General features: G+C 40.3%; 1 protein-coding gene across 5 annotated transcripts; it reads left to right on the plus strand.

Moving 5' to 3' along the window:
• The first annotated feature begins 27,492 nt into the window (after positions 1-27,492).
• On the plus strand, positions 27,493-117,150 carry MET (MET proto-oncogene, receptor tyrosine kinase). Of its 5 annotated transcripts, none has more exons than XM_027660982.1 (21): positions 27,493-27,627; positions 47,035-48,249; positions 60,040-60,231; positions 71,942-72,076; positions 73,479-73,652; positions 78,973-79,133; positions 80,306-80,408; positions 80,619-80,755; positions 81,860-82,033; positions 82,970-83,069; positions 92,212-92,430; positions 98,167-98,313; positions 100,347-100,503; positions 101,302-101,442; positions 103,807-104,037; positions 106,590-106,670; positions 107,251-107,432; positions 108,985-109,094; positions 111,699-111,864; positions 112,765-112,901; positions 113,046-117,150. In XM_027660982.1, exons 2-21 carry the CDS (start codon positions 47,050-47,052, stop codon positions 113,254-113,256), a joined length of 4,158 nt encoding a protein of 1,385 aa, XP_027516783.1. In that variant the 5' UTR covers positions 27,493-27,627; positions 47,035-47,049; the 3' UTR covers positions 113,257-117,150. The 5 variants fall into 5 exon arrangements, with proteins under 5 accessions (XP_027516783.1, XP_027516767.1, XP_027516757.1 ...); XM_027660966.1 differs by lacking the exon at positions 27,493-27,627 and adding an exon at positions 27,708-27,825; XM_027660956.1 differs by lacking the exon at positions 27,493-27,627 and adding an exon at positions 28,024-28,070.
• Positions 117,151-144,179: the final 27,029 nt, after the last annotated feature.

Below are 144,179 nucleotides of genomic sequence, written 5' to 3' on the forward strand. Positions count from 1 at the left end.
GAAAAACACAAGTTTAACACAGACCACAAAGGCACAAAGCATTTTAGACAAAGCCATAAGGTCCAGTCAATCATTTTATTATAGGCTGAAAATCACTGATTCTCACAAAGAAAGCAAGCTTGGCACCGAGTATACTATAAACCTGTGGATTTTAAATCGAAGGTCAGTAGAGAAAGAAACTTCTCCCCAACTTCTTTTTAGCACTGCAAAACCTGTCCAAGGCAGCCCATTGCAATAAAAAAGAGGGCAAATCCTCAGAGATGAACTCAGGCAATTCAGAGACACAGTGCACATAAGCGTGAGAAAGCCCCAGTTGTGCAAACAGCAACATGAGGGAACTGAAACAGGGAGAGGAAGGTGTCTGAGAACAAAAACTCAAGACCTGCTGCTGCCATAGGAGAGCTCAAACAACAAGGCAGGTTCTGACTTAAAAAAATAATACATTTATTTTAAAAAATATCTAAGATGATATAGTAAGAATGAGAACATAGACAGGAAAAGAGATGACATTCAAGAGGCTGTCATGAAAAGCCTTACAAACCAGTAGCTAAGCAATCAAAAAAACTCCCTTGCAAGACCTTCTGATTCAAATACCTTGAAAATCTTGAAAATCAGCCTGAAATTGTTTGAAAGCAGTTGTAGCTAATGTAGAATGCTCAGCATTTTTGGGTGCTACAGGTTCGTTATGCAGCAGGAGAGTTTGATCACTCAAGTGCAGGTGATCAGTTCCTGTTTCCTAGTTTCCATTGTGTTCAGTGCTTTGTGTTAGCATATTTCAAGTGCAGCTATTTGTAATTTCATCAAGCATGTGTCTTATAAACCTTCCTCTGGTGTGGCACAAATCAGCTCTCTGGCAGAAGTAGGGTTATTCTGTAAAAAAGGAAAACAATGATATGCAAACTCTTTTTATCACACTAGTTTTTTGACAAGCTTTCAGCTAAACTAAATTCTTGGTGAGAACTATCCACTTACCTTATAAAATTTTGTGTTTTTCAAAAAGCAGATGTACTGGGTTTGGATGGCCGGGTTTTGGTAGCAGGAAGCTTTTCAAGAAGCTGCCAGAAGTTTCCCTTATATCTGATGAAGTCAATATCAGCCAGCTCTAGGATGAACCCTCTGCTGGTCAAGGTCAAGCCCATCAGCGCTGGTGGTAGCACTTCCAGAACAATGTATTTAAGAAGGGGGAAAAAAAATTGGGTAGTCTGAGATAGGAGTGAGAATATGTGGGAGCAACAGCTCTGCAGACACCCAGGTCAGTGAAGAAGGAGAGGGAGGTGGTGCTTCAGGCACTGGAGCAGAGATCCACCTGCAGCCTGTGGAGAACCCCACAGCAGGGCAGGCGGATGCCTGAAGGAAGCTGTGATCCTGCAGGCTCCTGGCAGGGACCTGTGGCCCTGTGGAGAGAGGAGCCCATGCTGGAGCAGGCTCCTGGAACGACTTATGACCCCGTGTGGGACTCACGCTGGAGCAGACTGTTCCAGAAGGACTGCACCCCATAGAAGGACACATACTGGAATAATTAGTGAAGAACTGCAGCCTGTGGGAAAGGCTCATACTGGCAAAGTTCATGGAGCATTGTTTCCCATAGGAGGGACTCCACATGGGAGCAGGGGAAGAGCATGAGGAGTCCTCTCCCTGAGGAGGAAGGAGCATCAGAGTCAACCTGTGATGAACTGACTACAGCCCCCTTTCCCTGTCCCCCTGTGCCACTGGATGAGGAGCTAGAGAAAATCAAGCATGAATTTAAGCCAGGAAGGAGGAAGGGGTGGGGGGAAAGTGTTTTATAAGATTTGGGCTTATTTCTCGTTACCCTTCTCTGATTTACTTGGAAAAAATTCAAATAATTTGCCATAGTCAAGTTTGGTTTGCTTTTGATGGCAAATAGTGAGTGATTTCTCCCTCTTCTCACCTCAACTCACGAGCCTTTCATTTCATTTTCTCTACCCTGTCCAGCTGAGGAGAAGAGTGATTAAAGCAGCTTTGGTGAGTACCTATCATTCAGCCAGGGTCGAACCCTCACAACAGATTACCAGAAATCTAAATTACTTTTTTTTTAAAGCAGATTACCAGAAATCTAAATAATATTTTTTTTCTGAGGGATTTGTTTGACTTTTTGGTGTTGCTGTTGTGTTGGGGTTTTTTCTTTAAAAACTCAAAACATTTCAAGATTGTCACTGTGGTAGTTCACGAAAGCTGTAGCTGTCTCCAGTCCCCTCTGTTGCCCAGATTTTCAAGCTGGACTAGATATCATATGACAAGTCCTACAGCCAGGAACTCACACTGCAGGTCAAGGGAGGAGCAGTTTGTTTAAGAAGCCCCCGCAGCTGAAGGCTTTGGAATATGAAGCATGCAGACTACTGCTCCCATGAGACATTTGAGGTATCAAAACAAAGCCATTTTCAATTGAAAACATGATCTTCATTTTTCATCATAAAGCATAATTTTTATTAAGAAAAATAATTTCTGAGCAGCTCCAAAAACAACAGTACAGTGGCATACACAGTTCAATGGCTTATTAAAACCAAAGTGGAGAATTCGCATGTTGGAAAATTGAGACATGGCCAGGATATTCTCGGAAAAAAAGAACCAGAGGACTTTTGCTAATCATTAACAGTCATGAATGCCAGTGAAAACACCTCGTTCAAAACCTGTTACCTCCAAAGTCCTGCACCTCCCTAAGACGCTAATCAGGAAGGATTTAGAGGAAACTTAGTAACCAATAAATGCCTATTTTTGCCAAAGCTGAGTAAAACTTCTATCTTTTGCCAACCAGGTTCAACATGTGTACCTCTTTCTCCATCTATATTAAGATGGAGCGGTCTTTCCTGTATTTGATTGCTGGTATTATTAGAAATATCAAATCAACAGTCAGGATGTGTATTACCAAGAAAAGTATCCAACATTTCAGCACAAACTGATGTAACTTTCCCAAGTGCATGTTCAACAACCTTAGTGTGGCACAGCAAGCCCAAGTTCTTTCAGATTACTAAATAGCTCTTGTACTCTCAACATCAGGTAGCTGGGGTTGTTTACCACTGTGGTATTTATTGGCAACCGTGAACTTGTAAAGGCACTCAGAAAGTGGGCACTACCTTGGGGTCATATTGCAACATCTTAATGAAGTTTTTCCAGAAAAATATTTTCTGCCCAATGGCTCTAACACTGGGGACTTTTCTCTCAGTGATATTTCAGGACTCTCAGAGATTATGTGAGAGGCAACATAAAAGGCAATGGCACAGTCCTGAAGCTCATCACCAGAAGGTGCGTGACTGTCTCAACACCAAGCTCCAGCCCCATAGGCTGGCACCCTTCCCCAGTGCTGCCTTCAACAGAGGGGTGCAAAGGGCAGGCAACTGGGATGGACAGGTAGCCACAAAGCAGCTTCAGAATCTGTCCATAATTGCTACAACAGTCCTAGTGTTTCAGTAGCCCTGGGATGGAGAAAGGCTGACTGAGGTACATTAAGGAAGAGTTAGATAACAAAGACAGTGGCTTTGCCAAGAGTAGAAGCCCAGTCTGAAAAGGAAAGTCTGTAATAGCTGTTCAAGTCTATATAGTAGGTCAAAAATCTGTAGGGAAAATCCCCCATTAAAGGATTATGGTGGCAGAGCTGCCTAAAAGAGGCAAATATTTGAGCCTTCCTACGTTACTCTTCACTACACACTTCTTATTAGCTTTTCTAGATTCATATAAATTTTCAAGACAGAATTTTTTGCAGAATTTCTGTATCTACAGAAAAGAAAAAAATGCAAAAATCATACGAGAAAAGGTGGAAAAAACCCGCTAGAATGATCGGTGATTCATTACAAGATGTCTATTTTTTGCTGACTAGCATTTTTTAAAGCAGAATTTAGAAAGACATTAATGTATTTATAGTTCATAGTGCTTAGCCATGTCTTTCTATACTTATTCTGCCTTGGACTCTAAAGTATCTGTTGGAGTCAGACTCCTTTCCTAAAAATTTTAATCTTCACTGATTTACATTCCAGTGTTCCTTCAGATAAGGTAAAGTCCTAAAATACACTCCAGTATTCCCCAAAAGCTACATTTGAAAGTATATCTGCACACAGTTCCCTAAATATGATTTGTAAATGCTCAGTCCTTTAATTATTTGCCAATGCATAGGAAAATCATGAAAGCACACACTATGAATTTGAACATTTATGAATACAGACTGGGGACAGAGTGGCTGGACAGTGGCAAAGCACAAAGGGACCTGAGGGTACTGACTGACAGCAGTGTGCCCAGGTGGCCAAGAAGGCCAATGGCATCCTGGCCTGTATTAGGAACAGTGTGGCCACTAGGACCAGGGAAGTGATTCTTCCCCTGTACTCAGTGCTGGTGAGGCCACACCTCGAGTACTGTGTCCAGTTCTGGGCCCCTGAGTTCAGGAAGGATATTGAGGTGCTGGAGCAGGTCCAGAGAAGGGCAACAAAGCTGGTGAAGGGTGTGGTACAAGTCCTATGAGGAGAGGGTGAAGGAGCTGGGGTTGTTTAGCCTGAAGCGGAGAAGACTCAGGAGAGACCTCATCACTCTCTACAGCTACCTGAAAGGAGGTTGGAGTGAGATGGGGGTCAGTCTCTTCTCCCAGGCAATTAGTGACAGGACAAGAGGACATGATGTTAAGCTGCACCAGAGGAGGTTTAGGTTGGACATTAGGAAGAAGTTCTTCACCAAAGGGGTGATTGGACATTGGAATGGGCTGCTCCCATTCCACCTGGCATGGGAGGTGGTGGAGTAACCATTCCTGGAGGTGTTTAAGAAAAGATTGGGTGTGGCACTTAGTGCCATGGTCTACTTGACAAGGTGGTGTTAGGTCATGGGTTGGACTCGATGATCTCAGAGATCTTTTCCCACCTATTTGATTCTGTGATTCATAAATGGTGTTTGGCCTCTGCTTATGCTGTGGGATTAAGACAGACTTGCAGGCAAGCACAAGGACATTGCACATCCATGGGTAGATGCTTTCCATACATACTCCTGCCTAATAGTTTCACTCAAAGCACCTGAGCTTAGGGCAACCCATGAATAAGCTCTGGCTGTAGACTGATCCAGGGAGCCCAACCTCTCCCATGCTCATCTGTTCACGTCACCCAAGAGGGTACAGGTGCCATTACAGTGACCAGACCCAAGCTTTCCTCCCCAGGTGTACACCGAGTATCTGTCTGAGCCCACAGAAAAGCACATACCGGCTCATAAACTACTTAGAGGCTGAGCTTGAGCAAGGGCTTGAAAATAAAATATCAGGTTAGACATGTCAAGGGTGCTTCTTCTATACATGGCTGCAGAAGTGTATTGCCTGTCACAAATCCATGTCCACAATTACTTTCTCAGGAAAGAGCAGAACTCTGTAGAATTCACTTTATCTGCAAACGTATATGAAGAAGATCAGTCCAGTACAGTAGACAAAGGTATTACTTAGATGCAAACTGTGCTGCTTGTATCTGTCGATGACAATAATAATAGAAAATACAACACTTAGGTGGAATTGCTGACTCTCTAGTCTTTTGGGTTTAAAATACAATATTGATATTGATGTTAGATCTTGCCTGATTTACTTTAATTTGAGCCAGGCTTCTACAGAAATCTGTTGCCTAGGTAACAAATGCTGTGCACCATAATAAGGCAAATTGCTGTTGATATAAATAGTAATTATGGCCCTGGTTTCAAAAGTATTATCTTTCTCTTTGTTTTAAACTATCCTTGGGTACAGCTGTAAGCTCTGGCTCTGTTCACTCTCATTGTCTCTTTGCATAGCAGCCAGGGGAAGAGAGAGTGCCCACTCGTCTCTGCGTCCTCCCTCTGCTCTCTCAGCAGCACTAAGTGTGTTTGTATAGATATTTTCAAATGCTATTTAATGCCTCAAGGGTACATCAATACGAAGTGTAAAATTCCTGTCAGGAAAGAGAAGGGGTTGATGTTATTCTTGTTCAACATCTCCTACAAGAATTGTTTACATGTGAGTGCTGTTTCACAGTCTTTTCCACACGACCTACAGAGTCCTGCCCTGACCTGGAGCCTTGCATAGTCATTCATATCAATCAGGTGCTGGATTTGTTTAGCACGTATGGCTCTTCATCTATTAGTTTTGTGATTCAGAGACAAGTATGAGCTTGAAGGAATGAATAACGACGTCGTGCCTAACATTGACCTATTTGTACTCTTAAAGTATTTGGACTGCAGAAACAAATGTGGAAGGGAATATGGATGGTTGCTTCTATTTATTGCCTTTTTCATCAGTTTTTGGTAGAGTATGGTTGTCTCAGCTTTCATGTACCATGACCTGCTGTAGTGCAGCATGCCCTAAATCAGTCATGAGAGCACCAATCATGGGGGACCACTCGTTCACCTCTGTCCCGGGGCTCCAGTCCTAGTCAACCACAGCACACAGCTGAGACAAAGTCGCACACCTCACCTCTCTCCATAGTAATCAGGTCCCTGAGCAAGGAACACTATTGCCAAGTAAATATGTGAGGAGCAAAATGCTCCTCCACATCAGAAACCGCAACCCCACCGCACATGGGATCCATCAGCCAACACATCTGCAGGAAAGGAACACACAGCCTCCTTGCTTAGTCCTACTGCCCATGCAGGGGAAGAAGGATGTTCAGGTTATCACTCCACACAACAGGTCCTCTGCATATGGGAACAGGTGCTCTCCACATTTACCCCTGCAGGAAGTGGAGTGCTGAAGACAAACCTTTTCAGCTGTAGAAGACATCTGTCTGTAAAGAGTGACATCAATCCATCCCTGGATATACTTTCTATTGACACCAGATTTACTGGATTGTAATGAACTAAAAGAACTAAGTGGTGGTCCTCCCCAGCTGGCAGTCCTCTGGAGTGGTGGCACTGTCTTTAAAACATTCTTTGTCTTAATGATTTTTTTGTGATTTTCTTGGTGTTTCTACCTCTATCATATGTTTGCTTACCAGAGCCTTCAGGCATTCTCCCTGATAAGCTACCATAGATCCTAATTTAATAACATTGATTAGCAGCTAGGGAAGTGAGAGGATATGAATAACAGAAATGTTCAAAACACCACTTTCTTCTTTCCATAAGGAAAAGTCTTGGGGTAAAGGTGGATAAGGGGTAAGGCTAGTCCTCCTCTTGGCTTCTCCTCACTTCTCAGAAGGAGCTGCAGCCCATGGGGACACGTGCATAACCACATCCTTGCATCAGGATTTTCCAGTATGGCTCAAATTTGGTCAAGGTTCCTTTCAAATGGAGTCAGGAGTATATTGTGGGTGTCCTTGTACACTTATTCCTGGTAAGGTTTGCATACCTTTCTGAAAATTCAATAGCAGCTGAAGGTCAGCAGTCATTGTGATGTAAGCTCTGGGACACTGCCCTGCCAATGGGTGCTTAGTCAGGCTTTAAAACCTCCACGGCTGAGCATAAAACGATCAGCCATGGAAAGTGAATTTTCACCTATTTTGGCTACTTTTTGAGATTTCCAAAAATGCACAGAATATGGATTCATTCCCTCATTGAGAAAGAGTGAGGTTTTTCAGAGCTATCAGCCTGGATTCTTTAATAAGCCCTGAAACCACTAAAAAAGTGTGTGTGTGTGTGTGTGTGCATGCATTCATGTATATACGGGGGGGGGGGGGGGAAGGAAGACAGAGGGAGATATTTTATCAGAAAACATGATCTGTTCTTTACAGGATTTGACACACACAATCTTATCTAATTATTCAGAATATTTAACATCACCTAACTCCAGATAAAAATCTCTTCCCTCCTCCCCTGCCCCCTCTTTGCTGAAACTTAATACACAGAGACTAATACGGCACAAAACCGTCTCATTGAGCTTTAAGATGTAAGACGACAATTCGTGACCCTTGCCTTTGATTGCCAGCCAAGTTGCATATGTCTCAGGGGCTCAGTGGGTCACCATTTGTCACCGCGCTGACAGTGAAATACGGCTCCGCCTATTGTTCTGCAGAAACACCCTCAGCCTGGGCTGGTGGCGACAGGGTGTTCGCAGGATGTCGCCCTGTGTTCCCGGGGCAGACCTGCTTGTGCTACATTCCCTGGATAATCTGTGGGATTTGGGAAAAGCCACAGCCATCAGGGCAATGAGAGAGCTATTCCTTGGAACAGCTTTGGAAACCAGGGATTAGAGCATTGCCCGCCTGGAAAGGGTGAATAAGCATCATGCTTTGGGAAAGATCATTTTATCTTGGATGACAAAAGAAAAAAAATAGCATTTCTCAACAACACATTGTATTTCTACAGTAAGCTACTGTTTGTGAGCCCTGTGCTCTTCAGACTGAGGGTTGCTGTGTTCCCCTTATGCACATTTCATTTAGGCAAAGAAAAAAACCTCTGAATCAGACTGTTTACTTGGGTGTAGCTGCTCTCCCACTGTGCTGGCCAAATTTGCCTTGTAAGCTTAGAAAAACAGCTAAAGGCCAAGCAGGCTGTCAGACAGCTCTTCTTTACCATTTGATGCCAACAACTACACGGGTATAATTGTTAGGCACTTTGCATTATGTGAAACAAGCACGTACAGTGCAAACAACTGGGCACTTAATCTGACTTACACTGTGTGGGAAAACTCTTTGCATCCAATTACCACCTTCAAAACAGGGACTGGTTTTTCCAGCTGACTTCTGAAGTCCCAAAAATTAACATCCTTCAAACTTCCATTTAATACTAGAGATAAACACAAAAAATCTTCCTGCTTTCTACATTTCTGCAGATGAGTATACCAGAACCACCTGCATTTTGGCAGCACTGAACTGTTCAAGCATAAATCTTTCATTTAAATCCTAGCAGCGCTGTTCCATACCTAGCACCACAATACTGTGGCCTTCGCCCATCCTTTGAGAGCTAACCTGGTAACTCAGAACACATTTAATGCCCTAGAAACCATGCTGTGATGAAGATGTTGGTATTCTAATTAATGTTCTAATTAAGTACCTGTTTTGTATCTATTTGGGATGGCAGGGGCGCTTTACTTCAACAGAAGTAAAACTGTAAGAAAGCCATGTGGAGCAGTGCCACCACATCAGTGGTTCAGTGCCACCAGTGTTCTCCCCAGCAGTGGCAGATTCTGTCCTTCCAGCTCTGCCAATTAGACTGCTGGGTCATCTCAGTAAAGGTGCTCTCAATTCCTCCTATCTGAGGATGCTTCTGATCATATGCATAAAATATTCAGAGGAGACAGAGACTGCCTCTCCTACAGCCTACATGAAAGCTCTAAATGCTGCTCCTACAATGCTAGATATTTATTAATGCCAAACAGAAGCAAAAGCACTGAGAGAAAATGGGTAGAAGCACCTTGGAGATGGGAGATCTGTAGAGGGAGATCTGGGAAGCAGTAGAAGCATCTGAGTGTTCGCCCACCCACTCATCTCAGATAAGCCACTGTATTGCCAAGAAAACAAACAAAAAGAGAAGGAAAGATGTCCAGACTGGTTACAAGAAATGAGATGTTGGGACCCCAGGTCTTAAGTTAGCCAAGGGTTCCAGACTTCCAGCCCATAGGGTTGGAAGTATCCTGGACATGGTACCTCCCTATCTTACTAGCATCCTAGGTTGCCAGGTTGATCTCATATGTGATTCTATATTTAAAAATGCAGAAGCACATAAACTTTGGTAAAAGAATAAAAACACTAATTCTAAGTGCAAATATTTGTACTGCTGCTTCTAAGCATTATGGTATTTGACACTGCTCAAATTAAAGCCCCAAATGTTAATCCGAGGCTCTAGTAGCAGCATTATGAACACAAGCTTTCTTCTTTACTTGCCCAGTGACCTTAACCATTCTCTCTAGAAACAAAAATTCTTCCCTAGGATGCTTCCATGATTTCTGGCTCACCGAATAAGTACTGCTGTGATAAATCCAATAGGAACTCACTTGTCACATGTAAAAAGAGTGATCATTTCTCTTTCTTGTATTTAGCCATACATCACTACAGAGTAAGGAGGAAGGGAGTTTGATGGGTTTTTTTCTATTTTGGTCATTAGACTTTGACTATGAAAAGACCCATAATTGTTAATTATGCTGGGTTTTGTTATTCATGCTGGTATTTTCAAACTCGAAAAGTGATCTTAATTGGATTAGTCTTCTCAAGAGAGGATTCAAATAATTTAACAATAGAGTAGCAATCAGAAGAATATATCACAGTTTATACCATGTCAGACGGATAGGTCCACTCAGCCCAGTACTCTATCTGAAAGCGAGGTAACCTCAGGGGCCTGTGAAAGGGTGTTGGAACAGGGTCAGGACCCAGTAATATGCCTCCAGCCTTCAACATTTTGCAGATGCTGAGCTTCAGTTTGCATACAATAAACATCAGCAAGTCTTTCTTCCTTTGGCTTTTCAGAAGATGAAAGTCATGTTAAGACTGGAAAACATAGTGAGGAAATGAGATAAGTATCAGAACTTGCTGAATTCAATAGATTTACATTTGAATAAAGCTGGTAGTAGAGAAAAAATAAAGGTACATTTTAAAATAGGCTATGGATAGGCAGAGGATATATCTTGACTGGAATCAACAGGAATATGTCATGGTATTGTTTCATCCATCTTCAAGCTGACTCCCAGTTTTGGAATGTAAACTCCAAGTACTCTATAACTTTCCCTCACACCGTTGAACATCTGTACTCTTCCATTTGATTTCATTTCAGCACATTTGGAGTGGGTTTAATCACATAAATAGTAAGATCTCTAGCAGTACAATTTGCGTTTTAATTTCTCTTTGAAATCAGGCTAATACCTCTTAGATGTGATGTACATCCTACAAAAGAATAAATAATACTGCCATTCATGTGCATTGTAGATAGATATTAAGATAGAATAAGTCAAACCATCTCAAAGAAGGTAGTCAACTGACTTCTGCCTCCCCTATGCACAGAGATGCAACAGCAGTGTGTAACACCCCTAACCAGGTGTGTTGGCCACTTTTGAAGAGAAGGTGGGAAGATCCCACCATGTCCACCCTCCATTCCCTGTTCTGATAAAGTAGGGAAGCAGGCAGTATGCATGGCTTGTCATTCAGTCTTGGGTGCATTGCAGTTGAAAGGAAAAGGCAAGAAGCCTGGCAGCCAGGGGTGGGACAATGTGCAAAATATCTGCAGGGTACTGGCTAGGTCTCTGCCAAATCCTGTGCTAGGAGTCTCTGGAGGATTATCTACAATCTGTCTCCTTCTGATGATATGATTGATTATTTTCTTACCTTTTCTTTTGAGAATTATTCAAAGCAGAACTATACCAGCAAAACCAGAAGATCACGTTACAACGGATACAATCCCAGGGAAGTGGTGGAGTCACCATTCCTGGGTATATTTAAAAGAGTAGTAGTGGTGCTCAGGAACATAGTATAGTGGTGGACTTCGTAGTGCTGGGTTAATGGTTGGACTCAATGATCTGACAGGTCTTTTCCAACCTAAATGATTCTATGATTCTATGGCACAGAAATGTTTTTATTGTCTCAACACAAAACCGAACTGTGTTATCCTCCTAAAACATTTATATGCATGTGATCAAGCTAAAAAAACATCCTGAGAAAGGAGGTTTGAATTCTGAACGTCTTGAGGATTCTATAATCTAGAATTTGCTGCCACTATACTCACTGTGAGTGTTTCCAGTCCTGGGAGATGTTTCCAGGTTAGTTTTATGTTAGTTATGCTGAGTACTGACAACAGAGCTAAGGAGGCATGGACTATAACAGGTCAAAATACTTAACGTTCTTGGCAATTTTACAGTTCATAATGAAGCTTATTACAAGAAGGGCAGTTTCTTATTGCCAAGACCCCTGATAATTAACTTGTGTGGTGGAAAATAGGAAGAAGTTCAGTCCTGGCAATGACCATTCATCAACTGCTGTCTTCTGAAACTATTTCAAGAGTCTTAGCCAGTTTCCAGTGAACATGTTCAGACAACAGACACTGTCCACCTTGTACCTTCTCACATCTCCCTTGAGCAGAAGGGCCATCCTTTTGTTCTGAGAAATTCCTCTGTCAGAGCACTCCACTTTATTGGTACAGCAGTGTTAGGAAGAATGTAATTATCTTCTTCATAAAGAAAGATGAGTTCATACTTACAGTGACATTGCTTTAGGGAGTAAAATTTTAAACAATCCCTCCCTGAATCAAGATTATAAATAACTCAAATTTCTAAACTTCTTAGGCTATGATTGCCTGAAATAATCCATGTTCACTTCTCATCTTTCTTGAAGTAAAAAGAAAAATGCTTCTGTAAAAACCAAGACAGGATAGTCAAGCAGAAAAATTCTTTTCCATGAATTTAAATGCATTGCTACAGCTGAAACTTAACCAGAATTTTAGCTTTACAAAAAGTCAACAAATAATAGTGCCAGGGTTAGATTACGTATCTGTATAATGTAAGAGGTTCTCTGGTCTTCACATGCAAAGCCAGATTACTTAAGCAGCAATCTAGTGAAATCACTCTTATTCTCTAATGTTTCTTTCAAGCAGTCAAAGTCAATTAATATTTAGTCTAAATAAAAAAAGCAGCAATCATAAGTTCAAGGTACTCATAGTATTTGAGTAATCCTTGTAGAAAGCAATACTCTTTCTGGAAAAATCAGAAAAATTGACTTGGAAGAACATATATTTTCCTTCAGAAAATACTTATTTCTATATGAAAAGGTAAGTAAAAAAAATTGCCATTTAGTTCCTCAAAACTTATTTTTTAAGGATTCTATTTATTCAAATTAAAAAATCTTTCTTTCTAAAAGTAAATATTGCAATGTATAACGAAAACCATGTAGCTGACTTTGTGATGCAAAATGCATCTAATGCACTTCCAAAATGATTTCCAACTCTACAGGTTTCTCCAAAATCCTGCTTAAAGCCCAATAATTGATCACAAACAAACTATTTTTATGTATACCTAATCATATAAGTCCTCCTTTCATAAGAAGCATTGTACCTCTTCAAATAGTTAATTATAGTTGTAAGATTCAAAATATTCTCACAGCTACTAAAGTTTGGTTTGACTTTCACTTTTGCCTGCAGTGTTTTATTTCTTTTCTTAGTTTCCTACTGTATTTTTGCCCATTAACGTTTTTTTCTGGAATTTATGCTATCATCTTACTTCCAAACAGACTTTTATAGTACCTTTCCACTATCTGAAATATTGTAGTAGCCTTTTCAGTTTATGTGAAGTGTTGCATTAACTGGTATATTTTTATTTTGCAGTTCTAGGGGTCAGCCTTGAGACACAGGGCCACTGCCCAAAAGAGAAGTCAGCCCCACACAGACTATTTCATGTATCATGACACCTCAGCTTGCAGCACAGCCACACAGCCTCCTCTCCCTGCACAAAACCTGAACCACACTGGTAAGGTGTGCCCCTGGGGGAAGGTAATGAAAGCAAAAAGGTGGAGCCTTCTGAGATTGCTGGTATTGGCACCTCACTTCATCCTGCCTCTGAACTCAGCCACACCAGACCACAGGTCCATGCATCCACCCACAGAGCTGCTGGAAAGTAAATACATGTCATTCTGAAAAATGCCACAGGACAGCTGAAGTTGCAAGACAGCAGAGCCATGAATGCTGTTTGATATCTGCTCTCTGAAGACCATTGACAACTTATCTTTTAAATTAACATCTTTTTGGGATGTACCTTTTTTAAGACTTTGAATAATGACCATCATTCCACTCCTTGATTTTTCACATAGACTGAGAAGTGCAGTTACAAGCTGATTCCAGCTGCCTGGAGGAGAATAATGGGACTGGCTAGGTTACCCGTCAGGTTTCCCCTTAGGGTCCTTATTTGCTGTTCCCTTTCCAAGTAAGTTTGTTTCCCTTATGAGTATCACTCCATCGTGGCTCTCAGGATGGGATTCACCTAGCAACAATGCAAACTTTCTGATGAGGACATGCTAAAAGTGGAGTCTGAAGAGCGGTCGCTCTCCAGATAGATCCTCCCCTCCTCATCGACTACAGAGAGTATTTGACTAGTTGACATTACATACCAGACTTTCACGCTTTCAAAATTAGGTGAGGTGAATTTAATTTTCAGCAATTACAGAAGCTTGAGCTTTATGTTTTGAATTCCGAGGTGATGAGCTCTGTGAAAAGCAGCTCATCAACAAAATTTGGGGGCTTATGTCAGTTTAACAACCCTGGTGGGTATCAACAGGAGCAAGATCCACTTCCTTAGTTCCTTCTGAGCCCCCTGATCTGTTAAGAGGTGTTGACCAGTGCTTTTTGTCATTATTCGAGGTTTTAATCCAAGCATGCTCTGGGAAATCTTCTCACTATTAACTATTTCAACAAATACCAATCACAGGAAGGGTAATAATAGCAGCATTTTCAGAAGGTTAGCAAAAATGTTCACCAGAATATCCTGTGAAGCCACAGTAGTATAAACTAAAGCTCTTATTCAAATTTTAACCCTCAAGTCCACCTACACACAGAAACAAAAAGAATTCCTTTGGAAGTACCTTGAGAGCAAGTAAATTATCCGACTGAAGACTGCAGTTAGACCTGTTTTGGTTTTTTTTTCTAAGCCGATATTTTGCAGCAAGGATGCTGACTAACTCAGTCAAAATCTGGTAGTCTGCTAGTATTTTCCCATCATATCCCCTGAGGGATAAACAGCTTTTCCCCAAATTGACTGGGAAAACATAAGGGCTAGGAATTGCACAGTCAAATACATGCAATAAATTTTAAAAATAATGAAGAAATAATTGTGCACATGTGGGTGTGCAGTTCACACCCAGCTTGCGTTAATTTGGCTTCTGACACCTGAGTGACCAACTCTCAGGCTAGTTTTAAATGGAAATATATTCCAAAAGAAATTTGTACATTCTCAAAATCTCAACCATCATAACAATATTAAGAAAAGCTTATTGGTTTGGAAAGGATTTGCTTTCATGGGCTTCTGGGACTGACATTAAAACAGTGGAACTAGAAAAAGGTTTTGAATACACTGACAAGGATGATGTTCAAAAAAGACATTAAATTGATTAGGATTTGCCAAATTAGAAAAGTGAAAAAAAGGAGAAAATGTAAATGGTACAAAGAAATTAAAGTATCACAGAGAAAAAAATGTAGGGGAAAAATATTCAGTATTTCTAAAAATACAGGAGAACAAAACAAACAAAACAAAGCAGAGAGGATAAAATGTACAGGAGGAAGTGTTGGAGGTTTTTTTCCATGCAGATTCTAGTGAAATGGTGGAACTCATCGGCAGATGACAATGAATGCCAGACGTATATGCAAGTACCAAATATGGCAGGAGAAACGAATGGCAGAAATGTCCATGAAGATAAATGAAACAAAAGTCTGTGGAATCAGCAACTGGCTCAGGAAAACTTCTAGATGCAGAGTGTTGGAAACGAGTGGAAAAACGTCCTTGTGTGTTTGCTTTGTGCTTCTTCCTCAAATATAAGTTGTGTGTGATTCTCATAAGTTTGATGGGTTTCTCGGACTTCTGTCCTGTCCAATGTAGCAATTTTTATACACTTAATATAGTCAGTGTCTCTCCTTGGATCTTTCCTTCATTCATACGGCTACAAATACTTTATAAAGTTTCCCAGTGTAACCATAACTTCAAAGTGCATTTTGTCAAAGATGGTAAATATTCTAATATTTCCCAGGACCATTCTTCTCAAGTTATCTATCAGGCCTTTGTCTCCACAAATTCAGTAACTTTGTCATATTATGGACTCTGATCTGTATTTCTTGATACAAGCTTTGGATATAACGAGACTTCACATGTGTTTTTACTTACACCTTATAAAAACAAAATGTTGGGGTTTATTTGTAAGACAAATAGAAAAAATATATTCAGTGATATTCTTGCCAATTTTAAACAAACTGCAGTAATGAGTATGCCTGTTATGAATAACAAGTAAGGTGAAAGTAGTGATAAAACTAAATAAACAGAAAACTCCTTTCATCAATTTGAAGACCATATTTGGTGCAATGCATTTTTTTAATTAGCCAGCAGAAGTGTGAGTATGAGTAAGATGCAAGAGCTAAAGCCAAAACAATAAGCCAGTGTTCAGATTTACAGAAGAAGGAAGTATGAGCAACTTAAAAAGCAACTGAAAACTGGTAAACAGAGAAAATAATAAATGCAAATAAATCACAGCTGCAGAGGGAATTGCAGAAAGTTAAATGTTTGATGATGGGAAATCTAAGTAGTTTAATTCTAAGTGTTAATTATTTCAAGTGCCTTTTGCAGCATGCTGAGTTTAGTGAAACAGCATGAATCACTGTCTAGCCTTAAATATGAACCATAATGGAGTTTATTTCAGCAATGGTGTCTGTTTTCCAGTTTTTCTACTACAGCAGTCTTCAGGCATTGTTTATTTTAGGGGTTTAAGGTCCTGCCCCTAGCTTCTGCTTTGTCTTTGTACCGCACAACAGCTCTTTTTTCACAAATGTCTTCATAGCTGATTTTAAATATGCAGAAGTGCTATTTTTCATTCCCCTAAAGGGAAGAGCTGCCTTGATACAAATATTGATATCACTGGTTATTACAGCTGCCAACAGTCTGGTCTCAGAATGGATTCATGCTGCACATCAAACTGCAGCAATGTTTTACAAAAGCTCTGCTTCAAATATTGGCTCCCACATGTATGGGACTTGGGATCCTGGTGCTGTTCATGGTAAACTCAAAAAGCAAGGACAGCACTGAAGTTGCCATAATATGTTAGGTTTTTTTCTCTCATACCTTGACTCATTAGGCAGTCACTGATACTATGCTGAAGGAATGGTTCAAATCCTTCAGGAAAAAAAAGAAATTCTTTTGCTTTTTTTCACTTTTTCTTGATTCATTGGGTCCAACAGCATAGGGACCCCACATTATTTATATACCAGAAGACCACAGATGAAAGGACTTCTCAGATGCACATACCACAGACTTTCTCAGAGATGAATTATGAAATTCAGTTTATATTACAATGAACAATTACATATGGAGAAGTCTTTCCTTCCCTGTAATAGCAGCCTTCAACAACTCAAGAAAAATTAAATTCCAGGCACAATTTGTAAGTATCACTACATCTCAATTCAGCATTAGCTTTTGTGGATGCTATAGAGGAAAGAATTGTCAAGTTTTGACTACTACACTGCTTATTGTGAGAACGTCTCATAAGTTTCAAAGAGAAAGTAAGTGTTAGGAACTTAACTTATGGAGTTGCTTACATAGTAAGATGCTCATTTATATCAGTAGAAGTTTAAATGTTTACAAAAATATGGGTTCTATATTTCAAAATTCTGTGGTAAGAAATGAGCTATTATTTGGGCATGAAGTGCAAGATATCTTTATGCCACTATGTAAACAATGATGATAAAATATGATCAAGATATTATCTCAGAATCCACGAGGTGGCAGTATCATAGTTTTCTTAGTATCACACCCTAAAACATTACTATTCTTTTAAAATATTTATGTATCATTGTGATATTTATATTGGGGAATTATTTGAGACATCTCCTTCATTTCCAAAACCTGTCCATGAGAAATTATTTTCCTAAGAAAAGGTAGAAACTGTTGTGTAAAGATATGGAGCTGGTTTCCTGTGAGTCATCTGTCATGGTCTTGGGTGTTCAGTGCTGTGGTGTTTACAGAGGCTTGTGAAAGATGCTGGATTCAGATGTGATCATATACTGCACAGAAATCAGAACATCACACCCTAATATCAGCCAGTCTTCCAAACATACTTTCATTTAGGGTGGTAAAAATAAAACACAAAACAAATGGCAATTTCTCTCTATTTCATTTTTATTAAGAAAACACTGACTTTATTATGTAGCCAAAGTACTAAACATTAGGCCTATTTTTGCTTATATCAGATCTCTTTAATAACAAGCTCCTTATCTAGAAGATAAAACATAAAATATATCCCTATGTTCATGGAAATAAATCTGTATTATGTTTTTAAAAATACTGAGAATGCAGAACTACTAAGAATATCTAAAGGGAGAAATACCCTTGTCCTATTCTAGTCTTCCCCAGGAAACACCACATCCCCATTGTAAATGAAGGAAAAGGTCATGCAGAATTTAGCAAGTGGTTTCCTTTGAATTCCCTGGCTGCCATTGCCTTTACACCCGCTGTGAGGCTGCTTGCCGGCTGGTTTGCTCTGTCCCGAGGGTTGGGGTTGTGGCCATGGCCCCAGCTGCTGGCTCTGTGATGAGTGGAGTCGGGTGGCCCATGCAGAGCTGCCATCACATTGAGAAGATTAATGTGATTGGATAGATCGCATCCGTCAGGATCTGTCAGATTCCCAGGAGGATGATTAATTAGTATAATCCTATTTAAACTCAGAATGTCAATTTCAATCTTTTCTGCATCCAATATGAGCTTTCCTCCCTTATTCTAGCAAGCCCTTCAATAAACACCAGGAATGTGGGGCCATGAATACACAAATGGAGCTGTTATCAGCAGAGCTGGCACTGGGATTTCCTAGCCACCTAGGAAAGAGCTGCACAGTTGGCCAGCTTAGCCTGTCACTGCCTTCCAAAAAACTGGTTAGGCTCCATATCCATGGCAGCTATGTCCTCTTCTTCAAAACTCATGTTTGTGACTGTACTTCTTCCTTGTCTCCTGACCACTCCTCAATACGATCTCTGCTTCTCCTTCTCCAGCTCTCCCCAGTTCTCTCTCTTGATCTCTTTCTCTGGTCTCTTTCCTGGGATAATCTTCCCCACACGTAACATCGCAGCCACGGTCCCAGCTCTTTTGCCATTCCCAACTAAGATGTGTGATGAAGGCAACTGCCTGGAGGTGCCTTCTTGCAGGTGTCCACATGTGAGCTGGTTACTCAGGCCACACTGTGTGGAGGTGTAATTGATACCAGCAGCCAGGTCAGGAATCCAGGCAAAAAAAGCTGGGCTCTCCTTGTCTGACTACCTGTCTATAACTGAGACCCAGATAGGAAGTATTCGATGTCCTGCATCTTGAATGTAGCATACGCAGAAAAATAAAGTGACTGATATTTTAGACGCATTGATGTAAATTCTCAGAGCTTTTTCTCTGTGCTGCTGTTTACTATAAAAGGAGACCAGACTGAAAAGATCCCTACCTTGGGCATCTCACAAGGCACATGAAGAGAGTTGGGTCTTGCCTGGGTGAGAGGAATGGCTAAGAGAAGAGGCAAACCTACCTCTGACACAGAGGCCACCCCACAGAGGGGTGGTGGGGCTGGAGATCTTCCTTTGCTTCCTAGAAAGCAGCGGCCTTTCCTTTTTTATCTCCAGTCACACCTCCACCCCAGCCACTCCCCTGACATGTTTGGATTGAGATTAGGCTTGTCCCCTGATTAATGCCAATAGGATGTGTGCAATGAGACACATCACAGCCTTCTAAGATAATGTTAACAGTTATTACATCATTATTGTCATTAAAGAGCACTAACACATACCAGCAAAATGTTTGCAATATATTTTAGCTCTCAGAAAAGCATTAGAAGCTACTTTAAGATGTAAAAGATCTGTCTAGTTTGCACATTCGGAGGAAATTGAAAGCCCCCAACAAATGATCATTCCATCACTGCCCTCAGTGTAGCTTCTGAGAGTTTTGCAGCACTGTTCCTCTATTTCTCAGGGCACTGAGAAGACGGGCTGAAGTGACCTGGATGCTTCCAAGCGGCCAGGTGACTGCACAAGCCGCCTTGACCAAGGTGACCAAGGTGAAACCTCCTTCATCTGGTGACCAGGATGCTCAAGACAAATGATCCAAAAACCTCTGATTTCTTCCCTGTTTCTTAAAAAACGGTCGCAGACGAAAATCGCTGGATTTCACAAACAAGCAGTTATGTGAGCAGCCATATAAGCATGTAAATTACTAGATTAACAACACAGTATCGGCTAAAGGAATATATTCAGAATTAGTGCCATAGCTCAGGGTCCCAATTTCAAAGTTGTTATTTTAATTTTGTTTTCACATGAGGCTTACCTCCCTGACCTATTTAGGCATTAAAAATATACCTGTTTCCTTTAGGATTTTTGGACCATCAAAAAGATAATTCTCCATTAGACTTACTTTCCTCCCTCAGCTTCTCTAGAGGTTTTCTTCCCATCTTACCTTAGACAAGACAGTGCTTTTCTCTGTTCCTCAGTCCCCCATCAGTAAAATGAAGCTAATAGTACTCCTCAACAGTGATTTTTGGGAAGATTAAGACAGCAGCAGTTTGAGATGTTCTTCAGTACGATGGTATGGGAGACAGTGGTAAGAGGGAAGAGCATATGTAAAAAAGAATAAAAACAGGTAAAATCTTTCTTATCTCTTAGTTCAGAGTCAAACTTCGGGAGCAAACGTGGGAGTCAATCAGAGCTGGATTTGTCCTGATGGTAATTGCAGCTTTTATAGGATCATTTAAATCGTCTGTCAAATGAAAATATTTCTGTATAATGAGCATGCTATTAAAAACACCCCTGCCAAATGGAGGGCAGACACAGTCACCATATCTATGAGGGACTAGCAGAGATTCACAGCTACCACTGAGCCCAGTGAACACCAGTGCACAATGCCTGAGCCTTCCCCAGCTCTCCACAGCAGGTTGGGCAGGTAGGCAGAGTGAGTACCACAACTTAATTTGAAAAAAAGCACCAACTTCCAGCCTCTGACTTCTGATGTACTCATTATATAGCTAAATCTCCTGAGCCAGATGGGTTTTCTCCTACTGGTGCCCTCTTTCCTGCTGCCCAGTTCTCAGTGGGGTGCTTTTGATCCTCCTCAGAGATAAAATGAAATCTATGAAAGTGACCAAAATCATGAAGGTGTTCTTACAAAACCCATATTTTAACTTTGAATTTTGCCTTTGTTAAAAATCTCTCAGCAGACAGAGGAAAGAGGAACATAAAATTACAATGATGAAGTAATCCCTTTTGGTTTGGCTCAGTATTTCCTAGAAATTCCTTGTTTCGTTTGATTTGAAAATGTTCCCAAACTCAAAGTTAAACTTTAAACTCACCTGAGTACTTGCTGGTATGTTTAAATATGCCTTCTCCCTGGATGTTACACAGGATTGTTATTAGCTACCGAAGGAGTTCAAATGACAAAATTTTAATAGTAGAACAAGGACAGTCTGATAGTTTCCTTTTTTCTTGTGAAGAAACATACTGCTATCAGTATAGATGTTAAGGGCATAAATATTTCCTGGCAACACATTATGGGTGTGCTCCTGCCTAATTTAAAATAATGGAATTTTAACGTTGACTTCATTCTCCACAGTATTAGATTCATAATCAGCACATGTGTCTAATTATATAGTGAAAGTTATTGAAAGGAATAATCTCCTATCAAGATTCTTATGAGTTGGGCTATATCCTAAGCCAGCCTTATGAAACACAGCTTTTGGCAAATACCATATACTTACATCATTTACAGAATCAAATATGTTATTCTAAAGCTAACTTAAAAATGCAGATTCTTTAATGATAACGAACCAAATCCAAGCCTGACCTACAATAAGTTGGCTTGGTCACAGAATACTTTTCTTTATCTTTAAAAATGTATCAGAATAGGTACTGTACATAAAATGTAACACAATCTGAACTACATCTGAGAAATGTCTCATATTTATTGACATTAAGTTAAAAACCTACTATGAGTTTTAAAACTATGGCTTTCTTCCTCAAGGACACGTAGAAGACAAATTTTACACACTCATATGTGCATAAAGGACCAGGTTTTCCAAATCAACAAATAATTAATTCTGTGTATAAAACCCTAGAGGTGGTGAAAAAATGATGAAACCTAGACACAGTTCTCCAAAACTAAGCATGTCAAGCAAAGTCCCACTATAAACTATAGCAGTCTGAGGTTTTGCCAAAGACCTCCACTTTGGTAGTTACAGAGAGCTAAGACACAAGCTCCCAAGTCTGCAAACACTTGTGTACGCAATTGATTTCATTACCAAACACATTCCGCAATGCCTTTTCTTTCTTTCCACTTGATGCCTGGTCAACATTGTGCCAAAAAAATATAGATTGATACAGAATCTAATATTTTCTATATTCTCTGGCATTTTATGGAAGTTTTACACAGATAATTTCTGTCTTTAAAGGGCTTTCCTCTCTCAAACATGTTGAAAAAATTATTGAGGGAAAAAATCTTTACGTTAACCTGAAAACAGGTAAAATGCTATAAATGCAAGTAAGTAAGCAGAAGACAAAGGAGCTTTTTTCCTCAAAGCTATTTCACTCCTTGGAAATAGTGCTTATAGCAGCATTACCTTAAGCAGTAGCATCCTGAGATGCTTTCAGACTAAGGAGAAATCTGAAAGTGATGGTTCTCTTTCAACACACAGGAGCTCACCAACAGTAATACTTGTGCAAATGGCAACTGTGGAGCTGTGTCATGACCTGCAGTGATGAACACAACTGCAGAAATCAGGTTGCAAATGCCTGTGTCACTCAGCATCATCTAACTTAGGTATGTGCTTAACTTCAGGCATCTGATTATCTCTAGCGAAGCTTACGTCCTCCAAAAGTAGGCTGAATCAGGACTGTTTGTTCACGCATGCTCACATGTGTTAGCACAGTCACACCCTTCCCATATTCACCAGGTGAACATATAGCTGGAGGCAGGATTGTCCCTGTGCTTTTAAGTAGGCAGATTTTCTATTTTCAAAGATCTGGATGCTATACCTTTTGTAAATACAAACAGCAAACTGAAGGGGGGAAAAAAAAGGTTGCATCTGAATCATAGGAATAGGACTGAAAAGAGTCTTCTGGAAACTTCCAGCCATTGGTCCAAAAATGATCCTAGAAATAACAAAATCTGAGTGATTTTACTACAAAACAAATGCAGCATGTTTGCAGTCAAAGTAAGGGGGCTGGGTGGTGGAATTAATTTAAAATTTACTGGAAAAAAAAGTCAAGAAAGAGTTAACATATTTTAACTGAATGTGCAATACCAGTGAACATATGAATATAATATACAGCAATTTCCTTACTTTGTAAATATTTGATTTTTGAATATCAGCAGGTTCATTTGCAGTTATATAAACAAACCTACTGTGCCAAAGTGGCACGTATATGATACTGGGTTTGGGTTTTGTCACTGTGCTTTGCTTGAAGCAGTTCATGGTGAGTTATGGTAGAAAAGTTCTCTACAGTGTGTGCTGAAAGCCTTTGCTGCTGCTGTGTGAGCTCAGTGAATGCACCGAGGGCTACTGTACTTCTATCAGTTTTGGGGACATGAACATAAAGTCATAAAGACTGTTGAGCTTTTCACTCCTGAAATGATTTCCGGGTTTTGTATGTTCAGAGGGATTTGGATATTTAACATATTTCAACAGCATTAGGAAAGAAGGTGAGGCTAAGATGGGAAGCAGTGCTGCAATCCACACCATCTCATCCCAGTTCCCCCACCGCGCTCCAGAGGGTGAGGTGCCCCCCTCTTTAAGCCAACATAAATCTTGGCTGCTACGAGCCCACCCTCCTCCTTGGTTTCTGACCTCCTCCTTTTGCAGTATGAGCACTCACGTTACTGCATGGCAGATGGATTTGAAGAACTAATCTGTCTGTAAGATAATCTTTGTTCTTTTGAGAGATAATTTTTGCTGGATTCCAGAACTTCATGTACCAGCTTCCCACGTGATCACCAAGGTTCCGGGGCTGACACAACAGGGACACAGACCCATGGCAATCCAGACTTCAGATGCACTAACTCCATACATATTTTCCTCCATTTTCAAGTATTACATTTAGTTGATGCCTGTACTATTTGCATTTTGGAATCGCTCAATTGTGGTGTTCATTTACAAGCAAAAAGACAAAAAGGATAAAACCCCCATGAAGTTAAACAAAGGCCTTCCCTTTGCTCAGAAATAACCTATCATCCACAGTTCAGTGGCTGGAAACACCTTTGGTTACAATGTGGTTTTCCATACAAATAGAGAACAGCCTAGGGTAGCCTAGTGGTTAGAGATTAGGACTTCTAACTCTGTACTTCTATTTCTGGCTTTGCAAGGGACTTTTGCAACCTCCAGTCATAGGCTAAAATTTCTTCTGGTGACATTGCTGACCCTCGTGCAAATAAACAGAAAGTGCTTATTTAGTTTGCAGAATCTACAGGCGTAGTTAATAAATGCCTAGATAATGCCATAAAACACAGTGATGATCAAATCTTTAGAATCTACAGATCTAAGTAGCAATTGTGATATTTAGCCTGGTTTCCTGAGAGGCAGACAACCACAATGGGTATGCTTTCTCCAGAACCTAATCACTCAGTCAACACAGTCTCTTTGTCCACCACATGCTTTTTGAGCCCATGAAAGACACTGAAAGGCAGATCATGTCAGAGTGACTTGAAGGACAAAGTAGTCACAGGGAAATGTGCCTCAGGCACATCCTCTTCCCTGAACTGCCCCTGGCATCTGCAGCCACACTGCCTTCCAGTAAACAAGGGTCTACAGGAAATACAGCTACACATTACCCCAGCAGGCTGTTGCACTGTAATTTTCCCTTTGGATCACTGGTCTGTGAGGCAGTTGGGTCGGGTGGGTTCATCTAAGGTTCTTTTTTTGTCTATCAACCTTCAGGGAGGCTCAGACTGAGCTACTGTCAGTCTACTGTGGCAGGAGGGTACCTGATACCCACCACTACTAAGCTCAGGTCTGGAAATCTTTGTCTTGTGTGTTCTTAAGCATTAAATTAATTCCTTTCTGCTGTCTTGCTCCTTCTGAAATCATTTACTCATGAGTAAGCCCTGCTAAGCCTGAAGTCTCTGGAGTCTCACAATGACATTTGCATTTTATATCTGCTCCCAAAGGTGTGAATGACTGCAGCAGAAGATAAAGCATAAATCCGTGATGGTACCATATAGCTGTGGTGCCATACAGTAGAGTGTAGTTCTGCAGGAATGCACAGTAGATTCATGTTTGATCATGAACATTTAAAAAAGGTGGTTAGATCCAGATCTGCAGATATATTTAAATATATTCTCCTTACTGAAATTAAGTATAAACTGGGTACCTAGGTGTATGGACTTCATTTTGCTATGTGTAGTTATGATAAATAATTTCCAAGTTTCTGAATACAAGTTACAATGAAACCTATAAGACTGAACTGGGAGCCTTAGTGTGTTGGGGATGCCAATGCACAGAAATAAAAATTGTCCTGTATTTTCCTTCCTCATGTTTACATTTGAAAGTTTAACTTCAATACAGCCTTGCAATTCATTTTTCTAACTGTATGTTTGTATTCTTGGAAATGTGATAGTGTTTGCTCATCAGCTTCCTATCTCGAAACACGTTAGGGCTGGAAAACATGTGCCAATACACTCCCTGGTGCGTTCCAGTTCTCTTACTGAATAGATCACTCTGACAGACTCTCCTTCACACTTTTGAATTGTTTTTTCCAGTGCCGTCAGCTTTCTAAAATGTGCCACACCATCATACTTATGCCAGAGTGCAGAGAACGAGCTTTTTTTTTGGACAGGAGAGAGAAGTGAGGAAAACTTGTGAAAAACTCAGGATGACAAATAAGTAGGTCATAGTTTCTTTTTCACTCACACCTGCACCTTAGAGGTGTTTCAAACCTCTGAGAAGTTGTTTGTGATGCACACATTTCACTACAAGAATGGTGAAAGGAGTATCTGAGGATTATCAAAGCCCCACTGCAGTGTCACTGTCTCATACAGCTAACCTAAAATAACATGGCATTGGCATGGTCAAAATGGAAAGGAAACATCTGTTTCTCCTTTTTATGTTAGTGACAATCTGTTTGTTAGCTTTAGAACAGCACAGGCTGTCCCACTGATAACAGTCGGAGCTCTAGCTGTTCTGCCCAGGCAGGTGCATGGGGAACCCAGGAGCAGACTAAGAACAGGTAACGTGAGGGACTGTCCTTAGGATGAACTCCAGATTGAAATCTTTTTCTTTATCACTTTTTTCAAAATTAATAAGGCAGATTCTTCTAAATCTGGTGTGACTGTATGGATGCATGCTGATTGACTGATCACTAAGCCCAGTGAGCAGTACAATCTAACTGCAACCTCACTTTTCCCTGGCACTGTGTGTGCTGCTTCCCAGTCTTCCTTTTCTAACTATTGCTGAGTATTAACTGAAGTAAAGGTCATTGAAGTAAACGGACAGATTTCCAGGGACTTTAAAGAAATGAGATCAGATCAGTCATGATGTTTAACAAAGAGAAGTGCTGGATTCTGCACCTGGGATGGGGCAACCCTGGATGCATGTACAGACTAGGGAACAAAAGGTTGGAGAACAGCACTGCAGAAAAGGACTTGGGGGTCTGGTCAATGGTAAATTGAATATGCAGCCTTACCTCAAGTACTGTGTGCAGTTTTGGGCACCACAATATAAGGAAGATATAAAGCTATTAGGGAGTGTCCAAAGGATGGCTATGAAGGTGGTGGAGGGCCTAGAGGTGAAGCCATATGAGGATCATCTGAGGTCACTTGCCCTTTCAGCCTGGAGGAGACTGAGGGGACACCTCATTGCAGCCTACAACTTCCTTGTGAGGGAAAGTGGAGGGGCACGCTCCCCTCAATCACACAGTTGTTTTTGCAAAGAATCAACTTGTAGCTAGATTAGATGTCTTCATCACTAGTTCCAAAAAGCCCATAGGAAAGAGGAGACTGTGAAAGTGATGTTGCTGAAGATTAGCAGAAGGCTGGCTAACTGCTTTTTAAAAACATTTTTTTCTGATGTACAGCTTTGTCTATATACACATCATGGTGACATCCAAGGCCTAAAGCAAATACAATGCTCTATTTAATGTTCCTTTCAAAATGTTTTGTGTAAGGTCTGACATTTTTCCCATGGTTAATCATGAAACTCGGCAGTGTTTCTTACAGTTCCTTGTACTTTACTCATGAAAAACATTCATCCATTTAAATGGTATGATTAAGGGGAGCAAAAAAGGAAGCAAGCAAAGGAAAAAGGGATGTCTCCAATAACTTCTATTGGAATATGGAACCTTTCACTTAAAATCTGGTTTAAATCAGTAGCTGCTGAAACTTGTTACCAGAAAAAGGATGGATCCTTTTGTGCAGGCCCCAGTGTTGAGACTTGTAGTCCCTCAGTAGCTCCACAAGTGAACATTGCATGGGTTGCATTGCTCATGACTCAGTTTCTCAGCACCTCCGAAAGATGAAGTCACCATCTGTTTTGCAAACCTTGTGAAGGAGAACCCCCAACCTCTGCAGTTTAGTACCCTGTAGGAAGCATATATGGGGAGAGAGAGCTATTTGACAGCCTGTGTGAACTGAGGTCATTTGCTTCAATGTCTGTGGACAGACATTCAGAGCACAGTCATCACTGACATGATGGAGCAGTATGAGCTAAATTTGTTCACTACTAAACAACTTGGGGGGTCCAGAGACAAGTCTGCAGGTACCTATATCTTGACCTCTCAGGGTAAGGCTTTAGCATCAGTCAAGCGCTGACACCTGACGGCGGGTGCCCAGCGGCCAGGAGTACAGCAGGAAGCTGTGCCTGCACACTACCGGTACCCACTTGGCCCTGGTGCACGATAAGGTTTAGCAAGTGTCCCCTAGCGGTTTTCCCCGTCTGGGGAGCGGCAGCCATCCCTCCTGCCCGCGGGCTAGGGGCGCCTGATCGAGAGGGATGGGGGAAAGGAAGGAGGGGAGCCGGAGGGAGGGAAGAAGGCGCCCCCTTCCTCCTTTCCCCCGCCGCGCACCCGGGCTCCTGGGATGTGGTGAGTCACAAGCAGGTCAGGACCGCGCCGGAGGGGCGGAGGGAGCGCGGGGACCGGCTGATTTACCGCTGGGAGCCGCCACGAGCGCGGCGGAGGCACCGGAGGGAAAGGCGCGCAGAGCCGCCCCGCAGCCCAGGTGCCGTGCGGGACGGAAGGACGCCCCTGCCCGCCGGGGCGCGTAGCCCCCGCCGCCCCCAGGTAGCGCGGGGCCGGGGGGAGGGTGAGTCTGCGGGGCGGAGGGGAGCGGCAGAGCAGCGCGGGGCTGCGGAGGTGCGCCGGGCTGCGCCCCGCTCTGCCCCGCCCGCCCGGGCTGGGCCGGCTGCCGGTCGAGGACTGCGGAGCCAGCCCAGCCCAGCCCAGCCCAGCCCAGCCCAGCCCGCCGGGGTGCAGCGCTCGCCCCTCCGGCGGCGGTGCCGGCGCGCAGCCCGCTCCGCTCTGCTTCGGTAAGGACCGGCAGCCGCGGGGAGGACGGGGCGAGCCGGGCGACGCGGGGAGCGAGATGAGCCGGGAGCGGGGGAAGGACGGGCACGGTGCTGCGCTGTGCCCCGCCCGGGAACTTCGCGGGAGCGCGGCGGCGCCCGCGGCCGCCCGTGCTGCCCTGCCCGGGGCAGGCGGGCTCTGCGCCGGGCCGGGCTCCCCGGGGCAGGTAAGCGCCGTGAGGGGCTGCGGCGCCGGCTCGCCCCTGCCCGGCCGGGCTCCGCGGGGCGCTCGCACCCGGGGACGCCCGCGACGTCGCTGCCGCGGGCAGGGCAGGGCAGGGCGGGCAGCGCTTCCCGGGCTGCGCTCCGCGGGTAGAGCGGGCAGCGGTTCCCGGGATGCCGTCCGCAGCGGCCCCGTGGCCGCGGGCTGAGCCGCTGCCCTTCTCGCCCCTCCCCGCTTCGCGGGCCGGGGCTTGCGGCGGAGCAGCGTCCGGCAGCGCAGCCTGGAAGTTCCAGCTCGGTGGCCCCAAGGTGTGGGTTTGTGGTGGCCGGTCCAGCCGTCTTCCGTGAGGCGCAGGTCTCGGGGTGAGCCTGCAGAATTCCCCAAGCTGGGCATGTGTACTTTATGGTTATGTGGCGTTCACAGTCTTCCATGCGATTTGGCTCGTTTTTTTCCTTTTTCTTTTTTTTTTTCATTTTTTAAAGCAGAATTTGCTGCAAATGATAAACAATTTGCTCCATATAATGGCATTCCACCACGGTTTCCATGTAAGCATTAAATTAGATGGTCTTTGGTTTTATAAATACTGAATGCACTCCTTAGAAATTAAGTTTTGCACATACATCTTAAAATAGGGATTAATAATCAAGTAGCAGTGTTGTTTAGCAAACTGTGCATGTGTAATCCGTAGGGGGTTATTCAAGCTGCAGTGCATGCTTTTCCCAAAGAACCTGCGTGTGCCTTGCGTGGTAGTTCATTTGCTTTCATCCTACAGGTGCTTTTTACATTATCCAACATCAAAAAAGAGGACAGTATCTCTTTTTTATTGTCTCTTTTTCTTCTTTTTTTCTTTTCTTTTTTTTTTTTTTTTGAGATCTGAGAGGTTCGGATTCATAATCATGCAAGATAAAGTGTCTCACGTTTCTCAGAGAGCTGGTTAAATGTTTACAGATCATACACTGTGAGAGCAAAAAGCTAGCCTTTGGCAGGAGCTGCATGTTGAAAACAAAGTAACTTAGAGAATGACTGTATTGCTTGTTCTTTGTGCCCTAATCCTTCTTCAGCACTGTATGATTCTTCTTCTAACTGTCTTCTAATACAAACTGAATCATTTGGAAAATGGAATATTTTGTAAAAGATTCATTTCTTTATTTATAGAAAAGAGGCTCAACTTCTGTGCCTTTTTGGTGGAGAGGGAATGAATTGTCTTTCTTTATTATCATGTAAGGCTTTTCCTTTCTTTTTTTTTTTTCTTCTCTTCAAAGGGTAACCACTGCATAGGGGTTCTTTATTGGTAAACTAAATTGCACATGTTGTGGCTGGAGAGTGGTTTGTAGAGGTCGTTTGCTCTGGTGGAAATGGATGGGAGCTCACTGAGTCAGGGCAAGGCAGCCAGAAAGCCAAAATTCAGCAGAGGTTCAATGAAAGGCTTATGAATGCAAAACTGAGTGGCAAATGTTGTCCTCCCAGGACTGCCTTTCTCAAGCTGATTTTCCTGTATTTATGGTTTTCTGGTACCTCAGCTGATGATCTTTAGCCTCTTCCAGCTGGTCCAATGCAATTGAGGGGGCCAACCCACCTACTTTTATTCTTACACGATCTGCAAGTGCCTGCTCTGTATTTTTCAGCTCAGATGAGAAATCCAAAGCCTGCTGCCTCCCAAATCTGGCTTCCAGAACTCCAGAGACTAACTGGCACAGCTGGCTGCAGTACAAGAGCAGCAAGCAGCCTTGCCTTCACCGCCGCAAAGGGAACCTGATGCCGGCAGCATGCTGTGCTGGGATCGCCAGAGAGCCAGAGCTGCAGCAGTGGAGTCCCAGAGCACTGGGTGATCTGCTTTGTACCACGATTGCTTTGTGGTGGGGATGTGTCTAGACTTTCTTTGCTTTAGGCAGAAAGCAAGGAGAGGTTCTGCATCTCCATCTGTGTTTGTGGAATATCTAGCATAAGGGAAATCCTGCTTGGGCTCTCTCAGTACTACATACCATTTCTTGAACAAGGAAGTGATAGGGTAGCTGAATAGTTTTCTCTGAAACTACAGAAACACAAAACTCAATAGGAAGTTACAAGGATCTGTTTGATGCAAAGGAGAAGGAATGGGTTGCAGTGTGTGAAAGGAAACTTCAAATACTCCTTCCTAGGATTTTGGGTGGCAATGACACCTTCGTGGTGGGTGTCTGTGAAACCCTTGTGTCCAGGGTTTCCACCTCCCTATTGCTACCTCGTCTGGCCTTTGAGCTAGTGGCACAATTTCATGTTTCACTAGGCTGTTACCCTTAGCGGAGCTATCAACCTGTGCATCTTGTCTGCTGTGGCCAGCAGATTTTTGCCTGTGATTTTTGCCTCCTATGCAAAGGTTGTATCTGGAAATTAAGCCCATGCAACATACCACTGATGGTCATGCCATGTGGCCCTGAGCAGCATGCCATCGCCAAGGAGGCAGGGCCACATCTCCATGCAGGACTCTGTGGAGGGCACCTCTTTGCTACAGCCGAGTAGGGAAGGTTTCTGTTTTTCTCTTGAAAAATGTTGTGTTTTTTTTAGCAATGGTTTTAAAAATCTATATCTCATACATAGCAACTGATGCAAGCATGTTAGCAGAAGCCATTTTTAAATCAGTTTTCTTACCCAGGGGAAATGTAGTATAGACAGGGCCTTCAGGAAACGAATAATTAGGTGACCTTTTTCCCCCCAGAATATCAGGTCTGTTTTATGTAGAGCTGTTTGAAGTCACACAAATTCTCATTACTCTCCAAATCTCTAACCTTGCCTTGTTGAAGATACCTTTTAGGAAATCAAATCAGTGTTTCAATCTAATTTCCAAAGGCATTCAAACACATGGTATGTGTGCTAACTTGTTTCCTCTAGCATTAACAAATCTAGCAAATTGCCAAGCTATTTGCCTTGAGGAAAACTATGATGTTGTACAAGAAGATAAAGTATTTTTTTCCTCCAATTTTAAACGTTAGAAAAAGAAAGGAGAGGTAAAGTTAGTAGACCAAATTAGTCTAGGATATAACTCCTTTGAAGGAAACAGTGTTCATGAGTAGATTGACATGTTTTTTGATCTGTTCTGAGACTTTTTAGTCACACTGTGATCTTTTTCAGTCACTTGATGTGGCTGGATGGTGACTGAGTCCCCTTGGCTCAGATGGACTTTCCTTGAATAAGTTGCAACAGAGTATACGAAATATGAGAGTAGAAAATGGAAGTGGAGATAAAGAATTTGAGGAGTATATAACCCTCAAATTTTAAGGATTTGATAGTGCTTATATTTTAAGGAGAGGCTGTGTATGTAAGCCAGGCACAGGGTGCATGCAGTGCAAACAGGGAAGCACTGGATGGCCTGAAACTCCTCTCCTCTGCCTTTCCCACCAGCGCACCAGTCTCCAGGGAAGCCAGTGCCACAGAACATTTAATTTTTCAAGTAGGTGTCAATAACAGAAGAGTTTCTGTAATGCTTAGATGTTTAATAAGCCGAAAGTACTTACACAAACTGCTTTTTTTGTGCATACTACAGCTCTGTGATAGTCTCTTCTGCTTGTCCCAAGAAAATGAACATGCAATTGTCCTTTTGTTTGGAAGGCACCAGAAGGTTCTTGTTTGAATTTGTGATAAATTTGGTTGCAAATGCATGTGAAAGGAAAATTGCCAAATGCTTTCAGAAGATTTTCATTTTGCTCAAGTGTTCACACTGTGGCCATCACTATGGTATTTGATAGCAATCCATTTTGTTGTGTGCATTGCAGCTTTAACCTTTCTTTGAAGGGTCACACTGGCATATCTTTTTTTACTGTAGTCATGGCGAAACAACAATTTTTTATGTAAGTTGCTTTCCTCTACTATTTTCTTCATTTTGATGTTTATCCAACTAAACAACATCAGAATCTTTTTGACATGTATGGGTATCATTTTTACGAAGGATCAGTGACCTAGCTTGATAAATTTAAAAATTCAGCAATAAACCTAAGTGTGTGACATTTATTGAAATTCATTCTTTGCCATGGAGCTACTTTCTTTCAAAAATATTGAGAATAGTAAGGGATTGCAGCTGCAATTTGATTAAATCTACAGTTGTTACCATTTGCCTTCTGAAAATTGATTCCCTCCCCTCTCTGTTCCCCAGCTTGACATGATTATTGATTAAAAACTCTGCACTGGCCTAAGCCAGCATATATTTGTTAGTGTTTGTGTGCTTCCCATGCAAGTTCGGACAGGCTTTCAACTGTGGAAGCCAACTCTATTCCTAAGCTATTGGAAATGGTAAGGTTCCTTAGCAATTGTTTTAAACTATATGATGACACATCTTTGAACCCCATTGTACGAAGGAAAAATACCTTCTGACTGGAGAGAGATTTCCTGTTTATGTGTGTGTTTGCTGGAATTAAGCCTTCCCCTGTGTGTTGGCTGAGTATTTTTTTGTAATCCAAAATGGCAACATGGCAAGTCACCTCCAGAGTTTATTTCTTGGACAGGATACAGGTCTTTTATTTTCAAAATAGCATGGTTCTGGAGTTGATGATGAAGCACAGGGGCCTCCCAGTTACACTTCTACAGGCAGACTCAGTTAATTGAGGTGGCACAGTTATAAAGACAGCTAGATTTAGGCAATAAGTAATTAATTTTTATTGACAATTTTATACAATGTAAGTTGTTCACTTCCTACACAGGAGAATTTTGGCTTCAGGCAGATTTTCTTTCAGCAAAATGATATGAAATTTGCCAAATGTATAATTTATTTTGTATAATGGCTAGATTTGTAGCTTTGATTGTGACTGAAGAGAGTCCCATAAAATTTTCTGCTTCTCTTCATAGAGCAAAGAGTGGCCAAACAGGTGGCCTCCAGGCAAGGGCCCAGCTGCAGGAGGATGGCATGCAATACCTGAAGGGCTTTCAGCTGTGTAGGTATGGGCAGATGACCAAAAAATAAAGCATATATAATACTCCTACCTCATGGTATCTGGGGTGTGTAGATTTGTGACCTTGCAGCTTACCTCTGCACCCTACATGCCATCGCTGAACCCCCTTCAGAGGGGAGAGTTGATGTTATGAGCCTTAGAAAGGCATTTTGCCTGTAAGCGTTAACAGGGGTGGACCACCATGAATTTAGGCAGTAAAGTTACAGTTATTTATGAAATACAGTGTAAAGGTTTCTGGCTTGCTTCAAATGATGCTCATTTTAAACAACTGTCTGGGACTGGGAGAAACCTGGACTAATAGACTGATTACACTGAGCATTTGTTAGGGCTGAGAACCACATGGCCTGTGTGGGATCTCCACACCCAGGCCCAGCTTTGCCAGCTGTTGCCCCTGCTCACATCTGGCAGAACATGCCCTCAGCTGAATTCCAGTCCTTCTATCGCCCACTGCAAAGACTCAGACCTACAACACATGTGGGTCTTAGGCAACTGGGTTTTTTACCTCCTTTTGTGGTTGTGCTGCTTGTCTGGTAGGAACCCTGAGCAAGACTGTGGCCTCATGGTTATCCCCTGGGAGTTTTTGCCACTGACTCTTCATGGACACTGCATTTAGCTCTGCCTTGGTGTGTGTTTGCAGAGTATTTGTATAATGGATTTACTCTTCTTCAACTTTAATAAAAGGTTGATGTATCTTTTTCCACCTAAAATTTAAGTCTTGCAGGAACTACTTATTTTCATCTAAATTTTGTGGAAACAAATCCTTTCTGAGCGTGTTTAATGAGGAGATGAAAACAATTGCCACCTACAGTTAGAATTCCAAACTTATTTTAGGAGATAATATTTCTTTAGTTTCTTTGTTTATTTTTTAGTTTGTTTGCACTAGATGCTGAACCTCACGTTTCTTTTTTTGTTTTGAAACTGTTCCAGCTAGTGTGGTTTTAAGCTTGATAGAGGTCTATTGTGCCACGTGACTGCCTAGAGATATACATGACTTTTTATTGTTTTATCTGTAGCTTTATCGTGAATGAGTGCTTTTTGGATTGGTTGACCCAGACTAAATTAACAGAATTTCAGGACCATCAGAGGTATTTTTATTAAGGCATTGGGGTTTGCTTCTTTCCCACTACACACCAACATCGTGGATGATCCCGTGAGGATAAAAGTAGCAAGTTTCCAAGTAAGCCCAGCTTTTGAGAAACGTCCCAAATCTGTGAGTTGTCCCGAAGCATGACTAGAAAAGAACAAACTGAAATAACTTCACAAGCTTCCTCTGTCTTAGGCATATGCTGGGGTAACTCAGGCTTGGACTTCGCTCTATCTTTGAGACTGTTACAGAGTCAAAATTGTGTTAGGATTTCTGTTATGGAAATTACAGATACTTTTATTTGTTGTTATTATATATCCCTGTATCTGTTATAGGTATTATTATACCATTTTCATGTGTCTTCATGGTATGTGTCTTCTTATCCAAATATACCAGATTCTGTTAGTTAGGTCTGAGAAAGCAGGATAAAAGCAGAGAGAGGCAGCTTTGCTGAAGACAATGAAAGGTGTTGGTGGTTGAATTCATGTCAAAAGTTGATTAATTGCCCTTTCCGAATGTCATTGAAAATGTTAAATGAATTACTGGACTTACATTCAGTTTTCCTGTCTACTTTTAGAAAGTGGGTACTAATTTTAAATGTTATATATTACTGTCCTGTAAAACCTTTGCTTAAACTCTTTAGGTTTATTGCTTTTGCTCTTTGGATTAGAGGCCAATATATTTCCTGGGGGAAAACGTTTCTTGTTAATGCTCAGTATTTGATATCGTTCTTACAAATACCCACAACTGCAATAAAAAAACACAATTGCAATATTAATAATATTTTAAAGAGCAGGTAGAATGCAAACAGTATTGGGCTCCAGTGAAGCAGTGAGCCAATGTGGAGCTCCCTGGGTGATAAAGCATTTCTGCATCAGAGAAAATAATCCAAATTTCACCCTGAAAAGTCTATTTACCATCCATTCAAATGAGTGGAAAATACTGTTCATGTTTGAAGATGCAATTTAGCTTGCAGCAGATGACTGAAAACTCTTTTAACTGTTGTTTAACTCTTCTGATGAAGGAAAACTTTAGCATCCACTTTACTATTGCCTTCCTATAAGTGTTCAAGGACAGAGTGCTGCATGATAATGAGTTTTATCATTCTTTGTATTTGCAGCACCTCCAAATAGTAAATGGAAGTGTTCCCTCAGCCAGGATATGGGTGCCTTTAGTTAAACTCAGGGTGTCCAGATACAAGTAAATTCTCTCACCTTCAGTGGAAACTATGCAAGTGTTGAGAACATGTAGAGGACTCAGATGTGTACTGTCTTTATTTCTATGCTTTGCTTTGTTTTCTTCATTTCCTAGTATTTAGTGTTTATTAAGTATAATCTGAAATTCCCAAATGCTTATTTCTCCTGGTATTGCAAACACTGGCCTTACAAACAAATCAGCAGAGAACATGGCACGGTGGCAGCATTTTGCTGTGTCCTTTTGCCTTCTCAGAGGATTAAATAGCTCCTTGTCTGGGGATGTCCTCTCCTGTGATGTTTTCAAGATCTTGTCAGGTCTCCACCACGACGCATCAGTCAAATTTCCACAATGGGAAAATCCTATGGAATCTACCCAGCATGGAAACCTTACTATGAGGTTTTGAATTATCCTATGAAATTTAATATTCATTCTGTTTGTGCTTCAGAACTGCAACATGTTAAAATGCCATTACATTTTATCTTCCATTAAATCCCATAGAATTCAGTTATTCTTTCTATCAGATTCCGTTCAGTTTTTTGTCCTTATTTTCCCAACCTTATGTGTACAAAAGAGGTGGATTGCAAGGCATGTCCATTTCTGAGAAAACGATGATTCTCTCTCCTGGTTATATTCAGAAAGACCTGACCAACAACAGGTATCTTTTTTTTCCCCTGGATAACTATGGGAGGCTACATGAGAGGAGAAGCTCTGAATGCAGAATGTGCTAATAGAAGTTGAGAGAAATGGGAGCCAGACAGGAGGTGAAGGTAGAGTCAGCACAAGAGTGCATGAAATCACAGAAATCGTTAATGACCTTCTAATTGCAGAACTGAATCCTGTGTTTTTCCTGCAGGGCTTAAAAAGAGAAAATTCCCTACATGGTCATTACAAGGACTGTTTGCCAATTCTGTGGAGTTTTCTTTCCTTCTGAAAACACGTTTATGAAAATAAGTATGTGTTTGTTCTTCTTCAGATGTGAGCTGCCATGATAAAATCAGCTGAGGTAGAGCTCAGAGACAACTTTGCTGCTTCCTGAAAATTGCTGTGTGTTGTTTTTTGTTTGTTTGTTTTCAAATTGAGAAGTTTTCATATAACATGGCTTTGAAAGAACTCCTTTTATGCAAGTAATACCACGCTTCTTTTGTAAATGAAACACAAGCTGGGCCAACCTCTGCCTGCAAATAAGCAGGAATGGCTTTCAAAGTTCCCTTGACTGCAGTGGGAGAGCTCCCTGCTTATCTGAGGAGAGTAGCGCCCAAAATCCCCGCAGGGGACAAAAATAAGGTAACAACCAGTGAATTGTTTTCACAGTACAAAAAGCCTTTCAGGAAGCAGCAAGGAGCAATAAGAGGTGGCCAAAGAATCAGAAAATACCTCTTTCTGCTCTGGAAAAGAGAAATCTGAAGGTAGGTTATTTACCGAGACCTCCATCACATGCTATTAATAGGGGTAAAAGCCCATCAGTCAAATATTTGACTAGTCATGGTTTATAGGGATTTCAAAGATATGAAAAGATAATGCCTGCATCCATTAGCTAGTTACTTGGAAATGCAACGTGGGTTAATTTAGTCTTTTAAAGAGTAATGATTATCTTCATTAACAATATATAAGATTTACTCTTCTGCACCTATCATCCCTGTTATGTCTTTTATATTTCAGTATTTACCCTGTATCATCTATTGCTCATTTTAAATGAGGTAATATTGAGATTCTGTCATGGCAACAGATCTTCTGCCTTTCAGGCTGTTTTAAGCACCCTGTTTTCTAGTTCTTAATCAGCTCAACTATCACAGGAATCGATGAGAATATTGTTTGCATAAAGACTGTGGAGTCAAGTCTTGAAAAAGTTGATGGCTTCATATAAGCTAAGATAGCTTATCCTGACAAAGCTTAAGTCTGAAACCAGGCTTTCCAGGGAAAGCTTAGGTGTGTAAGAGTTCAAATCTGTCCCATCATCACTCCAAACATCTGTATCTTGTTCAAATTTAAAATTCTCAAGTGAGTAATTATTAATCACAAGTAGTCCATTTTTTTGTCTGTACACAACATACATGGTGCTAATAAGAAATACAATATAGCTTCAATAATTTTAGTAGGAGCAGGGATGTAAAAGAAAATGTTCTTGCAAAATGACAGTGATCTTTATTCAGTGCCCAAAGTATTGAATTAAATCTCAACTACTTAGTAAACGTCATGCTTGGGAGCAATTGTTGTACTGTAAAGTCCTAAATTAAAAACATACATTAACTGACATTTCCAATTTTACTGCTGCCATTTTATTTTCGTTTTGGATAAACAGACCAAGCTTAAAGTTATGGGTAAGATCCAGAGAGTCTCCTTTGGCATCTAAAATGGGGTTTAGAGTGAGTTTAGGGCACAAGTCCAACAAAGTGATCCAGAAAGCTAACACTCACTGGCCACAAAGCTCTCAGGTGCTTAGATTAACCAGTGTCTTCAGTTTGTGCTGAACATTCCCCAGATCACATTTGAGCTGGAGCTCCGAAGGAGAAGACATCACGTGGAGCAGTAAGAGGCTCTCAGTCCTAGCTGGATTACAGCTCCAGCTAAAGCTCCTTTGCAGTCCCCAGACAGGATGGAGCCAGGCACGAGTCCTGCTGCTCATAGGCAGCCTCCAGCACCATGCTTCATCCCCTCTCTTCCTCCCAGATTGCTTGGCTCCAAAGCATCAGGACAGCTTTGCCTAGGAGGACTCATGTCCACTGTCTGCATCTTTCCACAGAGACAGGAGGAGGAGGAAAGCAAGGAATGGCCATGGGGTGGGATGCTGGGTCTCATGGCAAAAGGAAAGGAAAGTGCAGGCAGGGGCTGCAGGTACCTGGGAGAGAGCACAGGACAGAGATCAGCAGAGCCAAGCCCTAGTCCCAGATTTAGACCTGTGGCCAACCTGTTCATTCAGGGATGAAGACCACAGTTTTGAATCAGCCCCTTTATGGCAGGCTTAGCCTTGCTGTACTATGCCTGTTAAACAACAGCACTAAGCCTTTTGTGTTTTGAAGGTGTTTTGTAAGAATGAATTCATTTATCCTCATTTCACCCCTTTGAGAAAGGTAAATACCCTCTGAAGTTTGGAAACAGCCTTTTTGCTTATCTCACAGACTCCTTGAATCCAGCTCCAGATTCCCAAAGGAGGCGTTCCAGGGTCTGAACAAGTCCAAAACCTGGTTCTGGGCCCAGTATAAATGAGAGCCCGTGAAGAGCAATAGTTGCACATTTAAGCTCCCCAGGTATCCCCAAAATGAGGGGAGAGGACAGGCTGAAAGAAAGTAATAAAGCAGCTGAAAAATCCTTTCAGAATCAAACAAAAAAATCCCATTAGCATGAAGAAACTCAGACTAATCAGCCATCCCTGAACTCCTTCTTCAAACTATTGAGCTTTTCAGCATCTTCTGAAGGTCAGCACAATATTTCAAAATAAAAGCTGTGGCTGACAGACCCTTGCTGAGGGACATCTGCCAAAAAAAAAGTGAGCTGAGGCTGCTGCAGATCAGCCACTCTGCTGATTGCAGCTGTGACACTGTTGCCTCTTGTGAGAGCCAGGATGTCAGATAGGCTGGTCCCAGGCCATTTGGGGATTTATGAACACCAGTACCGTAAAGTCCTTGGAAGGAGATCATGAATCACAGGTTTGCAGCAAGGCAGCAGTCATGCCAATGAGTCGTCATTAACTCAGTTTCTAAACTGAGTGAAAGTAGGGCATCAGTTAAAGTGCATTGCAGTAACATAAACTTGCGGTGACAAAAGTGAGGTCAGCATTAAAAAGAAAAGGTCATAACCTCCTAACCAAACACAGATGGGAAATGAACACTATCCTTGCCATTGTTCCTGTTTGATTATCAAAAAGCTGCTATGAAGCTAAGTAGACCATCAGGTTATTAGCTCTTGTATCAGATAAAGGATGTGTTCTGTTAAGCTAAGGCATAAATATAGACTTCATTGCTTTCACTAGCCCATTTACAAACCTAACCAGTTCAGTTTTGTTTGTAGCTATTCTGAGTGCACCACATGTTTCACCTGGGGCAAAGACCACCAAGTTAGCTTTGCATAGAGGTGGTTTCTGTTTGGCAGGGCTGGTTTTCTCAAACACAGCATTACACAATCGTGGTTATATCTTGTGGAGCCAGCTTGGGCACGGAAGGATTGTGGTCTGCTTTCCAGCACTAAGTATAATACATGTGGACAAATCACAGAATCAACCGAATGGACTGTGCCAGGCCAGAGCAGTTTGTCAGCCTCACAAAAGCTCCTAGGTACAAGGAGAGGCCTTGGAAGCGGCCTGAAGTCCTTTCTACAGTGCTGACAGAGGTCCACAAACAGAGATTTTTCCTAGTTTTTCCTTTTCCTGGATAAGCCACCCCCAGCAGACTGAAGTCTCATTCCAGCCCTTGGGCCAACTCTCCAAATCTGGGGGCCTCAGCTCAATGATACAGATGTGCTGATCTCACTGGGACCCTGCATGGTTTGACCGTGACACCTCAGCTTGATGAGCTGTGTATCAAGCAAGATGTCAGCAACCTATTGGAAATCCTTGACCCTAGGTTTTGTCACTAATTTGCCTTGTGGCTCTTGGAGACACATTGACTGAGAAGGGGCACACAGTGGCGTGCTTTATGTTCACCCGCCAAGCAGAAAGCCGCTTCCTGACACTGTCCTGCCACCTCTTTCAGAGGAAAGAACAGAGCCAGCACAATTTATTTTGCTTGGTATCTAGGTATTCGTGCCACACCTTGGAGGAATTCAGAGACTTGTTGGGTTTTAGTTACTGATGTTATGCTTATTATTTTTATATTTACTATGACATCAAAAGGAAACTTGATAGTTTGGTGTGCTTGTAGATCCATTGGTATCGTTCTAATATAATATACCTTATCATCTATTTTGGTACAGTTGTCATATAATATACTTTATCATCCGTGTCTACTGACACGTTGAACTTTTTTTTTTAAAAAGAGATTAATATTTGACTATGAAGAGTTATTGTCTCAGGGACTCCTAAGAACCATTAGCACCAAATGACAATTAAACTGCAGAAAATGTCCTGCATCAAGATCATGCATAATTGCTGTTGGAACATTTAGAGCAAATCTGTATGCTGTCTTGGTTACTCATGAATATCTGCCTTTTAATCTTTTTCATTTTATGACCCATGCCATTCCTTTAATTATCACAGTATGGAAGACTGTTAGCTTTACAAGACAGTAAAGGCTTCCAAAACCTGCTCCGCATTTCAATACAAGAATTCAGGTAGATACATAACCATAAAACATAAAGTAGAAAATTGAAGTGCTGAGAATAGTTAAGGGAATTAAACTAAAACTGTACTTGCAGCCAGGTTTGCCAGCTTGGCTCGTTACAAAAGGAGGAACTACATTCCAAGGAAATTACACTGTCCCTGTTCTGTACAGACAACCACAAAATACTCACTCATGCAAAAAGTTGATCAACAGGATTGACTCAGAAATACAAGAAAGTTGCTTTCTCTAAGTTTTTTTATCACATACACAAAAAAAGGGCTTGCATCTTTACCTGAGCTTGTGTGACTTCCTCAGTCTACTTGAGCACGTCTGCATTTATCTCAAGTGACTAGAGTTGATAAAGACCTGTACTTTGAATATGCAGTGAAAATACATGAGATGAATTAGTCTGTTCAAATATGTGAAAAATTGGGAGTAAAACCCAAGTATCTTCATATTCGCTAACTTGAAACAGAAGACCAACATTGTGCTGTGTTATTAGTCCTGACATGTGCAGTAACAAGCATAACATGTTATTCTCCACACACAGAGCTTTTTTCTACTTGTACTGAACACTTGGACTGGATAAGATGTTTGTATGTCAGTTGTCAGGCTGAATTATTTGCTGCAGATACCAAGCAGAAGTCTGTGCTAGAACTGGGTTTATTTTGTTACCAATGTAGTGGTAAAGACCCACAATAGGCATCATAGATATTTTCTTACTGAAGTTGCACAGTTGCTAACTTGCATTTCAGATTAACAGAATGGAGCAATAGCATTGTGTTGTTTAAAGTTTGCTTTCTGTTTTTCTGTTATCACTAAACAATACAATAGTTTTTAAAAAATCTTTCCATCTTATTGTCCAGGTGTGGAAAGCTGTCCTCTTGTATTTAAAGATCCAAATCCATCTGAATATAAGCATGAAGAAACAGTGAAAGATCTACTTTATCGCAGGTGGTTCCTCTCTGTTTTTCAGTTATTCTTTGTATATTTTGAACTTCTAGTCTGTGTTCCTTGTGGAATTGATTCCTTAGCCCTTAGAATGAGTACCACTTCCTCACATGAGAAGTTTCCCTGAATTGCAAGAAATGCTGTATACCACAGCATTTAAATTAATCTTTTTGAGCAATATATATCTCTTGATCTGTTTCACTCATTTGTAATATATCAGTGAGTGTTTGCTGAGGACCATTACAAAAGAACCAGTAGTGCCACTGGAGCCCATCACAATAAAAAATACTTAAATAAATTCAGTTGTGGTAGAGACCCATGACATGAGTTGACTTTAGGATATAAAGTTCTGAAGCACATTTCAAGTAAAACACTCTACACTTTATTGCACTGCAGGACACCTCCAAAAATAGTGACAGATGAGTACAAGAATAGCATTTTCTTCATTGCAAAGGCTGGATTAGTGATCTTGGGGTTTAATGCCTGTTAAATATGGTAGACAACAAAAATGCTTCTATTGATAGCCACTGTGGCTTACAGTGGTATATCGGACCCAGTAATGAACCATGTATATTAAAAAGTGTATTTTATGCAGGGATAATTTAGATGTATGATGAAGACACGTCCACTGTGGGCTTACTCTGTTGAAGCTGATGCCAGTGCTGTGACCGATTTGCAACAATAGATTAAAGCTGGATGAATGGAGCTGTTATCATCACCCTCTCTCATTTGCTCTGTCCTCTTAAATGATGATGCTGTCTCCATAGCAGGGCCTCTGATCCACAGGGAATCAGGTCCTGAACTGGCACGGATTTTGGTCCAGAATAGCAAAGCAAACTGAACTCTCAGAAGGAGTCGTCACTAGGGTTATCTCATATAAATTTGCTACCATAACTCTGTCAGAGACCAAAGTAACAAGGTGTACTATCCCCCTGGAAAAAGTATAAAATCATACTATAAAACTTTTCCTTAAAGAGGAGAAAAGGCTACCATTTGCTGACAGTAGAGTTTTTGAAACATAAATTGACATGACTCTGCTGTTACCTAACCTGAAATGACCTATCTGAGGACTAAATGTGTTCTTGTACAAACACAATCTCTGTGTGATATGTAGGACCCTGTAATTTCCTTTTCTGTAATAAAGCAAGGAAAAATGAGGTGCATCAAACATCCTACAAAACACTTTCAGGTCAGCATGTTGTCTGAGCTTGTGCAGACCTATGGAGTGCTTGTGATCAGAGCTAAATGGGACCCAAATTTCTGAAATGAGGGCAAGTAAAACAAGCATGGCTGTGTTTTCTGGCTTTCTTTAGTACGACAGCTTGAACATTGTTCCACAGTAAGGCCAGGCCTGACATGTCAATACAGTGGCAAACAGTGTGAAGGAGAGCCATGATGTTCAGTATTTAGAGTTTATAACCCAGGACACAGTTAGGGGGAATGAAACTTGTAGGAAGAAAATTGCCATTGGGAAACTGTTAGTGGTACACAAACACTGAAGACCAAGCCTGAGGGGAAACACCATCCATAGCACTTGAGGTTGCCAGTCACACTTAATGACACATCATTACCAGCCACTTGCAATGGTTAACCAAAATCCATTTTCTCATCCCAAAATCCATTTTCTCATCAGTTACACTGGCTACTGTCTGCTGAGGGATGGAAAAATGAGCACATCATGACACTGGCTTTGAAAATATCTTACAAAAGGATATAATCCATCCTTCTTACAAAGGAATAATCCATCCACAGCTATTGCTCGCTGATAGTTTATCGCAGGCTAAAGCTTACAAGTCTTCTGTAGACACATGAAAGACACACTGACACACAAGTCATGGGAAGGTCACAAAAGATTGAACAGCATCCATCATTCAAACCAAGTAGAGAAACAAAGGGATTACTTGTTTTCCTTCTGTAAATGATAGACAGCAGCTAGTTCTTTGATCTGTACTCAAAAGGTGTATCTATAGCCTAAGTATTTTGCTTTTAATTCAGAAAAAATCTTTTAGTGTTTAAGTTCAGCTGAAATTACATTTGAGTGTGTGCTAAGGAGAACTGGGATTGTTGGACCTTTGAGGAGAGGTGAAACTGAATTTTTAATTCTCCTAAGTTTCCCTGTTTCTTTAGAGTGTATTCAAGTGAACCGTGTTTGTAGTGACCTGGTCTGGATGTTACAAAAGAGCAGCTCTGTGCTAGAGGTTGCAGTGTTGGAATAGAGAAAGACCCTGGGTCAAATGCAGATGCAAAGAGGCACCAAACATCATGGGAGGCTCAGTAAGGAGGAGTAGAGTTTATATGGTATGAGGACTGCAAAATACATTGTACTGTTCACATAACTCCTGTGTTCTTCCTAAGCTTTAAATGTCTCACAGTGGACCATGTTACTTCTGATTTTAGGTTCCTCAAGGAAAGAGTCACAGTATGCTGGTGACATGCACTGTGGGGAACATCTTCCCTAGAGCTGCCCATAAATCTGAACCTGAGCTTCCCATATGTGGGAATCAGGTTTCAAGGTTGCTTGAAAAAGCATACAAAGGAAAGCACTGTGATGAGGCTCAAATATGAGAGCAAAGATGACTTGGTTTTCATTTATTGCTCGTATTTTCCTTCTTGTAGTGGTGAAATACAGTACCTGTTATTTGTAGCATCCTTTACATTACACTGAATCCCACCCTTGCTTTTATTGTTAAGTTTTCGGTTCCAATTGCACTTGCTAAAGGAGTCTAAGGAAGAATTTTCAGTCTCCAAAGCACAGATTGAAAACAGTGCTGTTTCACCAAGTTTAGCCAGAGTAGCCTATCTAAGGATACTGGCCTCACATCCCAAGATGTGGCTTGAGGGAAAGAATAAGTCAGATAGTATTTATGGCTCTAAATACCTCCGCAGTGCACACTGGTACTTACTGTTGGACAGCTATGGATCCTCTTTTTCAGATACTAGAAGAATGAGGATGATTGTAAACTGAAAACTGAGGGGCTTAGTTGGTGGCAAATCTGTTTCAGAACATTAAAATAAGAACATAGCAGGGAATATACTGCAACAAATTGATGCCTGTCGAGTATCCTTGCATCTTTTTTCATGTGTTGGTGGTCAGTCAACCTCATCTAATTCTTGTCCCACCCATTGTTTTCTCTCTCCACTGCAGGGCCACCTCTGTTATGTCATTTTAAACTTGTTGCAATAAACAGTATACCTGCCTCTGTGTTGTGTCAGAAATAGAGCATTTTTGGAATTTTCTGCTTAATCTAGTATTTGTCAGAACATGTTGACTCGTCAGAAGTGAATCTGCAGGAATGTATCAGTATTAGCAGTTTCTTGAGTGGAAGTGCTGGTTGAAAAGAGGCAGACAGACCACACGCCCACTCCTCCCAGTGCTGGGACCTTCACTTCACACTGGCCAGGCAGGAGAGGAACACAGTTGTTCTTGGGTTGGGTGTGACTTTTGGGTGTTTCACACAAAGTTTGAAAGCTCTTGGTTTCATCCCAGCACAGAGCAGGAAAAATTCCATAATAGCAAGGTGTTACAGGGAATGAGAAAATTGTTTCCTGCCCCATACAATATAGAAGTCAGTACTCTGTGTACTGGGACTATTTTTGAGTTATAGCAATATACCTGCTCTTTTTTTTTTTCTTTTAAGTGTTAATCCGTGCTAGATTTGTTTCTAGGATTCTGTTATCAGGAATTAGTACCAGAAAAATGTTACTGATTTGAAAGAAGATCTTTATCTCAATACTAAAAGTGTGACTTGTTCTTACCAGCTAATTCTTGCAAATAGCCTGTGTTTCTGATTTTTATCCCCAACTATCAGTCATAATTCTTATCAAATAACAGTGAGGAAGACCTTTTTTTTTTCCCAAAACCTATTATTTTGTGTAATTAAGGAGGTAAACCACAGAAAGAATTCAGCGGATGCTGAAATAAAATGTCACAAGAAATGCAGGAGAATTACTGATGGATTGTTTTACCCAAACTGGTGAAAACACTGAATTTATAAACAGCTGAAACAGCTCTGGTCTATAGTCATCTTTTCATTTTGCTTAAAGTCCTAATGAAATAAAAAGTCAATACAGATTCCTATTATTAGTTTGTAATTTTCAAGGTCATCTATTTTAAATTCTTTCAGTGGTCACAAGCATTTCCTGATTAGCAACAATTGCCTAACTATAGTCAAACTAGAAGGATTTTCCCAAAGTATGTGATCATATTGCTGTTAGAATGCATAATTGTTTTCTCCTTGAAGAAGCTAAATTTGGCTTAACAACTGTGTCATGACGTTAACAGAAAACGTCTGGTGTGACAGGGCATAATGTGGATACTGCGCTGAAACGCTCATAACCACAGTTCATTTAATTGATCTTTCGAGAGGGTGAAATATCACACTAGTCATCTGCCTTTGGTTCTTCAAGCCACATCAAACAATTGTATGGAGATTTAAAAAAAAAGAGAAGCGATAGGTTGTTTGATTTCATCAGTTAATGGCCGTAGGTCATTTGATAGCCCTTTGTTTACAACACAGTGATCGGCTGTATCTTGTAAAGGTTCACCAGAGTGACTTACTGCTGTGGTACAGGGCCTAAAATAAAGCTTGCACATGCCAGGCACCACATGATGCATAAAGTATTCTAATAATATATTACAAAGCCTTGTCAACACTAGTGAGAATGAGTATTCCAAGAAGTAGAGCTGGCTGAAAAAAAACATTCTTTTTTCCAAACTGGGCCTTTATGAAAGACAGTGATTTGGGGAGCTGGAGGGAGAGAGAGAGGAGTTTCTTCCTTTGGTCTGGTGGAGAGAAGTCTCTTTCTTGGTTAATCAAAAATGTCGATAGACATTTTAAATATCCATGTTATTTCACGTCTTTTCTTTTTCTTACATTTGAGCTTAGCTGTGCCAGCTTTCTCAGCTCAGCCCCTTGAGAACTTGACAAATGTCTTATATCCACACACTGAAGGACTCCAATTGCTTTGTGTGCTTTGTGACCTGAGTGTCCTGGGCAGTTTTGCTTTTAGTTATGTGTACACCATCCTGTTTTAAACTGTATCAGTCAGCTGATTTAATGCCCATGTGGAAGTAGTCATCTCTCTTTTGCTGCTCTACAACATGCCAAATGGTCTCAAGAAATTCATCGTAAGAAAACCCTTCTGTGAATTGTTCTAAAAGCAATAAAATGGGTACCCACGAAGAACAGTAATCATAGCAGTTTCTAACGCAACTCTTATGACACTAAGCGAAATTATGACCACTTCTTAAACTGAAATACATCAGCTACTATATGAAGCCTAGAAATGGATTTCTGTTGATTAATAAACTGATGTTTTAGTATATGAAATATAAACACTATTTCCTTTAAATATATTTTGACAGATTAAATCTCTGACAATGAAGCCCTTTACTGCATATCCTTCTGGGTTTATCGTATTCCTGTTTGCCTTGCTGCAGAGGAGCCATGGACAATGCAAAGAAGCAGCTAAAAAATCAGAGATGAATTTCAGTGTAAAATATGATCTTCCTAACTTCATCGCAGAAACACCAATTCAGAATGTAGTTTTATACAAGCATCATGTTTATGTTGGAGCAGTCAACAAGATTTATGTACTAAATGAAACTCTCCAGAACATTTCTGTGTACAAGACTGGGCCTGTTTTGGAGAACCCTGACTGTGTGCCATGTGAAGACTGCAGAGATAAAGCCAATTTATCTAACAGCGTATGGAAGGATAATGTCAACATGGCACTGCTCTTAGAAACTTATTATGATGATCAGCTCATCAGCTGTGGTAGCGTGTCTGGAGGCATCTGCCACCGTCACATCATTCACCCTGACAACCCTGCTGACATTGAAAGCGAGGTGCACTGCATGTACTCACCTCGGGTGGATGGAGAAGCAGATAATTGTCCTGACTGTGTTGTAAGCACTTTAGGAACCAAAGTTTTGGTGACCGAAAAGGACAGGTTTGTCAACTTCTTTGTTGGAAATACTGTGACATCTACATTTCAACCTCCCTATGTGCTGCATTCTATATCAGTTAGAAGGTTAAAAGAAACACAGGATGGTTTTGAATTTCTCACAGATCAGTCTTATATAGATATCCTTCCTCAGTTTCGTGACTCGTATCCCATTAGGTACGTCCATGCCTTTGAAAATGATCACTTTGTGTATTTTCTGACTGTACAGAGAGAAACTCTTGACTCACAAGCTTTTCACACTAGAATTATCCGCTTCTGCACTTTAGACTCAGAGATGCGTTCTTACATGGAAATGCCTCTTGAGTGCATTTTCACTGAAAAGCGAAGAAAGAGGTCCATCCGAAAGGAGGTATTCAACATTTTGCAAGCTGCCTATGTAAGCAAGCCTGGTGCAACTTTAGCCCACGAAATGGGCCTTGGGTTGAACGATGATATTCTCTATGGCGTTTTTGCACAAAGCAAACCAGACTCTTCCGAACCAACCAAGAGATCTGCTGTCTGTGCTGTCTCTGTGCGAACCATCAATGAGTTCTTCAACAAGATTGTTGACAAGCAGAACATGAAATGTCTCCAGCACTTTTACGGGAAGGAGAGCAAATACTGCTTGAACAGGGTAAGTGATAATTGATTTGCTATATTTTGGAACTTTTGTTCTCTCTTGGCCTACTCTGTTGCCAGGTATCCATCCTTTCAGTTTCAGTTACAAAATCTAAGTTCCTGATTATTTCAGGTTACTTAGCATTGCTGATGATTCATCTCTATAAGGATTAGTTCCTGCAAATTGAGTATGAAAATCACTGAGGTCTTTATGGTGCAAAAAATGTAGTAGTGGGACTGGAGAAAAATAGGTTTTTTTCTTTTTTTTTTTTTTAGTTTGCAAGGTTTTTTCCTTGGGAAACTGTGATGCAGATAAATGGAACATTTAGGTGGTTATTTCTTTTCATATAATGCTGAATCACTGCCCTCCTCAGAAAAAAATGAAAGAGATCGTTTGAAACATGCTATGAAGAGCCAGACTGTAATATGGTTACTCATACTTGGTACAGAAATGGTCCAACGGACATCAGTTTTCTTCATGAAAGAGGTGTCTATGAGAAGTGTATCTGAACGAGGGTACAGGTGGTCTTGGGTGGGAGGGTTGCCTTTCTGTACACTGAGTTCAAGTGATTGCTCCTCTCCATACATCTGAAATACTGTGAGCAGAGGAAACATAGAAATTATCCCTTTCCCTTCTGGCCAGTGTTTGTGCTGGTTTCAGCTCTTGTAAAAGGAATACCTAATCTGGGAATCAGGTGCTTTTAACAATTATTTTGGGGCATGAAACATTAGAACTTTAAATCACCTGCTTATGCAGCAGGCCCTTAAATATCCTCTGTGGGGAACTTTCTTTTCTCAAATACAAGAAATTTGGAGCTCAGAGGTGGCACACTGTCCTCTAACAGAGGGCAGGGCCAGTGTCTCTGTGGTGGGGCTCTGCTCAGCCAAGATGAGGCCTGTGTTAGGACAGAACAATGGCTCCACCTGCATTTAGAGATGGATGGGATCTGTCATGTCCCATTGTTGGGATAGCTCAGAGTGCGGGTGGAAGCCACAGGCCTTCTTAATCCCAAGTACCACCAGAGTCTTCCTCAGCACATCTGCCTAGCACAGGGCAACCAGACACATGCCCTGGTTGGAGATGGGAGTCTCTTTCATCAAAGAGAAGGGGTGCTTCTCACTGCTAGGAGTGAGGCAGGGCCGTCTGGGGAGAAGCACCTGTTACAGAGATGCTGTGGCTTCTCACCAGTAACAGGAATGTGCTCAGAGGAGGGGTCTGACCCAGCCTGAGCATAACCACAACAACCTTGGCATTTGGGAGACATCTGCTTATGGCAAACTCCAGGCATTCAACACAGATGTAGGCATTGCCAGCGGATGCTGGTACAGCAACTCCAACAGATATAGCATTTAATTACCTTTATTTGGGGGAGAACAGGCAATTTCCAGGAACTAAAAACAAGTTAGGAAGCATTCAGCATGGTAACTTCTTATCTTTCTTCACTGTGTTATTGCTGTCCTAATTTTTCATTTCAGGTATTAATATCCCTTTTTCTTTCATAATTCAGTTCATTTATAACAGGGAACGTTGTTCTTCTCTGAAAGTACTTTTTTCTATATTCACGGGGTATATGATTTGTAAATGACTGTCTTTAAAGCTCATGGCCTTTAGCTTATCTCATTCTGTACTTGCCTATACATCCATTTCATAAGGTGATCTTTTCATGGAGAAGTATACCATTAAAATATTGACAGAATAATTCACCACTTTTCACATGCTGGGAAGTACTTTCGTGTTTCAAAAGCTTTTCCAGAGTCTGCTGCTGCTTTGCATATCAAAACTAAATGTCTTATACTGCTGACATGTTTATTATAGTTGCCCGTTTTCAAGAAATGTCATCAGAGCTCTGATTTCTGCTACATTAAATTGATAAAGGGAGAAAATGTTTCTGTAATTTCTTGTGGTTCTTTTAAATGGCATAAAGGCAGTCAGAAATTTTTATCCTGATTATTTACTTAACACAGAAATATCAAGACTGTCAAGCTTTGCCATTCCATTTCCTTTCATTTATTCCAGAGGACTCATTAAGGATCCAATAAAAAGTATCCTGTGAGGTTTTTCAGGTTTCAACTGGCTGAAAAGATTGGCAAGAATTTGCCAAGCATCCTTTATACTCCTGTTTTTCTCTAGTGTGTAAAGTAGACATGCAGGGCTGGAATGTGAAGGAAGGGAAGGAGCAGGCAGAAGGAAAGCACATAATTTCTTATGCTTCTCTCAGGAATGTCAAATCTGGTCTTCCATGATCTTGCTGAAGATTAAATAATAATTTAAAAAAGTCTCAAACCCCTCAACTCTTCTTAGGCCCTTCTTTGTACACTGAGGAAACATAGATGAGGGCATAAACCATTTTTCTGCTTTTTGTAAGTCACCTTCAGCTTAAAGAAAGCTTTTATTATCTGTGAGAGTTTGTCACAGTTTATTTTGGCAAAATTCAAAACTTGCTTTTTGTAATGTAGCCAAGATGACCTTTCTCTTTGATGTTGAAAGAATAACCACAGACCATTGATGCAAGTGAAAGGCACTGACCACTGTGAGATTAAGTCATAGGACAGTGAAAATGGTCCAGCAGTGAATATAGTATACCACTAACTTCAACATTAAAAAGAAAAATGAGCCTTTAGCACCATTTGCAAGAAAGTGCTCTCTGATAATTTACAGTTAGAGTCTGATTGATGAAGGCCATTTCATGTTATCAAAAAAAGTCCCACAAGACAACTGTACATAATTTTGTTGTACTTCGGGTAGTCCATCTTTTTAAGTGGCTGTCCCTCAGGACTGTTTAATCTGAGGCTTCTAAAGGTAGAATTAGACCAAGATAAACCTAAATAATATATTCAAAACACTTCCTCGACTCGTTTTTCTTATATTTAATGAAAAAAAAAAAAAACCAACAAAAAAAACCCCAACTCATCTTGATGTGGTTGATAAATTGGATAGGTTTTAGCTTTGTTTTCTAAAGGAATTAAGTTTCTGTTGTTGTGCTACTGTAGGCCTGTCTTTCTTTTAGTTATCCTAACAGCCTCAGCAATAAGAAATCCTAAAGATGTGAGTTCAAGTGTGAATCCGGAGACAGATCCAATATATGCTCAGGCTGTGGAAACTGGTGAAGTTTAAGGAGCCCCTTTATAAACATCAGAAGGATTCACAGGGATTAAGGAAGGTATTGCTCACCCATGGGAAAAGTCTCCATCAGAGCTTAGTTGGACAGCAAAGTCAACCAACCACAAGATAAAAATCTAGGCACAACTGTGCTTCACTTACTCTGGTGCTCAGGAAAACTTCATAAAATGAAAATAAAACGTTTCCAGTTGTATTTTAAGTGTAATATGAAGCAAAAACCTGGTCTCACTGAAGTCAGTTAGGGAAAGTGAATCTTATGAAGCATCTGACTGATGTCAGATGTGCTGCAGCAGAGCTGTGACCAGTTATGTGCTGCAGCAGAGCTGTGACCAGTTAGTACTGCCTAATGATTTCCTTCAGTGAAGAGCTGTCTGAGACTTAAATGACAGCAAGGTGGAAACAGAATTGGCTTTGAATTAAAAGAAAAACTGGGAGTTATAATAAAGTAGTTTTAGTGCTTGAGTCAGGACAAAGAGATCTGAGAGGTAGCTGCTGTGGAGGGTTTTGAATCACTGTTCAGGAATCTCCTCACCCACAACAAGGAGAAAACTGGGTGTAGTCTTTAGGCAGAATTACTTTGGTCACAGTTAGTCACTATCAGCCCCAGTGTGGTACTCCTCAGAGCAGAGGTGTGTTTAGATGAGGAGACAAGTGCTGCTTACTTCATTTGCAGACACAGTCCAGTAGTGTGCACCTTTATCATGGATTAAATGTGGTTTTTCAAGTGAGGAAGATGGGTTGATTTTAGCCTTGACAATCTCAACTATGTGAAAGGAAACAGAAGATCACCAAAACAAAAGATAAAGTGACAGTAAAATAAACACATGGTGATGCTTCTTTATTACCATTACACACATGATAGATGAGTAAAACTAGGTTATGCTTATATTATAATGGAAGAAAATAATTGCTGCCTTCAATCAGGAAACCGCAAAGGCACTTATTGATCTGTCATTCTAAGGTTGTGTCTAGGAATATTTAATAAAATAAACAGAGACAAATAACTCTTGAGGCCCTGTAACTGTAATATCCTACACCATTTGGCTTAAAATTTTTGGCAGGTTTAAAAATAGCGTCACATCTCTGATTAGAAAGGCTTGATGTGGTTTATTTAGATAATCTCACAGCACGAAGATGTTTTTGTGAGTAGAATGGCACTGAATATTTTCCCTAAAAGTCGGGCACCAGAATCCTTCGGATTGGTTCAGTCATTTATTCGTCTGGAAATGCTGTATCACGTGGCATACAGCACTCTGCCTGGGCACAAAATCTGTTGCCATCCATACGCAAGCTCTTCTAAGGGGTTGTGACATCTCAGAAGAATAAATGAAGAGGGACTGAACGATGGGCAGTGTGAACTGACACCCTATAAAACATGCTTAAACCCTGATAATAAGGTGATAAGCTGCATCTGCATTCCTGTTGTGCCCTTGCTGTCTGTCTGCCAAAAGTCCTGGCAGTACCCTGAGGGTCTCCATTGTCTGTACCAGGGGAGTGCAAGGCGGAGTGTGCTCACCAGCCAGCTCCCCTCCACTCTTGAGTACATGGCCAGCTACCCACCTGGCCATGGAAGACCTGACTGGGGCAAGTAGCATCTCATAAGTGATTGCAGGAAGAATCTGGACTCCAGTTGAGCTACATGTGAGACAGGCATGGGTAGAGGTACAGGTATGAGTGTGTAGGGGGTATGGTGAGAGCATGGGTTTGGGTAAAGTTATCTCAGGCTGGACCAGATTCAGTAAACACTGAACTACAGAGGTAAGGGCTGTTCTGTCCCTAGGACTGGCCACAAGGTTATCATCACATGACAGTTCTGGAGAAAAAGACAGGGCAAGGAAAAAGGCAGGGAGTTTTCTTTGGAAAGTACCCCACCACCCCTGGTGGTAGATACCTTTACTCTTCCAAGTCCCAGGAGCTATTGAGTTTGGAGGCCAACCTGTTAATTCCCAAGTGCTGCAAAAACTACAGTTTCCCTTCTGCTTATGTCCTGTTAGGGATCTATCTGTTTGCCTCCCAGTGCTGCTGTTTGGTGTTTTATCATCTTCTTGATGAAAGCTGGATTTCTCTGTGAAAAAGTGGTATCCATTAAACTACCATTTTCTGCAAAGGGCACAGCTTAATCAGCCAGAGTTACTAATAATGTTCCATTTCCAGACTTTTTAATCAAATTCTTCCACTGAAGGCAGGGTTCCCTATTGGTTATTAGTGTGGGAAAGTGACTCTGCTGCTTTTCTCTGGAATTTCACAGAAATCACTTAATGGAGAAAGTAGTTTTTATTTTGTTAAAATGAATGTCTGGTCATGTGTTTTTTAGGTCTTAGTTTCTGAAGGCCCTTAAATAGCTCTAAAGACTAGAACTGGACAAAGGATAATTTTCTTATCCTATGTCACCTTGCAAATTTGAAAACTTTTACAGTCGTGCAAGAGAGATGTCCAAAATGTATACTGGTAGGTATGTAACATTAAGGACACTCCCTAGAGATGTATAATATTCAGATTAAGCTGCTTTTCCTGAGTTCAGACCAAATTCTAAGACTCCTTTACCCTAGATTAAGTTCCCATCTAGTCTTCCGATGGCTATTTTGCAATGAGACAGTGTCAACCCTTTCTGAAAGATCTGCTTGGGTTTCTTTATGCACAATTTCACGTTTCAAAGAAAGGGAAAGCTGACTGTGCAGTGCACTGCATGCAGATTTAAGTCCTGGATTCATCCCACCTGGCTTTGGTAGGTGGTTGACACATGAAAGTGAGCAAAGAATTTTCCTTGGGTTCTGCTGCCAGACAGTGGAGAGACACATAAGTCCTGACAAAGCAGACATTTTCCTTTCAGCTTGCTCAGCACCCACCTTACCTCAGCACTTTCCCTACTTACTCTGCTTATTCTGAGTCAGGACCACATCTGGCCATCATTATTGCTCACTAAAGCAACAGTAGGTAATTATTATCCAGGAGAGAGCTGTGTTACTTAAACTTTCTAGATGGCATGTGGGTTTCTGATCTCAGACAGCTTTTGCATCAGAGTGGAATTACTCCTTATTTCCAAACACACAAGTAAAACCAAATTAAATCCCACAGTAAATTAAAAAAAAAAGTGCTGAGGAAGAAGATCCATGGCATGAATGGTTCAGAAAGCAAGTGTAAGTCATATTAAAATGTTACTTGCACTGTCTACAGGGTGTGTGAAAACAAAAAAATACCAGAGGACTGATCTTGTAGGAAGTGATAGTAAGAGCTTCATTTTCTTAAGGCAGATATTACCCTGCTTTTATACAGAGCCTGTGGAAATCAGAGCAAATTGCATGATTTTCACCTAGTTTCTGGACTTCTTTCTGTCCCACACATCTCTTGCACCACTCTTTTGGCTAGACATACAGTTGTTGTGCAATGCTATGTTGGAATAAGAGCCTCCACACTCAGCGTTATCTTTGGATAACGTTATTTCTATTTCACCACAGCTTACATGTAACCAAGGACCTCTATGAAAAATGCACCTGATATACACTACAAGTGTACAACAAAACTGCTTTCATTAGCACAACATCTCCGATGCATTACTTTATTTCTTAAAAATATGTAATTAGTCAACACCTCTCCTTTGATAATCTGTATGCTGAGTTAAATGCTAAATTAATATAAGGGAAATCAGCAAAATACAAAGATTACTTAGGTCCATTTTATCTGCTGAATCAATAGGATTTACTTAGTGCTAATGCACTAACCAGATTATGAGAACTAATGCAGTACTGTTCAATGACAAAAGCAAATAACTCTTTGAATGATCTTGACAAAAGAACATGAAATCATCTTAATTTGTATTAACTAATTGCATTTAACATGGATGTTTTTTACCTATTACCTTAAGTGAAGCATCAGTACAGTAACTTCCTTCCCCCATCTCGTTTTAGCAGTGAAGTAGATCAGAGCAACCACTATTAAGAGTTAGTGGAATGACACTATGTAAAATTTTACGTCAGTGGAGTTCTTTAAAAAAATATAGTCTCAGAAAGGGATTTACTTTCTCTGTATTTTATAAAAAAAAAATCTTCAAATTGCTTTCAAATAAATGAGGAATATTGGGAAAAGGAGGAAGGAAGAAGAAGAAAACAGTTCTTTGTTTAAAACAAAAAGAGGAAACAACTCTTCTAACTTTCAGAGTAAAGCTTCAGTGCCTCAGCACAAGTTCTTAGAAACAGAAAACCCAGTCTCCCATCCCAAATGTGTTCACAGCACCTACACACCCTCAAGGTGTCGTTCACTGGTCAAGAAGAAATCAGAAACATGGTGGATCTTCTTCTGTGGGAATTGTTTACCATATGAATTGGTGTCCACTGGCAAAATTGAACCATTCAATATTATTTGTTTTTTCCTTCCCTAGGATCACAAGAATCATAATTACCATGATGATGATCAAGTCACTATCATCCTTAGGCAACAGTCTGGTTTAGCTGAATTATTGGGGCCAGAATGCCATTCTTGTATTTCTCATGGAGAGAAGCAGTGAGCACATGTACTTCTCACCTGAAGAGAAATACTGCAGACTGCTCAGAAAATTCAAGTGTATTACAGAACAGCAAAACTGTATTGGCTAAAAATACACAAGAATATTTAGAGAGGAAAATCTGATAAGGTTCTTCTGTGTTCCTCCTTCTTACTCTTCCTGTTCAGAGTCTGCTGGACCTGTAAATTCTTCACCATTATGTGTTTGATTCCAACAGGACCCAATCCTGAAACCTGTAGTTTTATTATTCATCTTAATTCACCGACTTCCACAACAGAAGGGATAAGTAACTTATACACTCTCTCAGGTTTTAATTGCCTTGGGAACCAATTTATGTAGCATCATCTATTCATTCACTCTACCGCAGTTTCTTTGAAAAAGGGGGTTTGCCATTTGCAGATATCTGGATCCAGCTCATTTAGTAGTAGCTCATTTCCCCCTACTGTTATGTTGTAGAGATGATCTTAAGGGTCTTTTCCAACCTAAAGTATTTCTTGATTCTATGAAAGGAGAAACACTGTTACCACTTGTCAGTGCCCACTTCTCTTGAGGGAGACTCCCAGAATTCACAGCAGAAAACAAAAGTTAATACTTATGATTTTGAATCCTGACAGCCAACAAGTTAAAAGCTTTCATATAAACAAACCATCAGGGAATAAGACTTATGTATATTCCTACTTTCACTTGAATTGTTCTTCATAACTGTAGTATTTTATGATTGACACTAGGAAATATCACCTAGTTGCTTTCAGACTATTCCTCCAATTTTTGAAATTAAATTTTTTTTTTAATGATGTCCTACAAATGGCTCGCAAGACAGTATGAAATGTTCTGCAGTGATGAAGTTGTTGATTTCCAGTTTATTCAAGACATGAATCATAACATCAAGACTTTGCGTACAATAACACTTTCTAATTGAGCACTGCACTTAACTAAGAGGAGCAGGGTTTGGTCAACTCTTAGAAGGATGAGCCTGGAGGAGTGTTTCTCCAATTTACAGTCACTGCAAATAACAGAAGAGCTCACAAAAACGTCTTTGGATAAAATTTTGATCCTGCCCCCCCCCTTCCCCCTAGTGTGGTATTCAGACTAAAATCTAGACTTTGGAATCATTTTTCTGACACTGACTTAACTAGGTATTTTTCTGAGATTTTCATTAATGTCTGTAAGAATTCCTCTCCATTTTGCACCTTTGGCTCCAAATGTGCAACTCTGTCTGAAATACTTTATGGTCACTGAATATGAGATATAAACCACTAGTTAATTGCAAAACTGTGACAGCTCCTGATAGTCTGCTCAGCGATGTCTGGAGACTTTTTTGGCATATCCATCTTCTGTGGACCAAATCAAGGGTAAATTCTGAAACACCTCAACTTCCCCTATGAACAAATATGATAGTGTTAGTTATCTCCTACCCTTCTGGACACGGCTGTAAGGCAGGGCTTGCTCACACCTCGTTGCATTCCAGTGGCACACCTGCACCAGCTTCACAAAGCCCTCACTATGAATCACACGCACAATTGGCACCTCTTGTCCTACAAGAGAAGCAGTATAGCTGAACCCAAGCACTTACCCATGCTCTAATCATCCATTTCAATAGCTGTGTGATTTCTCACTAGAACTTGGCATAGTATCCAGGGTGCATCATCTGACATGAGTTATTTTTCCACATTGACAGCCAAATGGATAGTTATGTGTACTGAGAGGGAGGGTGAGAGGGTGGGAGGAAGGGAGAGAATCAGGCTTAAAAGTGTTAATTTAAAGCAGCTTCTTTGCCGAAGTTTTCTCTGTTATCAATCTTCCTTTCATTTTCTAAGTAGCCTTTTAATCTCTTCATTGCTGCTCAAAGATCAAAGCCTTCCTATTTCTTGAACAACTAATTGTACATTATGGTTAATCCATGAAGCACTGAGTTTTGTAAGAACCATATGTGTAACAATCTGCAGGTTCTTGAGCCGATACCAAAATTATGGCATCTCTGAGGAAGGCTGAGCTGACTTTATGGCTGAGCTGACTTTGAAGAAGCTGGGAATGGTGTCAGGGCAAGCAGGAAAATCTAACCACTTTTTTCAAAGAGCTTGAACGGGGTTTCAGGAGGCGGCATGTTAGGATGTTTGAATTGTGCTGAAATGACTATGTAGGAGGAGGTAGATTAGCACAGGAACCTCTCTCCCGAAATTCATTTGCTTATGGAAAAAAAGGAGTTACAGGAAAAAGCAGAGATCCCAAATTGGGGAGTGTAAAATCAGAAATCCGCCTTATTTCAAAAAAGCATGAAAACTGTACATCTTTCTGCACTTGAACTATTCATACTCATTGTATGAGTAATCTTTGTACAGATGTTTCAGAAATACTTTTAGCCTGGGTAGGACATAAATGCAAAAGAACACAGCTTTTAGCTTGTTTGGTGGCCAAAACAAAGAAAAGCTAGATTTGCCCACTGATGATTTAACCCAGTCGAATACTGGGTTAAAAACCACTTAAAGTGTTTTCAGTGTTTCTAGTTCAAAGTATTAGTTCAGTTTCTGCTGAATAAAACACACTGTATATTAACAGTTAATAACAAGACTAATATAGCAAACCCTTCAGTATGTGGATAGTGCAACTGTTAAGTCACTGCTGTACCAAATCTAATTTAGAAGCCCTCTTTCTGTATCATTAAGACACTGCACAGAGATTTCAATTGCTCATGTGTTCTTATGCAGGTTTTTGCCTAAATGATACAGTAAATTGGCAGGGCACCTTCAGAAAAGCTGGCACTAGCCCTGACTGCAATACCTAGGGATTATAGAAAACTTCACCCACCAGGGCTGTTGCTGCTCTCAGTTCAGAAACATCACAATTCAACAGCAAAGGACTGAGCTGTTAGGTTGAACATTTTTGGATAGCATTTTCAATACCTTGAAACTTGCCTTGGGTTTTATTCCAACAAGAAATTCTTTGTTCATTGCTTGCTTTCTTATAGCACTTTGAGGGAAAGACATCTAAATCTAGAAAACAAAACAAAAATTTTACTCCGACATGCTCTTTAAGGAGACGATGCAAATCTGTTGAATTTAGCGGACTCTTGAGTGTCTTGAAAAAGTTTCATTCAAGCTTCTTAATAGATTTTTTAAAACATGTCTGTGACAAAAACCAAATCAATTAAAAATAATAGGAAAAATGAAGTTCACTATTGATCTTAACAGAGGGAACCACCATAAGATCCTTTATAATCTTCCTATATGTTTATTCATAAAGTACGTCACAGTGGAAACATGCTAGATGACTTCCAAATTTAAACTGGTTAGAGATCCTTTGGGGGTTCCTGATTATTATCTGTATGATCTCACCAAAACAGATGATGTAGTATCAATAGTAATGAAATTATGAGTTAATAGATTACTACTGGATTGTCAGGAGGTTATATTCTTCTTGAGAGATAACTTAGAGTGTATTGTTCAAGAATTTTTCCAATGCAGATTAAAACCATGTAATCTCTATTCCCAAAATGAAAGAGAAAATCCTGCAAATGCAGCAGCTATTATAGTACACTCAAGACATATAGAGATCAGATGAAAAAGTGCATGAACTATAGATGATCGATACAACAGTCTGAGTAATTAAAAAAATCTGGCTTTCCCATAGTTTCATTTAAACATACAATCAGAAACATCTTTTTCCTGACTTATCTCCCTTTCCTTTTTCTGTCTTTTTCTCTACTTTAATGTCTTATCTCTGAAAAGGGTGGTGAAAATAGAATAGAAGACTATAGGAAATTGATATTTTAATGCAAAAAGTTGCATTGTTTTTAGAGAATCTTTTTCTCGGAAACTTTTTCAGAAGCAAATGTGTCACTGGGCAGACTCTGCAGTACAAAAATTCTGAGACTCTTGGACAAGCAGTATTAAGGAAATCACTAAGAGAAAGGATACCTTGATATATGTGCTTGTACTCATATCGTTTAGTTAAATAAAGACCCAATGTCTTATTCCAACAGACATGATAAAAAAAGTTAAAAGAAACATTCCCTTAACATTAAGAAGTTGTTGCCTTCTTCATGGAACATCATAACTGATGAAGCAATTAAGTTTGAAACATTTTAAAATCCTTTTGGTCAAATGTGTTTATGCTAAATGACTTCATTCTGACAAAGATCTGTTACTACTCGTAAAGACAGTACTCATCTGTACTTCATTTTCAAACAGGCTTTTTCAAGAAATGCTTCATACTGCAGAGCACAAGATGATGAATATCGCTTAGAAGTTACGACTCCTCTGCAGAGGGTTGACTTGTTCATGGGCCAGTTCAACAGTGTCCTGCTGACTTCGATATCTGTCTTCACCAAACAGAACCTTACCATTGCTAATCTGGGAACTTCAGAGGGCCGCTTCATGCAGGTAAATACTACTACAATAACTTCACAATAAAGAAAACATAGTGGAGTTTAGCAGGATGGTGAAAAGTGAGAAGCATTATTACCCCCAGTTTAACAGGGCATTAGCAAATTGAAATTACCAAATAAAATAAAACTTCTGGAATATAAACAAATAGCCTAATGGAACACTCAACATTTTAAGTGTTTACCTGGATTTTGTGGTTTGAAGCAATGGTTGTGGAGCAAATTTTACCATGATCTCCACTTAGTCCAGCTGGCTCAGTTCACAGAGCAGTTTTGGTTCATATGAACAAGAGTTCTTTCAAAGAAAACTAAACTGAAAGCTCTGTCTTGGATATATATCAAATATGCTCCAACCCCAGCTGGGGTAGAAAGGTTCAAACAGCTTCAGAAATACACTTCATATGGGTCCTTTGCTCTAGAGGATCCGATTAAACCTATTCAATATAAAATGCCAAGACAGCTTATACTGTAGAAGCAGGAACCTCAGCGTTAGTTTTTTCTATACACTGATCCACTCCTCTGGCACCAAATTCCTTGCTTTTATACCCATAGCTTGTGACTCACAGCTGTAGAATTGAGATTAGCTCCTTTTCCACCTACTTTCAAGTTTCTCTGAATGTGTCTTAGATTTTCAGGCTCTTGCTCACTCCCATCTCACTCTGTTCTTTTGGACAACAGTTCTTCCTGTCCTAAAAGACGTTTTCCATAAAAAGTGGTAAATCACCCTGTTGAGTTGTCTGTCTCTGTCCACTGAGTACTTAAATAATCTAGACAGGTAAATTATACTACACAACTTCTTTGTAGGTGACTAATGAAATAAATGGAACCCATAGAGCCAAGCCATTTAAAAACTTGGCAGTCAAAATTAGACAAAGACAAAATACTTTGAAATCACCAGGGGCTCCCTCTATACACCCATCTTATTTCAAGCACTATCATCCTGCAGTAACCTCCTTGGAGTGTTTGACTTCTCCAGCTGCCACAAAGTCCAGCCTGGATGTGCATCTCAACCTGGATCCTTCCTGCACCCAAGGACCCATGTTCTTTTAATTTGCCATTATTATTTGTCTTCTTGTGGACTTCCTGAAGTACTGGCAGTCTTTAGCCCTTCTTGCTCTGTAGGCTACAGAGAGTCATCAAAGTTGGTAGAGTTGTCTCCTAACCATCATTAACTGAAACCTGATGTGAAGGCCATTAGTTGCTATGTCATTCCAGTTTTCTCATTTCCCATAACCTTCCGTTAGAAAACACTTGGGCACATGTAACCTTTCAGGAAAACAAGCCTCTCCTTTCTTGTCTCTCTTCCCCTCGTTTTCTGTCCTTACCACGTGCAGTAAATAGGGTTACATATTGTCCCTAGTATATGCACCCTGTCTGGATAAAGGGAATCCTGTACCTTCGGTCTTCTGCACAGGCTGGACACAGAACCTGCAGTATAATGCAAATTCTGTAATGCTTCTACAGGGAAGGAGGTCAAAGTGATTTGCCACAAAGAACAGATGAAAAAGTGGGGAAAATCATACTTCTCTTTTCCCTGAAAAGAGAGGGATTTAACAAAACTTTCAGTGACAAATCCGCCAGTTTTTCCTGCGCTTCCCGTGATGAGCTTGGTAACTTTAAGCTGCAGTTTGCCTTTTGTACAGGAAAGGCAAATGCTAAGAGCTACACACTGAGCACAGGACCAAACTATGCTCTGTTCTTAAAAGCAGATACTGATTCACAGAGCAAACATCAGCAATTTGTTTAACCTTTCTGAAGTAATTTCCTTACTACAAAATACAGTTAATAACAACTACTCTCGTACTCGCCGCATTTCTTCTGGGCTGTCACAAAGCTTTTAGGAAGGTTTGGTAGAAAGCGCAAGGGAGCATTATTCTTATTTAAAATGGTCTTTAAATTATTCATTCAAGTCCTGCACCACACAGTTCATTCAGATGTTTGCGCAACTCAAAGAACAATTAAATATTTCCAGAATACATTTCCCATTCCACGTTCAGTTACAGATCAAAAGAAAAGGCTATTGTGTAAACTGCATGGCTGTTAGCAGAAATATTCTCATCATTGAATCAGATTGGCTTGAGCTACAGGGGGAAGTCAGCATTGGGCTCATATTGTAGTAAGTAGGAACACTTTCTTTGAGTGTTGGGTGCAACCAGCAGAGAATAAGCAGACTGACTACCTTTAATGATGCGACCTCCAAATAAAAATGTTAGTATTTGTTTTGCCTTTAAGTGATTTTGGAAGTGATACCAGATCTGTAGGATACAGCAGACACAGATTTTTCCAGAATTTAATGTTCTCTTACATTTTTTTGTTCATTTTATTTTCCTAATAGTTATCTAGGAAGTGATTTCAAACATGATCATTACTAAATGCCCAACTAAAGCAGATTTGTGGTGTTTCTATGGAAATATAGCTATTAGCTGCAATGAGATGGAGATCGTTAAAAATTGAGCTATTATATGACCATTACTTAAGTGAAATGGGTTTTAAAAAAATCAGGATTATCTGACAATGACTTAATTTATCAAAAAGATATCCCCAAATGCTTCCACAGATTTTTAGCAAAGAAATGTAATTATGTTCTTTTTTGTTTCATTCACAAATCTACTGGAACTTATTGCAAAGAATCCTCAGCTGTTCGCTTATTACGCATCTCACTTTTGCACAGTCATTTGCACTCATATTTTTAGCTCTTTGTACAAGGAAATACTGAATTTTCTTGTGCACTCCCCTTGGAACTTGTAGCTGTTCAGAGCTGACTATATCCTTTCCGACACAGGCATGCTTTCAGAGAAAATTAGTTACAGAATTCTACCTATCAGGGAACCTGTTTTAACACTGGTTGTATTGTGTTAGTATCTTGAGAACATATTTTCATGCCAACTAGTTAAAAGCAAAAGAAAAAAATATTCATATAGGTTTCTAAAATTAGAAAATCAGCTTAGCCCTTTCAGTGCACCCAGTTCATCTCATATCTTCTTTGAAATTCCAAACCTTACTATATTTAGACAATTTAGTTTCTGACATAAGTTTCAGTACTAGCAGTCATTCGTGAGATTAAAAGAAATAGTAGTACAGTACCTCTGTCTCTGACAACTGCACCCTGCAGTGCCCAAATATGGAACAGCTTGGTGAAAGTAATGAATGTTTAAATCACATTTTTTCTATATTAATTTAGGGTTTCCTTTAGTTAAGAAATGTTTAGTGGGGGGAGAAAAATCCTTAAAATGTAGTAATTATGTCACCTAAATTGAAGTGAAGCTCCTAGTCTGTACTGTGGGAGCCAGGAGGTGCAGCAGCAAGCTACAGATCCTCAACTTGAGAGAAATTTTTTGGAAAATGTTTCTCATATTCCTCCATTATACTTGCTTATACTTGATCAGCAGCCAACCACTTGATTCTCTGTCTTTTCTTTCTTTCCTCTTTCTTGCCACTTTTCCATCTCCTTTTGCGTTTCTTCTGCTCATCACTTTCTGTCTTCCTACACTCCCTTCATCTCCAACTTTATTTCTATCTCCATCCATTTTTATCTCTTTACAACATGACTACAGCACAGCATTGCTGAAAAATTCAGCAGATTTAACATGTATGTTTTTCCTCCTGTAGGTGATGGCTACCAGATTCTGGGGTTTTGATGTATTTTGAAATGTATCAGAATTAATAGTTCCTAACTTTGCAAGTGATTCCACCAAAGCTTATAGCATTACCCATCAAAACTCTGTTAATGACCCGAGAACATAGTCCACATTTCACTTATTTAAAAAAAGTCTTCTAAAGAACCAGTAATATTCAGAATGCAAAAGCGGGTATGTTTTATCCAATCAAGGAATGTTTTATCCAACCTGTTGTTATTCAGCTTGTGGTTTTAGTTTGATAAAATAGAATTATTCACTTGAATTGCTCTGGAAAGCTCTAATACAGGAAAGTAAATACAGCCTCCTTCACTAAATGTTTACTTTTTTTCAGCCAAATGTAGAACTAGAATAAAATCAATATGGATGGTCCAAATACAGAAGATTCATGAGTTCTTTTAAGGAGGATAATTGGGGCCAGGAGGTGAATTCCAAATCTCTCCTGGAGAGTACTGCAGCCCATTCACATACTGAGCATGTTTTGGCTGCATCAGAAATGTTAAATCTGTATTTGGCCATGAATAGCCTAGAGTTTGTAGTTTACCAAATATTGTGGAGTTTCTGTTACAAAACAGAGCAGTAATAATTTTTCTAAGACAGCTGACATGCATGAGACAGAGAAGAAAAATGGCTTTACTTCCTTCCTAAGCTGGAGCCTGAAAACAAACTTTTTTTCTCCGTTCTTTTTTTTTTTTCTGTTGAGAAGTTGCAGCTGTTTTGGCCTTTCTTATTGTGCTTGTTTTCAGACTGTGACTGGGAACACAGACTGAAACTACAGCTGTTGGGTGCGAGGTGAATCAGGTATTTCACAGTGGTTACTTCATTAGAAAACAGCACCCAGTCACACCGCTGTAGCCGAGGAATAAGATTTTCAGCTGGTGTAAGCAGCCTTACTCTGCTCGAGCCAAAGAAACTGTGCTGAGAATACAACTCACAACTGATAAAGATGCTTTTATTACCAGCCAGTATTTTGGGAAGTCATAATTTGTAAAAAAAAAAAACCCAAACCAAAAAAAAACACCCCATGATATATTGAGATAAAATATCTTTTATTTTTGCTCAGTTGTTTTTTTGGTTTTTTTTCCTGCCTGGATCTTAGTATTATTTCAGACAGTGGCTTATGAGAGAAGAAGAAAAGAGCAAAGTTCTTCAGGAAGGGGAAATCTTTGTGATAGCTCTGGGAAGTGTGAAGTATGGGAATGTTTTACAAGACTTATTCTGAAAAGCTCATGGCTGAAAACCCTTAACCACGAACAAGAGATTGATGTTCCTGATGTATGCAGAGACTGGATTTTGGCCTAACACTATGTTTGGAAGCAGAATACTGCTTGTGCTCCCTATGCTTCAAGCTGGCCTCACCAAGGTAACACCCAACTAAATACACTGCTCGTTGGTGACCTTCTCTAGGAAAAGGGCCTAGAGGAGTTTTTACTGTATGATTTACAGCTACAATGGGCAACCACTCTCTATAGATGCAGTTTTGGCAGCAGGGCCATCTCATCCTTCTGACTATATCAGTGAAACTCAGTCTACGATGAGGCTGCACTGGGCTGCATGTGGAGTGGTGCAGTAGGACATTCATCCTGTTGCTTCAGGAGGTGAGGAAAGGGTCTTCCCATGGGCATACATACTCCCTGAGATGCTGTCAGCCACATGCTGGCTGCAGTCCTGTCCAATCTGGCTGGACATGAGCCAGTTCTAGCTGAGAAGCCAAGCATTAGCAAAACATGGTAATGCACTGTCATGTCTGAACAGATTATGAAGAGAAAATGGCTTTGGGCACAAAAACCAAAGCGTGATGGCACAGATAGGCATCCTTGGGCTACAGCATGTCAGACAACAGGCCACTCATGATCCTCAGGAGCTCTCTGAACTTGTTAGACATGAAATAATACAGATTAATAGTAAGCCTTATTCTGGAGACCTGTTATATGCCAGTATTTTTAACCAGATTTTTTGCTAAGAAAGGGTGTATGGTGTTATAATAAATGTTCAAGGAGCAGAGTTCTGGCAGAGGCTAGGATAAATAAGGGAGAGGTATGAGGCAAGTAAAAGCCTTGATACCTTTTCCAGCACCCTCCAGCTTCTGTCACTCAGTGGCCCAGAAATTCCCAGAGCTGGAAAATGCACCCATATTTGACATTTAATAGTCATTTATGGACTTCTTTCTCTTTAGTATTGCTTATTGGGTTTTGAATTTATTTTTGTTTTGTCCTCCATAGTATGCTGTGACATTGAATTCAGTAATTTCATTCCACTTTGAATGATGAAGAGCTTCTTTGGGATTTCCTTAACCTTTTGGTGCCCCTGATTCTGTCCGATGAGGAATAGGGATGGGGCTCTTACAGATCAGTAGTTTGGGAAATTTTCACACACTGAGCACGAATCTGTTGGCTTTCACATCCAAGTGGATAGAACACTTGATAGCCACACTCATTTCCCAGGAATACTTATGATTAAAAATAAACAACACCACCACCACCAAGCTTTAACACACATCTTATTTCCCCAAAAAGAGAGAAATTGGTATATGTCATATCTGCTTTCATAGATTACATGCCAGGGAACATAATGCATGCTACAGAAATTAATATAGACAAAAATAATCACATCTGCTTTTTATTTGTAACTGCATTCAGGGATTGGAAAAATTTGTCCCAGAATTCAACAAGAAGAGAGCCAAGCCTTCAGCATTGCTCTCTTCTTGCAAAAAGGCAAAACAGCAAGACATCACCACTCCAGGAATCACGGCTGAAAGCCATGGTGCCTGTCAGCAAAATGAGTTGACACAGTGCAAAGAAATACAGAACTTCGCATCTTTCAGTGTGTTCAGTCAAATCCAGTGTATACTGTAGTGGACTAGGAGACTATGCACCTTTGAATTTATCAAACTCCTTTTGATCTGATTCCTGTCCCTCTAGGTAAACGTAGCTGTAACAAAACAGTGCAAATGGCAAGCCGTATTTGAAACAAGTGTGAGGAGGTCAAGGGATAGATAAGCATGGACTTTAAACCCTACAGAGCTAGGAGGAAGAAAGAGTGATGGGATGCCTATGGAGTCATTGCAGAAGTTGTCCTCAGTGTCCTGCCTCAGTGGCCCAGCAATTCATCTGGCTTTTCGATACTAGCAGTCTGACCTATTTAAGGCTAAACAGAAACTGTGTGCATGGGCATCTGTAGGATTGTGAATAGCTGCAATTCTTCCGTCTTTATAATTTTTAAGCTAACAGAAAACTGTGGCAAACTCTTGATAAGTAACATTTTTGTATATATAGCTCAAATTTTAACATTTGTGATAGCAATTCTTTCTGTGGTAAAAAAATATATCTTGATTCTCCCAGGCAAAAAAGTATCAAATATTGAATAATGCAAAATCCATATAGTCAAATTAAAATTAACACCTGGTGCCGAATAATGTTTTGAGAGCACATATGTTTTAATATTCAGTTCGAGTAGAAAAGCTTATAGTCTTCAGAGGAGATCCATTATATTCTCCATGGATTAGAATGATATACAACATTTAGAGAGCTACATATGTGCCCTTTGCAAGGTTATGCTGCATATCCCAGGGCATTTGAGGCATTGCACAATAAAGTTAACCCTGAGCCTATCTCTGCTGGATAATGGCATACACCTGCCAGACATCTAGGGAAAAAATAACAATACGATACTTACATGGTATTCCTTTAAGAAGGCCTCTCATATTTGCAGAAGATATTTCAACATTTAGACAGTAACATTTGTAATTCAATACTGCTGACTAGCAGAACTGAGCTTCAGAACAATTTGTAAAAGTAGCTGTTGTATCCTGTTTTTCAACTCTAATGATTACAGTCCTTATTTGCCACATTATGCACAGATGAACCAAAGTGATCACTGACTTCCAATGTAAAGAATATGTTAATTAATATATTAATTAATTAACTGTTGGCTGTTATCTTCATGGAAATAGTTTGAGCTATGATGAAAGATAACGTAATTGTTTGGTTTTCTTTCTCTAAATAGAGGGACATAAATTTTGTGTTTGCTTTGAGAAGGATGTCTGACACTATAGTTACTGATATTCAATGTGATTCTCGGAAGAGTTATTTTTAAGGACATCAGAAGAGCCACATGTATATAAACAAAGGGTCTATCTAGTTCAGTGCTCTGTCTCCAGTAGTATTGACAAGTGGATGCCTAGGGAGCCAGGCAACATAGCTAATGCCTTCTGCTTCAAATCTCCAGCTGTTCTCCTTCCTGAGCTATTGAGATTTGTCTGTTTAGCATTTTCCATGTACCTGTGAAGTTTCCCTTTAAATGTGTATTTCTCTTGCATTCACATCCTTTGGCAAGGAGTGACGTATTGGTAGGATGTCATACTCTTTTGTTTGCCTGGAACTGAAGTCTCAATTTTGTCTTTTGATGGTATTTAGTACTTTTATTAGAGTAAAATCATAGAATAAGAGAATTGTTTAGGATTGAAAAGACCTCTAGTATCATTGAGTCCAACCATTAACCTAACACTGCCAAGTCCACAACTAAAAAATGTCTGTAAGTGCTGCTTCTAGATGTCTTTTAAGTACTCCCTGGGATGATGACTCCACCACTTCCTGGGCAGCCTATTCCGATGCTCGACAACCCTTTTGGTGAAAAGATTTTTCCTAATACATAATCCAAGCTCCCCTGGTGTAAATCCAAGCTCTCCTTCTTGTCCTATGCCTTAGGAGAAGATACCAACCCCAACCTAGCTGCAACCTCCTTTCAGGTAGTCGTAGAAAACGAATATATGATCAGTCTCTACTCACTCATGATTCTGTATTCCTTTTTCATAGATTCCACATCTGCCATACTCAGTCATTGTTCATTACAGCCTTTTGATCATCTTTGTTTCCTTTCTCCGAACCTTTTCCCTTTTTAACATGTTCTTTTTGGCAGGAGGCAACCAGAACTGCACAGGGATTTCAAGTTTCGGACAAGCCAAGAACTTCTATGACAGCAGGATGTTTTCTGATTTGTTCTCTAATCCTTTTCTAATAATTCCTAAGTTTTTATCAGTTTGGGATTTTTTTGGCTGCTGCAAAACAGTTAAGATAACTGTCTATCATGTACTGCTTTAAGTTAATTTTCTTTGTTGTATTGTACCTACCATTTTATTGTCTTGACATGCTGTCTTGTAAAGTCCTTCTGCCATCCTTAATAGTCTGTCCTCATCCTTATCAACTTGAATACCTTCAGATCATCAGAAAACTTTGTCACTTGGACTGTTCAACCACTTGTCTAACTCATTTATGAGTGTATTGAACAGTATGGATCCCAGCACAGACACCTTGTAGAACACCTCTGGTGACTTCTCGCTATTGCAAGCACTGACTGTTTACTGCTAATGTCTGTTTATTCTCCTTTAGTTAATTACTTATCTGTGTAAGACCTTCCCTTTCTCCTAACTGCTGGAGTGCAGGCATGTAGATATGCTTTTTTTTCCTCTTATGCTCTAAAGAAATGCTTGGTTAATGAATTATAAGAATGTAAAAAAACCCCACAATACAATACCACCACTGCCCCCCCGTCAAAAAAAAGACAGCCCAAAAAACCCCAGGACTTCACAGTTTTTGCAAAGAGAGAAGTACTTCTGTAGTACTGAACCATTTTCCATTCCATAGCAGAAGTAGCCCTGTATGGTGGTGCATCCATGGCACATTAAAGTTACACTGCACACATACCAGCCCAGTCCCAAGCCATAAAAATCAGAGGTTTATGAGAGTGACACTGGAGTCCTAAGTAGCCTCTTGTTTCTGCTGTAGAAGCTGTCTTCAAATTGCCTTTTTTTTTCAGGATTATGTTGGATAAGGGTAAGATAGAATTTCAAGGATTGGGCTGATGTGTACAAAACCCCCACATTTATATACATAAAAAAGAGCATTTTTGCATCTACTCTCTGTTAAGGCAGTGCTGTAGGCTGGTAGATTAGTTCTAAGCAAACTCCAAACTTTTATTCTGTGGTCCCAAATGAGATAGGAAATGTAATTTGAGCTCCCTGTATGTCATGAGGTCAAAGTCTACTCACTTGGGATTTGAACAGGTGATTTGAGTGTCAGCCTCAGTAAAATAAGAGTCGGTCAGTACCAAGTAATTTTTCTAAGATTCTACAGATGGAATCCAAATTTTCATGTATTGCTGTGAGGCTGGAATGCAGATGTGTTTAAAGGGTTAACACTGTGGCTCAATCAGAAAGAATGCTTGGCAATAAGAGGAAGCCTGGATTAATGATGGAAAAGAATTCTTAGCATTTTATAGCAGTGGGTATTTGAGATGAGACATGGCTAATGATCAACTAAAAAGGTATTTGCAGCTGTGGTGCTACCTCTCCCCATAATGCCAACATTAATCAAGCTTTTTCATGCAGCTTTTCAGTCAATTCTATTTTTCATTGTCCTGAATAGAAAACAGAGCTCATGCCCTGTTACACTGAGTCAGAGACCATACTTCTGTGTCACCAAAAATGATCATACCTTATTGATTTCTAAAAGCTGCACTTTCTGTGCTGTGAAACAAATCCATAGGAAAGTCTGTAACAAAGCCAGTTTAAAGGAAAAAAAAGCCTCTTGTAACCCCAAACTATAAATACCTCTGGGATGTGGAGCACTTATCGCCATGAATTAACTGCTCATATATTTTATTTGAGTCTTGAATTACCAAAAAAATCAGCTATAATTACAGCATCTCTAAGTCTAGTTTTGGAGTCAGCCATCTTGGTGAAAGACCTTGGCAGTGCGAAAAGCCAGTGAAATCGTGTAAGTCAATGTCCTGGCTGTTCTGATCCTGCCTTTGGAGTCAGAAGAAAAGATTCATTATAGTGAAAAATGAAACATTTGACATACAAGTTATTTCCAAAATGGCCTCAATCTTTTTAAATAATGAACCCCATTGAATCCTAACTTCTCAGCAAATGTTCATTATCTAAATTCCTTAAGTAAACTACACGTGATGAGCTTTTGAAACATGAACATGATCTTCCCACATGTAAACAATCCTCTGCCTTTGTTGCCTGATGCTATCACATTTGGGTGCACATCCTTCTGGATTGCAGGCCCAAGCCTATAAAATCTCACTATCAAATATCTACAGTGATCTGCAGATGCTTTATGCCTCTGCTTAACAGCCATGACTCATCCCGTTAAAGTCAACAAAGTTACAGTAGTAAAGTTAGGCGTGTGTTTGCAGAAATAGATCCAGATTCTCAGAAGTATTTAGGTAATTCAAGATGCAGAGAGATGACCGGGGGGGAAATTTCATACTGGTGTGACTAATCTCCCTAAGATCTCCTAGAATCTAGAGAGAGGGAGAGAGAGGAAAGGCTTTTGCAGAGGGTCTTCGGAACAACTAAGTTAGGCTCCTGTTTTGGAGCATCTCCTAAAGGACCCTCCAGCATTCCCTGTCATTTAAGAAGTGCTTTGAATGCTCTGTCCTGGACACCTGGCAGGAGCCAAGGTGCCCAGTCACATCTTGCAAGGAACTTGTCTGAGCAATAGCCATGTCACCAGCTCTGGGAATCAAGCTCTGTGTACTTGTGGCTCTGCCCACAGCGACAATCTGCACCTGCCATAGCTTTGCATTCTGATGGCCTCACATGCAGCAAGACTGTTGACACAGGTTAAAGTTTGCTTTTCAAGCTGAAGAACCAATATGAGAATAAATGGAAATATATCGGACTTCCGAAGACCTGGAGTTTTAAGATTCTTTTAAATAAATGTTGTAGATAAAATTCTTCATTCTTAAATGTACAGGACTGATTAAATGACCCATCTTCATTTTTTATGGTGACTGAAATTAAAGGACTAGGAAACATGCAATGACTCCTTCACATTTTAATAAATATGGTGTATTTGGAGGATCCTCCAACAGCCATGATTTTGCTGTATTAAATAAAGTAGATTTTATAGCGCTTTAATCAGATCATGATGGAACATTATGCAAAATATTATGCAATGTAATGCAAAGTAATTAATGCAAGCAGAGAACGTGAGACTGCTGAGCAGCATGCATTTGTGTCACACACTGCCTGCTGATTTTCAAAATTTCTCTCTTTCTTAGATAGTGGTTTCCCGTTCAGAACCCACAGCTCCACATGTCAGCTTTCAGCTAGACTCCCACCCTGTCTCTCCCCAAGTTGTTGTCAAGAATTCATTAGCAGATGATGGCTATACCCTGGTAGTGACTGGGGAAAAGGTGAGTGGTTCATACTCTAATCCTTCTGTGTGCACTGCGTAAACCTGCCTTCACAGCAGCAACATTCAGTAAGAGCAGCTGTTCACACCACTGCCTTATGTGCTGCATCCTCACGGCCTTGCTATTCCCTTGGGAACACTGTGGGGAGGGGGGCAAGTTTCCTCCAAGATATTTTTTCCCTCTTCTGAACAAACCAACAGGCTAATATTGAGAAATGTTTAAATAACGTAAAAGCTGTGATATAAACCAACAAAAGCCAGGAAATGCAAATTTAAGGCTGAAACCCTGTCCCTAATTCAAGTGCTTGCAAAGACAAAACATACAATGGCTTAAGAAAAGAATGGCAGTCACAGTTTCCTGGCTTTTGTTGATTTGTGTCATAGCTTTTTAAGGAGGGGTTTGTGTGCAAAAGTTACATGGGTGTGTTTAAAACTAGGAGTCAGTGTTCACAGTAATGTCTGAAAATTATTTTAGCATATGGTCTACAAAGAGTTAATAAAAGATGAAGAGCTATCATAAATATGCTGTTGTCATAAGTAGATGTGCATTGAATAGGTTTAAGACATCAGCAGATAATATTACGGATAATCCTAAACCATAATCTTAAGCGATAATTTGACTCCTTGAGTTCTATAAAAATTTACAGAAATAGATCAGCCACTAGTAAAGATAGTTATTAATCATTTAGTACAAATATGTGAGATATTTATAAGAGCAATCTTCAGAAAATGTCCAAAATAAGTTTAAGGAAGGTACGGAAATATAAAGAAGTATGAGGTCCTTATACAGTAATGTAATTATATACTAATTTCAATATTTTGTCCAAAAATAATTCTTACATATTTGAAGTGACTATTATCATAATTATCCTACTATTTTAGGTAATATACTTTTTAACTTATATTTTAGGTACAGTGTAAGTTTTTTGATGCTAGGTATTAAAAAACAAGTACATGGGCAGTCACATGCCGTAAGTGTGCCACAGGCATTAAAACAGCCTCGCCAAAGTTGAAATAGCCATCATGCCTATTTTTACGAATGTATGAACTAAGGCATACTGAGATACACTGCTTTTTCCAAGAACTAGTGCAGAACTGGGAGGAGCACACTGCTGTTTTCTTTCTCCATCAGCAAAAAATTCTATCTTGCTGTAAACACCAGATGCTGGTAGTAACTGTATATAACATTAAGATGCCTTTAGGGTTTCTCCCAAGCGAATTTAAAATCATGTCAGTTAAATTACTTATAAGATCCTATAATTACTGAGCTAAAGAGAAGTTGAACTGAGGCTTGCACATCTGAAATCTGAGTAGCACCACTGCGCTATGCATAAATAGAGACTCTCCTTGCCACTTAGTGTATGTATTAAAATGATCTGTGCATTATGTCTCTCCATCGACAGATAACAAAGATCCCACTGAAGGGGCCGGGCTGCCATCACTTCAGGTCCTGCAGCCAGTGCCTGCTGGCACCTGCCTTCATGCAGTGCGGCTGGTGCAACCAGCAGTGCCTCAGGTCTCCTGAGTGCCCCAACAGCACCTGGACCCAGGACACCTGCTTGCCTAGGGTTTATGAGGTAAAATGGTGGATTTCTCCCATTTCTCTCTTGAGGGAAGAACACGGTCTGTGCTCTGTGGACATTTTCTGTTTATGTAATTGTGATAAATTAAGTGTTTGCTCTCTTCAACTTCCCCTCAGCCTTGGTGTCCATAAATCCTCTGGCTGGATGCACATGCTCTCCATGAGTGCTGTGGGCTAAGGTGCTCATGGTGGATAGGTCTGTCTGAGTATCCTGACCAGCCATAGGAGAGCCTTGGCCCTACAAAGCGCTTCTGGTGGGGAAACAACATGGATCTGAGCTAGCCTGGCAGGGGTCTTATGGGAAAGGTCAGTCACAGAAAGGAGTAACCCTCCTCTCAGACTCCTCTCAAAGCGGAAAATGGAGAAAAGCACTTCCTGCCCACAGCTGCCACAGCCTGGCCCTGTGCAGGAGGTCTGTGACTCTCACTCTTCATCTGTCCCTGTGCTGGCTCCAGCACGGAAGGAAAGTGTGGTGTTTCTCTATGAGAAAAATTCCCTTTCTCCCCTACCCAAGCTCCTGGAGGAGATGCTTTTTTCATAATGTCCCTCCCTGGCTCCTTGTTCCCATGGGTCTGCTTGCCACCAATGGGGGACAAGCGTGTAGCTGCACACCCCGTGCCCCAGGAGAAGGGACAGCCGGAGGCTACTGCCAGCTGACCAGAGATCATCAAGCTTTGTGCAAGCTTGAGATGAGCAGAGAGCTGCACTGGTGTGGTCCAGTTTTAATTTAGTTGTGGTTAATGCAGGATTCATGCTGTACGCGTAACCAAATCTTCTCAGGTAAAGTGTGACATAACTGTGAAGGCAGAGGTTTGTAAGGCACTTGATGAACTAGAAGTCTGAGGGAAGGACAACCATAAAACTTCCTGGTAGCATTTATACCCATTTACTTGTGTTAGTGCATTTAAACTACATCGTGTAGTTAAAAGTACAGTTTCCTTTATGGGAATACAGCTTATAAACAGGGATGAAAATTTGATGTACTAAACTCCTAGAGAGAAAGGAAGACAAAAGTGGGTTTTAAATTAATAATGTATTTCTTTCAACCAGGCAGATGATTTTATGTGCAACAACTTTTTTAAGAGCGGACAGGCAAAACTGCTGTTAATCCAGAAAGAAATCTAGAAAGACATGTTGGTTTTTTTATCATGTTCACCTTTCAGATACTAAATTTAGGATTAACACAGGCAAAATTCAGTGAACAAACAATGGAGCGTTACAGGAAACTCAAAATGGATGGAAAGGGTGGGGGGTGTTTGTGTTTGCGTTGCCTTCTATTGCCATTTACCTTTGGGCAAAGGAGATGTATAAAAATTGCTAACACATAATGTGAGTAGTTTACTTTTCTTTTATATAAGAAGCCATTTATTTCAAAAAAGTTATATTAGATGATGAAATAATGCTTTCTGGCCTTAGTTCGTATGAGACTATGAATCACCAATTCCAAGGTATACCCTGAGAGTTACCCTGATACATTTTTCTGTGCTTCTGCAGGCCTAAGGTACTCACCTGTCTTGCACAGCTTGTTTCATCTTTCCTAGAGTTCAAACACAGGTAGCATCCCTTAATGTTTTTTTATTCAAAAAACTTTCCAGCAGTGGCAGTATATTTCCATGACTCAAAAAGGATTTCTCAGGCTCTGAACTGCTTAGTTTCTGATTTTCAGAGGTGCTGAGCTCATATAGCCCTCTTTAATTTTAATTTTGAGTGTATGCACTCAGCAGTTTTAAGAATCAAGAATCTGGAGCCCATGCACAAGGCTCCAAGAGGTGCATCCAAGAGGTGCTCCAAGACCAAGAAGTGCACACCCAAGGCCACCTCTACAGTCCCTATGAAGTCGCTGGGAGGTCTCATCCCAGGGAGCATGCTTTGGACAGGGGGCAGAGGGAGCAGGTGTGAGGCTGGCTAGGTGCTTGCTCCCCTTCCCCATGTGGCTCAACCCTTCCTGCTCAGCACAAACCCAGTCTACCCCTGTGATGAATATGGATCTGTGGCACCGATGGATCTCAGAGTGAATCTCAAATTACAGCGTGCCCATGTTGGTAGAAGTTGCTTCTAGAAGGCTTGCAAAGAAAAAAATGCAGCTGGGTACTTAAGTCCCTTTGGATTGCTAGCTGTTAAGACAGATTTCATGCTCTACTGGACCATGACATTTAACATGATTACTGAAAAAAATATAAAACAGATTATTCATCATCTTCTGATCTGTCTTTAAACCCATATGCATAAAATGTAAGAAACAAGCTTGTTTTGTTCCTAACAAACAGAGGATGACCTGCTCTGCTTAGTATCTGAAATTCAGTCTGAACCTCTGCCTAATATTTTGCAGCTTCCAGAGGGACAGATTGTTTGAGATATGTCATATGATCATTTTAACCTGAAGGGAACAGATTGCTCTATGAGGGTCTGGTCCAGTGGATGTTAGCTAATGAAGTTGTCAACAAAGTTTTCCCAGGTTATTACACACAGAGGTGGGCAATGAAAAAGATATTTTCTTCTCAGGAGGGTTGGCAGAGTCTTCCCATGGAGTCCTGCAGATCCTTTGTTTCTTTGCCCTGCTTTAAGCACTTTCCCTCTGAGCTGTGGGTGGTGGGGAGCAGCCAACTCTGCCCAGGCATCCCCCCTGCTACAGACAGCATAGTAGGGCAGGGACTGGAACACATCCCCTCCACAGCCCAGCTCCCACTCTACTCCCATCCACTGCCTCTGCCAACCACGGGGCGTGTTTTGTCAGCCTGGATGAACAGTGCTAGAGGGAAGCCAGAGGACTCAAGGGAGTCTCCTCAGAGACCAATTGGTGCTGGAACAAATTGCAAGCATCTGTGTGTGGTGTTCAGGTCACGCTGAAAGGTGAAGGGTGTAAAAGAAGAAATAAATTGGTATCCCTTCTGATTCTTTGTTGTGGTTAAAAATCTGACATGGTTTGTTGTTGTTTTTAAAGTGAGTCATTTTAGCTGGCTTTTGTATCAGATGTATCAAGGACATCAGGCCTTCCGCTGCCTGTTGAGGTTGGAGTTTTTGCTGGAAATTTCACATATGGTCTGTACATGTTCTTGTCTCTTAATTGAAATGAATGGGCTATTGAAACTAATAAATATATACTTTCTTCCAAAAATTTATAAAGTATATGAGTGGATATTGGCATAATGACTGTCAACATAAGTAAAAGGAAAACACAAAAGGTAACTTCCTCCCTTAACCCAAAGTCCAGAAAACAGCAGAATGGCAGGCCTTGCAGCAGGACTTGCTCCATGTTATCAGTGGGGTTTTCATACTATAGAGAACTTTTGAATCCTGAATTTCATAGCATTTATATCTGATTTGGGTTTTGCTTACTTTGTGTTACTACCTGCGCAACATAAGCACAGAGAAGATACCTACATATACCTCAGTTCAAAGCCCAGGAGGTTCACTACTCACTCCCGTCAGCTCTCACAAGAACAAGTCTGAAAAAACACATTTGACTTTCAGATGTTTCATCATACAGAACAAATGGAACAAAAATACAGACTTGAATAAAAACAGTCTAGGGGAATTTCTGCAGAACTTAAAACCAGAAGTTTAAGATTTGGTTTATTTTTTGCTCTCTGCTTAGAGGTCTTGCCTCCTAAATTTGTTGGCAGAATGTAGTAAATACTCTCCCTCAATTAAGGTACATGGGCTGCTATTACAAGATCACTAAAAGCCAGTTCAGTACCTTCAGTTTTTATTCTGTACGGCTTTGTGCAACCTGATTTTAACACCCTTATTTTGCTAACTTATGGATTACATTTCAAACTCTTCAAATGCCACGTCCTGTATCCCACAGAGCAATGTCACTTTCTGCTGGGGTTTTATTACTCCAAAAATAGGTAAGTGCACTGAGATATTAAGCAGAGTGGAAAACTAGGATCAGAAGTCAAATCTCGATTTTGAAGGAAAAAACCCAAAGAAATAAGAGAAAGTTAAACTTGGGAATAGCACAGACTCCATGGGGTACAGTACTGCTCCACACTCTTAGCTGCAGTTTTGTGTGTCAAGGGGCTGTGGGGGTATCACTCCTTTTTTACAGGATTTGTGCAAAAGTACTGTTCCTGCATAGGTTCCCTCTTCTTTGCTTGTTGAGAGCTGATTCAGAGCTCTTTAAAACAGAAAAGATTCCTTCTGGCTTCAGTGAATTTTAGATCAGACTCTTTGTCTGGTTTCTAATGGGGGCAGTAAATTTCCCCATATATAGTATATGGTATAATTCTTTTGAAGTATTCTTCAGCTGCCTTTCTATATACAACAGTTCATTTGTGAGAGTCTTGAAGTATAGCTACAAGAGAGTTGAACAGAAATGTGCTATCTTACTGGATTTCCAGATGAAATAATACCCAAGTATCAGTCAAACACTTTCAGCTTGAAAATTAAGTCAGGTGCTTTGAAGGGCACAGCTGTATTGCATTTTAGGGGCCAAATTATTATCACTAAAGCATTAAGACATTTAGGCACTATGATCACAAGTATAAATTCAGTCTTTCATTCTTTGTTGCGTCCAGCAGTACAGGTATGTTTGCAAAATTATGCAGTATTGTTAAAAGTCCTCATAATCCCTGAACCAATGTTGGGGGGTTTTGTTGGTTGGGTTTGTTGGTTTTTTTTTTTACGGGCAGTACTGACCAGTACTTTTACTGAGTTTTGTAAGACTTCTATAGTGTTCCTAAGGTTTTCCCACCATTGTTATATTTTACAGGACAATTTAAAATATATGTATAAAAAAAGGCATTTCCTTTGTAGATTGTCTCTGTGTTTCTGAGGGGTAATTTATTTTTAACTCAGAATTAGAGGTGACCAAATGTAAAAGATTTAAGGAAAGAATAGCAGAAGTCATGTTAACTTTATCACAGTCAACGCGATACCAGATTATGGTGTCTTTGAAGCTACTTCACTCTGAACCCAACTTTCATCAAGCTGACAAAAAATGGTCATTTTGGGGCTCTTTTGTGTTCAGCATTCAGCTTCTAACAAAATAAGTATATTGTATGTTTAACATGCCAGAAATAAGATGTGAAAGACAAGAACGGCAGGATTTAAAAGACTGTTACAATGCACAGCTTGTTCAGTGCCCCTAAACACTAACTTTCAAAGCTTTCTAGTATAGGTTTTGTTATTTATTGCTACTACCAGAGAAAGCTCATAATGTGACAAATGAAAGATGAAGAACAATTAAGATGAATGCTAGGACATAGTCTACCAAAAGAAATGCTTTTCTAAAATTAATTCTTTGCACATTCTGTAGCTCCGTTTGAAGTTCAAGAAAACCTGATTCAACTAACACAATATTTTTTTGACAGATTCTCCCAAGCAGTGCTCCCATAGAAGGCGGGACAAAGCTGACACTGTGTGGATGGGACTTTGGATTCAGCAAAAATAATAGATTTGAATTAAAAAATACAGTAGTCCATATTGGAGGAAAAATTTGTGCTCTGGAAGCAAAATCTAGCAACAAAAACAAGTAAGAAACCTAAAATGTGAATGTCCTTTTATATGGAATTTTTTTACAAATATGTATCATCTCAGATTCTGAAATTTCAAGTTGAAAAAAATCCCTTGGTTTGATAAGCTCCCCAAGAAAAAAGTGCTCAAAATGGAGAACAATAAATCAAGTTTATGCCAGTAGCCCCTGCAGCAGCTTTTTCTGGTTTGTCTGTGAAATGGTCTTCAACATCTGTGGGAGCTGGCAAGAATGAAGCTATTCAAAGTTCTGAAAAGCGGGCAGGTTCCTTTGGCCAGGATCCTGCTGGACTCAGTTATGTCACCTCTGTCGTCTTGGTCTGTGAAGCTGCTGGAGAGAAATGTGAGAAGATGCAGATATTTTGTCATCCAGAGGCTTATGACCCCCAGCTGCACCTCTCCTCCTCTTCCTCAGAAATAAGTATTTGAGATAGTGGGATAATGACTTAAGACAGAGGTTATTACAATTGTTATCTGGAAGAAATAGGAAGTTCAGTGAATATCCTCTCTTGGTTCAAAGCATATGACTATCTACCACCAAAGCAATGTGCAAATCATGGCACAGCTTCTCTGTTCACATATTTAGCAGCAAGTATATTTCAGCAAGTACTCAAGAAGTATTGAGCACTCTCCTAACTGCTGTTCTCAACAGTCTTAATGGAAACAAAATGATTTAAGGAGATTATGTCACATATGAGACTGTGTGAATGTAATATAATACATTGACATATGCTGCCACAAAGCTTCAAGTTTAATTTTTTGGTAATATTTAAATTTATACAACAAATGTGTGTATATAATGCATTTTTTCTAATCCTGTTATCTGCCAAAATTTGATACTAAAAGTAAAAAAAAAAAAGACCCTCAGCTGTTGAATGGGAGGTCTTTTTTTTTCTCTAGCTTGCTTCTTTTTTCTGAAATATATTTGATATACTATTATTATTATTACTATTTTCTTGCCAAGTATAAAGACCACAGTGTGTGTATTTAGTATTAAAGAGGAGGAGCAGAGTTCTTTTAGCTGTTACTTCTGAAATGTCCTTGATTCTCATACATTGATGATCTGTTTAGTATGTATTCTCCATTATTATGAGTTTGAAGAGGTTCTATTTTAATACAAAAAAAATCAAGCAGAAACTAAATGTAATCCCTTTTCCCCCTTGTTTTCTAAAGGCTTGAATGTACAGTTCCTGCTGCAAAAAGTCCAGGTCTTAATATATCCAGTAGTGTTTCTGTTGGACATGGCAAAACACTGTTCAATACATTTTCGTATGTGGTAAGCACTATGATATTAAACCTTTATAGTCAAAATTAGCTTCAGTATTAACTGGAAGGAACTTCTCATGAGTCCAATCCAGTATGGTAATTCTATATTCCTGTTGCCTTTATTATTACTTCATGGAAATGCTAGTAAATGTTTTAAGATTCTTCTTCGTATTTTGAAATAATTTTATAATCCACTGTTCTTATTTTTACCATCCCTTAGAATCCTGTAATAACAAGTATATCCCCCACTTATGGCCCCAAATCTGGAGGAACATTGCTAACTGTAGCTGGAAAATACCTAAGGAGTGGAAAATCCATAAGGATTTTTGTTGGTGAGCAACCATGCACTTTGAAAAGGTAATGTATTTATTAAAAAGTTATGCCTTTAATATTGAAATGGCTTGATTAAAATGTCTTGGAGCTAAAAAAAGCAAATGCAAAAATGCATTAGCTTTCCTCTCCTTGTGTCACTTATCGGGGAATTTATACCACAATAAGCATTCAGTTCTGGATTATATCCTGAGTTCAGGATGTCTGAAAGATTTCTAGAAGGGACTACGGTTCCCTAGAAGACTTGTTTATTCTGTCATGTCTTCATTAACCTCATTAAAAGGTTGCATAGAGAAGTAGCAAATCAACTTCTAATGGACTAGAAGCTGCCTATTTCCCATAATTTTTTTTACCCCGACTCCAACACGCTCAGCCTTCTCCCTTGTATTACCAAGAGCTATTGTTCATGCAGCAGCTGCCAGTGAGATCCAGTGGGTGCAGGTTACCATTTCCTACTGCTTTGTTTGGTAGAGACCTGACCAGTGTGGAAATGTGTATCCCATGCAGAGGAGCAGCTACTTCTGCACTGCTGTCAGTGAACAGCCAGAGGCAGCATCACATTGGGACTGCCTTTGGTATATATAAAACTATTCTGAGGATTAAGCCAGATTTTCTCATGTCTCTGTACTGGATCCAGTAGGAGCTCAGTCAAAAATCTTTGATCTGCCCTGTGTGGAAATGCCTTCAATCACAGCTGTATATAAATGTTAAATACTAAGCACAGATTCTCTGCAGTGGGTACATCCCACACTAGCACCTTTACTTGAGGTTTTTAACACAGGATAAGTCCTGTGGATTTGAAGGAGGCGTTATCCCTTGGTTACAGCAGATCAGGTCATTCTCCTTAAACCTGGAGTGTGGTGGTGTTTTCCAGGCTGAAAGCTGCCTTTGCAGGGTGCAGGGGCTGATGCACTTGCCAGCAGTGCTAGGGAAACACCTTCCAGTAGCAAGTCAACTAAATTAAGATGAATCTTGAGCCTAGGCAGTGGTGCTTGTTGCCATGTGATTATCCAGTGGGAAAATCAATGACATTTTTTTACAAGCAGATCCCTAGGCGATGTTGGGGCTTACTAAAGGACTGTTATAAACCAAGTACATGCTTTATAATGCTGACAAGCAATCCCTTTGCAGTCCTCCCAGCATACTGGCGAGCACTGTGGAGTGCTACACTCCAGCGCAGCGAATTCCCCAGGAATATCGTGTGAGAATGGAAATCGATGGAGCTATTCGAGATGCGAGCAGCCATTTCACATACAGAGAAGACCCTGTTGTTTTAAAAATTCATCCATCCAAATCTTTTCTTAGGTGAGTAAAAGTTTCTCATAGAAACAAGAAAAGTGACGAATGAACAAAGAATGGCTATGCCGCGCAGCAATCCATCAAAAGAAATTGCATTTTTATCTTCATCTGCCATGCCAATTGCTTCCATTATGGTGCAGTTGCAGAGGGCAGATCATTTCCTTTCAGAGGTGAAGGAGAGGGGGGAAGGGTGGCTCTTTTCTTTATGTGATTTCACTCCTAGCTGTTGCTGAGCCTACCTGTGGTGTCTTGCCGAGATACCTACTGTACAGCTGTGTGTGTCTCCTGTACTGTGTCTGGACATTACACTGATTAGTGAGGAAAATAATTTAATATGACAAGTCAGGGGTACTCGGGAGAGCAAATGGATTTTAAAATAGTCTAAATCCAGCGCTATATAAATATTATGAATATATATGTATGGTAGTGTATGTGTGTTTTCAAGTGGCATATTTATGGTCTCAGTAGCAATAATCCAAGCCATCTGCCTTTGCCAAAATAATGTCAGCAGTAAAACAGACACCTTTTTCAGCACCACTGAAAGCAATAAGTTAAAAAGCAAATGTGAAGTACAAGTATGCACCCTCTTTTAAAATGTACACATTTGTTTTGTACCCTGGCATACCACAATTTTAAAAATTATTTTTCTTTTCTTTATTTGATTAGTTGCTATAGTAAGTAATAAATTAATTTAATATAATTAATAAATTAAAATTAATAAATTAATAAATTAAATAAATAAAATTTATTTCCCAGAAAAATAATCTCACTGAACAAAGCTATTTGCACTCACCCCATATATCCCTAATTCTGGTTTTATGTTACCATTCACTTTAAAATATAATTTGTAATTAACATTATCACAGCAGATGTATTGTTATCTTACTCATCTTCTTTTTTTTTCTTTTTCTTCTTCCTTTTTTTTTTTTAATTTTTTCCTAGTGGTGGAAGTACTATCACAGCTCAGGGAATCAACTTGAACTCAGTGTGCTTTCCTCAGATGGTGATTACTGTACCTAAACTAGGAATGAACTTCTCTGTGGTGAGTCAGTCTTAGAGAAGACAATCTGTTATCTTTTCATCTTGGTGTGATGAATGTTTAAGAATTTTCAATCAAAATACTTTGACTTTTGCCTTGAAACTTGGGGGCTTCCACTGATATTTTGGTGTTTTCTGCACAGGCTGTTTTCACTGTATAGGCAGAATTCAACAACAAATTTGAAATTAGGCTGAAGGTATAACAGCAGTTTCCAAGGAACCTTTTCCAAAGAAATAAGGCTTTTACAGTATCTGATAATAAGATTTTTATATTGCAATTTAGCAATGCAAATTCAAGTGACTAAACAGAGCAACGCAATACAGGTATGTCAGATTACATGGCAGGTTCAAGCTACTGTCATATTCAAGTGGTGACTGTGGATATGCGACAAAGAGGAAGAGTAACTATCTAAAATCAAAAGTAAGTATTATTTTGAAGAATTTCTGCTTGCAAAATTCCCTGTTGGGGCAAATCTTTCCTAATTTACCAAAGTTCAACAACTAAGGTTTGGGGCTTTGCAATTGGGTACCTCTGCATGAACAGAGGGTCAGTCAGGGATCCAAGCCTTCTGATTTTTGTTCCTGAGTTGACACTACACAATGTCTAAATCTAAATAAGATGTACAGATGTGACCATGTGATCCACTTTAATTTTTGTAAAGCAAAGATTGCATTTAATGGCTAGTTGTACTGCACCTGTTTTCTGTAAGCGTTTGCCTACACATTTGTGTTGTACCTCCAGTATTTTCTTATCCTGTAAGGTCTGTTTAGCCTAACTGAAGCTAAATTGACCTACACTCTTTATGACATGCTATGTTACTCTTCATATTCTCAGGTTATTTCTAATGATCATTATACACTATTTCCTGAATTGAATTCTAAGTATTAGACCTAGGTTTGCTCAATGCATTTTAAATGGTATGTCTGCAAATTTGCAGTCTTTTATAGCTTCAAGGTCATCATATTCTTCATGATCCTAATTTGTATAATATTATGAGTGTCGGGACTTGAATTTCCACAGCATGTAGTCATGGCTTGTAATTTAATGGGTTCAGATTTTAATCTGAAAATCAGTGCCTTTGCAATGAAACACAGTGTTCAGTGTTTTCAAAAAGTCACTTTGTCTGTCAGTTGAAAAACAAAACATTTCAGTGAAATCAACTAAACTCAAAATTTATTAGGCTTTGAGTAATGTAGGCATGATTATTTTTAGACACAAAGGATTTCCAAAGAAAAGATCATTGCTGAAACCATGTCTTGAGATTTTGCTTTGTGTGGGTTTGAGCAGTTGTTTTTTTTAAAGTAAAGATCACTCATATGCTTTCTCTGTTCCCCTGTGAGAATATGAGATATTGCTTCTCTTCAGGCCCTGATACTGCATTCCTTGCTTGTCAAATATTTGGGATCTGCATATTGGGCCCTCCGTTGCCCTTAGATGGGAGTCTCCTATTACAACTATCCTTCTTTTCCTCTTGACAGAGGAGGTCTGGATGCGGGTACAGGTGGTGTTGTTTTAAGGGACCCTACTACCCTAGAAGGACTCTCACTCATCTCCTCAGTTGTCTGGCCTTCTAATTCCAGAGCCTCATACCTGTTGTAGAATGTACCAGTCCTACCTGTCATATTTTGAGAAGGAGGAGGAGTCTTCCTCCTGGTACGTGCAGTGACCAACTTCCAGCCTTCATCTTTAACAGACTAACATTCCTTTGACTAATTTCCCTGTTGAGTTCTGAGTCCACCTTTCTTCGCTATAACAGCGGTTCAAGACTCCCGAGAGTCTTGCTGTCTCTTGCTCTTTTGCGCAAATACTGTGAAGCCTGTTCACTTCTTCCCATAGCTCCTTCACCTGGTGACACAGCTCTTCAACCACAGCACATCTTCTGCAAAATAACTGTTTGTCTGCCCCAGCATCGTGAAGAGGCATCAGGCACTCCTGGCAACCTGTGACCTGGAGAGCTGCATCTGCCATCAGCAGCTCTGGCTGGCTGGAGGCCTCTGACACGGCTGGTACAGTGAGTCCTGCAGCAACAAGGAATTGAGCTTTATGGCATGTCAACCATAAGTGAGGAAGCTTAAGCTCTGCCTTACCAGTTTCTGAGCCTGTTAGCTCTGTTGGCTGCTCTGTTGGCTGCTCCGTTGGCTGCTCCCAGCTGGTCAGAGAGGAGCCTTTCCTGCTCTCCCTGCATGTTGAAATTGCTGTGCCACGTGCCACGCCCTGTTCACCACACTCCAGGTCGATGGCGCTCCCTGGAAGCATTGAAATTCCCCCTTGGCCACTCCCAGCACCACCTCTCCTTCACTCCTTGGCTGCCGAGGGTCCCCGGGTCCACATGAAGCTGCACTTAGGTGTTCGTGGTCACGGGAACCCCTGCACAGCCCAGTCTCACCCCAGAAACGTCTTTCAGCTGCCTCTGGTGCTGCCTCACTTCCTTAGAATCTGAACAGATTTGAAAGGATCTGAAATTTTAAAGAACTAAATCCACTGTCCAAAAGTGACTGGCAACTCCAGGCAATGGACGCCATGGAATTTACTCTCTCCCCCAAATACTGGGGAGCAACCTTGCCTTTGAGCAGTGTTTTGCTTTCATCCTGCCTTTTAACCTGCTGTTGAAAAAAGACATAGACATAGGCAGTGAGAATTATCTCATTTATCTTTTTCTTTTCCTGCCTTGCAGTGTGCGTGATATTTGCCAACACACCAATCCCCTACCCCTGCTGATCTCTAAGAAATTTGCCCCAGTGTATGAGTGCCTGTACACAAGTTCATTCTTCCTGCACAAAAGATGGAATATAACCTCAAACAGATTATAATCCGGAGTGTTTTATACTTTGACACTGCCCAAGCAATATATTTTTGCTCTATTGAAATTAAAGGCTTCTGGCACTCAGTGGCCTTCCCTGCCTCTGTGGCAGCCATTTGTTCTGCCACTATTCTCTACCTCAAACATATTTCTCAAGGAAGGATATTAGAAAGGGAAGATTTATAGCTAGCAAAACTTGCTATAGATTGCACTGTGTAACTGAGGAAATTGCTGGTGGCAGATGCCAGTGGCTGCAGTCTGACCCATCCTGCACTGGAGATTCTGGGCTCTATGCATGAGGGATATACAAAAAACCCAAAATTTCATCCAATCATTGCAAAAAATAAACAACAATGAGGATCTGTTTCCAGCAGGGATCCAGACTAGCTATCTGATTTATAAAGAAGACAGGTTGTGTTCCTGAACAGACCAAACCCAGACAAACAGTACAATACAACCCAAAATGCTCAAGAAGTGCTATAGCTGAGGTTGTATGTCTTTTTGCTTCCTTAGTTTGGGAGAGGATAACTATATGAGTTATTTTTTTAATTGTTATGTAAGACCTTTTTCTGTTCAGTTTTCTCTCTAGTCTCTTCCAAGAAGCTGCTTTTGTCAGCACTCAGAAACTCTGGCTCTTGGGAAAACCAAAGCCAGCACTGAAACACATCCCAAAGCATCAAAGGGGAGAGTATGGCTGGGAGGGACCACAAAGACCTAGTTTGGCCCACTTCCCTGCACCAGGAGCAAATGTATGCAGACCACTGCCTGACGGATATTTGTCTAGGCTGTTATTAAAGCTCCTTGTGAAAGAAATTTCACAACCTTGCTTAAACAAGCTTTAGAGAGAGCTGCTCTACCTGCTTACCTAGTGGTTTGGAAAGATTTCTTTCTAATAATTAACTCAAATCCTGCAGCTAATTACCTATCTGCTTGTTTAACCCTCTGTGGACACAAGCAACAGATAATCAGTCTCTCCTGCTAATTTTACATATTTGCATTACATTATGATTCAGCCTTTCTCTTTTTCAGTTGAAATAAACCAAACTGCTCCAAATTGTCCTGATAAATGTTGTTTCCTAGAGCTCTTCTTCTTTCTGCCACCTCCCAGACCCTAAACCATTTGCCTCAAACTAACGATGCCCAATTTAAAACAGGTCTCACCTTTTCCTGTGAGCTCTCTGTCTTCGCTGTCTTCAGGTTTAATTGTGGCCTAGAGTCCTGATAGTCACAGTGTAAGTGGAGAATCACTTCTGTAAACAGCAGGAGCTGTTGGGGATGCTGTGCATCCATAAGTCTCAGGGAGCAGAGCCAGCTGAAATGCCCTGGGGCATTTGCTCTTCTCTGCCTCTTTTTTCCATCCCTGTGAAAGAGGTGAGCGGTACAACTAATAAAAGAGTTTTTCTGGAACAGCTTCCTATAAGTGCAGTTTCACTGAGACTGAGAAGTTTTGGGGGCAATATGCCAGCCCCCTATAGAAGAAATATTATGTTGAGCTTTTTGGCTTTCATGTTTGTAGTTTAATATTTCTGAAAATTTTTCTTCTATATGGCAAAAATGCCTTTATAATGTTCATTTCATATTTATTTAAATTTCCTTAAAATTGTTCAGTACTGTGTTCACACTAGTTGTGTTTATATTACATTCTATGTTAACACTCAAAATAATACATTTTGCCTTCTTTGAATTTATTTCAATGAGTGAAAAAGATGTTCTAGAGTTATTGAACCATATGTTTCAATACTTGCAATGTGTTTCTTTTTAATTTCTATTTCATGAGTTCTTTTTATCACTTGTTCTGACTCGGAACAAAAATTAAAAATTTAGGAAGTGCTGCAAAAATTCCCAACAACTATAGAGAATGCATAAGGATACAGAAACTCTCTCACTTCTGCTCACACAACCAGTTCCTCTGTAAGGTGCACCAGCAGGGAAGCAGTTCGTTCCTTCCTTTCACTTTGCATTGTGCCTGTAAAAAAACCTATGCAGTTTGGAATGGTGTTTGATCAGGAGCCTGTTTACAAAATAAGTGTCTTCTAACGTCTGCTGTAAGTCATGCTAGATGATTTTTCTGTTTCTGAAGCACTTGGAGCCAATGTTTCCTCTTTGAAAGCCTGTACTTGGCATTGATTCCCCCGTAGTGAACAAGTGGTCATTTAGGGATCCTTTTTTTTTGTACCATTTTTAATATTCCATCTGTAAACTAATTCGGCTGTACATTCCCATTGCTTCATCTCTTCTAACCATGAATGTCCCATGATATGCAAGGTTACAAAACTAAGAAGTAACACCTTCTAATACATGACCTTCAACAACTGACCCTGTAGCTATGCAAGATCTTCTCTTTCCACAGACTTTTAATTATTTCTTCAGTAAGTAGTCTTTTGGAATGATCTTTAGTATTTCTTAAATTCTCTCTGCTGGGTGCCATTTCCTGCTGTTTTACAGGAGAATTTTAAAATGCCCTAAAGTTCCTTCAATGTTGTGGATGTTGAGTGTGTGATTATTAAAGATATTCCTGACTACTTATCTAAAGACACTCAGAGTTTGATCCTCTGTCTGCCTTGACTCTGTGGCATACAGCTACCACAGAAGCCCAGCAAAGAGTTTCCCTCAAAAAGGGGAACCATTTGTATTTTTCTGTGCCAGATCTTCATCTTATGCACATCTCCTGCCAAGGAAAGAGTATAGCAGGGGATGTCAGGGAAAAGCCACAGTGTGAAATCACCAAGTGCCAGTGATGTGCTACAAGGTACACTGACCATCCCAAGCCCAGACTTTAGACTCCCAGTCAGTATTGGTCATGTTGTGTGAAGGGCTGGCTCTCAGACCCAGCAGCAAGAGAGGTTTTACTCTACCTTCTGGTCCAATGATCTGATAGACTAGAAATATCATCTCCCATGCCTTCATCCAAGAAGACAACTAGAATAAAAATGCTACTGATCCATTAGGGCCATTTATTATACTACCTGAAATGGCAGCAAAAGCCAATGAGTTCTCTGGAAAACACTCAGGATACACTGCTTGAGTGTCACTGCTTTACACAGAAAAGTCTTCTGAATGTGCTTTTCCTCAAGCTGGACCTGTATTCTCATCTCTTTCTATTGAGAAATCATCCTTTGGCAAAGACAGTTGGAGAGTCTCCCAGTCTGTCTTTAACTTCATTCATCTTTTATTCCTCACTGGAACTCCAAAAGTTTACTTTTTATGAAAGGAAAAATTGGATCTTTTCTCCCTTCTGACAACTGCAGATCCTGTAATACACATCCAATTGCCCCTCTCTTATCTGGGTCAGCTGCTGGGAGACCTCTGGAACTCAGAGATCCTCCCTCATAATTTTTCCTGTTGTTCTATCAGATGAAAAAAAATTGAATTGGGCACTGAAGTTCAGATTCTGTAGGTCAGGTTTGAATTAATTGCCTCAGGGGTCATATTTTACAAATGAAACAAGAATACATACCTTAAGTGATGAGTCATATGCATTGTGCAATGGATTATTATTCCCTTTGGAATTTATTTATGCTTGTGAAATGTACCATAATTTTTATCTTTTCTTCTTCACGGTCTTCAGATGTAGATTATAGTCACGAGAAGAATGGAGGCTTAGCTTTTAAAGTGAATGTACTTCAAAGCCTAATTAAATAAAAGTTAAAGGTGCTGGGTGATAGGCAGTATTTTAATTGAGAAGGCAATAGATTGAATTAGGGTTTTTTTCTTAGAGATCCTCAATCCAATATTTCATGAAAACCGAACTGTCATATTCTTCAATTTCTAAAACCAATTTCAAGGTAAAAATGTCATGTCAAACCATGTACCAATAAGGGCATTGCAAATAAGATTTTTCTTGACCTTACCAATCAGTCACATTGCATCCCTTCCAAAGAGTATTATTAGATTTTTATCATTTTCTGAAAGCTTCTGCTTCAGAGACCAGCCTGATAAAGTAAAGTACTGATTCTAATAGATAGCCACAAACAAAGTTATGAATACCACTGCTATTAATTTAAGGGACATCACTACTCTACAGTAGATAAAAAGTCTTATGAATTTACATTAATCAAATAAATATAATGATTATTTGGGATATACTTAGCTTCATAATTATATATATTTTAGTAATCCTGTTTTAGAATCGACACAATATGATAGGTAACCTTACAAACATTCATATATCATGGAAAAGTATGGCTTGATCATCCATTATACTAATGACACATCTTATTATTACCATACTAATTCAAATTAATTTCTAGATCCATGTAATAGAACAAAGCCTGGTGTATAACAAGGTATTCAAAAGAAGAACAGTCTAATACTGTAAGCAAATGGAGCAAAAATCTGCCTTTGTCTTGTGTCCCACAGTTTACCATACTGTCATGAGGCTTGCACAACTATTTCTGAATTTCTGCTGGAAATCTAAATGGGCAGTTAGATACACAGGTGCAAGTCCCATTAACATCACTAAGAACTGCACCACGTTATTTGAGTGCCGAACTCGCAGCTCACAGACACGTAAGAGCTCTAGAACTGAAGTGCTCAGAACATTGAAAATTTTTCCCTTGGCAGATTCAAGATTTAACAATAATACTCATAGAAACATAAATACCTGCGGTGATAACAATAAGTGCTGATTTGTAGACAGCTGATTTAATATAACTGATATAGCCTGAACAGTTACGTCACTGATTTGAAACAGTAAAATAACATTGCATTAATTTAAACTAATTTCACAGCTCCTTCAGGCAGCATTATATAATAACCAATTTAATTTGAAAAACAAAACAGAAAAATACACATTTTGACCTCCTCTGGATGCACAAAGGTATTCGACAGGATTGTTGATTTTCCAGGAGAGTCTCTTGTAGAACAAATGTAAGATTTATGATGACTAGGAACTTAGCCCCATTCTTACTGTGGCACATGTCAATCCTAGTATTTATATTTTTTTTAAAAAGAAAAAGTTTAATCTGCTCTAAGGGCACAGTGTACAGGGAACTACTTACAGAAGGTTTATACAGTTGGAAGAGAAATACATCTGTGGAGTTGAAGTAACTCTGTGCCAGAAGTTCTTCAACCATATCCATGGTAGGCAGCATGAAAGGGAGGCACAGAGAAGGGAGTACACTATACAGTCACAAACAAACCACTCTGCAGTTCGTGTGATGCTGCCCAGCACCCACCATGCCTCCCGCTGATGCTTGTAGATGTGCTGTTGATATTATAAGCAGAGTAGTCCTGTAGAAACCCTCACATTCAAGAGAGAGTTGACTCTTCTAGAGCACTGTTAATCTAATTAAAGCTGTTGTCTAAAATGGATCAGATGAAACCCCTTCTAGGTGAGCTTTTGTCCCTCTGTTAACTGTAAATGTGATTTAGACAAGTCCTGTGTCAAGGCAGTGTGGGATAGAGAGAAGCGCTCTGGCCAGACATTTCACACTGGATCATATCCCCGTGGCACAAAGCATCCTCTGGCAGGTCTTCTGATCATGAGGTGCACCAGCAGCTTTCCCTCAGAGAAGGCCCTCACAAGGAATAGTGGCAGAGTGAGGGGCAAGTGTGTCTTCATGCCTGTTGTCAGGCAGCTCCTGCGCTGCAGTGAGGGGCAAACATCTCATCCCTGCTGGTCCGAGATACAGGGCAAAGCATGTCCCACAGCCAACACTCTCAGCAGGGACTTGCCGAGAACCTAAGCAACAAGTGACACACACCTGGGGCCTTACATATACACTTTGCTGAGTTTTTGTGGCCCAAGATCCACAGTGGCTTTGGCTCTAAAGCACTTTCTCACTGAGTCCATAGTGCCTTTCTGGAAACATAGCGAATTAGCTATGCCATGGGTAAACACTGATTTACTTCTGTTTTCCACTGTTTCAGTCAAATTTGTTAGCTTTTACTTTATCCTCTGGTCTCTTACTATTGCTCTAGTAGTGAAAAAGGAAGAGAAATGCATGTGGCAGTCACTGTGACATAGGCTGGGTAAGCTGAACTATGCCTGCTCAGTACATCAGGCTAGCCTCCTGATGGTCCTTGGCTTTGGAAATCATTTTCCATTAATTATCTGCAAAATATTTACTTTAAAGTACTGTGAACAATCAGGCCAGGAAGCTTGTTTATTTGAAGATTTCCTCAACAAGAGTGCAAACACCATTGACATGAAGTTTTTTATACTTTTCTCCCAGCTCTACATAAATGCTGTGTTGCGCTGATGAGGATTTTGCTTTGGTTAAAGAAGAACAAGACCCTTGGTGTTTATTTTTTCAATATTTGTGTATTGTTAAAGAAAGTTACGTTAATCACTGACTTCCTATGCATGTACGTACTACAATTACCTCTTTTTTTTTCTTATAGGCATGTAGCCACCGCTCTAGCTCAGAGATAATCTGCTGTACAACGCCTTCACTGAAAGTTTTCAATCTCCAACCACCCTTTGTAACCAAAGTGTTCTTTATTTTTGATGGTGTCAGCTCCCTGTACTTTGATTTTGATTATGTAAATAATCCAGTATTTAAGCATTTTGAAAAGCCAGTGTTCATCTCAAGAGGCAACCAAAATGTTCTGGAAATTAAGGTAAGAAATGCTGAAATAAGTTTTTCAATTATTCACAAGTGCACATCAGCAGCACAGTGTGGAACAGACATTTTGATGACATAAGCCCCAAGGAACCAAGGGCAGAGAGAGCACTGTGTTTGGTACTGCATTCACCCAAGCCCCCAGTTGTCACAATTTAAAAGATGCAGAGCTGAAAACAAAGATATATATACCAGGGTGGTTGGCATCAGATGGAGCTGGAGAGGGGCTTTCCTCGTCCTCGTGGGAGGACCATGCTGCATCAGCTTCTGATTGCAATGAGCTGCGTCACCAGTTCAGGATTAAACATGGCCAGCAGCCCAGAGTCTGAAGTATGTGGCCTGTGCCCGAGTCCCAGCTCATACTGTCACATGGTTTTGTGTCCTTCCTCACAGAAGATGTGGCCTAGCAGCTTTGACTCTCTTGAGCTGAGGGAAACTCTGGCCTGTGCACAAAGTCACTCATGAGGATCAGTCACTGCTGTAGCCTAAATATTTATGGACCCGTGAAAAATGCAAAGTTGGTGATGAATGCCTCTTCAAAGAGCATTGAGAATAGCCTACATGGCACTGAGAAACATCTCTTAGGAATTTGGGGCCCTTACAAGCACAGGCCGCTCTCTACTACAGTACTGCAAAGAAAGTTAAATCAATTTTGTGTGAGTCCAATTTTTTGAAATCTAATGCTTTTCTGAGTTTAGATTAATCAAATAGAAAAGGTATAAATATGGGTGTTTCTAGTTTACAATGAATGCTTATGAAAATCTGTTGTAAAGTACACATAATTTATATAAATTTCTATAATTTATATAGAATATAATTGATAAAAAATGCTTTATGGAAGAGAAACAGTCTTAATGCTTGGGTCATCTCTTTGTGTAGCTCCTGCATAGCTCTGTAAGCCAAAACTCTTTTCCCCTATCACAATGAAGAAATCTTGATACCCTGAGGTTTTTGACTCCCAAGATGGTCCAGTGGGCCAGCTTCTGGACTGCCAGAAATCAGAAGGATCACTGCAGAGCTCCTGTCAGCCATGCTGACTTCCAGTCAAACTCTGAATATTAACCTGCCTCTACAAAGTGTTTTGGGCAAATACGAAAGAATAATTGGTCTGACTTTTATTTTTTAATTTTGTTTTTCTACTTGGAGCTCTTGGCCATACAATCACTCCTTCCTCAGTGCAGAGCAGTTCTCATGTTTAGTTTTGGAGGAATGCTGGATAGAGTTCTGGTGTGTGGGTCAACGGAGATCTGGGAATATAGAGCTGCTGCATGGCTCAGTGCCTCTGTGCAATGACAGCAGTGTTTTCCAGTATTTTCCAGGTCATGCATATCAACCACTTGGAAAGAGTACTAATTTGAGAAGAATCGTAGAATTACATAGATTGGAAGGAACCTCTGGAGATCTTCATAGTCTAACCCTGTTGCTCAAAACAGGGCTAAATTAAAAATCAGGTCAGGTTGCCTATGGCCTTATCTAGATGAGTTTTGAAACTCTCCAAGAATGGAGATTTTACAGCTTTAAAAAACCCAGCTCCACTAGCCTTGCATTGTGTATCCTGTGCTTCAGCTCCCCTTCTAGCTCAGTGGCCCTCTGCTGTACTTCATCCAGTTTGTCAGTCTCTCTCTTATTCGATGGGGTTAAAAACTTGACACAATTCTCCAGGTGTGGCCTTACAAGTGCTGACCAAAGCAGAACAATCACCTTCAATCTACTGGCTTTGCTGCTGCTAAAATGTGTGCTGAGCCTTCATCACTACAGTGGCATACTGCTACCTTATTTCACATTATGACCCAGTATATCAGTGATTTTCCTAAACTTGTTGTCATCTGAAAGCTCAAAGAAGTGCATTCTATCCCTTTGTTCAGGTTGTCAATAAAGATTCAATTAGTGTTGGTCCCAGTATCAGCCTTTGACAAATGCCACGTGTTAGACTTTTAAGGTTTGATCTATGTCAAGTAGGTTTTTCATTCACCTTATAGACCATCTATCCAGTTCATACCATCCTAATTTGTTTTCATTACTAGGAGAGACTGTGTTGCAAAACTTGCTAAAATGAGGATCCTTTTGTCCAGTGCTCATCTTTCATCTACAGAACCAGTCATCTCTACATAGAAGGCTGGTCAGACAAAATCCGCTCTTGGGAAACCTGTGCTGGCCGTTCCCAATTACTTTTTTGTCCTTACTCTGCCTGGAAGGGCTTCCCTGAGGATTTGTTCCATAATCTTCACAGAGACTGAGAGTTAAAAACTACTTGGGTTTTTTAACTTCCTTCTCTTTTACTTGTGAACTTTGTATTCTCCCTGAGGAAAAAGTCTCTGGTACTGTTTTATTGCTGGGAAGAAGCCATTTAGATGGGAAAGGCTGGCTGAGGACTGTCCTAGTGACCAAACTCACAATTTTGTAGCATCGACCTGTAGTCATGGCACCCAAGACAGATGTCTCCCTAAGCCTAATGTCCTGGTTATTTCCTAGCAACCATCTGGAGAATAGCATTAGTGAAAACTGGTCTCCTGGAATGAAGCATGGACAAGCACCAATTTAACATCTTCCTCTAAATAGAATTAGTTATAGTGGGGTGCTTCTATCAAAACAGTGAGGCAACTTTCATAAATTATAGTCAGGAGCCAAAAGATCATTACAAGCCATATTGGCAACACTTTTCCCTCACCCCATACCCACATTCAAAAATACACACAAGTTGACATGCCTCATGATTGTATTTTGTGCAGTAATTAAGCAAGCTCAGCATGAAATTAAATGGCAGCTTGCTTCAGCGAACAGTCTGTTCTACCAAAGCAAAGTTCTTTTATCTCTTTCTTAATTAGTTTCAGGGGGGCGGAGGGAGCTTTTATCACAAGTTTTTCAATCTAACTAATCTAGTGTGACATATTTGGCTTTCATCAAATGACAGTGGGTACCGATTGAAAGGTTCTGTTTGGTTTCCCCTGATGACCACAAGATGTTTTTGTAAGAAAATGTTACACACAAGAAAACTTTAGGTCTTCTATTTAAAACACAGGGCACTGTGTGCCACAAATACCAAACCTCCTTGTCTTCAGTGCCAGCTACTCAAGGTCCTACATCATCACTCTCTTCCTATGCCAAGTATGTGGGTCTTTGAAGTTGCTTGGTCCCCACCATCCCCCAGTCAGAGGGGTCGTGACAGAGTGGCTTGAGACACTTCTCTGATTCAACACCATGAAGACACCACTTCAGAAGTGCTCCCATCTCCTGCCAACATGGGAAGCTGTCAGGGAGGAATTCTGGTGTTTCACTGCTGGGGACAGTGGAACACCTGAGTCTGCTGAAGAGGACAGAGTATACTTGCTGCCTCTGGCAGAAGCCACTGACCCGGACCTGCAAGCTGGGCTGCTGCAAACCCAGTGCATCCTGGCTGTGAAAAAAAAACAATAAGAAAAGAAACTCTGTCTTTCCTCAGTCTGCCCAAAGCCTGTCCTGTTCTAGGGTGTGCTTATGCACTAAGCTGGTGCAGGGACTTTGTGCATTATTCCAGAGGATGCCTAGGCATAGACCACCAGTAAGTAAAGTGTATTTATAAATATAAATCTTCCACTAGAGAAATATGTAACAACTGGCATGTTACACAGCACATCTGAGATCTTGGCTGTCCTCTGGCCCTTTTGTATTAAAACTCCAAGGAGGACAAGATTTACTAAATTGCCCACTCTATTCCTAAGCCAGTGTAACACATTCTTTATAAGACAACTTTAAGAAACTCTTCTTGCCTATTTACAGGTCACTGTATTGTCAGTCTTCTTCCATCACATAGGAAATTATGTTACTCTCAATATCTGGTCCAAAAGAGAGCAGTATGGAATCCATGGTATTTTCGAGCAAGCTGAAGAGGAACCTCTGCAGTCACTCCTCATTCTTCCCAAGTAAACCCTTTCTCTCTGCTTAGGAACCTCAAAAATTCTTCTGACACGAATCTGAAAATTTCCACACCTTAGTTTACGGTTCTTCTACTGCTTCTAGACTTCTACCCAACTTATTCCCAACTCTCTAAAGCTGTGAGGTGATTGAGCTATCAGATTGGTTTGCAACAGTCCAGTAATGAACTTCTCCAGCTTGCATGCAAGGGCATTGCTCACCAAGAAGGGGGCAGTGCACATTTTAAAAGAGGACATATTTTTTCCCAGTTCTCACAGGAGCCAGTTTCCACCTTCTCTTAAAATTTTAGGCAAATTCTGTTGTCCTGGAAGAGCAAAACCACTGCTGAGTTTTGAAACTCCTAATATATTGAGTTATCATAAATGAAACTATAATATACTAATAGTAACGTAATGGTAGTAGTATTAAGTAAAAACTACCATCATCTTTATAACTGGCTAAGGATCACCTTAGGAAACATCAGTAGGATTTCTTGTCCATTTGGGTAAGTATCAGTTTTGATGGTGCAAAAAATTCTAAGCTATGGTGTAGAATCACTCTCCAAGACAATATATTTATCCTGAAGATGAAAAACTTAAATTCAAGTCTTTTGAGGAACATCATTCAAGGGAAAGATTTGAACATGAATGGCTCACAATCTGCAGCAAGTCTCCATACTACTAAGCAATCTCCATACTACTAAGCAATAAGCAGTCAGCCACATGCTCTTTGGCCCATTGAATATTTACTTAACATCAAACAGAATGTTTCCAAGTAGACAGAAGATAGAGTGCAAAATGGACTTCTATGGACAGCAATTAAAAAGTGTTTACCTGGGGTGTGGCTTTGCCAGTCAAAATAGGACATTAAGCTGGCTCTCCTCTATGTTTATTATAATTTCCCCAGGGTTGAGTCTCATTCTGCAGTAAATCTAAAATGCCAAAGTAAGATTTTTTTGCCCCTCAGAATGGAATTCTTGTTTCCTTTCCAATATACAAGGTCCCATAGCTGTGTCAGCTGCAGTGCCTTCTCTCCCTTCTCATGGAAAACTCCCAGATCCAGTTCATGTAAATAGCCTGTATTAGTCCCACACTCCCTTCTCCCCTTCTAATCGTGCTTAATATACCTCTTTGTTCATCTTAAGTCAGGTTGTACATGGGGTAGGGCAGCTTCTTGAATTCTGAAGCACTCCTGAGCACAGAAGATGCTGAACTTGGCCTTTGAGTGCCACTACCACAATACTGGAATAATACAGTGAATAATTTTTCATCCAAGTGTGGGATATGAAAGCAGGTTTTCTGAGTAGGGACTGCACTTTTCATGCTCTCGTCTTTACCAAGGTTTATTCCTTTTTGGTCTGTGGAACATGATTTTAACAGATTTGTGTATTATTACAATTAATGACTTCTTTTTGAAAGCTTCACTACTGCTACCATAACCACTTGCAAAACAAAATGTTTGAGATGCCTTTAGCTTGTGAATAATATAATGCCAGTTTTGTGTAAACAACAGCGTTACATAATACGTCCTTTCTTGAGCAAATTATGCAAAAATCTAAACAGGACCAACAGGATTAATTCATCAGACATTTACATTTTTAGAGGCCTGTATGGGCTGTATGAGTATTAGTGACAGCAGAATTTATCTGTAAATTTTATCATCCCTCTCTGGCCTGTCTGTCAAAGTGCCGTTTGCATGAAAAAACATTATACATGCCTGTTGATAGGACAGTGTAAATTTGCATTGGTCTTTTATTTCTCAATTGTTTTTCCATTAAAAAGCTTGTAACTCCTTAACTTTTATGAGATGGTTATGTAATATGAAATTGATTTTTTTTTCCAAGGGAAACTATATTGATTCAGAAGCTGTTAAAGGAGAGGTGCTAAAAGTTGGAAATAAAAGCTGCGAAAACCTCCTTCTGCAGTCAGAATCAATTCTGTGTACGGTTCCCAGTGATCTCCTGAAATCCAACAGTGAGCTAAATATAGAGGTGAGGCAACTACACCACACATGAGATATTAATGCCATTTTTATTATCATTCACAGTGTCACTATTGAACCAAGAATCTTTTAAGTTTAAGCCTAAGCCTGTGCTTACAGAGATATCTCTATCCATGTTTGTTTGGGATGGAAATTCAAATAATATCAGCTGTTTTAAAATAAATATTGTCTTCATTGTAGTTATTACCTATTTGTAGAGAGAGTTTCTGGAGGCTTCAGCACAAAGTAGAACTTGAACTAATCACGGAAATAAAATTATAGCTATTAATCCAAACACAAGAGGAAACATATGGGGAAGAATGGGAAGCTATAAAGGAGTAGGTTTAGTTTGGAACTCATAAGCCCTTTTTTCAACAAAAAATTTTGCTGCAGTCAAGAGGATCACATCCTTCCTGAAAGTTTTGGTTTTTTTGTCTGCATTTTATAATTTCATTTCAATTCTTTTCGTAAGAAGAAAACACTTTGGACAAACGTTTGAGTTGACCATTTTTCTAAAGGTGATCATACAGTGTGCTATTGCAAATTTAAATTGTAGACATACTGATTCATAGAATAAGACAGATCTTTCAGTATCTTTGTATTTTTTAAATATATAAAAAAAGGAAAATCCCAGTGGAATAGGAATACCTTTAAACTATGAAACTGAACTGTGATTCACTGAAAACAATGAATGTAAGTCTGATTAGGATCAAAGTCTAGGTAAGCTCTTTGGAGCAGAGACCATCTATTTTTTCTATATCTTTATGGCATTCATCTCAACAGGATCCTGAGCTGTGAATTATATTCCTATTTGCTACTGCAGTCTAAGTAAATAGTAATCATGGCTGGGCTTCGCGAACGAAGATTTGGGAAGGCTTTATCCACATCTGTTACATATAACTCATTTATTAATATAGTAACTATTAATTTATTTTAATATTAATTTATTTTTAAAGTAATTATTAAATTTCTTGAATACATCACTCAAACTATAAAATTAGATGCAGCTCTTCTTTTCGTGTATGTTTCCCAGAACTGTAAGTGCCTAGTTTCATATGATACTTTTGCACAGGTTGCATTTGGTTCAGATTTTCACATATGCAACCAGAGCTGACACTACATTTCACCAGTTCTACTATGTGATATTTCATTAAACTCTAAGAAATAGATATGCATGACAGGTTTCATACATAGGAAAGAACAAAATATAAAGGGGTTAAGTAAGGTTTTTGCTTGTTCACTGGCAAGGAGACACAGAAATTGCAGTCTGCCCAGTGAAGAAGAAAATTTGCTCTTTTGACGGGCAAATCCATCATTACAGTACCCAGAGGAATGAATTCCGCAGGAGGAAGAGAAAAGATGGCCAAATGCATTCCAACTGACTGAGCTAGTGCTGTGTGACCTAAAACAGTTTTTCCCTGTTAGCTGCTTGATGTTTGTTTGGTGGTTGATTTTTGGGGTTGGTGTTTTTTTTTGTTTTGTTTTGTTTCTTTAAACTGTCAACAAGCTAGAAGCTGGCTAGGGACAGGCTCACATGACCTTGAGAACTAAAATGTAGGCACGCTGTCAACAAAAGAGTGAGTTTGATGTTACAGCACATTTATGCCAGAAGGACACATATTAAATACAGTTGAGCTGGTTTTTTTAATGTACATCTAAGCCCATATATCCATAGGCCCATACATTTCCATGTACCATTTGAGTAAGAGTATGAATTTAAAATTTTGAATTAACATCTGGTAACAGTGGGACCCTGTTACCCAGAGTGTGTGTGAGTGCATGCCATGTGTGTGGTGTATCAGATACACAGCTGTATCACTACCAGAGCTCTTGAAGGTGTGTAATGAAGTGAGAAACATGTGGATCTGCTTTCATGTACAGCACTATAACAATTTCTTCACTCCCAGTGTCTTATCACAGTACAGCATCACAAAATCAAGATTTAGTTAGATGGGACATATTGGCTCTTACTTTAGTACTAATAATCTAGTTCTTACTTGTCTGTGGAAATCATCACACTATTTTCTTTCTTTGTTATTTCAGTGGAAGCAAGAAGTTCTATCAACAGTTATCGGAAAAGTGTTGATCCAGCAAGATCAGAATTTCACAGGACTAATTGCTGGAGTACTTTCAACATCAGTTTTACTTTTTATCTTTCTGGTGTTTTTTCTCTGGAGAAGGAAGAAGAAACAAATTAAAGGTCCATCATAGTCAATCTCATCAAATAAGTCCATTATTATATCTTAGATTTTTAAAAATGACATAATTTTGTGCTTTGCTTAACTACCATGCAATGCCCTGTTGTAATGCATCAGCAGACGTTTCACAATCAAGTCACAGTGTTTAGTTGCATGTCAGTGCTTGGCTCTTGCCTGAGCTGGGTGAAGGGGCACATTATGCCTTGAGCAGAAGGATTTCAGAGGAGCTCTAAGCTATTAGGAAAACTTAGTAACTTCTGTTCCCCGATCAGCTTTGGAAGAGAGGATGACTAAATGATACGTATGGAATCACAAGTACTTCAGCTTCATCCAGTTGTCTTGTAGTCCTCCGGGCTGTGCCTGAGTTGTGCAAGACACAGAGCACTGGAGTGTCCTGGTCTCTTGTTCACCCAAATCAGGAACTTGGTCAGACTCTGGCTCCTCTCTGGCCCCTGTGTCTGGGTTTACTTCCAATGGGAGCTGCCACACTGTGCAAGGCAGAAGGAGCAGGGGAGGTAGTATATAACCAAGTTTTGTTCTGATGCAGTATCACAGTCAGACCATGAAGGTGGCCCTAGAGGCTTCAAAATGTCCAGTGTGGCTAAGAGTGGGTCTTCAAGTTGCAGCAAATCTTGTGCTGTACAAATAGCTCAAGTTCAGGTCCTGAACATGTCTGCCACAGCAACACCCTACCTTCTTCCCAGCAGAGCAGAACATCTAGGTTTAAAAAAATAGCTAAATGAATATTGGCATACCAAAACCATGAGGGTTTTCTAGTGTTTCTTTCTTCTCCCCTTCAGATCTGGGAAGTGACCTAGTGCGTTATGATGGCAGAGTGCACACTCCTCACCTGGACAGGCTGGTGAGCGCAAGGAGTGTAAGTCCAACAACAGAAATGGTTTCAAGTGAATCTGTAGACTACAGATCAACTTTTCTAGAAGGTACACCTCTATTAGGAATCTGTACAGATGATATTTTATACATTTTGATTTTCATATGTCTTCAGATGATAGCTATTTCGATCAGTATCTTAATTTCAATTTGTCATCTAGTTTGTCTGCGTCTGCATTAGTGGGACTCCTGTGTTCACAGGCTTGCTATTTTAACTGAATTTCTCAGGTGCTTCCCAAAACTAAGGTGCAAAGGATTTTTACTTTTACTCAGGTTGGAGGAATATATAAAATGCTATTAGTGGAAACGCTCTATGCTCCACAATTTGTTAGGAGCCAGTGGATATAATGATTTTGTGTTATCATGAGTCCATCACGCCATGTGCAAATCCACTCTGAAAAAAATTATTTTAAGGGTAACATCAAGTGGCTGTAGGTTTAGTGTGTCTCAGTGACTTCATACAGTCATGGTAAAGCAGTTCTGTTGGCCCAACATGGGACATGGAGCTTTGTAAACTGATACTCTTTTGTCTGTTAATGCCCCTTCTGTAAAATGGGACATTGTATAATGCAGAAACGTTGGGTTTAAAAATTAAGCTAAAAGGATATGAAGACTTACAAATTGAGTGGAGGTCCATGTGTGCTGCGATGCTGGTCTCAGGGAACAATAATCCTATGCCGTACACGTTTTTGTCCTGTATAACACCATTTTAAAGTGGGTATTCTTCAGAAGAGAGTCTGCTACACTTATCATACCACCTTAGGCTGAACACGTCCTTTAAGACGTGGAGACCGTGTCCTGTGATTACCATTACTGAGCCTTTAACTATTAGGAGCTACCACATTATGGTACGTAAGATATCACACGTGTTCGTTAGTCTTGGTATATACATAGTCTTGTATTATTTAAGGTGCTGCCATATACAACTCAATAGAAATCACTCCAAATCCTTATTTCACCTCTGTAAGCCCCAATCGCGGAGCTGTTTGAGAGACAGGCCAATTCCCAGCTTCCCTTATTATTCTTTAATTGCTGCCACCATCTTATACAGAAGTTTCTTGATTGAAAAATTCCCAAAGGAACAGGAAAGCCTGTGCCACCGGTTAGAAGGGAAAGTGGTACACGAGAGAAAACTGTGCTAAGATCCTTGGTGGAAGGTAAATCAACAGTGGTCCTGGGGCCCCTGTACACTGGCAAAGCACAGCAGGGAGATATGTTCACTTAATGTCTCTAGCAGTGTTTATGTCAATTCCTATCAAAGAATAAAAGAACAGGAACATTAGAAAACATGCAGATATACATGTGGAAGCTGCAAAAATTATTTTGCAGCCATGTCTGGATTATTTTACTGGCATTATTAAATACATATTTGCTCTTAGTGACAAATAAACTCATTTGTAAATGTAAGAGTTGGTATTTTTGCTTCTAGATAGAAGAGCACAGAGTTTTTCTCAGCAACTAGAATGACAACAGCACTATATGAAAATTTTCCAGGTTTTGTACAGAAATATATAAAGAATGTCTGTACAACATATTTTACTTGTTGTGATACAGTACCTGATAATTTTTCTTCTTAAATTTATTCACTTTTTTGGTTTTGACCCTAGACTAAATTCTGCTCATTGACTCCACTGGAATCATTCCAGACTGAAATTGCTGTAAATTAAACCTAGTTCTTTCATTCAGTCATGAAAAAATACGAGAAAAAATTTTTAAACAAAAAGTATTTGAAATACCTGAACAACATACTGTTGATAAAAAAAATTCTTAAATAAATACTCCTGGCTCTACTGAAATATTTTAATTTCTGCTATATCAGATGACTCATGTTATTTTCATGAGTAGCACCAACTGTATTATCTTCAGCAGTTACAGGATATGAATCACCTCTAGGCATTTCCCTGGTTGAATATTTACCATTGGATAAATATAGCTAGTCACCAGCAGTTTGAAAACCTTCATGAAATGTAAAGTTCCCTACCAAATTAGAACATGACAATAATAAAAGGTTTCATGTTCTTAATTGTTTACTACCTGCTCCTCCCATATTGCTGTCATTTTTCCATTTTACTCTGGTTACTCCCAATTACTAGAAATGCTATAACCTCTACTTGGCAGGAAGTGACAAGTCTTCATTGCATCCCCTCAGAAAAGTGGAAGTTTTGCCATTTACTTTCATGAAAGCAGAGCTGATTCTAGCTAGCTGTCACTATTGTAAGTTCCTAGTGACATAGTTTTCCTGGAGTTTGGCAGATTACCGATGCATATTTTCATTTTCCCTTTGTGACCAAAACTTCCACAAAGCCAAGCCACTTCCAAACTGTTAAAATCAAACCTTGCTTTCCAATGCAATAAGACTTCATTTTTCAAGGAGCAATTTGAAAGGATTATAACAGTTTCTGTTCATCTTGCAGATCAGTTTCCAAGCATGTCTCAGAATGGATCGTGTAGACCTGCCCAGTATCCTCACTCTGACCTCTCCCCGATTCTGTCTAGCGGAGACTCAGATTTAGCCAGTCCACTTCTCCAAACTAACGTCCACATTGACATCAGCGCCTTAAATCCTGACCTGGTCAAAGAGGTGCAGCATGTGGTTATTGGTGCTGACAGCCTGATAGTGCACTTCAGCGAAGTAATAGGAAGAGGTGGGTACTGCAACTCTTACCTTGCAAACTGCTCTTCTTTTTGCACACCCATTCATTATAAACCATTTTGAATAAGGTGTCTGCATAGAGGTTTTTCAAGCTTTTTATCTCTTATAGCACCGCATCCCACACACTGAAATAAGGGGGAACCGAGGGGCTCTCCTTTAAAGTCAGATGAGGAGTGTGCATTTTATCAATTGGAGAAGACATCATGAGGAGGAAGGAGTCTGCCAATTAATGGGGCTCCTTTGAACTCAGAAACTTGCTGGTTCCCCCTCAACAGTCTCTCTCTCACCCTTTTCCAGGCTACAGAAAAGCTCAGCCAGAGCTCCTGATCCATGAGGCTGCAGTGCAGGAGTGAATCTGCCACAGGATATTGCGCAAAGCATAAGGCACACACCTAAATGGCAGGGGATGCCAAGGCGGGGACACAAGTGACCTTAAACTTGGAGTCTGTGATCTGTTCCGATTGCTACATAACACAGGAAACTGTTGTAGTCACTAATGCATTCAGTAAAAGTCCCCGTGGGCCAGGTGAAATGCCCACACCCCTTTCCCTCCACAAGTTTTCCCCAGCTCTGAGGAAGTTGCCATTTGTTTCCTCCCAGCAAAGGCTCTCCCTTCCCCCTCATTCCTCTCTCATGCCAGCTGCAGGCATGAGATCCCCGTTAGGATCCCCCCGAAGGATCCCCGTTAGTCATTCTTCCATACATGAAACATGGAGATCTTCGAAACTTCATCAGGAATGAGACTCATGTAACTACACGGTGAGGTCTACCAAACATTAGTGCAAGTCTCGCCACGCCCTGCTCCAACACCACAGGTTATAGGTTCTCATTCACTTGCCCTTAGTTTTTTTCCTGATACAGCAAGTCCCCTATTCTTCTAAATTTTTCTCATCACTCCTATTCCTCTGCATCTCCGTAAGCAAGTTCCCTTCACCTTTCATAGCCCAAGCCAGAATTTCTGTTAGGGATATTTATTAATCTCTGTACGATTGAGTACTTATTAGTAACCAAAGTACAAACTGCATTTTCCATACTTCTACAGATCATGCATCACAGATATCATGTTGAGTATAAGAATACTGATAAAAAATTGGCTATAAAGTATATTTTTAATCCCTCTTCTGCGGGAAAAGAGCCACAAATCAGTCAGTCAGTGAGTTTCCCTTCCATGTATTACACTTCATCATCCCCAAAGCAAGGGTGGGCCTTTTTCTTTTTTTTCTTGTTTTGGAAAACTCCAAGTAATTTCCCATTTTTTAATGTTGAAAAATATCAGGAATGACGCCGATATAATTAACGATTTTAAATTTTCTCCTCCATAACTAGAAATGGGCCAAACCCAAAAATATTGTAGACACACCCAATCCAAGCTTTAGGATTTGTGCCCAGGCTCCAAGCAATCTTTGTTTTAATGGGATTTTAGTTGCTTCTATAAAACAAACTTTGTATTAACTTTACCTCAAGCCAAAAGCAAAGCCAGCTGAGCTCTGACCAGCACTTATGACTGGAACGTAGTAGAATTAATCAGGTAGTCTTGTTCTCTGTAGAACTCACACTTAAGCAAAAGAACTATTTTGCTTTCTAACTGCAAATATTAGAATTTTAAAAGTTTCCAGTAAATAGTACATCTGTGAAAGAAAGCCACAATTATGTGTGCATAATTTGATTTGGATAAATTTATGCTCAAGCCTAGAGCTTAAACTTCATTGTTTCCTGAACAGGTCAACCTTACTTCTCAGAGTGGGTTTCTGTAGACTACCCCCTTTGCTTCACAGGAAAGCACAGGATCAGAAGGGATTTCTATGTCCCTCGCAGTTCATTTCACTGCTCAGACCATGAGAAAGAAGGCAGATTTTGCTTACTACCTTTTAGTGACATTTTATGGTTGAAACTAGGCCATAGAAGAGACCACAGACTGCTGCTGAGTGATGTCATCACTCTGTGATTAGTAGAGCAACTCCCAAACCATCCACAGCCAACACATCACTTTTAATACTCAACATTTTCCATGGAATAGCAGACCTGAGAGACTGTAAGCCCACAGTGACCATCCTTTTCACTGAAGAGGCATCAAGTTTGTATAGTCCAGTGGACCACTGGATCTGCATAGGCTTGCAGATCACTGGAAACCACCAATCCAGTGGTCATGTCAGCTCCCTGTCCCTTCCAAGTGCCCTCCTTTGACATCTGTCTCACAGGAGATTATGGTGGGAATTGGCTCACGTGGTATTTGTGTGCATACTCATTAGAAGAACATGAAACATTTGTGGCACCAGCCTTGGCATTATTTATACTCTCTGTTTAGGTCAAGAAATACCAATTATATTGCAAATAGAGTTTTCATTTTACATAATGGTGGTTTTATGCAATGATGGTTTTTTGTAATGGTTTTATGTGTTAGTTAGGAAACACATATTACAAGTGTTGGGAATTGGCCAGAAATGACATGTGATCACTTTCTTAAAGCATAATTGCTACCCAGTGGAAAATACCAGAAAGCTAATTTTACTACTTAAATCTAATATTGCTTATTTTTTTACACAGGACATTTTGGGTGTGTGTACCATGGGACATTGCTGGATAACGATAGCAGGAAAATTCATTGTGCTGTGAAGTCACTGAATAGTGAGTTACATGTTTAATAGTGAGACATTACTATTAATTACAAAGATAACTGGGGTGAACTGATAAATTACAGTGAAGTATACTTTCGCAAACAAAGATTCTTAGTTGCAGCAGAATCAGATTTATCTTTGGAGCAATTCCAATTACTTCAGATTAACACGAGGCATTGGCATATGTTTTTGTATCAAATTAAATGTCCATATATTTCCTCTACAAAGAAAAGAACACTGGAAAATGAGGGAAAGGCAGTGTAATTTTTTTATTCTACTGTCTACTGAAGATTTGGATTTGGAAGTTAAATTGCTAAAGAGTAGGCAAAGCTGCTGGAAGAACAGGAAGAGACTACAACAACATTATTAAGGGATTTACTCAAGTGTTGTTATTGAATTTTAAATAATTCATAATAAAAAAAGGAGAAACAGAATTAAAATCACCAACATAACCTGGTTGTATTGTGGAATGTGGGGAGCACACTTGAAGTCTCTCATTATGACTTTGTTGTGCAATGACATGCTGTACAGAAATGAACTCTATAGTTCGTTTCCATTTCTTTTAATTAACTCATTACTGGATTTCTCAGGGATTACAGATCTGGAAGAAGTAGCTCAGTTTCTGAAAGAAGGAATAATCATGAAAGATTTCACTCATCCCAATGTGCTGTCACTCCTGGGAATCTGTTTGCCCAACGAAGGATCTCCGTTAGTCGTTCTTCCATACATGAAACATGGAGATCTTCGAAACTTCATCAGGAATGAGACTCATGTAAGTACATGGTGAGGTCTACCAAACATTAGTGCAAGTCTCACCACGCCCTGCTCCAACACCACAGGTTATAAACTCTCCTAATTACATTACGTCTGTAACTTGCTGCTGTTTTTACACCTTAACCTTTAGCACTTGCTTAGGCTGGCATCGAGCCCAGCTACAGCACTGCTACTTCTTCCCTTCCCCCTCAAATTCCTCTCTAGAATGTTTCCCAGAAATTATAAGCAATAAATATTTCTCGTTTTCCATCCATAAGCCTCTTTATAAACAAATGTGTTTATGAGAGCCAAGTCAAGGGGCCCAATAATCTGCTGGTTTAAACTGGCATATCTCTGTTGACTTCAGTACAGCTGTACCAGTCATCACCATCTGCTCTTCCAACTCCTAGGTAAGGGATCTCCATGTCCAACTAGCGTCACAGTCTGTTTATTATCGATATTTTGTATTCTTATATTAAGAAAGAGAAACAGGAATTTTTATACAAACTATGAGTACTCTCTTATCAGAGATCTTCCCCATTTCCGTTGAAAAACTCCAGATTCCTCAAATGTACCTCACTGCTTTTTCACAAGTATGAGACCACAGGTCTTGCCTCAGGTAGTGTAAACCCATATTATACTGTAGTATTTCACCTATTTCACAGTGCTAGGACAACATAAAGTGACTTCTGAGACAATAGGATTTTGCCTTGCTCTATGGCAATCAACAATAGCCAGTACAATTAAAAAAAAAAAAAAGCATTTTGTCTAATTTTTGGAGGAGTTAAGCTTTCTGAGACAGGGACCTCTTCCCTTTTGAGCTTCTTTCATTCTACAAAGACCAGGGCCCTTATCTGTGAATAGTGCCATGGTCCTTCTCGAAATAAACAGAATGATTACCACAGTTGGACAAGATTGTTCCACAGAAGAAAATTATAAGGAGCAATGTCAACAACACAAAAATCTGTGGGAACTTTACTATTACATAACAAGTCATATGGTTGGATAAAAGATTTACAGGTTTGTGTTTATACTTACTTTGATACTTAACATTTTCAGAATTGCCTTACCATGTAGACCAGCAGAAGGAGTTAACAATCATTGTGGAAAATCTTCCTCTGCTAATTGCTGAGTTCCCATTTGCCTTATTTTGTCCTAGACAGGACTCTCTCATTTCTTGGTCATCTCTAGTTGATGAGCTCCAAGTTCATAGTTAGTACCTTCTACTGAGTTACATGCTGTTACTCTTAAGTTCACACATGTGAATTCTGTGTGTCAGCTGCGATGCTGTTTCAGCATACTGTTCCACTTCCCAGCCCAGCTTATGCTGCTTATGCTGCAAAATCCGCTCTTCTGGAGACTGTCAGCTTTTTTGTTTTCTTATAGTGTGTCTTCTCACTGGAGGTAAGAACTTGACCTAAACTTAAACCGGTCTCATTACAAGCACCAACCTGTCTTGATCATTCTGGTGGCAGGATAGGTGGGGTGTAAAACCTGAAAAGTCACAGCAAAAAGCAATCTGCTCCTTAAGCTTATGCAATCATTGTATCACAAATGTTTGTATTTTACAGAATCCAACAGTAAAAGATTTAATTGGATTTGGCCTTCAGGTCGCAAAAGGAATGAAATACCTTGCAAGCAAAAAGTTTGTCCATAGAGATTTGGCAGCAAGAAACTGTATGTAAGTAAACATCTACTTCCAGTCACATTATCACACTCTTCTGTGTAAGACAGTGAGATAAGATAAATAAAAGTTTCCAAGATTCTGCTTTTTTTTAGTCAGAATAGGGTGGTTTTTTCATTGCTCTGTAATTATACTGATGTTTGTCTTGCATACTGATGAGCTACTCATCTTGCTACAGGCTCATTTCTTACACATACGGTTTTTTTGAGTGTGAGAAATAAGAAAGCTGAGGTGAAAGTGTAGCATCTCAAAATCATTGGTTAGCGAGTTTAAAAGGGATCTCCTAAGGGAAGTTAAACTGCTGTTGCCTCAACTTGCTGTGCTTCCACCCAGCCTCTTCAAAGCAGCATGTCTCTGCTGCCACACCTAACAGGAGGGAGAGGAACACACAGAACTTTGTGAGAAAAACAGGAACACAAAGAAACACCAGTGAGACCTCTTGACAGTAGTCTTTCATTACATGAGTCTGAGCTTACTTTGACTCAACTACACACACAAATTAACATTCAAAGAATCTTACTAGTGTCTGGGTAGCCAGACAGTTCAGTTCGCACAAAGACTAACTGATACAGGAGCTGCCGATACGATTATGCTGATTTATCACCAATGCTGTGAATTAATGAGGTACAGGATTAAACATTAGAGTTTATTTTTAGTATGTCATAAACTGGAAGTCTGGCTGCAAAAAGGTCATTAACCTGCGACATCAGATTTTTTTATTCTTTTTTCAAAGCGTGCACACTTGTGCAGCTGAACAGCCTCTGAAAAAGAACATTTTCTTACAAGTGCTGGTTTTTTTAAGGGAGGAAAAAAGCCACAAGCAACATGATTTTCAGGTTTCCTAAGAAGAAATTATTTGCATTACTGGATGAAAGTCCTAGTTCATCTAATCAAAGTCCAAATAGTGGCAACAGGACATTCCCTTTGGCCTATGTCTCTTCCTTGGGTGAGGAGGGAACAGCTATCAGGGTGTCTCACATGACCACTGAATGGCGCTTTTGTACTTCTATGTGGCTTGGCACTTCAGAGCCTGGAAAGCTGCTGCCACAAGAGAACACCCCCTTTCCCCAGTGGCCATGTGCAATCCAGCACTCAGAAGCACAGGCCCTGCCACAGTAGTGATGTCTATCAGAAAGGAAGCCAGGATTCAAATGTAGTCCCCGGGGACTCTTAACTCTATTCCACTATCCTGGAGGAAGTGCAGGAACCTGCTCTGGCATAAACTGTGTCCTGTTGACCCATCAAAGTTCCATCCCACTCCCTTTACTGGATTTAGTTATAACATCAATAAATGCAGCAGATGGTTATGTTCCATTCAGAGGGACTTCAACAGACTAGAGTTGTCCAGACAGAAACCTCATAAATTCAAGACAGGAGAATGCCTTCTGTAGACACTGAGAGAGATGGGAACATTTAGCATAGAGAAAATTCAGAGGGATCTTATCCATATGTATAAATACGTGATATGGTAGATTGAAGAAGATCTAAGTGGTGCCCAGGGACAGGCCAAGAGGCAGCAGGCACAAATAAAAATAGAGAAAATTGCATTTAAACATAGGAAGAAATGCCTTTATTGCAAGGATGCCTGAACACAGGCACAGGTTGCCCAGAGAGGTTGTGGAGTCTCAATCTGTGCTGATATTCAAAACTCAACTGGTCGTGATCCTGAGCAACCTGCAGTCCCTGACCCTGTTTTGAGCATGGGAGGTCATGGTGAACTAGATGCTCTTCAGAGATCCATTCCAACCTCACCCATTCTCTGATTGTGTGATTCTGTAAAGAAGCCCAAAAGCAAGTGTTTGCTGTGGCTAGGTCTGCACATGTGATAAAGGATAGGTTTAAGCATGCAAACACCCATGCTCTATCCATTTTTTGACAATGATACTCATCATCATCGTGGCTAGGCTTCGCGAACAAAGATTTGAGGAGGGCTCTACCCACGTTTGTTACAAGCGCGACAATGATACAACTTACCAGGACAAACACCAACCTTAGGAGAAGCAAAACTAAGGATGTCTTCTGGTAGGGCTGAGGTGTAACCCCAGCAGAACTTTTGTTATGCCATCATTTTCTCCCAATACAGGCACCAAACACATCTTTAGTTACAGGACTACATTATTGTATAGAGGCAGTCACTAAGTTAATGATGGACCCCTCCTTATCAAAACTGAGAGTAAGTAGGAAAGGACATGCCTTGACTTGGAAATAAAAATGAGCTGTTTTTAAGAATACAGAAGAAGAAACAGCAGTGGAAGAAATGATGTAGCACTCAATTAGGATGTATAGGCTATTAGCCAAAATCTTTTTATACAAAGCAATTGTTTTAAAGTAACTGTAAGTCAAATTGTATTATCAAAACAGTGTCAGTAATTTCCCAGGTTCATTCACTGTGTTAAATGGGTGTCAAATATACTTTGCTGCACTTTTTGTTTCACTGTTACATTGGTTAATAGATCCAAAATAAAGTACTGCCTTTCAAAGTCAATGCAAGTCACTCATTATAATCCACCATTTCAAAAATGCAAGTCACTCATTATAATCCACCATCACTGTAAATCTTGCCTGCTTAGTTGCAAATAATACCTTTTGTCATTTCTCTAGGTTGGATGAAAAATTCACTGTCAAGGTTGCTGATTTTGGTCTTGCTAGAGATGTCTATGATAAAGAATACTACAGTGTGCACAATAAAACAGGAGCTAAACTGCCAGTGAAATGGATGGCTTTAGAAAGTTTACAAACTCAAAAGTTCACAACAAAGTCAGATGTGGTAATGTACAAACATATTTGTATCACCTATTTGTTTCTTTTATATTGCCTGAGACATCTTTCTAGTATTTAATAAATGGAGTAACTCCAAATCAAAACTTATATTTGAATCTAACTTTAGTTCACACAATAATAAAAGACTGTGTACCTCCAGAAACTGTATTTGTCCCAATCACAAAACAACAAGTTGTTGACCTGATTATTTTTTACTGCTCAGGAAAGAATTAGTTTAACCCAGTTCCAAGGGAAACTAAGGACATTCCAAGAAGCCAAGTTGGAACTGAACCCTGCTATAGGAGGGGCTCTGGAAAGCTTGACAAAACACGTTAACTTTGAGACTCATAAATTTACTAGTTCTCAAAAATACTTCATTTGCTTTATAAATATTTACTGACTGCCAACAGCAATCTCAAGTATTACCTGTCCATTTATGAAGAAAAAATTGTTAAGATTAAGTCATTAGTTGGCAGGATCACTTTTTATTTTAGCTCTCCTTGAAATCCAGATTCAGCTTAGCTTGTGATGCATAGAATTTTCACCACATATATTGTCCTCAGTATGTATTTACGCAGAGTTAGTCAGATCATCAGCTCATGTAAACTGGCAGAGCTCCATTAACCTCAAAAGAAGTCTGCCAATTTACATCAGCAAAGTAGCAGGCCTATAGGCTTTTATTTTCTTTCATTTACTTAGTTGAGATTCTCTAGTTCTTATTTAAGTGGCTCCTCAAGTCCTTACAGCATTTATTAGCGCACTTAAAAGAAAGCTGAATGCAGTAAAATAACTTTTCAAATGAAAAATCCATGCATTTGAATGCTTAAATCTGTCAAACCATCTTCTAAAACTGGAATGTAAAGCACTCCAACCCTATAACTTACTATTTATTTCTTTGTTTTCTTAGTGGTCCTTTGGTGTGTTGTTATGGGAACTTATGACACGAGGGGCACCACCTTATCCTGATGTAAATTCTTTTGATATAACTGTTTACTTATTACAAGGCAGAAGGCTGCTACAACCTGAATACTGCCCTGATCCACTGTAAGTAAATAGTTTGCAAAGCCTTCTGCAAATGCTGCTGATTCTGATATTGTAGTAATTGAGGCTGTGGGAGGAAAGAGAGGGTTGGGCTTTTTCCTTTTTACATGATTTCGTAATTGCACACTTCTTTTATTTGAATGGCAGGTACGAAGTCATGCTGAAGTGCTGGCATCCAAAACCTGAGATGCGTCCAGCATTTTCTGAACTTGTTTCAAATATATCAACAATCTTCTCCACTTTTGTTGGGGAACACTACGTTCATGTCAATGCTACTTACGTCAATGTGAAGTGCATTGCTCCCTATCCTTCTCTTTTATCATCACAAGACAACATAGATATGGATGTTGACACATGACGGGAATGTCTGAAATAGAGGAAAATCCATTCTTAGTTGTATGAACAAAAAAGCAAAACATTTTGTCCACTAGTTTTTACTGCCTGGTCTTTGTGAGAACACTGTTGCACATGTTTATGTTGTTGCCCAAGTTGCACTAGTACAAGGACACAATATCATATTGTTTAAGGCTATGGGATTCTATAAACCATCACAGTAATTTCCAAGTATTTGGACAACTGCATCAATTTACCAAATGGAAATGTGGTGTGCTACCATACAGAGCTAGTTCCCACAAACTCTCATTAATGTGTGCTCAGACCCAAGAACAAAAATTCATCATTAATGCCATGAGGGAGAAAGTAGAATATCAATCATTATGGCTGGAAGGACTATTACTGTGCATGTCTTTTAGGATGATGAGCAGTGCAGAAATGGTTTTCACACAAAAGGCTAAGGCAAACAATGAAAGTTATAAGATTTTAAAATGTATTTTCCTCCTACATGGTGCAAACTTTGGATTTTTGCACTACATCAACAAAGTTTGTAAGAACCTAGGCAGCCAAGAGAGCCAGCCTCATGGTAAGTGTCTTAACAGAAATCAAAATCAAGAAATGGTGTGCAGTAAAATGAGCATAGAAAAGTACGATTGTGTAGGGAGTGGGTGAGGAAGGCCAAGGCAAAACTGGAACTAAACGTGGCAAGGGAGGCAAAGAATAACAGGAAGGGTTTCTACAGGTATGTTAATCAGAAACAGAAGGTCAAAGAAGGTGTAACCCTCCCGATAAACAACAGTGGCAAACAGGTAACAACGGATGAGGAGAAGGCTGAGGTACTTAACTTTTTTGCCTCTATCTTCAATGGCAACCTCTCTTTCCACACCTTTTGAGCAGATGGACAACAGAATGAGGACAGGGAGAGCAAAGCCACTCCCACTGTAACTGAATATCAGGTTCATGACCAGCTGGGGAACCTAAATGTGGACAAGTCTATGGGACCTGATGACATGCATCTCAGAGTACTGAAGGAATTGGCTGATATAGTTGCCAAGCCACTCTCCACAATATTCAGAAAATCATGGCAGTCAGGTGAAGTCCCAGGTGCCTACAAAAAGGGAAACACTCTACCCATCTTTAAAAAGGAAAGAAAGGACAACCCTGGGAACTACCAACCTATCAGCCTCCCCTCTGTGCCTGGGAAGATCATGGAACAGATCCTCCTAGAAGCTATGTTAAGGCACATGAAGGACAGAGAGGTGATTTGAGACAGCCAGCGTGGCTTCATCAAGGGAAAATCCTGCCTGACCAACCTCGTGGCCTTCTAAGATGGAGTGACTGCATCAGTGGACAAGGGCTACAGATATCATTTACCTGTAATTCTGGAAAGCCTTTGACACAGTTCCTTACAACATCCTTCTCTCCAAACTGGAGAGAGACAGATTTGATGTGTGGACTGTTAGATGGATAAGAAATTGGGTGAGCAGTCACATCCAGAGGTAGCGATCAATGGCTCAGAGTCCTGAGGGACATCAGTGCCAAGTGGTGTCCCTCAGGGGTCTGAATTGGGACCAGTGTTATTTCATATCTTCACTAATTATACAGACGAAGGCATCAAGTGCACCCTCAGCAAATTTGCAGCTGACACCAAGCTGAGGGGTGTGGTTGACACACCTGATGCCATCCAGAGGGACCTGGACAAGCTCGAGAAGTGGGCCCATGGCAATCTCATGATGGTTTAACAAGAGCGAGTGCAAGATGCTGCACGTGGCTCAGGGCAGCCCCTTGTATCAATACAGGCTGGGGGATGAACAGAGGGAGAGCAGCCCTGCCCAGGAGCACTTGGGGTGGATGAGAGGCTGGACATGACCCAGCGATGTGTGCTCACAGCCCAGAAACCCAGTTGTGTCCTGGGCTGCGTCAAAGGCAGCGTGGCCAGCGGGTCGAGGGAGGGCATTCTGCCTCTCTACTCTGCCCTTGTGAGACCCCCACCTGGAGTGCTGCATCCAGCTCTGGGGTCCTCGGCAAAGCAAAGACATCAACCAAGTCTAGAGAAGGCCACCAAGATGATTAGAGGGATGAACCACCTCTCCTGTGAGGAAAGGCTAAGAGAATTGGGATTGTTTAGCCTGGAAAAGAGAAGGGTGACCTAATTGTAGTGTGCCACTACCTGAAGGGAACTTATAGGAAAGATGGGGCAAGACTATTTACCAGGGCATGTACTGACAGGACAAGGGGTTTAAATTGAAAGAGAGTAAGTTTAGATTTTATATTAGGAAAAAATCCTTTACTGTGAGGGTGGTGAGGCACTGGAGCAGGTTGTCCAGGGAAGTTGTGAATGCCCTGTGGCATTCAATGCCAGGTTGAATGAGGCTCTGAGGAACTTGGTCTAGGTGAAGATGCCCCCAGCAGGGAGTTTGGAACTAGGTGATCTTCAACAGCCCCTTCCAATCCAAACCATTCTATGATTTTATATCAGTCTTACCAGTCCTCTGGTGTAGTCAGACGGTACATAAAACAAAGGGACCACCATGTAGCTTAAAGCATTCCTAGTGTCAATGTTACTCCAATGTTCAACTATTTCATTGAGTCGAACAGCATGTATCAGCAGATCCCTTTCTGAAAAATGCAAAGCCTCCATTTCTTTCAATAAAGAATGAATCACTGTGAGACTAAAAACTTGAAGGCTGCTGTTTGATGAGTCACTTGACAAGCAGATGAAGCTCTGCCACCTAACCTTCGGTGGAGCTGCTGCCACAGGTAAGTAAAGAGTGGAGGTGTTGCCACAGCCCTGACCTAAAAAGACTGCCATAGCAGGCATATTGATAACTTCTTCATGCCATCCCTGAAGAGCGGAGATGACTGATCAAAAGAAATAACTTTAGGCCCCCTTTACCCTCTTCTTGAATCACACAACCCAGTGAATTATGATACCTACTTTTAATTCTAAATTTTGACCAGAGAAACAATTTTGAAAAGAGACAGTAAATAAAACCTTCATTCATTAGGGAAGAGTACTATAGCTTTAGGGCAAACATCACATGTCATTTCTGTTCCTGTGGAATTCTGTGCATACTACTGTATAGCTTGTTTAGAATAGGATAGAACTGGGTTTGTTGGTGTAAACACATAAAGTAATCTATTTTTATATTAAAAAAAAAGTTTATTTTTAATGACATTTACAAAGTTTGGTTAGGCCACAAAATACTGCACTGTGAACATTTCAGAAAATGTAAGTCAATGTACATGATTCATAAATTGTAGCAACCTTAAAAAAATACTATGTAAATATTAAAAAGGAAAAGAACTGACTGTAAACACACTCCACCCTAAGTACAATATCTCCATTGCTGCAAGCCAACCATTTTAAGATCTTCAAAGAGAGGTAGTGCAGATAAAGAACAGATAAGGGGGATATATTCTTCTTGGGAGCCAGTGTTATAACTGAAGGATTTATAATGAGGGCAGAGTGTGTAGGCAACCTATGAGCAGATAATATTGTATTGTGTTTCATCACCACTTTCATTTCAGAAATGAACTTTTATGTCTGCTGAGAGAGATACTAATTGTAGATTGCTCAAGGACAAAAGGCTTTGCTGCAGGCAAAAAAAATCATCTCTATGGTTGTTGAAACAGCTAAGGAAGTTTATGACACATAGATTTGGAGAAGTTACTCCAAACTTGTTATGTACATGCTTGAGGAACGCTGCAATGTGAAACAGAGGACATTTTTACTATTTATGAACTTTTGATTAATAAAGTTAATGTTGTGTCTGGGACACCTGTAAGAATATGTGATTCTGGTAAAGATTTGATGTTAGTAAGTTCATATATCTGCAAAGAGCTGAATGGTACTTATGTTTATAGTTGTTGTTATGACCTAATAAATGTTATTAAAATGAATTATTGTAATACTTTATGCTCTGAGTGCTGAAATTACTGTTCATGTTTACTGTTAAGCTTACATGTCTGTATGCTTTTTCTGACTAACATGGGAAGAGCAACCTGTGGAACTGTGGGGTAGACGGGAAACAACTCAGAAACAAAAATACAGAGTGCACCAATAAATCAAACACACAGTTCATGAGCCTCCTACCCATTAATAGGTCAGAGAAAGATGCAGAGTATTTGTCATCAACAACTATGGCACAGTCTGTTTGATTAGGAAGGCTCTTGCCTAACCACAGGCTGCACCCATACAGAGCTTTAAAATTCTTGATGCACTTAAGAGCTGGGGTAACATTTGAAACTCAGAATTTAGGTATCATAAGGAGTACTTGTGTGGCCCAGCAAGGATGCCAGCGCTTGTGTTTAGCATCCAAGTCCCTAATCAGTCATGATCCACGAGAAATTTCAAGGACCTGAACTTATGTCCCTCATGGTCATCCATCTTGTGTTTCATCTCTGCCAGGTGCTTCGTATCTGACTCCTGGAGAGAAAAGGCATTGTAGTTCCCAGGGACCTTGGTTCTTCTGGGATAAGAGGAGCTAGCCTCACCTTTCTCCCATGCATTTCCTCCCACTTACCTTAGGTGTCTCCTGCTGAATTCACAAATTCACTTTTGTGAAGAGTATTTCAAGTGGGTTCCCCACAAACACTGCAACACACACTGTCCTGTGCTACTCTTAACTCAGATGATACTACAAGCTCATTTCTCCAGCATCTTATCTCAGGGGAACTTTTGTACTTAACTCACTCAGAAATACTTTATTGCACAATGTCTCAGCTGATTAAAAACCAGCATTTATATGCTGCTGTCATTTCAAAATATCACGCAAACCCAACATCAAAACACATTTTCTCCAGGCATGTTTACTTCCTAACAAAAAATGCATATGCTCAGTTTCAACTCAGAAGTATATTTTGGGGAAAAAGTTTGGACTAGATGATTTCCAGAGGTCCCTTCCAAGCCTAACTATTCTGTGATTCTGTGAAAAAAGGCATTGAAAATAGCAGTTCAGGATGGAAACATTCTGCTGTGTCACAATCCTAATCCATTTTTTATTCTATTATTTACATCTAATGTACTTTGCAATACATTTTCAGGATTTCCCTGAAAAGTCAGTAAAAAATCTCCAAGGTTTTACCGCAGACCACTATTAATACCAGGGTCTTCAGTCTAAACCAGCATAACACAGTCAAATGATGGCCTGAACTTAAATACCAGATTTGTAACACATTCCTCTGATTACTTCTCATGATTTCTCAGGGATGGTATATATTGCATTTTTGAAAGGGTCAACAGAATCACAAGCTTCCCATGCTCAATTTTTCATCCTAGTAATTTTGTTTATATCAGGTACACACTGCAGCAGATCTGCAGCTGACTTAAACTGGTAGTTTTAATATTCCCCCCACAGGAATATTAACAGTGGATGTGGCCAATGCTCAAAACATTGCATAACAGGTACCCTACACAAAAGCCAAGAGATTTAAAAAATAGGGAAGGATATCCTCACCCCACAGAAATTTTCCTACTGAATTCACACCTACCTTTTTAGTGCACTATAACCCACTGAGAGTAATTTGCCTCTATTAAGGAAGATTTTTTTATACAACAAACAATATTAAAGGTTTCTAAAATCAAGAAAAATGGTACACTGTACCTCTGGATTGCTAAATCTTCGTATATTGCTAATTTTCTGTCTCTGTTAAATTCAGTCATGAAGAAGAGACCTACGTGCTTTATATAAATAAGTGATGAGGTTGCAATTTGGGTTACAGTGGCAGAAGCAGTACAGGTGAGCAAGTGCAAAAGCACATAAAAATAAATTTTAATCCTAAACATGAAACTCTTCCTTCAGAAATTTCATTTCTAGGATTCAGCTATAACACTATATCACAGGAAAAGGTCACAGTAGATAAATGAAATAGAGATCCTAATGGGTTTTTTACTCACTAAGCCAAACATCTATTCCTGAAAATTCCAATTTCTATTATTTTTAACAAACAGGTCATGAACTGAGTATTCCGAGCATTGAAGAAAGACACAGGAAATCTTAGGATTATGCCAGACCGATTAGGAAAAACATTTACAAGAAATTGTGATCTCACAGACAGCAGGGAGAATTCAGAGCAACTTTATTGACTCAACAGACACCAACCCAGTGGAAATCAGTCTCTCATCTTGAAACTGCGTGCTCTGACACTGAACCTGAATTTGCCTTTTGTAATCCCCATCCTGCTAACACTCCAGGTGTAATCACTGCCAATGTGGATGCCAAAAGACTCTTCTGAGTCCTAATCTTAAGCACTTGCAGCCACTCCATGACTTCCAAGGGACAGAAGAGAAAAGATTTCTGTTTTGTAAGGAATGCTGCTTCCCTGGCTGCTGTTACTATTAATTTTGGTGCTTTCCTTTCCAGAGTCAGCAGCCTCCTCCCTACACACCATGCCCAGAGAGAGACCCACAGTAGAAGGTAAATCCTTGCCATAGTCAGCTGGAGGAGACCTCTGGTTTCCATGTGCTTTTCTGTTTCAGTAATAAGTACTTTGCTGCAGCCTAGTGCCATTAGGAGGTTCATTAGTATCTGCCGATGTTTTCTCACATTCATTGTGACAATTTAACAGGGAAATCATCCTTGCTCGGGCCTCTCAGGCTCTCTGCATTTCTACAAACACTATGAATTAACACTTGCCAGAGTTCTAATTATCAAGCACACATGGAGACCCTCTCTGGCAGAAATGACAGCTGAATATCCTCCTTTAGGATGTGAAAAGTTTTGCCAAAAACTTTAGGGTGCATGACCAAACATGGACACCTCAGCTGCCACGAGGTTGCAGCTCACTGGGGCAGTTGGCATGCTTTGCAAGTGTGATAAAACTGAAAACAAATGCTTAAAATAGAGTTTGAGATTTAATTAGGAAGGAAAAAAGGCCTTCAGATGACAGTGGTACATTCTCTATCATTTGTGTGACTCAATAAAAAATAAAGGCAATTTAAGAAAGACAGTGGAGCTGCAGCTTGTTGGAGCTCATGGTACAGAATTGAAGGCAAACACATGGGAAGATGTGACAATACACACACCCTAGTAAGGAGGTAGGACATAACAAGGATCGAGTCACATCCAACTCCAATTGCATGTTATTGGTTTCCTTAAGCAAACCTTAGATGAGGTTACTGCTTCAAGAAGGACAACCATCATTAGATGTTAAAAACACTCTCACTGTGTAATTTTTGCACTTCGTAGAGAAATGTAATTATCTGAATAGCTTCTTCATTCATTGTCAGTTGGGAATGGAAAATGTATCTATTGAAATTACCTGGTCTATTAAATCACTAGCCATGCCTATGTGATATATCTGCCACCTGGCCACAAGAACAGTAACAGTGTTGAAGCACTTCCCTCAAAGATCAACAGCTCAATAATTGCAAAAATGCTCCAGAACTGCTTGTGTCCTCTATACACCCCTGAACACCAAATTGTTGCAGCTATTGGCAGAACTTTTGAACAGAAGATCTGAATCAGATGAAAAGAGGGTAAAAGTTGTCAGACCCAGGCAGTTCTCATGAATCATGTCACTGAAGTGATGAAAACACTTCATTGACAAGTGTGACCTGGGCTGCTCCATGAAATGCAAGTAAATAAAGAGCATCTATGTCAGGACTATGTCTACTTCTTTTTGTTAATATTGTTTACTCAAAAATATCCTGAAAAAATATCTGTGTATCTGCAACAACAATAAAATATATTTGTTAGGCATCTTGATACCAATTTATAGCACCACGGTTTTCTTAAGATCATCACAAAAATACAAAGTAAATTATTTTAAAATGTGTTTAAATCTATGTCTAGGAGAGTGAAATGCTTCAAAATGTATCTGCCAGCCCATTTGGATAAATAAAGGGAATTTTTTTCTATTAACCATTCTGAGCATCTTAAAATGAGTTTCATTTCTTCTGAAAGTTTGAGTCAAGGGAAACTGATTTTGGATTATTTGGCAGAAACTAGATTTCTCTGCAGTACTTGAGGGTTCTTTTGTCTGCCAGGACTGATTTACCAAGTACTTCATTCTTTTTCTTGTCTCTAGTATCTTCACATTATCAGAAAGCATCACGATATGGAGGTTCTGTGTGCAAATATCTACCCAATATTATTTTCTGCAGACAATCCTTAATAGGAAGATAAAATCTGGACGGTGATGAACAATATAAACAAATATTATTACTGTGCTTAATAAATCATTAACATGGCACTTTTCTCATGCCCCCCTTCCACAGTCCTTATAGTACTTACCATGGCTGCATTAAAATTTATATAGTTGTATATTTTACTGCATAAAACCTTGAATGGTGTTAAAATAGTAACTTCATTACAGAGAAAGTGGTGTCCATGAAGGTTAATGGCTTATACTGAAAGCCAATAACAAATGTCTTTCCTTAATGAAATGCTTAGTTTAGATCATATTTGTCATCCTGTGCTTATGCACTAGTCTGCCAAGCAGATTGTATAAAACAGACTCACGACCCATTCATAAAGTAAAACATAGAGGAGCAAATACACTCTGGTATTTTCAATCTGAATTTAAACTAGTGAGGTCTCATTTCAGTGAAAAAAAAACAAAGCAAAACAAAACAAAACAAAAAAAACCCCAAAAAACTAAAAAACGCCAACCCACCTGAATGAGAATATAGAAACTTTGTCTACCATTTATACAATCAGCCACAATCAGGAAATTAGAGACTGAATGGAGATCAAAAGATTTTAGTGTTCAAGGAACCCAACACTATTTTCTACAACTTTCACGTCACTCCTCCCCATCCCCCATACTGAGTTATATACTACCCCTAATAGCTAGGTCTAATTTTATGAGGAGCATTTCTGAAAGCTGGAAGAGCTTTCTCTGGAAAGAAGCCATCTGTTTGAAGTGCTCAGCTCCAAGATCTGAAATGCTTCCCAGTGTTTTTTCCCTTCCCAGATGTAGTGCAAGTTCCAAATATCTAAGCAGAAAGTGACAGACTTGCACAGTTGCAAGGGAACTTCTGTTCAGCAGTAAAGCAGAACTGAGCAGGAAGCTGTGTCAGTCAGATACAGGGGATCTGAACAAGGAGGGCTGCTGCTTTGACTTATCTATGTTTTGCAATGCCAGTGTTGTGTTTTTCATGTATGTGAAAGGTATCCTCAACTTCAGACACTTACGCTGGGGAGTGGGTTTTCTTTAGATACAAACCGTGTATATAAGGCATCTTCCCACACAGCCAAGTTACACTTAGAGAGTATAAAATATGTCCCTCAGCCTATAATCACTCATGCTTCATGACAAGGGAGAAGTGATAAAAAGCTGTTGAAAGAGTGGCAAATCCATTCTACCTCTGCAATAGCTGAGATAACATCAGTACATGGTCCAACATTAAGGTGTTATCCAGTAGTGCAGACCACAGCATACCACTCAAAACTCAATCTCTCTGAGGAAAATTGGTTAAGAAAATTAATACCAAAATTACCTGTGATTAAGAAGTAGTGCAACATTGTAGAAATGTCATTGTAAAAGCCTTGTTTTCTTTTTTGATGCTTCTAATCAAACACTGTTTAAACATCTAGTGACAATTTCAGCCTGCTATGATAATGCCTAGTGCCAAGGCCTGAGGAGGAAAGCTGACCAGAGAATTACCAGAAAGAACCAATTTTGGAGATACAAGTTTTCCTTTATAACTATGCTAAGAAGTACTATAATAAATACTACTACCCATTTTGGAGAGTTTTTTACACAGAAATTTAGGGCCGGAAGACACATCAAGAGATTATTTGGTCCATCCCATGTCACTAAGATAGGGTGAGCATACCTAAGCTGCCTTGGCAAACATTTGTCTAATGTTTTCTTTTTAAAAAAAAACCTCTACAAGCTACAAGGATTTCAGGGTTTCATTATTTGTATAGTGCAAAAATTCTCCTGAATTTCTTGCTCAGCATGAGACCCACCACTTTCTCTTTGCCCCAACACTGATAACAAATGAAAGTCAGGTTATCTATACAAAAATTTTAAGCAAAGATGTCCCATCTTATTCTCATCTTTTCTAAGATAACAAGTTTTTTTCAACCTTTAGTCATGGACTTTATTTTCTAACCTTCTTAACTTTCTTCTTTCTCGTTCTTCCTAGTCTATCTTTATTTCTGTAGTGTGCTGCCAAGGATGAACTTGGTAGTCTCCAAATGTACCACTTTGTAGAGTGATTAGGTCAGCGTCTCTGTTGCTCATGGCTAAATAAAGACATCAATAATAAAACTTGTCTGGATAAACAAGGTACTACAGCCCATTATGTGCTTAGAGGTTTTGTCCACAAATAGATTAAGAACTGTGGTTCTAGGTGCTAACAAGGGAAATTAATAACTTGCTTGAGGATCCTTCTGGTCATACAAGTTAGATGGGTCTACAGTTCTCTGAGTTCTCTTCTTTTTTATATAAGTATATATCCTACATTTGTCTTGAGACAATGTCCCTTCCCTAACTCATTCTTTAGTGATTACCTTAGCGGAACCACTGCAGTCAGGAAAACTGCCTCACGAGGAGGACAACTTTCAACAAAAGAGCTACAGCAAAGCCACAAGCAGGAACTCAAATTGGTTGGAACCCTAATCCTTCAATCTCTTAGCCTGTATTATTCAAAGAAATTAATTTAAAATAATATTACATGAATTTTACATAATACATTTTTTTAAATGTATATTTATTCAGTAGTTTCACACTTCCTTTGTCCCTATTTTAACTAACTTTGATCCATTAACTTTGAATAATTTGCATAATCCAGCCAGGCAGTGCCAGAGAAGGAGAGATCTCTGGCTTCTAAAAAGAGTGCTATAAATCAAAGAATTTCTTGAGCGCATATTCATGAGATGGGTCAGGCAAAAAACAAGCTAAACCCAGGGAACAGAGCAAAGCTAAGAGCACAAAAGAGACATTGTTTGCAGTGTAATAGGAAGTTACGATATTTGGAAAGATGGAAACATCAGACTTGGGCAGGTAAGGGAGAAGGTGGCTGAGGCTCCCTGTTTGCAATATTATACATCGCTACTGCCAGTCTCTGCCTCATGTCAAGCCTGATGCCCAGGGGCCCCAGGCCTTCTTCTAACAAGTGCTCTCTGAGGCCACTTATCCTCGCAGAGAGCTCCATCAGACTGCAGCCAGTGGGCAAGGGATGCAGAGGTATCCCACTCAAATCCCTGAGAGAATGTGGCATTTCTTCAGCAATGCTTACACACACACAGGTAAATGGCACATACTGTACAAAGAGTGGCACAGCAGTAAAAACTGACAGGCATATGCGTTGAACATCAGCTCCCTCTACTGTAAATACATTGAGATATGTTACTCTGCCACCCCACTGCCTCCCAAAACAGTCTGATTTGATAAAAGTACCACTCTGAAGCACCACGACTAAGATCACTGGAAAGATGTATCGTGTAGAACTGACAGACAGGAAGATAGTGCAGATTTTTCTTTCCAGTTCCTGTGGTTATGATAATTGGGTTTTCAGTCTTCTTGTATGCTGCAAATATCCATCTCTAGTTTGTCTCAAAACTAGAATAAATTTCATGATCCTAATCTAATATCTCACAAACAACTGTAGACTACAGTCTACAGAACAGTCTGCTGCAGTAACTGCAGTCTTGCCTTTATTAGTCACAACATTAATTTCTGACAGAAAACGTAATGGCATATACCCAAACCTCTGCTGATCATTATCCTACTGATGATGTTTTGTCTTCCTGAAAAGGTTAAAAATCTGACTAGTCTCAATAGCTGATGGCTGTGTCAATCTATACCGAGGGCTATTCTTGGTTCCAACAGAAATCAGAGACTTTTGCTGCACAGCTCAGTAACACAGTCCCATTAATTGATAAGATTTACTCAAAAGTATGACTCACAAGGACAGAAATTGTTGCTCAGGCCAGACTGAATTCAATTAATAGTTTAAACATAAAAATACAAGAGGCTGGCTTTTTTCAGAGAAAGGAAATATTTTTTGTTTTGAAATTGACCTTATTTTTTAAATGTTAGACTAAACAAAAGTTTCATTTCAGATTAAACCAGTGCTCATTGTTTTACTCAGCATGAAATCCAATTAAATGATCAAAGTATCAAAAGTTGGCCAAGAGATCAATTAAGATGAGGACAGCAGAGAGGCTCTGCAACTTGCCCAAGAATGGATAGTCAGAGCCTATAGTGAAATTTTTATGTAATGGAAAGCAAAGACACAAGATTAGAAAGAATCCAGACTCCTGGAGAAGTGATCAATAGCCTATCCATGAAAATGGCCCATTTATTGATTGTAAAAAAGAAGCAGGAGGAAGATTTTAAAGTTGTAAGACAGGGATGGAGAGCTGAGCGTTGAGATTCCAGTTTGTTTGAATGTGGAAGTACAGAGGCAAGGAAGAAGATGAAAGAGAGAGAATGGATGAAAATATGATCAAGAAAGGTTAGCTCAGAGGACAAGGAAGCATTAAGGGGACAGGCTGAAAGCATTGGAAGTATTGAGCTAGCAAATGTCTCAAAGCAAGGAACCTGAGAGACAGACAGAGCTGCTCTGGACAGCAGCAGAAAGGAACAGGAGGACAGGACACCATGTGCCCCACAAGCAGGGGTTGGATAGATTTCAAAATCCCCCAGCTTCTTACACTATCCTTCCTTTATGCTGCTGTATGGAGGGTCATATCTCATCCTTATCCATGGGCCTCCAGAGTCCCCAAAGGCAGATAATGAGAGAAAAGGGATAAAAAGCAGAAAGTTAGTTTGATCAACTTAATGCTGACTTTGTACCATTCCTTTGATAGGAAGGGAATAGTCAAAGCAAATAAAGCTGCTTTGAAAAATGAATTTACAGGACAAAATGTAGCAAGTAAATGAGAGGAACTTTATCAGAATTATGCCACAACTCATTAATCTGTATCACAGGAACAGTGTTACTTTAAAGTTTACACCAATATTTCAAAGCAAAATGTCTTCTGGACCTCTAGCAACTCACTGCAAACCCTTTACAGCTAATCAGTATCATTGCTTCAAAGGAAATTAAACTGTCTCCACCCAGTAACTCTAGTGGCATTTGATCTACAATTGGCTTGAAGTTAAAAATTAATTACCCTTCCAACATATTGATTACATGACTATAAACATAAAAGCAGCAGCCCAGAACAATGTACACTGACCCTTTGTTGAAACAGCATGTTTGTTTTCAAAAGGAAGCTAATTAAGACAAGTTCCCTAGAAGAGGAAGGCAGCAGTAAAACTAAAACCAACAGTGCCATCTAGTGCACCGCTGTGGTCGAGGAGCATCACACAGGATCACACAATTCTTTATTTCAGCTATTTCCTAATGCTAAACAGAAAAGGACAGATAAATTACTGTCATACTCCATATGCCTGAAGACCTAAGTCTTTCCATCGGGGAATACATGACTTCTAGGCAAAGAAAGTTTTACATCATATTTACATTTGTATTATCAATAGAACCTTAAAGTTAAATCTACTCAAATAGTAGATATTGCCTGTAAATTGACTGAAATAAACGAAGTTCTACACTGACAGTAATTCTCTGGTTTCTAAACTGGTTCTGTCTTTCAAAAAAACTACACTGAAACATCCCTGTTCTCTTTAGATGGTGTCTAGGCTGAGAGAATTGGGATTGTTCAGCCTGCAGAAGAGAAGACTTTGGGGAGATCTCACTGTAACCTTCCAGTACCTAAAGGTCCTACCAGAAAGCTGGAGAGGAACTTTTTACAAAGGCATGAAGTTACAGGACAAGGGGTAATGCCTTCAAACTGAAAGAGGAAAAGTTTAGATTAAATATTAGGAATAAATTCTTTACCATGAGGGTAGTGAGACACTGCAACAGGTTGCCCAGACAAGTGGTGAATGTCCCGTCCTGGAAGAGTTCAAGGGCTCTGAGCAACCTGGTCTAGTGGGAGGTATCCCTGCCCACAGCAGAGGGATTGGAACTAGATGATCTTTAAGGTCCCTTCCAACCCAAACCATTCTATGATTCTATGTTCTTTATAATATAAACTAAAATATATAAATATCTCTGCATATCTTTCATGGTTTTTTATTAGAATTATGAAATATCCTGAGATGGGAAATGACCCACAAGGATCATTGAAGTCCAGTGGTGGGTTTTGGTAGCAGGGGGGCTACAGGAGTGGCTTCTGTTAGAACCTACTAGAAGCTTCCCTGTCTGGTGGAGCCAAAGCCAGCCACAGTGGCAGACTTCCTGCCACTGGCCAAGGCCAAGTCCATCAGAAGTGACAGCAACACCTCTGTGATAACATATTTAAGAATAGAAGATTGTTGTGCAGGTGAAAATTTCCAGCCAGGAAAGAGTGGAGTGAGAACATGGGAACAACAAGGTAGACACCAAGGTCAGTGCAGAAGGAGGGGCAGGAAGTGCTCCAGGCACCAGAGCTGAGGCCCCTGCAGCCCGTGGTGCAGCCCATGGTGGAGCAGCTGTGCCCCTGCAGCCCATGGAGGATCATCAGGGCACAGAGACCCACTGCAGCCCATGGAAGAGCCCATGCTGGAGCAGGTGGATGCATGAAGGAGGCTGTGACTCCATGGGAGGCCCAAGATGGAGCAGGGTCCTGCCAGATACCTGCAGCCTGTGGAGAGGGAAGTAGGTTTTTGCCAGGTAGGACTTGTGGCCCCTGTGGGGGACCCACGCTGGTACAGGTCATTTGTGAAGGACTGCACCCCATGGAGGAGTGACCTACAGGACAGCAGTTTGGGAAGAACTGTTGCCCGAGGGATGGACTCACACTGGAGAGGTCCATCAAGGACTGTCTCCAGTGGGAGGGACCCCAGGGGAGGAGAGGAAGGACTCCTCTCCCTGAGCAGCGGCAGAAACAACAACTGACCATAACGCCCATTCCCCATCCCCCTGCACCGCTGGGGGGAAGGAGGGAGAACATGGAAGGAAGGAAGCATGAGGGGAAGATGTTTTTAAGATTATTTTTTTCTCACTCTTTTGCTCTGATCCTGTTAGTAACAAATTTAAGTAATATCCCTACTTTGAGTCTGTTTTGCCTGTGAAGGTAATCAGTAAGTGACCTCTCACAGATCTTATCTCAACTCATGAACCCTTAGCTGTTGGTTTTTTTCTCTCCTCTGTCCACTTGCAGAGGGGAGTGAGAGAGTGGCTTTAGTGGGTACCTGGCATCCAGCCAGGGTCAACCCACTACAACAGGACAACCCCAAGAATGACACCAAGTATTGTCCAAACACGTCTTGAACTCTGGTAGCCTTGGTGCTGTGACCACTTCCCAAGGGAGCCTGTTCCAATGCCGAGCCATCCTCTGGGTGACGAACATTTTCCTCATATCTAACCTAAGCCTCCCCTGACTCAGCTTCATGATATTCCTTTGGGTCCTCCCACTGGTCACCACAGAGAAGAGATTGGCACCTGCTCCTCCACTTCCCCTCATCAGGTCTCCCTTCAGTCTCCTCCAGGCTAAACAAGCCAAATGAGTCGCTCCTCATATGGCTTCCCCTCAAGGCCCTTCACCATCTTTGTATCTCCTTTGGATGCTAATAGCTTTAAATCTTTCTTACACTGTGGTGCCCAAAACTGCACACAGCACTCAAGGTGAGGCTGCACCAGTGTACAGCAGAGCAGGACAATCCCCTCCATCCACCAGCTGGGGATGCTTTGCCTGATGCCCCCCAGGACAGAGTTGGTCCTCCTGGCTGCCAGAGCACTGCTGACTCATATTCAACTTGCCATTGACCAGGACCCCCAGGTCTCTTTCTGTAGTGCTGCTCTCCAGCATCTTGTTTCCCCCATCTGTACGAACATCCAGGGTTGCCCCATCCCAGGTGCAGAATCTGGCACTTGTCTTTGTTAAACTTCATACAGTTGGTGATCGTCCAGTACTCTAATTTGCTGAGGTTTCTCTTCAGGGCCTCTTTGCTTCTGAGGGAGCCCACAGCTCCTCCCAATTCAGTATCATTGGCAAACTTACTTAGTATCCCTTCCAGTCCTGCGTCCAAGTAGTTAATGAAGACGTTGAAGAGCACAGGGCCTAAGATGTAGTCCTGTGAACCCCACTAGTGACAGGTTGCCAGTCTGGTGCTACCCCATTCACTGTTACCCTCTGGGCTCAACCGGTGACCCAATTGCTCACCCACCACATGATGCGTTTATCCAGGTGTGTGCTGGATAAACAGTTTGTCCAGAAGGATACTGTGAGAGACAGTATCAAAAGCTTTACTAAAATCCAAAAAGATTACATCACCTGGCTCCCCCCCCCATCAACTAGGTGAGTTCCCTTGTCATAAAAGGAAATTAGATGTGACAAGCAGGACTTTTCCCTCATGAAGCTATGCTGCCTCTGATCTATATATATACACACCAGTGAGCAATCATAGAGAGCAAAAAGGGATAGTATAATTTTATTTTTTGTAGTGTAGTATCGGCACAGGATCTGCTTAATGTAACCCTTGCCAATGGACACTGATCATTTTTATCAGAAAGATGTAAGTCATTAACTTTTTTTTTCCCATACACTACTAACAAAGCATGTAGGCTTGCTTCTAAACCCCTTCCCTAGAAGAGTCAGAGTCCAACCCACATGAGGAGCCCTCACAGAAGTCATAATTCCACAGAATTGCTCTCCTATTTTGTTGCCACAGAATTTTATGCTTCTGTCTGTCTGCTTTAATGTTCCCAATAATTAAGTGTTCCCTTTCAGGTACACTGAATATTGACTTGGCTTTCTTTTCCCAAAACCCTATAGAGCCCTCCCACCATATCTAGCATTATTCTTGGCCTTCTACACTGTGTACATTCATTGTACATTCATTGTCAGTTTTTAATATTGATTGCCTTAAACTACAAAAGAGAGCCTAAAATTAAGGCTGTATATCCTGCAGTAGGAGAAAAAAGATTACAATCTCTATGTCAATTGCCTCAGATTCCCTCCTACCCCAAGGACTCATATTTCACAGGGGCTTTTTTGCTCCATAGCCTAGTATCAGTAATCTTTAACCCATACAATATAGTGTCAGGCTCGTCTCAGATGACATTGGGCAGCACACACAGAAGTCAAGCACACATCCCTCAGATTTTGCAGCTTTCTTTATCAGCTGACATCAGGGGATGATCAACACCCACTGAAACCACTTCATTATTTGGTTTGGTTTCCCTTTTGTTTTGTTTTGCTTGGCTAACAGAAATTCCCATAAATATTAAAACGTAAAACCCTTGGTGTGACACAGAGTCGGCCTGTTTTAGTCCATTCCCCTCCACCTCCTGCCATGGGCAAGAACAGACCCTGCTGGCCTCAGCCACGTGCAGGGCTCCTCCACTGTACCCATGACAAAATCCCAGCTTTGCCAGGTTTAGAGAGCTGCAACAGACTTTCATGAGTTGATGGAGAGTTTATTAACAGACCATTGAAAAATCCTTCCCTGGAATACAACCCACAAGAGGCAGGCTGTATTGCACAGACACTGTGAAGGGCAGTACACTGTAAGGAAAAAACATGACATGAGATGTGCTTCCCTGTCCTCCCTACCCTCCCATTTTCCCACTACTTTCCTAGGCCTTCTCTTTCTTTCCTGGCTCACAGGAAAAGTCCCAGCACAGGAGGCAGGAAGCAGTGGTGGCAGCAACAACCTGATATGACTCAGAGCAAAGAAAAGATCATGACTAAAAGGAATGTAAAGCCAAACCCAGAAACAAGTAACTAGCAATGAAGACCTAAAAACTACCAGAAATGAACACATAGAGGTCCAATCACCATGTGCTACACAAGAGAACAGCCAGAAAACAATGTGTGAGGACACAGGTTGCATGAGGAAGATGGACTCAGTTACAGTAGGTCTGTAAATAAGCTCAACTAGGTTTAGAAACAGCTTCTCATGTCATCATGCCAGCAAGCAGCACACAAAAACAGTGGTCTACCTGAGTCTCACCACCTCCTGCCTAGTATCGTTCCTACTAGTTCTTTCATAAGTTATCAAAGTCTCACCTTCTGCCACCATTAAATTTTCAAGAAAACTCTGTCATCTCCTGTGTTGCACCTGAAACATTTATAAAGGCTCCGTGCTGCTCTCCTTTACCTCTTTCCCTAAAAATGGCTTTTGACTTGAAGGCCACAAAAATGAGAAAAAAAAAAAAAAGTAGGGAGAAAAGACAGCCCTCTCCATCACACTAGATGGTGTTACTTTACATATCTGGATATCCCACTTCTATTTGTACCTCTTTGTCACCTCATCCTACACAGCAGAACAGAGATGTGAGACTCCTTTTTTTTGCTGCATATCCTGATCTGACATGAGAGATTAAAACCAGAAGTTCAAAATTTTCTGGTGAGAAAAGAAGCGGAGTACAGTATTTGGACTTACTTTCCACAGACAGCAAAAGACTGGAAAGAATGCACACGAGGATTTCCATCAGACTAACAATGTTCCATATCAGGCAGGGATATCATTATAACACAGCAAAAGGAGTTAAAACAGGCACAGGTACGTAGCAAAAGCAATTCTCTAAAAATCAGAAAACTGGTTAAAACACATGTGGAAAAAAACTTTGTTCCCTTTCAGGATCAAAAGTATTTTCTTTGGTTCAAAATAGTTCATCCACCTAGATATAGAAATTATTTAGTGAGTTATTAAGTACTACCAAAATACAGTCCCAGTTTTAATATTTTCCACTTTCAGTTAGTTCAAACAAAATGCTGGCTAAAGGGCCACAAAGTGAAAAATGACAGCATTTTTTCAGAGTAAGCATAATGATTTATTCCTCTGTGCATTTATTGAACATGGAGAAATGAAACTAGTAAAATCGGACCTCTAATCTTTGTGTTACTTTTGTTCTGAGTTGTTGTTCTTCTTAACCAAAAGATTACTTTGGAGGTGGGGGGTTGGGGGGTGTTGAGGACATTATGGTGAGATGTATTTTTGCTGGGTTTGCATTAGACATTTGTCAGTTGCCTTTCATGCCAGTTGAGGGAGAACTATCCCTTTATCCCCATTTACTGCAGCAGCAACAACAAAAAAATTTTTTCCCTTTTTACAATCTTCGCAGGAATAGATAGAATTATTAACCTACTCGAAATCCCATTCTTACAGAGATAATCCATAGTGGAAATGCTTGGTGGAGGGGGTAGGAATTCTTTCTTGTAAACCATTGAATAAAGGGTTGTCAATATGAAGCCTATGAAGCTGATCACAGCAGCAAATGCACTCAAGTACTAATTTTGTGCATCGTTCAAAGCCTACACAATTAAAAATAAAATTACATTGCTTTATTTCAAAATCCTGATTCCTCTTCCTACTATTTCTTCTAATATGTGACACAAGATCAAAAATTAAGACCCCATACCAGTGTTAAACAGCACAAAGTACCACTGACTCTGTGAGGCCTTTTTTACCACATAAGCACAGAAATTCCCAGTGCTTCAGTCACATCTGTTTGCATGGTTTATCTTTACTGAGATTTTATCTTCATAAGACATTTGGTTCTACAGAGAGTAAAAGAAAAAGGAATTTGGACTCCTGCAGTGAATCTCAACTCCATTAAACAAATCAGCACATTTGCCATTTCCTGTTGAAAAATAAAATTGCCAAACAATGTCTCCTTTAGAATGAAAGTAAATAAATCCAGCTAGAAGACTACACTTTCTTTTTTCAAAAGGGAATAACTAAAAATATAAGCAGGAACCAGGCTCAGTGAGAAGGAAGGAAAGGAATTTTTGCATTTTCTCATAGAGCTTTCCAGAATCAGGTGGCTGCTCAATTCCTGTGAGCTAATGTTCTATTCCTGTAACAAGCTGATGGCTGGGGAAAGCAGTGCTCCAGCTCCTTTGCTTTCCTCAGTTTTGCTTTCTCCTAGTAGCACGCTGTTTTCTCAATCTTTCCTGGTACAGAGCAAAGACAAACAAATGATGTACACCAAAAAAGAGCAAGACTAGTTCAGGCTGGAGAAGTCTCAGAGTTACTGTAAGACACACTGCTATCTTAAGGGTACTCTTCAGCTGTTAGGGGGTGCAGAACCCTTATCCTTTGATTCTGATTTGTCGTCTTCCTTTGTTAATCCTAATCCTGCTCTCTTATCCATAGCTACTGATACAGCATTCCTGATGTGTGAGTAGGAGCTGCAATAAAGGCTGTAGGGAACTACAGTCCTCTTTGTACAAAGTCCTTTGTGGATCAATAAGAGATTTACCTCCCTGAGTACAGGTTCCCTAAGGAGCATAGAGCAGTGCTGAATGACAAGTGCAGTCCTTTCTCCCTTACCTTAGCCTTTCAAGTTCTTACAAGTCCCTTGTGTTCTTCCCTCAGCCCTTGTCCCCTTTCATTGGTCCATCACTATCTTTCCCTTTGATCTTCTAACACTGAAAAAGGATTTGGCTGTCCTAACAGAGACACCTAGTATTTAGACAACTGGACCTGAATTAGCCACCTCATTAAAGACACTAATCTTGTCCTACAACAGGCATCTTAACTAAGTCAGATGAATCTCGCCCTTGGAGTGCTTATTTCTCCCTCTTGATGCTACAGAAGCTGAGAGTCCCAAGCTCAGACTCAGGTGTTTATCAGTTAACTATCAAAAATACTCCCCAACAATCCAATTTTAAATACTCAGCTAAACCTTTTAACAACCAGTTATTTGACCACAATATTCCCCATTTCAATAATACCTACTCTATCCTCAGTAATTTCCTGGTTACCTTTTTTTTTCTCCCTTTTGAATTCCATTCTCACTGGACCCAGTTCATTATGTTCAAGCTATTCTTTCTCTAATTTAGCTCTTCCATGGAGCCACTTCCATTCTCACTTGAGTTTCTCTCCATCAGCTGCTGAACAGGAAAAGGGCTCAGAGAATCATGCCATGTAGTGTTAGAAGGATTGCTTCAGGATCTTCCTTGCTACCTTCTCCTGCAACACAGGCCACAAGATTCCTTAAGTCCTTGTTGAATTGCAGAATATATCTTCTGGGAAAATGGTCAACCTTTACTCTAAAATTGCTAGTGCCAATGTTGCCTTGGTTAAATTGTTTCAGTAGTCGACTACTCTGACAATTAATACTAAGTTTATTTTTAGCCTGAATTTGTCCTGTTTAAACTACTGGCCACAAATCCTGTAATATTCTAATATACCAAAACATCCTATTAACAACTTTCTGATCTCCCAGAAAGTACTTGGAAACATTTAAGGTGTTTGTTGTTGTGGTTTTTTTCTGATAAAACTAATGAGAGATCATATTGGTTGCATTTTCCAGTCCCTGATTATTCTTTGAACTCTTTGCAATTTATAAATGTTCTCCTTGAAAACCTCTAGCTGTACCTGTCTATAGCAAATTTATTTATCTTTGAAAAACAGGCTGTAAAATAGACATGTTTATACTCTTCTTTCAAAGCACTGTCACAGTACATGGATATGATATATTTTATTAACAAAACATTTATCACTGTAGCACAGATTGTTTAAGTTAGCAACTTTCCCACAGATATTGTGAACAATGCCACAGAAGACTTTTCTAGTTGTCTTATTTTTCCTCAAAACTCTGGTGTTGTAATTTAAATCCCTAAAATTGTTCAGTTCTGGTACTGCTTTGTTCAGTTCAGATCATGCACTGCTAACTTCAAGACCACTTTTAGAATGCACTTTTACTATGCAGTTGTTCCTTACATTGCATCAGAACTAAATAAATTAGGACAGAGAGAAGATTTTCTGTAGTGAAAGATGTTTTATAAGGAGTCACTAATCTTTGCTCGACAGTACTTCATTTTGCACTTCAGGAGGAAATCAGGATTCTTCCCTCAGAGAATTCTGGATAAAGTGCTTTTGCAAGTCTGACAACTTTATCAAACAATACATTCAAGAAGTCAAAGGATAGATGAAGAAAAGAAGTTAGCAGGTAGAGACATTTTAATAGCTAACACTGTGGAGAACCCTACCAACACATAACCCATGTCTGAAGATTACAGGCTACAGGATCAGTAGAACATGACATTTTTAGCAGCTCTGAAAATCTGTAGGCAATTTGGAATATATAGGCATTGCTCATTTGAAAAGATAGCTTGAAACTGGCTAGATTGAAAAGTATATTGCTCAGTATGCAGCACTTCATCCTTATTATCTTCTTGTTGACTTCAGCTCTTTGCAGATGCTGCTGCACTTTTGCCCATTGCCTTCAAAAATGTGTAACTTCCTTATCTCTGCTGGAACCAGAGCAGCAGCCAACGTAACATAGCTGTATTTCCTTCCTTTGGGTGTCCTCCTCTGAAATGCTCAACACTTGCTTTTTTCACCCTACTTTCGCATATTCCCATTCCTGGATAAAAATTCTGTATCGCAAATTAATAATTCCACTCAGCTCTTGAAAGAGTACATCTGCTTCAAAGCACCTCAGTTTATGGGAGAGCTAAATCTTGTTGTAACCAGTGAAGTAAACCACTGGCCTGCATTTCAAGATAAGAAACAACATGGGTATCTAATTCCTAGGCACATGTCAAAAGAAAGGCAAATGCAAAACTTTGAATTTGAATTACATAAGGCAAGCTATATAGCTGACTATTTGTGGAGGGGATGGGGTGGAGAAAGCAGCTGAGAAAACTCCCAAGAATAGAAACAGAGTAGGAAGTCACAAAGCAAGCCTGGATAAGATCTAATCCAATCCTATGAGGAAATTAAAAAGAGCTTCTAGGGTAAATGTGTTAATCAAGATCCCTAAAACTAACAAAAGAAATATACTCTAACTATCCAGTTTGTGATTTAAATAATTATGGTATCCATACTATCCATGAAAATCATAAAATAGAATTCAAAATTAATAAAACTTGTAAAAATGTTATGGTTGCAAAGCATAAAGAATGTTGTAACAATCTTAAAAATGCCACAGTAAGCAAGACGATGAACCTGATAAGCAAAAAACCTAATGACAGTAAAGTCTAAGGTATCGACAAAAATCTTAATATAGGAAAGACATTTTTGTGGGAACAAACTGGAACAACCTCCAAGATGCAATTGGAAAGAGCACTAAACAAATCTCATCAATTCTCTCTTTCCCATGAAAGGTTGGACCAGATGATCTTCTAAGGTCCCTTCCAAGTTGGGCTGTTCCATGACTCTAAGAGGGACCTCCACAGCAGGTGAAGGACTAGTGAGTCATTCTCTTGAATGTCTGCTGGGGCCTAAAAGATCCTAAGTGTTACCTTAGAAGGAAGCTTGGTCTCAGGCTTGCCCTACAGTTACACTTGATTAATAGTTTTCTTCCTATCATAGCTCTTCTTCCAATGCTATTTTAAGGATTTAACATTCAACTTCTTTAGAACAAACTTATTTGCTTTTGCTGCTAAGGATCTGTAAGGTACACAGAGTAAACTGGGAGGTTTGCAAACAACAAGTCCCCAAAAATACGGACACAAACTGACAGGTAATGCCCAAGGCCCTAAGATCTGACACATATTTGGGAATCTCAGGAATTGGAGTATGCCTCCCATCAACCCACAGGAATGTGAGGATTTATACCAACAGGTATCAGAATGCAGGAAAACTCTTACCATGGAAAGGAGCAGCAGCAGGGATACAGCCTACCACACCTTTCTGGCCACTCCTCCTGTCCCACTGCCAGAAGCACCATCTGAGCAGGACTCAGAGCTTGACCAGAGTCCACCTTTGTCCTAGGAAACAAGAGTGTAGTACATCCTCCAGATTAAAGGAGTAAGCACCAAATACACTTCTCATCAGTTTGTCCTCTAAGCAGATGCAATAGATAAAACGTCAATTTATTTATTTCATTTTTTTCTGCATTGTTTATCTCAACCTTTGGGGCCAGAGCAGGAGGAGAAAGGAGGTGTGCTGTGCTAACCGCTATGCTCCATCGCCTCCTCGCCAGTCTTCATGATGGGTTTAGCACAGAAACTGCACTTCTCTCAAGCCATTTTGACAGCTCTGCAGGGAGACCTTGCAGGAAGAAGTGCTGCGCTCTCCCTCCCAATGGTACTCAAGGGCCAGGGGTCTGGCCCTATGAAGTCAATACAGAAAGAAATGACAGAAGCAGCACAGCAAAATAGCAGGGTACATGATTGGTAGCTCTGTCATATCTGATCAGATCCAGCAGAACTCAATAGCTGTTGTTTGGGTTTGGGGTTTTGTTTTGTTTAATTAATTTGTTTTTCTCTCACTACATCAGTAAACCGCACACTGCTCATCAGACAGATCTGCTAGCCCACACTGAGCTTCATGTAGTGGGACTAGGCATCTACTAAGACATGAGCTACCTAGGGAGCAACAGGATGTTTTGTTGTTCTGTGTATGATTGTAGTGCAAATTAGCCTTCGATCAATGTGTAAAGAAACCGGCACGTGAAAAAAGGTGAATTTTAAACAAGGAGAAGATGTACTGTTTGGAAATTGGCTGTACTCAATTTAAAATAGCAAGTAAAGATATATGACTTCAGATAAGATGCATATAAATTCCAAGCTAACTTGTGTATCACTGCTATTTCCGAAGTCACTTCTCAGTCTTGACATCCTTAAGCCTCATCTCCTGAAATTTGTTCTGCATCTCCGGGATTACTTTTAGTTCTCCTTTAAAATCCCTCTGAAATTTTCATATTCTTCCTGAAAAGACACACAAGCACTCCAAAATACTGAGTCACAAGGCAAGAACACTACTTATTTCTGCATGATTACTCATTTCCCATTAAGTCCTAAGGTCACAGTAAATCACCTGTGAGGATACTATCCAGAAGACTCCCATCAGTTTCTACGATGACTACACAGTCCTCCTCTGAATCATTCACTTCATCATGCTAGTTTCAGCAAACTTCCAAGAAAAAAAACTGGTCTAAATATGGTATATCCAATAGATAGATATATTAACTCATAAGAAAACTATTCACATTTATCTGATAAGATCTACCTTTTTGAACTATCCTCCTAATAAATATTAAATAAAGCAACATTCATGGCAAATCCCAAGGTGTGTTAAAAATTAACAGGAGCACTTCACAGACCTCCTCAGCTAATTACTCTTCAGACTCCTGGGTGGAAGTTAAAGTCCTGTTGCATGAAAGAGAACATTGCACAATGCCTTTCCATGCTACAGACCATTACCTTTTATTATTGAGTCCAAAAAACAAATGTGCAATATTCCAAACCCAAATATCCCTTAGATGCACCTTTTCTGTTCTACATTTCACCACTCTACATCTAGCAATGGCCTAATCAAACATGAACTTTGGTCATCCTTTATTTTGTTTCTGACATAAATAAACTATTGTCCATTACCGTTATACTCCATATCTTCTGAAATTTTAAATCTCTTTGACTTTCCTGAATCAGCCAGGTTGTCCAACCTATATATTCATTATTTTGACTTATTTTCATTTACATCCTTTGTTCATATATAGATTTTTGATGCTATCGTGATATCCATGTATCCATTTGACTGTAACGACTTTTTGTCCAATATCACTTTCCTTCATTTCCATGCAACAGACCTGTTACTGCATCTAGAGTGATAGCCCTGAAAAATTCTACAAATATTAGCAGTAATTTGCTCTACTGCATGTGACAGGATTTGTGTACAAACACTCACGCAAGAAAGACAGAAGTGGATGAACTGCATAGCATAAAAGATCCTTTGGCTAGAAGCTGGCTACATTCACACCACTAACCATGACTGACTTTAGGGGTACCCTGACACCTGCGATTTTCCAGTCAATGATCAGCTTTTCCTTGTCTGTCATAACTGGGGTGAAGTGCACTGTGCTGGACATTGAAATGTTACAAAGAGTTACCAGTGGACTACAGGTAATCCTTGTAAGTCATCATCTCAAACACCCCTGTGCACCTGCAATGTCACACCACTGGATGACACATTTCACGTTTCTCGGTCTTGTGATAAAAATTTCCCAATCTATTTATTTTTCTGTTTCCTCCGACCGACCATATTCCATGTCCAATCTTCTACAGTATGAATCATCTCACACAGTCTGTTTCCTCAGTCACTGTCAGTCGCACCAGACTGAGCTTCCCACAAGCTCCCCCAGCACCCTGTGGGATGCTGCGGACAAACCCGTGGCCCTCACCCTCAGCACCCACATCCACTGACCCGCACTGAGCACCCTGCCAAGACTCCGTCTGAAACCCGGACATTCTCCTCCTACCTGAAAGGAGGCTGTAACCAGGTGAGGGTCGGCCTCTTCTCCCAGGAAATTAGCGACGGGACTAGAGCACAAAGCCTTAAACTGCACCAGGAGAGGTTCAGATTGGATATTAGGAAGAATTTTTTTCATAGAAAAAGTGATTAGATATTGGAATGGGCTGCCCGGGAAGGTGGTGGAGCCACCGTCCCTGGAGGTGTTTAAGGAAAGACTGGACGTGGCACTTGGTGCCATGGTCTGTTGACATGGTGGTGTTGGGTCATAGATTGGACTCGCTGGTCTCCGAGGTCTTTGACAACCTAATCGATCCTGTGATTTTCAGTTCTGCCTGCCCCCATCTCTCGTTGCTGTCGAACCAAGGACAGCAATCCCCCCTTTCCGCGCCGGCCGCGCCCTTCCACTCCCGGATCCCCACCCGCCCCGCGCGCGCGCGCAGGCATCGCCTCCGCAGGGAGCGCGCGCGGGTCCCGCCCTTCCTGCCCGGGAGGAGGAGCCGGGAGGGGGCGGTGCAGCCGACGGGAAGATGGCGGACCTGGAGGAGCAGCTGTCCGACGAGGAGAAGGTAGGGATGTCTGGATGGGTGAGGGTGCTGCGCCGAGCCGCGCCGCCCTCCTGTCCCCCGTTCCTCCGAGCCGGCGGGCCCAGCTCGGCTCTCGGCCCGGGTTCCTGTTGCCGCCATGGCCCCGGGCCGGGCCCGGCGGGCGGTGGGTCGGGGGAGGCCGGGGCAGGGCTGGGCTGGCCTGGCCGCATCTCCCGCCGCGCCTTGTACGGTGCGGGCCCGGCGGGGGCGGCGCCGGAGGCGGCGGGCGCTGTGACTGCCCGTGTGCGGGGAGCGGGCACGGCACGGAGAGGCAGGAGGGACGCGGAAGGGCTCTCCCCTCCCCTTCCCCCACCTCCACTTCCCGTTCCCGAAGCGCCGTGCCAGTGCCAGCCGGAGCACCGGGCCTGCATCCCCCTGCACCCTCGCAGGCTGCGGGAGGAGATGGGGAGCAGGTGATTGCGGAGAGGAGCGGGATGTGGGCGTGAGGAACGCTGTTTTACTTCCTGCTAGGAGGCATTAATTGGGGAAGCGTAAGGTCAAGGAGCAGACGGCCTGTGTTAGCGAGATATATGTATAATCTCTTTTTGTAGCAGTTGGAAATTTAGATTTAAGGCAGATTTTTCCAGAAAAGCCTCACAAGGAGTAGGATGTCTTGTGAAACCTCAGTTATCACTCCTCCTTGTCATCCTCTGTTGGATCCATCTTCATGGCAGCTGCCTGTTTCCAAGCTAGGGTGTGGTGTTTTGTCTACATTGTGCTGGTGCACTGCTCATGCCTTTATGTAATGCATGATCTTGTTCACTTTCGACTTTAAAAATTTAGATTTTCATGGCTGTGGAAGCTGTGAGATGCCACAACTGTGAGAGGCATCAATATATGATATTTCAGACTTGTTTGAAGTTAGAAGGATGTCTAAACTGTTTAAGTGGTTACAGCAAGACAGATTTTCTGTTTGATCACTTTTCATGACAAGAGATGCACTGATGTGCCAAGGGATGTGTAGCACCAGGATCTCGTTGTCTGTTTCTCAAGAGGTTTTAAGACTGTGCCCTCCTCTGTGTAATTCACATTCAGATGCCACCCCTGTGTTGGTACAAGCAGTTATCTTATCAAGAAGTATAGGTGGTAATACATGTTACTTTTAGCCCCTTATAGGAAATACAAGTAACACTGATCGAGTGCGTTGTACCTAGAGGGTATGCAGAAAATACTTAGACTACAAGTTATCTTATCATCACTGAATGCTTGGAAGGGACCTTGGAGATCATTTTGTAGGATCATCTATAGGATGCCCAGGACTACATGCAGATGGCTTTTGGAAATCTCTAAGGACACAGATTCCACAACCTCCTTGGACAACCTGTGGCAGCTCTTGGTCACCCTTGCAGTAAGAAAGTGTTTCCTGGTGCTCAGATGGCACCTCCTGTGTTTGATTTTGTGCCCATTGCTTATTGTCCTGTCAAATAAGAAAAGGCACAATGACAGTTTTATCTTGTCTCTGAAGCACAGTCTGTGCTTTTGTGACTGATGGAGTTTTTGGAACTTTCTTTCGTCCACTAATTTCAGGGGTTTTTTCTCCAAAAATGGGTGCAGACCTTCTAGAGACTCTTCCTGTCTTGATATAAGTAAATAGAATGAGCACTCATTCATTGTAAATTTAAATTGATTACTTATCTGCTTCAGTCCTGTATATAATTGATTGGCCTATATGAGTGGAATTTTCCAAGTCTGAGAGTGTATTTTATTGGCTAGGAAAGCAAAGATGGGTAACCTGCAAACTAATGGAAAAACAGGCAAATATCTATGTAGATTTTGCGATGCCTTAAGATTTTTTTTTTCTGGTGCATTAAGTTGTTGTATCATTGTAAAATAAAAATGTTATTTGAAACATTCAGTTTACTGAGCTAAAAAAAAATCAGCTGGATAGCATTTGACAAGCACACCCTTCTCACTCATCCAGCTGGGACTATAAATAAATGTAGGAGTACATGCAAACAGGCAAACATTGATTTTTTTCATGGCAAATAAATCACATTGCTCCTTTATATACTTTTCTCCCCTGATACAGAACTGATAATGTTGAAGGCTGATGCAGATGATGGTGGTGATGTAGTTTTGTGGCTAATTTCAGTAGAAACATAACTGGTCAAAACTTCTGAAATTCAAGGAGGGAAGCAGGTGAATGAAATAACAGAAGATTTTTGTGTCAGATTCCTAATAATTATGTATGAGCACAAGTAAGTAGGAGATCGAGTGATATAACCCCTTGATACGACGAGTTCTGGAAGGTCTTGGATCCATATCTTACTTCATGTGTAGTCAAAAGACTTAAGTGTTGCAAAGACAGTAAGCAGTTGCATAGACCTTATTCTTGCTATATTTAAGGTGACTGTGTTTAACTGTAGCATAATTCAAATTTAAAACTGGCAGTGTTTAGCATAATTGAGAATACAGAAGGGGCATAATTGAAATAATGGCAAAACAGAGAGTTGCAGTTCAGGTAAAGAAGCTGTAAAACCAAGGAAGAAGAGCCAGTTGCCAGAAGGAGTGTGATTTCAGTATTCACAATTGCGTAACTGGTTTTGAACTTGTTCCTTAGATTCACATTTTAGTGTGAGATTTTTGAAGCCTTGCTTTTCTTTCAATAATGATAGTAAGTGTGAGGATAAATTTGAATAAGCATTTAAAAAAAAAATCTGAGAACTACTTGAAGTAAATAAGTTGTGTAAGATTTGTGTAGATCCAAAGATCTGAAGCTGGACTATTGCCAGTGAGAGTTACTGCGTTTAGCATCCAGGACCAGCAATTTTTCAGTGCTAAAGACAGTTTTTGTGAGCCACAGTGTTTTGTAGTTGCTTTATTGAGGTAGGTCACTGAAATTTCAGAAGCTTTTGGATATGTGGAAAACATAAATTTATGTTTGCTTCAGTTCATAAATAAAAAGTAGCTGTGAAAGTTGTAAATCTTGAAGCTCTGAACTCTCAAGCAATGGAAAATGATCACTTCTGTGCCCTACCTATGGATAATGCATTCTCACTTAACAAGTTTTGAATGTAAAACCTCTTTATGTATCCAGGATATTTGAAGTAGTTTTTTTAAGTCTAGTAACCATTTTTTGCAGTTCAGTTTTATTCCAGTTTCTGTAGAAATTGTTTTCTTACCTGTGGCTGTGTCAAACTAATAAATATATATAAAAATATTTTTAATGAGCATATTAATGTGAGTATAAAAGGTACAATTTATCTACATGAATATAGGCAATGACTGATGGAAGGTACTGATTTTACTGTAAACATTGCATTTGCTAATGTAAATATTCATTAACAAACAACAGCACAAATGAAAAACAACACTAAAACTATTTAAAACATAAAGCTTGTGTTCTGCAGTTCATTTTTGGTGACTTGAAGGGACACTTTTACTGTAGGTTTGGTTGCACAGAAGTTAAATAGCTGTGTATGTCTCAAGATAAAGGCTGAGAAAATGAGGATACCTTCAGGGAGGAAAGGGGAGAATCCTCTTAGGAAAGGGTAACACATGAATTTTTTTAATGCAAAATTAGCCCTTGCATTCCTGAACATAATAAATATGGGAATTGTCAAACAGTTTTTTAAAAAAAAGGAACCACACCTCTTTCAGTAAGCTTATGTCTCAGTAGGTTCACTTGCTCAGAAAAGTGGGGTTTAACAGTGGGTCAGCTTGCTGTGATTAGAAAAAAAACTTCTCTTAGGATGAGGAAGTAGTCCTATTCTTTAAAATGAGCCTTCATTGCTTCCTGGTACTCCTGGTGCAATGGGTAATTTTGTAACTTCTTAGATTTATAGGTTGTGACACCTCATTTAAGTTATAAAGGTTGTGGTCTTACACCACCTAAACTCTGCAGTGTAGTTTTGTCAGATAAAGGAAAAGTCAGTGCTTTGGAATGAAAAGGCTGTGCCAGTAAAATGAATTCTCTCTCGTGAAACTTTGTCTTTAAAATATAATACACTGAGAGCATATTGCACTTGGACATAACAGCCCACCACTGTGGGAGGCTCAGGTGTTTCCTTAACACAAATATAAACCTTTCTCCTGTAACTGTTTTGGAAACATTAGCAGAATTTTTGACTGAAGAAATGTTACTTTTCTAAAATCTTTACATGTGTTAAAGCAGTTCCTGTGTTCTCAATCGTTAATTTTGAAAGGATTTAGAATTCTGACTTTTAGAATTGTGCTGAATGAGACTTGGAGACCGTAAATGAGTTGGAGCCAGATTTGCATAACCTTTTCTGGTATAATTGCAATGTAATCTATAAGGTAACTT

The sequence above is a fragment of the Corapipo altera genome, unplaced genomic scaffold (genome assembly GCF_003945725.1).
Source record: "Corapipo altera isolate COAL_440 unplaced genomic scaffold, ASM394572v1 1, whole genome shotgun sequence".
NCBI lineage: Eukaryota > Metazoa > Chordata > Aves > Passeriformes > Pipridae > Corapipo > Corapipo altera.

Bases quoted from the DNA above. Each gene is read 5' to 3' on its own strand.
- MET (XM_027660947.1), top strand. The intron at 80,409-80,618 runs GTAAGCACTATG...ACCATCCCTTAG, and splicing joins TCAATACATTTTCGTATGTG to AATCCTGTAATAACAAGTAT. The intron at 112,902-113,045 runs GTAAGTAAATAG...TTTGAATGGCAG, and splicing joins GAATACTGCCCTGATCCACT to GTACGAAGTCATGCTGAAGT.